Consider the following 109,203-nt stretch of genomic DNA (forward strand, 5'->3'; position numbering starts at 1 on the left):
ATACAGCACTCATGTTTTCTACCTTTGTTTCCCCCCACTTGGAGTGTGATTCCCTTCCACTTTCCTTGTAAGTTGCTTTCCTGTTTACCCATATAGTTAACAACTTTGTTTTCCAGTCCCATTTCCTGGAAGGACACATTCCCCCACCTTTCCTTAAAGAAACCATACTCATTCATACTTAAACTCACAAAATGTCAGAAATAAAAAGGGACTGAGTGATCCAAGTCAATTCAAGGCAGAGAAAGATGTGTGATTTGACTAAGGCCACATACCTAGTTAAATAAAATGGGGACTAAAACTCAAATATCCTGATTCCCATCTAGTGTAGCACTTTAGGACTATTATTATATTCGTCTTTCCTGAAAAAACCTGTCATATTTTAATAGCTACATGAAATGGGCAAGAGGACTGGCCTTAGTCTTTCCTAACCACAATAATATTACTCATACCCACCTGAAATGTCTTATTTATATATATACCTAAGGGAGGTTCCTCAGGTATAAAGTGGGGGATACTACCTATTTCTGAAGATTAAGATACTTAGTGCAGTCTGTCACTATTATTACCAATAAATGTTAGCTGTTATTATACGTTTAGTTCTCATATATACCCCCTTTCATGTTTACAGCACTTAACATCTCACTCTAGACTACTACTCAATTCATACCATAGTTGTATTCTATCAGCTTCCAGCATTTTGCCTTGCCAACTGAAATGACAAACTTCTTTAGAATAAATGCTGTTTCAACATCTTTGTCACACAGCAGACCTAAGCATATACTAGGAATTCAAAACATCCAAAGGAGGCTTGCAGCAGTGTGTTAAAGCAGACTGGTAAGAGTTAACAAGAATAGAATTGTTAAATATTAAGAAAATTTGTAAAATAGGTGGCATTGATAACTTTTAAGCCACAGAAATTGGGCAAATGCTAACAATCAGCTCCCTTCTTCCAGTTAGCCAGTTTATCAGTGTATCACTATTGATGCGGAATCCTACTCTCTGCCAATAGGACGTTAACATGCTCTATATTTTCTACAGCATCCCCTTTTCTGCCTTGGGAGATTCTATCTCTGCTCTTCATGAATCCAGTAACAGATTTCTTCTCCTGGATTCAAGAGGATACAATTCAGTGCCAGTTAAACGGAAACTTATCAGTCCTTCCCACTCAGTAGTTATACAGGCCTCTTCCATCCCGAAAAGTCTAACAAGGAGAGCAACAGCCTTCAATCTCATTTCCAAACTGCAAGGAAGAGGAATAAAACCACAGTATCTGGGTAATAGGATCACTCCTTCAACAAACCAAAGCCATGGTCACACTCCTGTTGCCTACCTTGGCATGCTGGAACAGCTCAGATGATGGATCAAGCCTTGAGGGCCAACCAGGAGATTCTCTATAGGTTCCATGGAACACCACCCATGAAATACCATTTTTCTGTAAGACTGAAATGACAAACTCTACCACCACCACCATCGCTCTTCTTCCTTTCCCCCTCTGCCTCCTCAAGGGGAATGGAGAGACAAGTTGGTTTTTCACCCTTGCTCAGAGATTACCCAAATATAAGTCAGCAGCCCCATGTATAGTATTCATAGACCACAAATTGAACCAAATATGCAAAACCTTCCTATAAAACGTACATGATTCTTTGCTTGTACATAGGACTGACTAAGGGTAACTAAAATTGTATTTATAAACTAAAAATGTAAAACAATCTGGTTTAGTTAGGTAATGCTAAGACTGCAGCCAATATAATGCAATATACTACAAAGTTTAAAATGTGCACATTCATGTAACAGTGCAAGTGGGGAAATATGTTAAACGATCAGTTTATACTTTTGCTATATTTTGTGATGGGCAAGGAAACCACTGATCAACTCCAGTGTCCCCAAGAGACTTAAACGAAGTTGAGCAAATCCCATCTGTGTCTAGCTCTTCAAAAAGAACCTAGCTTGGGACCTTGCTGGTGGTGCAAGGGGTTAAGTCTTAGCATTATGAAGCTATCCACAGCCACTGCATCATGAGTTTGATCCCTGGCCAGAGGGGAGGTGGCACAGACCCCTCCTGCCTTGCCCACTGTTCCCCTCAGCAGTGTATTTCAGTAGATCCACCTGTTCTGCTCCCCACTCTGTCTCTGGTGAATCCTCACCCCCCACACCTCTGGCCTGCACCCCAGCTCTTGTATGCATAAATATGTAAATCTTGGGAAAAAAAAAAAAAGAACCTAGCTTGAGGAGAGACTTGGATATAGGGAAGGGAAACGAACCAAGGAGGAACATATAAGCTTCAAACATAAGACTGTACTATTTTTCTGTGCCCCCCCACCACCCCTTAATGACTCAATGTGCTTACACAAAGTTTCCACTTGCCTACTTCAAAATAAATCCAGGTCCCACTCTGTAAGCATGAGCTTTCCTGTGAAAGCTGGGTAGTCGCACCAACTTGTCATGGTGTCTGTTCCTTGACACTAAAAGCTGGAGAATTGAACCGGTGATGGAGCAAGGCTGGAGACCCTTCCCCAGAAGACTAGGAAGGTGCTGCCAGTAGCCTCCTGTATCGTCTCCCCAACGTCACGGAGAGGCAGGGAACAGTTGAAGGAGAGAGCAACTCTGTCTCTGGAGTCAAGGCAGATAGTCTATGACTAAATAATACGTCTGCCGCTTACTTTCAGCAAAACCTAAGTTTTTTTTTTTTTTTTTTTTTGGTTTGTTTCTCTTTGCCTGGATTTCCCCACCTGTAAAGTGAGAATAATGTATTAAAGGAGGCCAACCATGGGGCATGTTCTGTGCCTGATGCAGAAGAGGTGCCCGAAGTACGTCATTTTCTACATGTTAGTTCATGGGACAACAGGGAGGAATGCCTTTGGTCTACTTACACCAAAGGACATAACTGGCAGGAAAGGGCTAGTCCTCAAAAGAGTAAATGAAGACTCTTCTCTTTTTGTATTGAAGTTTTCAAGCCGCTGTGTGGGAAAACTATCACATTCAGAAAAAGTAGAGCAGTAGCAAGACCAAAAATTGAGTTTTTTAGTTTAAGGTTCAAATTGATCTCCAAAAATACAACTGAGTTCACAGAATCACAAAATTTAAAACCAGATACACTGTCTAGGATAATCTCATTTTGTAGAACAGAGGCCAGAGAAAAATGCCTAGTCCTAGGTCACACCAATGAACCACAACCTGATTCCCTGAGAATGTGATTTCTGCATCTACCTATTTAATCAGCAGCCCACAGCTTATAAAAAAGTCCAATCTGAAGTCCTACCTGGTCACTTAAAGAGCAGTGAGACTCATGTGGCTTCTTCCCATGACCAATACTAACTATAATTAGCCCTGGACACAGATGGAAAATAATTCTATATGCACCATTCTCCCTATTTGATTGCTGGGGCAGGAGTGGAGAAGCTCCTGACTACTACATTTATAGGATTTTACCAAAGTCCCATAATAAACTTTAAATAACAAACAAGAAGAACACAAATAGAATGTGATTTATACCAAAAATTTCAAAGAATATCGAGCAGTCAATTTTACCCACATTCTGCCTTGCTAGAATCTATTTTTTTAAATCTGCAACACTTTAACAAGACCCCTGCCTCACTACTGCCTCAAGTTTCAAGACAACAGTACTGGACCTCCTTTCTGAGTGTCTTCAGGGCAAGGGTGTTGACAAGAAATTGTGCCTCTCCAATGTGCAATGTGACCAACGGCACAAGGAGTTGAGTACATGAAAGGAGCTGGCACAATGAGAAGCAGACCAGAGCTTTTAGAAAACCTACCTACCATTTATAATACTAGCCTCCATCACTAGCATATATTCATCTGGGATACTTGAGAGATGTTAAGATAGGTTTTCTTCGGAATTTTTGTTAGGAAAGTTGGGAAATAAAAAGGGAGGATTTTCAACAGAGAAACTACACTATCCATTTGCCACTGTGAGTGAGGAATGGGACTGGGGGTAGATTCAAGTCCTGCTGCAGAATTAATTTTACAATCTAAAACTGCCACTAAGGCAATTTCCAATATGGCTTTTTACTCAGGTAACTGACACAAGTTCTCCCCCAAAAAACACCAAACACAAGAGGAGAAAGTCAGGAGGAATGCAATAAAACAAACAGCTGAAAGGGATGACAGAACTAAAAGAGAAATAGCAAGTAATTTACTTTCTATATTCCAAATTTGGGCAGTCTAGAAGGGCAGGTTGTAACCACATGTGGCTATTGAGTACTTCAGATATGCTTAGTTCAAATCAAGATGTGCCACAAGACTAAAACATACAATGAATTTTGAAAAATATAACCTTAGTATATTTAAATGGTAATATTTTAGATCTACTGAGTTATTAATTTCACCTTTTTTACCTTCTTAATGTAACTAGTGGGACATGTGAAATAACATCAAGTAACATTATTTCTATTGGACAGTGCTGCCTAACACAGAGGTCTCCAGAGATCACGCAGAACAGGAAGCCTATTACTCTGTGAATCTAATGTTGTGCTGTTTGACATGGCAGCCACTAACCACAAGTAGCTAGTAATTATGTTATTAGTTCAGATGAGAACATTTCCATCAGAAAAAGTTCTATCAGTCTAGAAGAACAAAGACCTACACCCGTGGTTATTTCATATAGAAAAACTCTGTATCAAATCAACCCCAAGCTAGAAATAATTTCAGGTAATCAACTATGCATACAAGTGGCGGGGAAATTCACTTAGTTCTGGAGCATTTCCGAATACCTTACTAGAGCATATTTTATAAGAAGTGGTATCTGGTAGCTTAGTCAAGGACTTATTAAAAAAATGTAGTTTCTATGCCTTTGCTAGGTCAGGACATCCCTCGACCCAACCCTTACCTTCCTATCTATTGACCATTCAGCTCAGTCACGTCACTCAGGCTGCAGGAACCTCAAGCTAGGCTGCTATGGAACAATTTTAAAAGCTTTAAGGACAAGCACCCAAGCACTGTTTTATATACCACTGTACTCTCACAGACATTTCCCCTTACTAAATCAACATACCATGTCCCCAAGAACATTTTAGTGAGCGAGCACACCTTCCTTCGGCTTACATACAAGGTTTCCATTACACTTGCTTCTGTCTGACCATTTAGAAACTGGCCAGGAAACTGTATCTAGTTCCCGTGGCACATGAGCATACCTTGTGCAATCGAGCACGTACTTGTATGATTTGAGTTTAAAGTCTTGAAGAATAAGCATCTTATTTTGTTATTTTGTTTCCTTATCCACTAGTGTGTAAAATGCTGGGTGCACAGCAAACACTACTCAAAACCTTTGGTTAGCAGAGGATACAGCTATGGCTAAGCTGTATATTCATGTGAAATTATCTTAAACACTTGACAATAGAGGCCTCCAATTCCATTCTGTCAATGCAATCACATAGAAGCAAATATAACTAGTAGTATCTACTTCAGTAAGAGTTGTTAGTTTTCCTATTTTAGCCAGACTTACAGCAGACTCTCCTGGCCCAATAGCCCCAAAAGATGTATAAAGAAAATGACCCTGTCTGTACTGCAACCCAATGTGCGGGGGGTATGTAGTAAGGTGGTTTTAACTCACTTCCAAGTGGAAATGAAAACAAATGAGGAAAAGAGCAACAATACCAATTGATGATTTAAATCCCCTAAGTAGCTGAATTTCTTTACCCTTCTTGAGCCTGTCCCACTCTAGAAGGACTAATAGATGACTTATGGTATCACAAAGTGGTTGATATGTAGCACAGACACTTAAAGTGACAAATCTTATTGTCAAAATCAAGAGCTAAGAGTGAACTCTACCCCACTCCCCACCCCAATTCTGAGGCCAGGGCTACAGGGAGAGCCGTGAGGGTGTATTCAATCAAAGGAAAACTGAAACTCATAGCCCTGGTTAAAAACAGACTTACAACTTTGACTTTGTTCACATTTAATTATGTTCTCTTATTGGTGATGGCTCTATTAATAGTCATCTCCTCTCAACATGATATGGCAAACCATCAGTTGATTAGGAAAAATGACTTTGAAATTGTTTAACTAAAGTCAGAGTCCAGATGTTGAGAACAGCTTGGGATGCCCACTTCGATGTTCTGCAGTGCCATTTAACCACTTTACATGGTATTAACTTAGTCTCTTTAACCATCAACATTTTCACTGGGGAGAGGTCCCTGGGTCGCTATACAGAATTCAAGGAATTTTCTTAGGCTTCCCCCAGCACTATTTCCTGCCCCCAGAATTTTAGAGTGCTGTCCGTCTGTCTCTAGGGTAGAATACTTGCATCAATCAGGTGGCTTTTTGCCCCTTCTGGTTTCTTCAGTAGTAGAAAAGTAGTGCCACCTTAGTTGTTTGTTGCTAGTTATGTTGATCCAGCAAAGGAACCATATTTTGAATAGGATGCTTGTGAGATCCTCTGGTACAAAGTAGCTCAAGGCACAAAGAATAAACCCAGAAACATCACAGTAAAGAATTAACATTTATATGAGCAGACACTAAAAGATGAACTTGCTTATGTTGTAGAAGACGGGTTTTCCCAGAAAGTCACTAAATCATCAGAGAATTGTGCCACCACCATAGAACATGTTTTCTAGAACACTTTACAATAAGTCAAAGTGATCTATCAGATTTTATGCTAAAAAGACAAGCAATTTTTTTTAAATAAGGATAGTCTTAAGTTTGGATTCTATCATATGCCATAAAAGTTCTACTTTGGGGGTATAAGGAGAATGGTGGCAATGCACACAATTCATAAACTTTTCTTGCTGTAAAACACCGAAAAGCAGACAATAGCAAGTTATAGGACTGATTTTGCTTGAGCAACAAAAGATGATATTAGCACACAATCTACCCTTTAAGATGGCAAAGGCCATTCTGGACAACTGTAGGAATTCTGATGTCACTCTGTGATTTTTCAAATATTTAATCAAACCTTCATAATTTTAAAACAGCTAGGCTGCTTCCTGGAATTAAGTAAGTCTAGTCTAAACACCTCTAATAAAACAAATTAGGCATTCAAACTCAAATACAGGCTAAAAATCTTAAATGATAAAAATAAAAGTTACAAACATGTTTCGACAGCTTTGGTTAAAAGGAACAGCCCACCAATTTCTCTGCAACAGCAATATATCAACAGATTTTTTTTAAAGGACTCTGGAATTTTGGTAAACTTCATTTGCTATTTTTTTCCCAACAAATGTGGGACAAAACTAGAGCATCAGTGTTAGAAAGCTGTAACATTTTTGACTCTTCTCTTTCCCACTTCAAATACCCTCACTAATGCAAAAGCAAAACAAAGCCTTACAGGTCTGTGCAAGTAACAATATCCTCTGAAAATTTATTTTCCCATTTCCTAAAGTAATTACTTTTTAAAAATAGACAATTCACTGCCCCCTTTAAGACTCCTTCTTTGAAAAGGAGCATCTGGATTTTGGTTCTTTCTGAGCCCACATAACAAAGTGGCTTGCTAACAAAACACATAATGAAAGTCTGAAAGGGTAAATACCACAGATTTGATCTAGAATTAAATTTCCTCCCTGCTGTTTGGGGCATCCTCTTCTTTCCAAATTTCAGCATTAGCAGGTAAGGATAAACAATTGTTACCTCCAACATCATCACCAATTCCACCTTTCCAAAGGCACAAAATATTTTCAGGAGTTACCAAAAAACTCTGGTATTACAGCTTAGTAAAATATACTTGTGCAGTTAAAGCATTAAAAGCATCAGCCTGTTTTATTTAAGGACAAGTTTATTGAACAATATTCATGACTTAATTTTTATAAACAAAACCTCTGTTGAATGATGCCAAGGCAGGATTTGCTGGCAATGCTGTGGCCATATTGGCAACAAGTCATCTTATTGTGTTTGGTTTTTAAAATCTAGACTACTTGTAGCACTGCCAGTAAAACAATTTAAATGTGGCAATTTTACAAGAGTGGGAAATTCTTTTTTTCAAGTCATCACTGCCAGAAATTCTTCCCAGAAGATTTGACTAACACTAATTTTACATTTTTTACTAGTTTTTAAAGTGTTTTTGAAATTAATGAGTGAAATTTATTTTTGAACACTTGATCCACATCTGTACACAATGACAGAATCCAATAAAAGGAAATTTGAGTTTGATTAATGCTTTCGTGCATCCTTATTTTTAATGAATGTCTTTCCACTCAAACTGTGTTTGCTTCTATATTACAGGCGAGATTTCCATTCAGTGGGTTAAAACTGACCTAATTACATCAAATTATTACTCTCTGAAATTTTGAATAGAAAGTTTCCTAGTGAAATTTTCATTGTCAATGCTTTGAGAACTTGGGACCAGAAAGCTGGAACTACAGTTCACTTAACAGTGTTGCATTTAAAAAAAAAAAAAAAAAAAAAAGCCACTGAACATACCTCAAATTTTCGCTTGTGAACTAAGTATTTCACTAAATGTTAAGAACAAGTTTACAAATGTGCTTATATGTAAAATACATTTTGTAGATTTTGTTAATCCCTTAAAACAAAAAAACCTCAGCAGAGGGGGAGAAAAAAATAAATCTAATGCAAAGGATTCTCTTCCATTAATGTCACCAAAAACACAATAAAATTTACACATGAAATTGAAAATGATAGTGTTTACAAATGCACACAACTTTGAGCAAAAGCTTTACAAATCCTTCATACCATACAAAGTAGATGAGGAAATAATGCAAATTCATTTTCACCTCAAAGCTAGTTCTTATGAGAAAACTTGCAGGAAAAGAGGTATGAATATTTCACAGAACATATTTTCAAAAATTGTTTAAAAACCCAAACTCCAATGCCCAGAACAAGATGAACAATATGCTTAGCAGTTAGCACTGTTAATAAATCTCAGATACACAAAAATCAAGTTCCAGAGAGCAAAGCATTTAATTACATTTCACAACAAGAAAAGCACTGTTGTGATTCAACCAAATATGAAACAAAGTTCTCTCCAATTTCTATACAAACCACTATTTTCTTAATTTATTTAATTTGATGAACAATGAAATCACGTTTTCCTCTCAGCATTTATCTAAGATGCAGAAATAACAAAGTAGTTGCAATAAAAGTATGAGATATTTAATAAGAATTACGAACACATAACCAAAATAAAATGTAAAAAAAGACAAAACTTTCATCTTTAAACAACCCATTTTTCTAAAATGAAAATAGTCGGCTTTCCAATGGGGAAAATAATCTGCAGTCGAAATAAGACTCCCAAGCAGCGCTGAAGTTTTTTGCACTCTGTCTTTGGAATGAGAAATAATTACTTAACAGAAAACTTATATTGAACAGCATATACAACATCATATTGCTTTTTTAGTTGAGGAGGCAGTATCTAGCGATCTGTCAAAGCAAATATATATTCATGAATTATCAAAAGACCCACAACACAACCATGTCTTCTTTGAAACTCTAAACAACCCTTTCCTTAAACAATATCCTATACTGTCAATCCTCTAAAATTATAGGGATGAAAAGGCTTTCCAAATCTTATCACACCAATGAAACTGTTGCCACTCTTAACTCTAAATTACCACGACGCTGTATATCAGTGTTTCTCTGACTTGCACACCAAAAAGGCACTGTTATCTTTTTAAATAGTAAATATTTCTTTTAGAAGGTTGACCCCCTTTGTAAGTACACTGATTTAAAGGAAATGTTGGGAATGTTTCGAACCAAGACAGGTCAATGTAAAAGATAAATTTTGGTTTCATGATCTCTCACCAATCTCCCATTCTACATGTTTATAATATAATATGACACATCCTTAGAGCATTTTAACTGAGAAAGAAAGTAGCCATAAATAGAGACTTTTGTGGCAGTGAGCAGGATGTTATAAGGCAAATGTTTTCATGACAAGGACACTTACCAACCAGAACCCATGTGGTCCTCCTGCCTTACTGTCCTGAATGCCAAAGAAGGGAGTATAAAAGGGAAAGGAATCTCAATTCTCTTCCATCTGGTAGTTGCACTTATACTCTGTATATGAAGAATTTTTACAAACGGGCTCCTGATCAAACAGCTAGACCTAAGTCTCCAAGTAACAGGATTAAATGCATATAAATCTACAGACCAGCTTACGGCTCTTTCATTCTGTAACACTATTACTAACAAAGCTAACAATTTCAAGTACAGTTTAAACGCTCTGGATATAGTATAATGCTCCTTCTTATGAATGGACCCTTTTTGTTTACAGACCAAAATTTCACATAAATTTGGGATACAAGGAAATTGCAAGAATACTAGTCCTCCATGGATAGGACTTCAAATAAAGCACCTTAAACAATGATTATTATAAATGGTTTCTGGTTTTTGAGGCCATCCAAGCAACATGAATAATTTTTAAACTGACTGACTAAAGCTTGACGGTCAAACCAAAAAGGCTCTGGTGGGTAAAGGACTCCATATTTTATTTTTGTGGCATAAGTCTTATTCCACACAGTTTTAAGTGTGACATTAGAAATCAAAGTTCAAGGTTATAGCACAAACCAAGTGTGGAGTTTTATGTCAGAAGAACAACAAAAAAACAGTTCTGCTCATTTACAAATGAGTCAATTAGGCAAACAAAGCAGCAACTTCAGAAGCAGGACTGTCTATACAGCAATAACCCTCAAGAAGCAATAAAGGTACATACAGTGAATCTGTATACAGAGATTTTATTTAATTTTAAAAGAAAATGAAGACTTTAGACAAAGCTTTGATCCTATAACAAAGCAAATCTGTCCAGCTTTAAACCAAATTCCAATAGTAGCCAACTTCTATTTTTCAGCAGCTGGCAAGAACACCCTTAATGAGCTCTATTGACATTTCTATTTTCTTCATCCCATATGGTATAAAACAAAACCAATCTAGACTCCTTGATAAGCTTTATGTGGTCATTTGAATTTTACAAATAGGTTCTCTAATGGTATGCCAAAATCATTTTTGTGTTCTCTCCAGATAGCTTTACTGTAACAAACAGCAATGTTTATCCTGGTAGTGAGTCTTCTGTAAACAGTCAACCAATACTATATGTTATGAAAACCAATCTATATGCAATTGAAACAATCCACAGGTTCTAACCTGGAAATACTAGGAAAACAATCTGGATGCATTAATCACAGCACTATGAAGAGCTACCTTATAAAGAACTGATGTGAATAGCTACCCTAATACAAGTTTTACTTTCCTTGAGCCAATAGGCCTGTCATTTAAATCAATGACAGCAGCTGTGGCCTCATCCCGAGATTCGAAGGCTACCATGGCTTCGCCTGTGGGCATACCTTTTTCATTGTATTTTAAACACACTGAGCCTGGGATCACTTGATAGCCATAAAAGAAATCTAAAATTTCATCAATAGACACAGTGAAGGGCATATTCTGTACTTTAATCACTGTTGGTCCTGGTTTTCCAGAACTAGATCCAAAGCCAGGGGGACCACCAATGTGGATTGGGCCAGGACCAGGACCTGGGCCAGGTCCAAAGGCTGGTGGCCCACTCAAATGCCCAGGGGCACCTCCAAGACCAGGAGGGCCGCTTCCAAAACCAGGGGGGCCACCTAAGCTACCAGGGCCATTTCCAAAATTCTGGGGGCCCCCTCCAAATCCTGGCCCACTTAAATTATTTGGTCCACCTCCAAAACCTGGAACATCCAGTCCTAGACCAGGCAAACCACTATTTCCAACTGAAGGCATACCAGGTCTAGCGTCACCAAAGGCCCCTCCTAATCCTGGAGGAGGTAGTGGTGGGCCAAAGGCATTTGACCCACTGAAATTACCAGGAAAGTTAAATGGAGGCCCATTATTGGCCTCCTTAGATCCTACAGTCAGGAAGGCATGCTCTTCACCTCCTGCACTAGGCATTCCAGCATTGGGCATTCCTGCATTTGGCATTCCTGCACCGGGCATCCCAGTACTGGGCATCCCAGTACCGGGCATCCCAGCTCCGGGCATCCCCGCACCGGGCATCCCCGCACCAGGCATCCCAGCACCGGGCATCCCAGCACCGGGCATCCCAGCACCGGGCATTCCAGCATTAGGCATTCCAGCAGTGGGAATTCCAGCAGTGGGTATTCCTGCAGCAGGCATTCCTGCACTAGGCATTCCCACAGTGGGCATTCCTGGAACTGCAGGATTACCTGGCACAGGCATCTTTAACCCCTTTTTTCCTTGGGCAGGAGGATTTTTCTCAATTTCTCTCATATCTTCTAGAGTAACTACATGAACAAAAGCTTCTCTCCCATTAAGTTTTTTACGGTGTAAGCGTTCAGACTTACGTGCATCATCTTCATTTTTAAACTGAACCAATGCCTGTCCTAGACCTTGCCCATTGTTATCAACAAGAACATGTACAGCATTTTCATCCACTGGGATTCCTTCTAGGAACTGAAGAACATCCATCTTGGTAATGCTGAATGGAATATTTGTTATGTGGGCACAAACTTTGGCAGAGTTGACATCACCCTCTGGGTTTAACATCATTTCTCTCTGGTCATAGCTGAAGTTCTGTAGTCTTTTTCGAATCATATCTATTTTTTCTAACATACCTTTCTTAGTAATTGGATGAACTTGAATAAAACGATTGCCCATGTACTGTTTATGACGACACAGAGCAGCTTTATAGTCAGCCTCATTCCTGAACTCTACAAAGCCTTCACCAGTTGCTTTCCCATTGGGTCCATAAGCGATATAAATACTATCTTCCACAATATCCAACTTTTTAAAAAAATCAATGACATGTTTGTTTTCCGCTTCAAATGGTAGCCCTTTCAAGTAAACACAAAAACCAGCCTCATGCGGTGATCTTGACCTTGACCTTTTCTGCCCACTGGGCGATTTTGACCTGGGAATTGTCTGAGGAGAGGGATGGGTTTGTCCAGAAGGTCCCATACTTTGCTTAAAAGTGATATGGCCTCCAGCAGCTACCCACTGTCTCTCTGTGGCAGGACTAACTTCAACATAGCGTTGAATCATCAGCATTCTGTTTCGTTTCAAAGCTTCAAATGTATCTTGAGGGGAGAGAAACTTAACCAATCCATTCCCATTATTTCGACCTACATGATCTTTCAACAAATGTACTGCATCAACACGGAGCCCATGGAAAAAATCTCTGACATCACTTTCCATTGCAGAAAAGGGCATTCCGTGTACACTGACATACAGATCATCAGGGTTGATGGGAAGTGGCTTCCCACTACTTTGAGAGTTCATCTGGATAGGGTTAACAGGATTCAATGGACCCAGGAACACAGGATTCAGATTATTGTTCAGATTCATAGGTGCTCCAGAACCATTCATTCCAGCAGGTAGTGGTGCCACAGGTGGTGGGTTTAAGGGTGGCATGCCCGATATGGGTGGCAGTGGAGTCATGGGTGGCACAGAAGGTACTGGGGGAATTGGGGGTACAGGAGGCACAGGAGGTAATGTAGGTACTGGAGGAGGAACTGGTATTGGGGGAATAGATGGCATTGGTGGCAGAGATGGCATCGCTGGAATTGGAGGAATTGGTGGCGGTGGGACTGTGTTCATTGGAGAGGCTGTGCTTGGAATGGTTGAGCTAAATGTTGGGCTCCCAAAGGAACCCCCCATATTTGGAGGAGCTGTTCCTATGCTGGCTGTGGAAAATGTCTGTATATTTTTGTTGCTTTCATGAACAGAAGTAGCAGCAGTAACTACACTGGGTGAAGGATTATTAAAGTTGGGTACTGTTGTAGGCAAGTTTACCCTGCCACTCATTCCTGAGCTAGGCGGCGGTCCTGATCTACTAGCATTTGCTGGTGGCATATCTAAGTTGGCAGTTTCGAAACGCCTACGACTCAGTTCAATCATATTCTGCATTTCTGTTTTACTACTCAACAATAGTGTTACTTTTGACCCTTTAATTGTACCACCTGTGCGCATCATACCAAGCCTTGCATCTTCATCAGTGGCAAAAACGATGAAAGCCTCACCCAGTTCACCCCCTACAATATGCACGCCCCCATCAGGGATGGTCAATCCAGAGAAGAAGTGGCGAATGTCCATGGTCCCCGCCACAATTGGGAGACCTTGCAAACGGATGACCACAGCCATGCTGCGCTGAAACCACACACACCTGCAGATGAGAAAAGGCAACGGCCAGGTCAGACTCCTGTTTATTATACCAAGTTTTAAGCTATAAGAATGACCAGCCCTCAAATATTAGGCCCTCAAATATTCCCTCAAACTATTAAAAGCAATGTCATTTTAAAATATGGATATTCTAAAAATTGAACATTTTATGTGCCATTAACAATGTAAAACCCAAATTAGAAATTAGTCCCAAGACTCAAAAGTTTCAGGAAGAAACAACCACAGGAGAGTAAGATCACCAATTACATCATTCACATCACTAATTATTTCAGTAAACTCTAAAAGAAATGTGTAAGTAAAATTAAGGAAAAAAGTTTAACGATCTATAGGGGAAAAATAAGCAAAGGCTGTATCAAAGTTAGTATGTAACGCTGGCTTTACATCTTTGGAAACTCGACACCTTCACTGAATTATCAGTGTCACTTTATATGCCTCAATCTCAAAATCCTACAGGAACAGAAAACTGAAACACTAATGAATCATACATAATACTTAATGCTAAAGTAGATTTAGGTTTCAAATGAGAACTGATTCCATATTTCATCCTAAAACTCTTTAATCTACCTTATAGGTTTGTTTATTAAAGAGATATTGAAAGGAATGGTATATGGAATTATTAGAAAACTAATACATACTAAGGTTTCACAAGAAATACCGGATAAAATAAACAAAATCTTAGTCACATATATTTGTCACTCCAAAATGTAGACTATGGTTACAGTGCCATTTCACCAGAGGTGTTTTAATTAAAACTCAGGTCCAATGACTTATCCCCCAAATCCTCTGTTTAAAAAAAAAATTATTTTTCCCCCCAGAGGGGACAGTCGTTAATGATTAAGAGGCAATATTTGTTTTTGCTTTTGTTTTAGAATACTAGGGCATAACATTTATTCAATGATTCTTATAGTCTTTGACTCAACATAACACCTATTGGAATTTCCGGGTACTCACTGATCTACTTAGATAATGCCCATTTTGGTCTAATCAAAAGAAAAGTTCCCCCTCAGATACAAATCAAATTTCCATTCTAATAGCTTCTTAAGAATAAATGGAAAGGCAGCCCATTGCAAAATGGTACAAAACAAGTTCTTGGAACTGGAAAAACACTAATTTGAAATTTATGTCATCAATAATATAGTTTTTCAAGCCTCCTTAAAAATCAACTTTTAAATATAAATCTATTAAATTGGTCCTGTGACCGAAGAGAAATTACAAATTATTTGATCTTTGGTTTTATCACTTCTCCAATGAGAACATTAGAAGAACAAAGTTTCCTACTGCAACTCTTAGAGTTTTCTAAAGAAAGCACTTATTCAATGTCAAATACTTTTTATACATTTACTGAGTGTTTAGGAGTCAGCCTCAATGTCAAATATTGTATGACTACTAATTTGATGCAATAAAATCTATCTTAATAGTATGACTGCTTCACACAAGAGAAATTTTCTCAAACATACACAAAGATAAGTCATCTTCAAATTTAATCAAGAAAGATGAACTCAAACAAAAAGGTTTTTGTGAGACTATTATATCATAAAACACTAGAAATTTGGAAGGGAGGAAGCTTTTCATTTTTGGCCAAGAGTCAACAAGAAAAATTAATAGTAAAAAACATCACACCAGCACTCTTTTATCCTTATTTACTAATTAACAGTCTATAAGGAAGCTCATCAAGAAATTCCAAGTTATTAAATGAAATTCTCTTTCCTTACTGACTCCAAAATATTAGTCATATGCAAAACTGAGATAGCATTCCAGTTCAAAAAATGCTCAATTACTTAATCACTACATGGGAGAAATGTCACAGGGATCATAGGTACCCAAAACGACTTGAGAGAGAAGTTGTTAATTTGCATGGAGACAATAAAACGGGAACTTGGCATGGTCTCAAGAAAACAAAAATTAAACACAGGACTAAAATGACACACACACTAAGTCTTCAAACCATTTGCAAAAAGAAGGAATTTAGTGGAATTCGATACCAACTATACATGAAAACATGATACTGTAAATCTGCCCAGATTACCAGCTAGAATAGAGGTGAGCATTAAACCAAAGTGGAGCACAAGATTTATTCATAGAGCCATCTTAAGAGGAAATAGTTTTAGGTTCTGAAAACTATGAAAGAAGATCTGCAATTCTGATACTAAGTGTCTGTTCGACAGGCAAGTCTTTTCAATCTTGAGTCTACCTAAGTTATGTAAACAAGAAGGTAGATTCCAGTCACTATAGATTCCATGTGAAGTCAAAATTTGTACTCTAAAACAAATGACCCATTGGCTTAACCTATACCTCTAAGGAATATTTATAAACCGTATCAATAACAAGCACCTATATTTGCAATTAGCCTAGAATGCTCTGAGGAAAAGACAGCTACTTGACTGCCTAACAATCAGGAATACAGCAGGAGAAATACAGCCATATAAAGCTGACCCCCAAAGGAAACAACTGTTCAAGGCACCCAGTCCAATCCACCCCCATCCCTCAGATAAGCTTTTTTAAAAAAACAAAAACAATTTAGTTACTACATATTTTCATGTTATTTAATAAGCTATCTCATTTTATTTGTGTAGAAACATACCCTCTATTCAAAATCTCTTACCTGATAAAACAAGAGATGTATTTTCTTAACAAGAAGTAGAGGCCAAGTCAATCCTGTGGGCAACCAATTAAAACCAACTTTTAGACTGCAATAGAGAATAAACGGAGGCAAAAATCAATGCAGGAAACACAAACACGCACAGGCCACACTGAACTGTATATTACGAAGGCGAGTCTGAAGCCACCAGAGTACTTCATTGGAATGCATTATCAAAAAAAGGAAAAAAATTAAGAAAGATGTACCAAAATTCCACAATGCTTATTTATTATTTGGTGTTATTTTCAAATTTGAATATTTCTGAAAACACTATACATTTACACACTCAGAAATGTGTCAGAATTAGCACATGAATGAATCAATTAAAAAACTAAGTCATAAATGCTCAGCTTCACACAGGAACTGCTTTTATCACCTGATGATTAAACCAGTCCAGAAAATTTTATAACACAAGTCCAACTGCTACCTAGGTTTCCACTAAATTTTCGATGAAAACCCACAAGTTTGCACAACAACAGCTCCTGACAAAATAAATCATCAATTCACGGATACTTATGGAAATTACTGTGATTAATCTTTCATTATATTTTCTTTTGCACCAAAACAGAATCAAAACAAAAAACAAATGAAGCAAAAGTACTGGCTGTAAGGGCTAATTTCTAGGTAAAACCACTAGGTTCAAAATAGTAAGGAGTACTTTTTCTTCTAACAGTAAAAGTTACAAGAAACTTGTAAAAATAAAAAATCCCCTAATACATCAGTATATTAAGAGTATTTCTCAAAGTAAAACAGATCACTCATCTGTCACTGGAATTTCTCCCAAAACGGTGATGTTATGAACAATTCACAAGCAATGTACATGACCACATGATCAGACAACTATGTTCAAAGGGTCATTTTTTAATTCAGAGAAACAGAAAAAAAACTGTTAGGCATTAAGATTCCTTAATGATGCTTAATGATACGTAAAATGATGCTCAGTTCAACTACTAACAAGATACCAGCAGTGAGCTTAATATCATCAAAAAGTAAAACATTAAAAAAATTTAGTGTTACTCCAAACCTTTCTAAAGAACAAGGCTAAACATGTTCCAAACAACTATTCAAATTACTAAAAAACAGTGTTTTGCCACAAAACATTACTAAATATGTCACTGACAACACTTCAAAAGCCCAGAGCAATTTATCAATATTTTTGTATATTGCACAAATCAATCCTAATTAAAGTCTAAAGAGTTTGAAACTCTTCATTTAAAAGCTACATTAGGAGTTTACCTAGTGGGTCACAAAGGGGAATGAGACCAAAAAAAAGCTCTTTTATGTAAAGGATAAATCCAATGAGGAAAGTGTGAATTACTGCAATATTTATTTTTACATTCTGAAAGAACAGGTTTATTAGGAAAAGGAGAAAGGGCGGGCAGGGGAACACCTGAAAAGACACACGTGGGCAGAGAGCTTCTGCTGCTCTATTTGCTTCTAAATGTACAGGTTTGACTCTATGAGCTACAAGCGTGTAATTTCCTAGGTAAGCATGTAAGACAAACTGTTGATGCCCAAATGAAGATACCAATTCAAAAGGTCTGGTGTGGGATCAGGACATGTGCCCTGAAGGTAAAGGAAACCGGTTTCTTGGCCTTTTTTTTTTTCTTCTAGACCCAAGAAAGCACTGTATGTCCACAAGAAGAGGAACAATTTCCGGGTCAGTCAGTTAAGTCCAAAGGAAACACACCAGGTCAACTCTAATAAATTTCTACATGGTTGCCAGAGATTACTGTAACAATTAGGAATTGTAGCAGCCTCCTTGTGAGCAGGGGTTAAAGACAGCACTATCAAGCTACTGCCAGCCACTACAGCACCAGTTCCATCCCGGAAGGGCCAGGGAGCTTAACCCACATGGCACTGCAGACCTCTCCTGTCTTGCCCACTGCTCCCCTCAGCAGTGAATTTCAGTAGATCTTCCTATTCTGCTCCACTCTCTCCTTGGTGTATCCTCTCAACGCCCCCCCACACCTCTGACTTACACCCCAGTTCTTGTATGCAGAAATAAATAAATCTTTAAACACACACACACACACACACACACACACACACACACAATGAGGAATTGTCTCATTCCACAGGAAAAGCTGAAAGGCCCAGTTCAAATTTACATGTTCAATTTAAAGTACAAAATCAATCTAGACATAAATTTGGGAGTCTTCTATTTCAGAAAAAGAGATGCCCCAACTCTCTCCATACCAAAGAAAAGTATGTTGAAAGTTCAGGCAAGAAGCCTGACAACTCATGGTGTCCCATCTCTTCAAATAGGCAAAGTATAAAGAAACTAAGTGAAATGCTTTCCTTTTCAACACCTCATTTTTGTAAAAACCACAATAATTTAACAGATGTATCACTGGTTTTCAGGAACCTTCACATTCCTGTGTTCTAAATATAAGTTAGAAACCAAATGAATGCAGGATACCAACCAAAATGAAAATCACCTTAAGTTTTAGTGAATTTTAGAAGATAATACTGAAATAATTGTATGCAACAAAACATAGAAAATACACGTTTACCTACACATAAAGGATAAGGGTAGAGGAGGAAAATATGGGACTGATTTGCCATTAAATACACTGACACATCTGAGAAGCTCTAAAATGAGAAACTTGCATTAATCTATTTTTCTACTTTGTGTTCTGAATTAGTCCTAACCTAAGTTGTGTTGCTTCAGCTTTACAAATATAGGTACATGCACAAATTACAAATTTAGCATATTATTAAGACAAGACAGATCTCCTTATATATTAGTCTCTGCAATCTCTTGGAATTTCAGAACGTCTGACAATAATACTCTTTGTCAGGAAGCTAAGGCACAAACTAAAACTTGACCATTTCCACTCTTCAGTTGGTAACGAACATCCAAAAATGGGCCTCCCTAGTGGCTCAAGGGGTTAAGCACTGCACTATGAAGCAATCAGCAGCGTCTGCGGCACGAGTTCGATCCCTGGCCGGCCAGGGAGATTCCCACATGGCGAGGCAGACCTCTCCTGTCTCACCTGCTGCTCCCCTTGGCAGTAAACTTCGGTCAGTCGCCAGTTCTGTTCCCCACTCTATCTCTGGTGAATCCTCTCACCACCCTGCACCTCTGGCCTGTACCCCAGCTTGTATGCATAAATAAATAAATCTTTAAAAAAATCCAAAAGTAAAATTTAACTTTGTCTAGTTATCAATATTTAATCAAGAACGAAGATACTGCACAGCTAAAATCCTCAAATTCAAAAGGAAGCACTTGTCTCATATTTACCTCAGAGATGAGTAAGACAGAACAAATCATAATAGGCACAATGCTACAAGCAATAATCACATTATGGTAGGCATTATAAAAAATAATAACACAGCTTTGTCCATTTGATTTTGCCCCCATCCCAAATGGATCACATTTTAGATTCTGGGATGATTCTTACTGATACAATTCTTCCCATGCTGACTGAAATGTATCCCTTTTGTAGCACATTACTCAACTTTTCCATCAAACTACAGTCAGTACTCAAAACACATTTCTAATTAAAATATTTATTTCCTCCTTGAAAAAGACATTATTTTTCAAACCCACCCCAGCAAACGCCAACAAAAATGTTCACTATCATCTTCATTTAAATTTTAAAGCCTTAAAGCAACATATTATTTCTAACCTAGTTCACCATATTCACCTTCTCTATTGGTGTTAAGGATTAAAAGCTGGCTTTAAACTTAATGCACTGATAAATTTAATGAACTACACAAACCAAAGGGTACTGGGTGGTGGTATTAAAATCTGATAAAAAACTAGCTGGAGCTGCTTTTCTGCTTAGTTGACCTAAAACATTTAACAATATCAATTTAGTCTATTAACATTGATTAAGCACTCGTGGGAAAGGCAAGAGATTAAAAAAAAAAAAAAAACAGTCCTGCAAAGAAAGGATATCCAAAGGCATCTTTTGTGCAACCAAATCACTGACACTTAGAAGTTCTTACTACAGCATCTACAGAAGAAAATAATCATCTAAACTGAATGAAATGGCTTTCTACAAAAGGAAATAAAAACAGTTGAATACTGCCACTGGATTTCAGTACCTAGAACACACTGGCTGACAAAATCAAGTTTCGAATCTAAAAATTGTACCAACCCCCAAACTCTAAATATGCAATAATCAAAACATTTGGCATGTCAAAGAAAGTGAAAGAAGCCTGAAGCATACCGATATTAACACATAACAATATGTCCAAATACTACCACAATGGTTTCTAGAGCTCCACATTTTTCACCTGACAGATACGAACATTAAAAAAATTGAAATTATGCATTACAAACCATAAATAACCAATATTTAATGAAGCATACAAAGGTGACATAAAAATGCATTCCGTTTTGTAAAACATTTCTTCAGTAATACCAAGCACATCCTCAACTTTTATATAAACACGCCAAACATTTCATTTTCTTGAAAAATTACCACCTGTAACAGTATTTGACCACCTGTAACAGTTCTTTCCGACTTCTTTTTAGTATTCTTGGAAACTTCCTAAACACAACTACTTTCTACTAAGTCCAGAAATCCTCCATTCTATTGAAGCTACCAAATTTCAAAAACAAGTACAACCAGTCTTGTATCATATTTCTATTAAAAAAAAAAAGGCAGAATCAGGCTGTATGTCCAGACTTGCGAATTTTTCAACTGTAAATGCTCTGAAATGCATCAACAATAAAAACAAATGCAAGGTCCAAGGCAATTCATGTTCCTAACACAGCATTTCACAAAAATTACTCCATTTTAAACCATTCAAGTAAGAAACTCTATTAAGAGAAATACTCCATTCACAAGTCTCTCCTTCAACCAATCTTTTGTTACAATCACTTTTTTCCCAGCAGGTTATACTGACTGGCATCACCCTAATCTTGAATACAAAATGGTTCCTGCCAATACCCCACTTCTCATTGGGTCATCTCTGGGAATCCAGGAGCAAGGAGGCTTTTAGGATCCAAAAATCTATGGAGGCTGCAACTCTCAGAAAACAAATTACAGACAATTAACGAATAACCCCATCGTAACGCTCACAGAAACCCCTCAAACTTCTCACTATAAAATACACATTGGAGGCTCACTTAAGTCCATTCACTAACAATCTAACAGCTAAGCCTCCAGCACTAGGGTACAGTTACTAACCTGCAGACCCTCCCACCCATTCATTTCACGTGGTTGCAAACTAGCAATCCAGTCTTCACTGGAGAAATTCAATTCCCTCTCCATCAATAACACCGACCCTCCACGTCCCTTGGACACTCTTTCAGTGCTCGAGGCTCTCCCAGGGGAGATGTAAAGGTGCTGCTCATAGCAGTCCCTTCCCTACTTGGGGACAAAGACTTAGAGTTAGCATCTTATTACAATTTTCAGGGACCTGGGAAGCAGAATATGCCCCGTTTACTCGCTGCAAAGGCCGGCTACTCAAAACTACCTACAACCACTAGGATAAAGCCCTTCCTAGCATTTCACTGAATTCTCTACTTTCAGGCCACGAAGGTGGCCGGTATGCGACTTCCTTCCTAGACGCACAGGAGCGTACCGACTACAGCTTCCTCCCCACAGGTGTGGCCAGATTGTAGTCTCCGTTTTCTGGTAGGCCACAGGGGCCTCCTTTCTACTTGGGGGGGGGGGGGGGGCGGGGGTGGGAGTGTCCTCGCTAAGAACATCTCATACAGAGGGCAAAGCTGTAGTTACAATATCTATTCCATTTGGAGGCATAGAAAATCCTGCTCATTGGGAGGTGTGTTTCCACTATAGTTAGTTCGCCGGCTGCCGGGCCACCCAGCTCTGGCTTCCTCCCTCTCACACCATGGGGGCGTCCTCGCTATGGCCTCGACCCCACTTCGGTAAGCAGGCTCATTCTCTTGCGCCCTTCTTGTAGCCCCTCAGGCTTCAGAGGCGCAAGTGGCGCCCCAGGCCCCCCGCAGCCATGCCCGACCTTTTGTGTGGGGCGCTCGCTGCGGCGGGCTCGGAGGCCTCCGAAGGCCCCGCCCCGGGCCACCAAGGGGCGGCTCGAGCCCCGCACAGCCCCGCCCGTTCCGGGGCTGCGGGAGTCTTACCGGGGAGAGCTGCGCGGTACCCGCACCCAGACCCGAATTACCCCCCACGCGAGTGCCTCCGCCCCGCGGCCGACAGCCCCAGCCCGAACGGCTTCCCGGAGCCCACAGCAGCAACCACCTCCTTCGCCGCTTCACAAAATGGCCGCCGACCCGCTCAGCAGCTCTGCGTTCCAGAAGGGGCGGCTGGAATGGTGACGTCATGGGGAGGGGCCGCGCAAGCGCGCTGATGTTTTAAGGCATTCTCCGCAAGTTGGGGCTGTTTGTGGCAGAGGCGGGGCGTGCTTTGAATCCCTGCTGGCGGCTCCTGCGCATTAATCTGGCTTTAGGAGACTGACCCTAGGCGATGGGGCAGGTATGAGTATCTGCTTCTGCCCCTTTGCGGGAATGTGCAAATTACTTTCTCGTTAACCCCTCCACAGTTACACATTAGTATCATTCATTATGGAAAAATTCATCGTTTGGCCTCCTTGGTGGCCTAGAGACTGAATCAGCGCCATCACGCTATCACAGCTTAGAGGGTAGTTCGATCCCCAGCCAGGGAGCTAACGAGAGGTCTCTGCAGATAGCGCCTGTCTCGCCCAGTGCTCCCCTCAGCAATGTATTTCAGTAGATCTGGCTGTTCTCCCCACTGTCTCTGGTGAATCTTTACACACACACACACACACACACACACACACACACACACGTCTGGCCTCCACTCCAGTTCTTCTATGCATAAATTAAATTTAAAAAGTTAATTTCATTGTCGGGCCTCCCCAGTGGCGCAGCGGTTGAGCGCTGGGTTGCGAAGCTGCCCGCAGCCTCTGCAGCGCCGGTTCGATCCCCGGCTGCTCCCCGGCCACCAGGGGAGGGTCCCACATGGCGCGCAGACCTCTCCTGCCGCCCGCTGCTCCCCTCAGCAGTGTACTTCGGTCCTTCTGCCTGCTCTGCTCCCCGCTCTGGCTCTGGTGAATTCTCTCACCCTCCTGCGCTTCTGACTGTACCCAGTGCATGTACAAACAAACAAACAAATAAATAAATAAATATACATGCCTCTTTAAAAAAAAAAAAAAAAGTTAATTTCATTGTCATTTTGCTTAGGTCTTACCTCCCAGACTCAACTCCTCCAGCCTATATGCTCTATCTTGATGAATGTCAGTCACCATAATTGAGCTCTTCCAAGTTAAAAACAAGTGAGGAGTTAACTAACAAATCAGGGACTAAATTTCCACACTGCAACAAGATTTGGTGAGATCTGTATAGCAATCTTGTGTGGTGCAAGCACACCACACCGAATAAGGTAACAGTAAAATTTGGAAATCAGGGCACAGTTTTTTTTTTTTAAAGATTTATTTTGTTTTTTTTTTTATTTATTTATACATGCACTGGGTACAGTCAGAAGCGCGGGAGGGTGAGAGAATTCACCAGAGCCAGAGCGGGGAGCAGAGCAGATAGAAGGACCGAAGTACACTGCTGAGGGGAGCAGCGGGCGGCAGGAGAGGTCTGCGCGCCATGTGGGACCCTCCTCCTGTGGCCGGGGAGCAGCCGGGGATCGAACCGGTGCTGCAGAGGCTGCGGGCAGCTTCGCAACCCAGCGCTCAACCGCTGCGCCACCAGGGAGGCCCAAGGGCACAGTTTTAAACAAAACCTATGTAGTAAATCCTCACTTAATTTAACATCGTGGATAGAGTCTTAGTGATTTTGTGGGAAGGTTGATGGAAACGATGATTTTAAGCAAAAGGAAGGTACAAGTAAATCAAGTCCTCAAATAACATTACTAGGGACATCTGCCATGATTTTTTGACTCATCATAACAAAATGGTATTCAAACTCCTAGTATACTTTATTAGATAATATTCTCTGCAACTACAACTTGGTGCATTCAAAACAAAACCTACTAAATGCAATATGGTATTTAAAATTGAATCCTGAGGGCCTCCCCGGTGGCGCAGCGGTTGAGCGCTGGGTTGCGAAGCTGCCCGCGGCCTCTGCAGCGCCGGTTCGATCCCCGGCTGCTCCCCGGCCACCAGAGGAGGGTCCCACATGGCGCGCAGACCTCTCCTGCCGCCCGCTGCTCCCCTTAGCAGTGTACCTCGGTCCTTCTGCCTGCTCTGCTCCCCGCTCTGGCTCTGGTGAATTCTCTCACCCTCCCGCGCTTCTGACTGTGCCCAGTGCATGTGTAAACAGAACAAACAAACAAATAAATAAACATGCCTCTATAAAAAAAAAAAAAAAAAAAGTTTAAAAAAAAAAATTGAATCCTGAAACAGAAAAAAGATTAGTAAGAAAGTTAATGAAATCTGGAAAAAATTGTTTAATCATTATTTAATGATGTACAGATGTTCGCCTTTTTGACAAATTTTGAGTTAAAATTAAATTCAACAATGGATATGTGACTACTAACTATATTCAAAATTAAAAAATTTATTAGGGCCTCCCCGGTGGCGCAGCGGTTGAGCGCTGGGTTGCGAAGCTGCCCGCAGCCTCTGCAGCACCGGTTCGATTCCCGGCTGCTCCCCGGCCACCATAGGAGGGTCCCACATGGCGCGCAGACCTCTCCTGCCGCCCGCTGCTCCCCTCAGCAGTGTGCTTTGGTCCTTCTGCCTGCTCTGCTCCCCGCTCTGGCTCTGGTGAATTCTCTCACCCTCCCGCGCTTCTGACTGTGCCCAGTGCATGTATAAACAAAACAAACGAACAAATAAATAAATAAATAAATAAAATATGCCTCTATAAAAAAAAAATAAATAAAATAAAAAATTTATTAAAAATACAGGGCCTTGGGCCTCCCCGGTGGCGCAGCGGTTGAGCGCTGGGTTGTGAAGCTGCCCGCGGCCTCTGCAGCGCCGGTTCGATCCCCGGCTGCTCCCCGGCCACTGGAGGAGGGTCCCACATGGCGCGCAGACCTCTCCTGCTGCCCGCTGCTCCCCTCAGCAGTGTACTTCGGTCCTTCTGCCTGCTCTGCTCCCCGCTCTGGCTCTGGTGAATTCTCTCACCCTCCCGTGCTTCTGACTGTACCCAGTGCTTGTATAAATAAATAAAAATAAATCTTTAAAAAAAAAAAAAAAAAGAAAATGTACACATTTAAACAAAACAAAAAAAAAATACAGGGCCTTCCTGATGGCGCAAGGGGTTAAGTCTCAGCACTATAAAGCTATTGGAAGCCACTGCAGGAGGAGTTTGGTGCCTGGCCAGGGAGCTAGCCCACATGGTGTGGCTGACCCCTCCTGTCTCACCTTCTGCTCCCCTCAGCAGTATATTTCAATCTGCCTGTTCTGTTGCCCACTCTGTCTCTGGTGAATCCTCTCACTCTCCATACCTCTGGCCTGTACCCCGGTTCTTATATGCATAAATTTATTTCTATTTATTTGTGCATACAAGAACTGGGTGTGGACTGAGGTGCAGGGGTGGGGGAGTTAAAGGATTCATCATGGGCGGGACAAAACAGGCATATTGACTGAAATACACTGCTGAGGGGAGTAGCAGGCAAGACAGGAGGTCTGCTGCACCGTGTGGGTTAGTTCCCTGTCTGGGGATCAAACTAGTGCCACAGTAGTTAAGGATAGCTTCATAGTGCTGACACTTAACCCATTGCACCACTAGGGAGACCCCTGTCAAGCTTTTTTGATCATCACCTACATATTACTAACCTGGTACACACATCCAAATATATTATCAAAGTAAAATGCCTAAAATATGTGTGCTGGGCTTTATTTTTTCTCACCCCACCCCGTTTTTGTGTGTGTCCTGGCAATTACCAAGCTATGGCTTCAGATCCACAAATGGAAAAACTCTACTCTGCACTGGCCTTCTATTGGTTTTTCCAACACACAGTGTTCTTTCATATGTCAGGTCCATTGCTCTTTGCTGTTTCTTCTCATCCTTTATGCATCTCTGTCTCTTTCCATGCCTGGAAATCGTATTTTTGCTTAAGTAATACCTCTCAAAAACACTTTCTAGTATGCCTAGTAGGAGCTCCTCTTTCTTGCATTTCCTCTCATGACTCTCTTTTTCAGCACTCATCACAATATTGAATAGCCTTATTTACTATTTATTTTTTTTCTTTTTCAAGATTTATTTATGCATGTAATAACTGGGGTATAAGCCAGAGGTACGGGGGGTGAGAGGATTCACCAGAGACAATGGGGAGCAGGACAGGCATATCTACTGAAATACACTGCTGAGGGGAGAAGCGGGCGAGAGAGGAGAGGTCTGACTCGCCATGTGTGTTGCCCCCTGGCCGGCCAGAGATCAAACTCGTGCTGCAGTGGCTGGCAATAGCTTGATAGTGCTGTCTTTAACCCCTGCACCACCAGGGAGGCCCCTACTTTTTATTTTCTATTTCTCCACTAAATGAAAGCTCAGTGAGGTCAGAGCCCTTTTGATACTGTTAACCAGTATACCACCCTGCCCCCCAAAACCCAGAATAATGTCAGGCTCTTGACACGCACTTAAATAAATGGTAAATGAATGGTTATGCAAACAGACTGAGACATCTATGTATATCAAGTGTAGTGATAGGTAGTTTGCTTCAGAATTCCCAATTGCAGCTGGGAATTTTCCCTGAGCCTCTCATAAAGTCAGTGTAAACAAAGAAAGGTGATTTTATTTCTCTAATCTAAAAATTAATTTTTAAAGGAAATATAATTTATTAGAACAATGAATATAGTCATATAGATATTTCTAGATGTTAGGTGAAAAGAAAGGACATAAAAAACATAAAGGAGACAAGCCTTCTGAGAAACTTCATATTGGTGCCCCAATATGAAGTGGTGTCCTTGGGAACCACAAAAAGATTAAATTATAGTTGATTAAGCTTGTTCCTGAAGGAGTCAGTTTCACTGAGCAGCAGTAAGAGACAACTCAAATGTCCATGTAGAGCACTGGGGTCTTTTTCCCTATTCCTTTGGTTCTCCTCACCAAGCATACAGCAATATTGTAACAAATGTCCAAATGTCTCAGGATGAGAATATCTACCCGCTGTAAGACCAGACAAGGACTCCTGGAGCGAAATGGTGAGCGTTGTTCCCCACTGAGTCAGAGGTAAGATAGTTCTGTATTTCTGTGTTGGAGATGGGCTGATGCTGAAGTCAACAGGGGTATAGCAATTTTGGTCTGAACATGGGGTAGCCACTAATATAAAAAGGATCCCAGATGTGCATGGGTCAGTGAGGCAGGAGGGGCCAGGCCAGCACAAAGTCAAGAGTTCCATTCTTCTAGTGTTGGGTCCACTTGATGCTCTTGAGGTCAATACCATCTTGCACCATCTCCCAGAGAGGGCTGCCAAAGACAAGAAGCATTGGATGAGTGAGGGCTTAGACAGGAAGCAGTCAACATTGGCTCCTAGGCCCTGATTTCTGACTTACCTTCATCTGTTCATGTCACTCCTCCATCTACTTTTCCTGACAAAACCAAGTATCAATGGTTACCAAATTTTTCCTAGCTGTTTGTAAATCCATCTCAGCTCTGGCCTCTCTCTGTCTGCCAACTAATAGTAAGATCTAGGTCCCCATGCTCAGCTTCAATGGGGACAACTCAATGAGCATCAGGTATGAAAAATTCATGAAATTCTCATCTTACTTATGAGAGGGTATGAACATAATATCCCTGTGGGAACCAAGACCCTCAAGGCCTATGTAAACAGCAAGTTTCAACCTCTCTACTAGCCCCATTACTTTTCAGCATTTGTTTCTGGGTTTGATCCTAGTTTTCAACTAGGGTTAGAGTTTAGCCTGAAATCATCTGGGTATATACTATCCTTACCCCATTTCTGCCAGTTTCATCTTCCTAGAATTGGGTTGTGATTCCAACATCCCTGGCTCCAATTCAAAAGGAGCTCTGGGATCTCAGTCCTGGGCATCCCAACTGCTGCTGAGAAGTCTCTGCAAAGGTCTGATCCCCTTCAGTTTAGATGCCGTAGATAATAATTTTCCCAGACCAGATATTACTTGAGTGTTATGACAGTGGCATTCTGTAGTCTGGATTACCACAGTTAATTTTCTTCTACCCAACTTAATCTATTCTCAGCTTATCCCTCCTCTTTACACCATCCATTCCCAACATACCTTTATAGTTATGACATTTTCCATACTTCCTTAGTCATCTCTTTCCTGTTCCTTCTCTTTAGGAAAAGACACTTTCAAAAGATAAGATTCAAATGGGACCAAGCTGAACTCAGTTTGTAAAGTGTCAGAAAAAATAGGGTGAAGATGCTGAAGCAACACAAGAAGAATAAGGCTTACTGATACTAACATTGGCTCTAAACTAAAATGTTCTTTGAGGGCCTCCCTGGTGGCCCAGCGGTTAAGCGCTGGGTTGCGAAGCTGCCTGAAGCCTCCGCGGTGCCAGTTCGATCCCGGGCTGCTCCCCGGCCACCAGAGGAGGGTCCCACATGGCGCCCAGACCTCTCCTGCAGCCCGCTGCTCCCCTCAGCAGTGTACTTCGGTCCTTCTGCCTGCTCTGCTCCCCGCTCTGGCTCTGGTGAATTCTCTCACCCTCCCGCGCTTCTGACTATACCCAGTGCTTGTATAAATAAATAAATAAATAAATCTTTAAAAAAAAATGTTCTTTGAGTGTTACAGAGTATAGAAAACCAAGTCAATGGAGGAATCCTTTGAATAAAAGACTATACAACTGTAGATATTTAAACAATACATGACGGGCCTCCCCGTTGGCGCAGCGGTTGAGCGCTGGGTTGCGAAGCTGCCCGCAGCCTCTGCAACGCCGGTTCGATCCCCGGCTGCTCCCCGGCCACTGGAGGAGGGTCCCACATGGCGCGCAGGCCTCTCCTGCCGCCCGCTGCTCCCCTCAGCAGTGTACTTCGGTCCTTCTGCCTGCTCTGCTCCCTGCTCTGGCTCTGGTGAATTCTCTCACCCTCCCGCGCTTCTGACTGTACCCAGTGCTTGTATAAATAAATAAATAAACGAATAAATAAATAAATAAATAAATCTTTAAAAAAAAAAAAAAATACATGACACTGGGAAGGAAAACCCAGAACCCAGAAAGGCCTTGGAGAGCTCACGAAGGGAAGCAGGGAACTTGCTCACTCTCACCAACTAGACCAAGAGAGTCTTAGAACCAGCACAGAGCTAAACTCTGAACAAAATCCACACCCCTCCATGTATCCTTGGAATAAGCTGAGATCTGTAGCTACTAGGAGAACCCTAGTGGCAGGTAGGTTGACCTTTTATCTATAAGGTACCCTTATGAAAAAAAACTTGGGGTTTTTAATCTTTTGAGAGTCTGATGAAAATTATGGATGTCTTTCAAGGAAAATGCACAATGGTACAACATTTAGCATATAATTTCAGGACTATCATCTGCCTCCTGCAATTCACCCACAAAATCAAAATTAAGAATCCCTGTCTTAAAGAGTGTTTCTAAACTTAGTTCATAAATTACTAACTTAGTATTGACATCGCTGTAATGACCACTATCAAAACTACCAATAATGGGCCTCCCCAGTGGCACAGCGGGTTGAGCGCAGCGCTGTCTACAGCCTCTGCAGTGCAGGTTCGATTCCCAGCTGGCCAGGGAGATTCCCACATGGCGCAGCAGACCTCTCCTGTCGCGCCCGCTGCTCCTCTCGGCAGTGTATTTCGTTTGTCTGCCTGTTCTGCTCCCCTCTCTGTCTCTGGTGAATCCTCTCACCCTCCTGTGCTTCTGGCCTGTACCCCAGCTCTTGTATAAAAATAAATAAATCTTGGGCCTCCCCTCGTGGCACTGGCTGTTGAGCGCTGCGCTGTGAAGCTGTCCACAGCCTCTGCAGCGCAGGTTCGATCTCGGCCGGATGGCGAGGGTCCCACATGGCGCAGCAGACTTTTCCTGTCATGCCCGCTGATCCCCTCAGCAGTGTACTTCATTAAGATTTTTTTTTCTTTTTTTTTTTTTATAGAGGCATGTTTTATTTATTTATTTGTTTGTTTGTTTATTCAAGCACTGGGTACAGTCAGAAGCGCGGGAGGGTGAGAGAATTCACCAGAGCCAGAGCGGGGAGCAGAACAGGCAGAAGGACCGAAGTACACTGCTGAGGGGAGCAGCGGGCAGCAGGAGAGGTCTGCACGCCATGTGGGACCCTCCTCCAGTGGCTGGGGAGCAGCTGGGTATCGAACCGGCGCCGCAGAGGCCGCGGGCAGCTTCGCAACCCAGCGCTCAACCACTGCACCACCGGGGAGGCCCAAGATTTATTTTTTTATTTATACAAGAGATGGCGTACAGGCCAGAGGCGTGGGAGGGTGAGAGGATTCACCAGAGACAGAGCAGGGAGCAGAACAGGCAGACGGATTGAAAGCACTGCTGAGGGGAGCAGCAGGCGAGACAGGAGAGGTCTGCCGCGCCATATGGGAATCTCCCTGGCCGGTCAGGAATCGAACCCACTGTGCGGTCTGCGGGCAGCTTCACAGTGCTGTGCTCAACTCGCTGCACCACTGGGGAGGTCCAGTTCTTTAGTTTTTAAAAACACTTATTTTACATTTTCTGACCACATGTAGCCTAGGAGATCCACTTTGTTGCTTTGTAGAAACTCTAAGTCCTAAAATTCAAGTATCCTCAAACTGGTTCTGAAAGTATGAAAGCATAACCTAAGGACAAGACACTGGGAACACTGCAATTTCTTCCAAAGGGTCTCTGGTACAAAAGTGCATACCTCATTTCTCGAAGACGCTTTACATGCTGAATACACTTTTCTGCTGTGTAGTCCACTTCTTCCTCTGTAGTGAAACGGCCGATGCCAAACCTGAAAAAAGGTAAGGAAGAACAGTTCTCCATCAGAGCTTTGGAACTACAATAAATTCATTTGACAAATACTTAGTGAGGATCTGCTGTATAAGGAACATGAATAGAATAGGGCCCATCCTTACTAGATCAGTTTCTCAGAACATGGTCTCTGGATCATTCAAATAAGAATTAACTGAGAAGTTTCCTACTCCTCTGCCAGAGACCAGGTGAATTAGAATCTTTAAGTATGGGATGCAGAAATTTACATATTTCACCAACTCCTCAGTTAAGAGTTAATGAAGTCTGAAAACCGCTGCTCTAGAAATTTTCATGAAGAACCAAGAAGGAACAAGGAAAGCTAGGAGATGAAAAATGTAAGAGGATGCCTCTCATAAAAGTTGCTTCCCAACTGACTGACCTGATAGAAGAGTGAGCTAAATCCTCATCTGTGCCAATTGCTCGAAGGACATAAGAAGGCTCAAGGGACGCAGAAGTACAGGCACTGTAAAGAAAGACATAAAGCTTTGTTCAGTTCATCATCAACATCTGTGCTTAGCCACAAATTCCCATCCTCTTGACCATGGTTTCATACCATGGAGAAAAGGGAGACCTTCTAATCTGTCAGAAGCCAAAGGCTCAATGTAGCCTGAACTTTCTAGGATGTGAATCACTGGAAGATAACCTCCTTGAGCAAGGATACTGACAAAACATGATAGAGAATGATACCACATGACTTAGTTCCCTCAAAAAGGCAGCAGAGGACCATGTGCTCACTCCTGTACAACCTAGTACACCATCTGCACAATTTAGATGGCAACTAACCCACGGTGGTCTTTGGCACATCCTTCAATTCCAGAAGTCTGTTACAGAAACGCTAATATAACACTAGAATAGACACATGCATCTCCTGGGTCCATAAAAGGCACAAAATGTGACCCAAGGAAACCTTCCTAGGGTGGCAAACCTCAGTCTGTGCACAGTCAACTAAAAAACTGTGGCTTACAGGGAGCCTCCCTGGTGGTGCAAGGGGTTTAAGTCACAGTACTATGAAGCTATCTGCAGGTACTACAGCATGGCACGAGTTCCATCCCCGGCTGGCCAGGGAGGTGACCCACATGGTGCAGCAGACCTCTCCTGTCTCGCTTGCTGCTCCCCTCAGCAGTGTATTTCAGTGGCTCAGCCTGTTTTGCTCCCCACTCTGCCTTTGGTGAATCCTCTCACCCCTCCCCCTCTGGCCTACACCCAGCTCTTGTATGCATAAATGAATAATCTTTTAAAAAAAGGCAGGGGAAGCTTACAAAACGATTTTTACTTTTAACCAAGAACTCCTATGCCTGTCATCTCCTTACCAGGAAGTTTAATAACCTGTTATGTTACTTAGAAATATACCTGATCCAACTCACCTTCCTGAAGATAAGGCGACATCCTTGAGAGCCATCAGCAGACTCTCCCCTTCCACATATGCAAAGGAGAGATTGATACAGCCTGAAAGGAAACAGTGCTACAAACTTTTAGATTATGACAACAGAATGGCGTTTATCAAAGGGGAAGGAGTGGGGCAGGAATGGGTAGGAGAAGCTGATTGGTTGCTGGTGGCTGTAGTGAGAAAATGTCATCTTGGAACCTACACAACATTTTAAACTAATGTTACCTCAATAAAAAAAAAAAAAAAAGAAAAAGAAAGGGCTTGCAGCAAAACTTGGAGTGGGCTGGTGACTAAGTCACACATGTCAATAGTTTGTTCATGTGTCCATATCAAGTGGACAGTTGGGAAGGTGATTGGGACAGCAATGTAAAAACTGCTAAAGTAGAGTGTTACCAAGCTTGTTCTGGATCCCTACTTATAAGTATTTTAATAAGCAGGAAACCTACTTTGCCCATGATGCTCTTCAGCAGTGCAGTTGGGGATATTATGCTTCTCATGGCTTTACCTGTTCCATGCACAAAGCATGTGAAACATGAACTGGCTGAGATTATTTCAAAGTTGGACAAGTCATAGATCCACTGACTGGAAAATCCTGTGCAGACACTACCTACCTGGAGAATATGATCAGTTTGAAAACCACCCAACTGGCCAAAAATCTGAAAGAACTTTGCTATCTCTTCAAAACTGTGAAGGTGGATTAGAAGAAGGTACCAAAGGTGAAGATTTGTAAGTTTGCTTTATGGAAAAATAAGTTCTATATATGACACACACAAAAAGTATCAGCACTGTGAGAGAAGTCTCAAGAGTCTTAGGCTCTCCCAGCATGGGGATAGAAAGGATATACCCATACCTGGGTAATGGTGCTCAGGGTCTCCATTCATCACTACATCTGGAAGACTCTTCATTATCTTCTGTATCAGCCGTTCTGCTAACTTTGAGATCCGCTTGTGGTCATACTGAAAAGCAGGCAAGGGAGGACTAAGTATGCTATCAATTAACAGTAAGAAATACACAGAAGACTTTCTCCTGTACCCAGAAGTGACTGCACATTAGACCCACCTAGTGTCTTGAGTTACTCTTGCGGACCACCAAATCCCCAGTACTAAGCACAATGTTTGGTATGCATAGGTGCTCATGTGTTGGACATGAGTCCAGCAGTCCAGAAACAAATAAGCTAGTAGTTACATAAATGGCTTGGATTTTGGAGCCATGACACTTCCCTCAGAACAAGATGTCAGCAGCTATGGGACAACAATGCTTTTCTTAAACCTTCCCTGCTGGCAGACATCTGATTCAGTCATGCCAAGAAGCCTCTAAATAACAGGGGAAAGAAATTGTAGGAGGGAAATGCTATCCTCATACCTCCATCTCTTGCTGTGCCACCTCACATGCAGCCCCTAGGCCCACCACCAAGGGTGTGGGTACTGTCCCAGACCGCATACCCCTCTCCTGCCCCCCTCCACTCTGCAGGGCTTCCACACGCACACGGGGCCGGCGGCGAATGTAGATGGCACCAACCCCTAGGAAACAAAGTTCATTATGAAAAAGACAAAAAGAAAAGTGCACATAAATCAAAATACCACTTTCCAAAGGGGTCAAAATATTCTTTTCAACTTTTCTGTAAGCTTGAAACTTAAAAAAGAAAAAAGTTGGAGGGAAAGAAGAAATATCAGCAGAAACACACTATCAAAATTATTTATCAGGAAGGTAAATACCAGAAGGAATAATGACCAAATGGCTTACTGGAAGCCATCTGAGATGAAATTAAGCCATATGAAATGAAATTAAGCAATGCAGCATTATTCAAAATAGCAAAAATATTGGAAACAACTTAGATGTTCAACATCAAGAGAATGGGCAAATAAGTTACTGTACATCTATACAATGAAATACAAAGCAGGTGCATAAAAGAATGAAGAAGTTCCTTCTCTTTATCGCCACTGTACAAGTCAAACATTGCTAGAAAACTGGTGAAATCTGAATAGTCTATAGTTTTTAAAAAAACATTCAAAAAACCTATGTGGAGGAGGGGAAATGTATACACACAACTGTATAAAATAATTCTATTATAAAACAATACTCAAGAAACTGCCTTCCCAGAGGGGAACTATAGGGCCGGGAGTCAGGGGGTGAAAGACTTTTCATCATGTACTTTTTTGTAGCTTCTAAATTTTGAAGCATGTGAATATATCATCTTTTCCAAACAGAATTTTAAAAAACGAGTAAGCTCTCAGGAAAAAAGGGAAAAGATCAGAATGAAAGTAAAACATTTGCATAAAATCCTAAGGTCTATGAAAATTTATTTAAACTATGTGTAACCTGTGACTCAGCAGGCCCACTCACAGGAACTTCACATCAAAATATGAGCAGGGCCTCCCTGGTGGCCTAGGAGTTAAGTCTCCTGCTATCAACACTATGGTCAGAGTTCAGTTCCCACCCATATATGGTATAGCAGACCTCACCTGTCTTGCCTGTAGCTCCCCTGAGCCATGTATCTCAGTAAATATGTCTGCTCTGCTCCCCATTCTGTCTTTGGTGAATCATCTCACTACCTGCACCTCTGGCCTATACCTGAGTTCTACGCAAAAATAAATAAAATCTTTATTAAAAAAATAAAACAAAACAAAATATGAGCAAAAATGGCCTAAGTAGCCAAGAATTTTTAAAAAGAGTGGGCACTTGAATAATGCAATTCATCTTCTGCCACACAGAATGAGTGCTGAGGCAGAGACTATAGTTACTATAAAAACTAAGGCAGGGGGGCCTCCCCGGTGGCGCAGCGGTTGAGCGCTGGGTTGCGAAGCTGCCCGCGGCCTCTGCGGCGCCGGTTCGATCCCCGGCTGCTCCCCGGCCACCGGAGGAGGGTCCCACATGGTGCGCAGACCTCTCCTGCTGCCCGCTGCTCCCCTCAGCAGTGTGCTTCGGTCCTTCTGCCTGCTCTGCTCCCCGCTCTGGCTCTGGTGATTCTCTCACCCTCCCGCGCTTCTGACTGTACCCAGTGCATGTATAAACCAAACAAACAAATAATAAATAAATAAATAAGACATGCCTCTAGAAAATTAAAAAAAAAAAAAAAAAAAAAAAACTAAGGCAGGGTCTCCCTGGTGGCGGAAGGGTTAAGACACAGCCTATTAAGCTATCTGCAGCCACTGCAGCATGAGTTCGATTCCCAGCCAGCCAGGGAGCAATCCACATGGTGCAGCAGACCTCTTGTGACTTACCCCACTGCTCCCCTCAGCAGTATACTTTGGTCAATCTGCGTGTTCTGTTCCCCCCACTCTGTCTCTGGTGAATCCTCTCACCCCCACCCCCCACCCCCGACACCTCTGGCCTGTACCCCAGCTCTTGTGTGCATGGATAGATAAATCTTTAAGGAAAAAAAACAAAAACGGGCCTCCCCGGTGGCGCAGCGGTTGAGATCTTGGTTGCGAAGCTGCCCCCGGCCTCTGCGGTGCTGGTTCGATCCCGGGACGCTCCCCGGCCACCGGAGGAGGGTCCCACATGGCGCGCAGACCTCTCCTGCCGCCCGCTGCTCCCCTCAGCAGTGTACTTCGGTCTTTCTGCCTGCTCTGCTCCCCGCTCTGGCTCTGGTGAATTCTCTCACCCTCCCGCGCTTCTGACTGTACGCTTCTGACTGTACCCAGTGCTTGTATAAACAAACAAACAAACAAATAAATGAATAAAATACATGCCTCTTAAAAAAAAAAAAAAGAATTTAAAAAAAAAACAAAAAAAAAAAACCCAAAAAACTAAGGCAGTGGCTCCCAAATTTATGATGAAGGACGCTAGTTTTAAAACTATTTATGAATCAAACTGCATTTATTAAGAAAAACTTCATTTCCCCATTAAAAATAAAATCAAATTCATGTATCCCATATTATCTCAATCTCTCCTGTTCTCAATTTCAGAGAGCAAGTGCATAGATAGCATGACTAGATAGTAAAGGATATGGTCTTTTTTTTTTTTTTAAAGATTTATTTATATGCACAAGAACTGGGGGTGTAGGCCAGAAGTGCAGGGGGTGAGAGGATTCACCAGAGACAGAGTGGGGAGCAGAACAGGCAGATCTATTGAAATACTCTGCTGAGGGGAGCAACAGGCAAGACAGGAGAGGTCTGTTGCACCATGTGGATTAGCTCTATGGCCGGAGATCAATCTTGTGCTGCAGTGGCTGCTGGCAGCTTCACAGTACTGAGACTTTAACCTCTGCAAAACCAGGGAGGCACAGTAAAGGATATGGTCTTACTAAACCTACTTAGAGCCTGAGTTAGGAAAACAGGAGTTCAGAGAATGACGAACAACTATACACTTTTTTTTTTTTAAAGGTTTATTTTTATTTATTTATACAAGCACTGGGTATAGTCAGAAGCACGGGAGGGTGAGAGAATTCACCAGAGCCAGAGCGGGGAGCAGAGCAGGCAAAAGGACCGAAGTACACTGCTGAGGGGAGCAGCGGGCGGCAGGAGAGGTCTGCACGCCATGTAGGGCCCTCCTCCGGTGGCCAGGGAGCAGCGAGGGATCGAACTGGCACTGCAGAGGCTGCAGGCAGCTTCGCAACCCAGCACTCAACCGCTGCGCCACCGGGGAGGCCCACAACTATATACTTTTAAGTGCTAATCAAAGTTTAACTCTGCACAATATGAGTTAATAGGTTTTATCAAAACAGATATACTTACAATAAAAGTCAAATAAGAACAACATTTTAGTTAAGCACCTATTGGGCTTTTTAAAATAATAGCTCACAAAAACACCCTTTACAAACTCTGGGAAGCTCTAGAAGAAGCTATCTTACTTCCAGGAGCTATCATACCCTTTCCTACAGAGTGTATACCCAGGTGGGAAGCTCTGGAGACATAGAAAGTGTACCACCATTACCAGACACCACAGGCCCTCAATCCAGAGACAGTGAAGTTGTTTTATGACTAACTCCATAAACAGAGAACAACAGTCTCTTGCCCAAGGATGGGACAAAGAGAATTCTAGCTGAACTCTACATAACTGGTCCATAGAAAATAGACAAGTGTGCTTGAGAGGCTAACTGACAGACTACTTAGTTTGGGAACAAACATTAAGAGATGGGAAAGCCCATAAAATTGTCCCCTAAGCTAAAGCAAGACACAGGGAATGAAAGATTCAAAAGAAATGTTGTTTGGCATATCATAGTGGGGTAAACAAGTCAGCTGAATTTATCTAGCTAAACTTGATGTGATAAACCCCCTTGTTCCTCAACCAAATTAACATTTATATGCTTTTGAAGTTTTGTTTTTTTTTTTTTTGAAGTATTTTCTAAAGAGATCAGGGAAGGGCCTCCCCTGGTGGCACAGCAGTTGAGTGCTGGGCTGCGAAGCTGCCCAGCAGCCTCTGCAGTGCCAGTCCGATCCCAGGCCTCTGGCGAGGGTCCCACATGGCGAGACAGATTTCTCCTGTCTCTCTCATCCTGTCTCACTCACTGCTCCCCTCAGCAGTGTGTTTCGTCGGTCTGCCTGCTGTTCTGTTCCCCCTCTGGCTCTGGTGAATTCTCTCACCCTCCCATGCTTCTGACTGTACCCAGTGCTTGTATAAATAAATACATCTTAAAAAAAAAAAAAAAAAGAAGGGAAGAATAGTCTGCTATACAGTCACTGCTAGGTCTATAACTAGGCAAGTGTTCTAAGCTATTACTTGCATTCTGCAAGACACTCTCAATGTACAACTTCCTCTCAAAGCAATGGTAGTCCCAAGTGAGTTCCAGGAATGTTGTCAGAGGGTTTGCTGGAAGGTATGGAGAAGGAGCTCAAGGAGGAGCTGATACCTTTGGGACCATAGAGTTTGTGACCACTGATACTCATGAGATCAATTTTCATGTCGTTGACATCAAGTGGGATTTTTCCAACAGCCTGGGCTGCATCAGTATGGAAATATACCTTTCTGGAACTGCAAATCCGTCCTGAGGAAACAAAAGAGGAGAAGAAACAGCACAATGTTGGAAAGCACCTTGAAATGGTCCACATTGTACCATGAATTCTAAGGCAAAACTACATCTGACATCAATCAGTGTCTAACCATATAGTAAATCACTTCTTTTCCTTTCTCTCCCTCATTCCCCAACTCACATCCCTGCCCCTTCCGCTTTAGGTTACTGGTCTAGAATAAGAACAAGTCAAAGCACCAGATCAAAACACCTCTAGTATTCTTTTCTCTTCTTTTCTCCTGAAAAAGGCATTATTACCTCTCTATTTTAAAGATAAGGAAATTGAGGCATAGAAAGGTAAGGTTGCCTGTTTAATTTAGGGTGGATAGTGCCAGGCCAATGAAACTATATTCATTCTACCCCAGTGTCATGATTTCCTACCAGAAGTGCCCCAGATAATCTGATGCATAAGACTTTCTACTTCATTAATACTGGCCTCTCAATAATATATCAGATAAAGACATAGATCTTTTTTGATTTAAAGAAAGCAAAGATTAACAGATCTATTGGCTAATATGCCTAAGAGGCCACAGGGTGAGTTTCTGGCTCTAAGTGAACATAATAAACAGATGTGCTAAAGTGAAAAGGTGAAAGAAGGGGGAAAATGTGGAGGTTTCTTTGTTTTGCTTTCAGCAACAACTGCAGTAAAATTAAACAAACATCAACAATACAGGGTGAATTCAAATATTGGCTATGTATAAAATACTTACAATGTATCATAGAACAATGAACTGAAGCTCTCTTTCCCTTTATTTCTTTACTGCACTCTACAAAGTATTACAGTTTCCAGTATACTCCTGCTCCTCAGATGGATCCTAGTGGTAACCAAGCACCAGGGTCCACCTGTGACACTCACCTATTTCCGCAATGGGCTGCTTCACACCAATTTCATTGTTCACAGTCATGACTGAGACCAGGCTGGTATCTGGCTGGATGGCAGCCTCAAGTTCCTAAGAATATCATGAGTAAAGAGATTATACAGTACCAATAAAATTCAGGACATAGGCTGGTTTAGTTTTGAAAAGGGGCCTTTCTCCACACACTTAGAATGATTTAATGTGACAACACAAAATGCTGGAAAGGATGAAAAAAAATTGCATTATTCATACACACAGAATGTAAAATGGCACAGCCATATTGGAAAAGAGTTTGATAGTTTTTGTTTCTTATAAAACTAAAGATGAAATCACCATGTGACCAGTAATTGCCTCTTGGATATTTATCTCAGGAAAATGAAAACTTACATTCACACACAAAAAATTTTATGTGCAAATATTCATCTAGATGTAGTTTTATTCATAACAGTTAAAACCTAGAAACAAGCCAGATGTGAAAGGTTAATCTGTGGTGTTTTCTTAACATGGAATACTATTCAGCGATAACTACTGAGACATGCAAAATTTAAATAATTCACCAAAGACTTATGCTGAACGAGACATGAAGATCAAATTTATGATTAAAAAAAAAAAACACACATGAAGCACACTAAGGTGATAAAAATGTATTCTGAATGTGATGGTGCGTGCACAAAATTATTAATCAACCTACTTGTTACATTACAATCAACTTACCTGTTTTCCCTGACACTGATCAAACGTTAATTTTCAATGTCATATTTCCCTCAGCTTCCTATTTGCCTTTTTCATATCATGTATCTCATTTCACAATTATGAACTTATATATATTTACAACCTGTGCCCTTTGCTAAAAAATAAGGTCCATGAAAGCAAGAACTAAGCATGTCTTACTCATCTCTTTATTACCAGTACCTGGCACTATGGCAAAATAAGAATTGCACAATGAAATGAAGACATAAGAAATAAAAATACAGAAAATATGCGCTCCTAACATTCAAGAAACTTAGTTTAGTGGAGAATAGAAATAAAAATCATTAACTGAGAAAAAAGAGATTAAAGTGTCAGGGCAGGGCCTCCCCGGTGGCGCAGCAGTTGAGCGCTGGGTTGCGAAGCTGCCCGCGGTCTCTGCAGTGCTGGTTCGATCCTGGCTGCTCTCCGGCCACCAGAGGAGGGTCCCACATGGCACTCAGCCCTCTCCTGCCGTCCGCTGCTCCCCTCAGCAGTGTACTTCAGTCCTTCTGCCTGCTCTGCTCCCCGTTCTGGCTCTGGTGAATTCTCTCACGCTCCTGCGCTTCTGACTGTAACCAGTGCTTGTATAAATAAATACATCTTCAAAAATAAAAAACTTAAAAAAAAATTAAAAAAATAAAGTGTCAGGGCACTGTCTAAAAATTGCATCTTGGGAAATGTCATAGAATGGTAGTGCCCAACATTTGTTGGACAAGATATCTGGACTCAGGGGCCTCCCTGATGGCGCAGCGGGTTGAGTGCAGCACTGTGAAACTGTCTGCAGCCTCTGCAGCATGAGTTTGATCCTGGCCAGCCAGTGAGATACCCACATGGCGTAGCAGACCTCTCCTGTCTTGCCTGCTGCTTCCCTCAGCAGTGTTTTCAGTCCATCTGCCTGTTCTGCTCCCACTCTGTCTCTGGTGAATTCTCTTACCCTCCAGTACCTCTGGCCTGTCCCCCAGCTCTTATATAAATAAATAAATCTTTAAAAAAACAAAAAAGATGTCTGGACTCAGTGCCCAGGATGGACAAATAAAGAATATAGACCAAAAAGGAAAATACTCTGAAAAAAACTACCCTTCCTCCTTAGGGGGATGAGAGACATCAATAACAGGGCAGGGCAGAAAGAGGACAGAGTTTTGGCATGGTTGAGTGTGAGTTCCTAGCATCTTTCGCACATGCTCAGTGGCTGCCATACAAGACAGGAAGAACTGGCAAGCTGAGAAACATCTGTCAGAGAAAAAGACAATGGTACAACTCAAGGGGAACACATAGTTGGTTTCTCGACCTATTTCTCTAAATAAGCCCTGCCCTTACCATCAGATCTAATCCTTCAAGCTCAAACTTAGGCTGAAGAGATAAGTTTACATGCTGAAGCCAAATTCCTACTATTTTGATTCCTGTCAAGCATCACTCCTACCTCCAGGTTGATGATTCCACTCTTCTTCACTGGGAGGTAGGTGACCCGAAAGCCCTCAGCTTCCAGCGAACGGCAGGAGTCCAAGACACATTTGTGTTCAGTCTGTGTAGTGACCAAGTGTTTTTTCCGTGACCTATAGAACCTGGCCACCCCCTAGAAATTGGTGGTGGTAGGAAGGAGAATATACTCAGAGAGACAGCAATGACATTAATCTCATCTGTAAAGGCAAAGTGGGCAAGAACAGTATGCTTCACATTCAATTCTCTGATACCAAGTGGGTGTCCCACAATTCAATTAAATTCTGACATTAACTACCCAGAGTTAGTGCAAATCCCACAGATTAAAGGGCTTAATTCTATAAGACTTCCCTCACTCCATATACCAACAGCAAGGCCTATGTGTCATAAACCACTCACTAGTACTTCTGCACATTCAGGGCTTCCCACAGACGTGACAGAAGAGATACACAGGGTGGTCTGGGGCAGAAAGGGGCAAAGAACTTCCATGCCCTCTCCTCATGGAATGCAGGCAGTCAACTTTCCAGCACATTCACAAGTTTACAAACTTAAAAGCCTCTCCAGGTTCTGCTCTCAAGAGTTTTTATGTTTCATTATTTAGGTACATGTATGGACTCAATCTCTAGCACCCTTCCTGTCCCCAGAATGAATTGATCATGAATCACCTTGTTACCATATGTTCAGTCTGTGTAGTGATCAAATGTCACATAATCTGAATGTGGCTTGTTAATGAAAAGCAAAAGGTTTTTGAAGCTCTGAGCCAGGAACAGAGGACAAAATTTTAGTTTTATTATACCGTAAGTGGAAAATAGGGAAGATGGCTTTTCTTGCATCCCAGGAAAAAGTCTATCTCATATTTTTTTACTTAAATAGCAAAACATGCAAATATGGTACTGATACCGAAGCCTGACAGTGTAGAAGAAGTTCATTCACTCATTTCTTGCTGATGGCAGTGGTTATGCTATACTTTCTTCAGAGAATCATTTAGAAAGAAGTCTTAAAAGCGGTGATAACGCTCTTTAACTATAATTCCTCTTTTGGGAATTTACCTCCACAATATGTGTCAAAAGATAGATGAAACTATAAAGACAAGATATGCTTTAATCATTATTTACAATCTTTTAAAAAATAGAAAGATTGAACACATCCAACAATAGAGAAACAAATAGTAAATTGTGATAATACGGCTCCCTAAAAATGAATGTAGTTATATTAAAAATTATGGAGTTTGGGCCTCCCTGGTGGCGCAGGCAGTTGAGCACAGAGTTGTGAAGCTGTCCGCAGCCTCTGCAGTGTGGGTTCGATTCCTGGCTGACCAGGGTGATTCCCACATGGCGCGGCAGACTTCTCCTCTCTCGCCTGCTGCTCCCCTCAGTGGTGTATTCCCATCAGTCTGCCTGTTCTGTTCCCCACTATGTCTTTAATGAATCCTCTTACCTTCTCGTGCATCTGGCCTGTATCCTGGTTCTTGTATACATGGATAAATAGTTAAAAAAAAATTATGGAGTTTGAAATGGAAGACCAAAAGACATATACACAGAGTTCGTTTAGAATTAGCAGAATTAACTGCAGAGCGGACTAAAGATCAGAATAGAGGGGGAGGGGCGGAGCAGCATGGCGACGAGGAGACGCTGCGAGTAAGATCTCCCATTAAAAAAAGTTAATAGGGAGGAAAAGCGGCAGGTCCCAGGGAGAACTGGGACACGGAAGATAAACGGACGACTCCAGCAAACTGCCCAAAGAAGAAAGTTGCCATAAAAGAGGACCAGAAGGGAGGGAAGCGCAGAACCCTGCTCCCCTCCCCCGCCCACAAAGTCGGCACTCTCCGACCGGCAGAGAGGAGGGAAACAACAAACCAAAACGGCCAACAAGAAAAACGGACGCAGCAAGTGGGACTGTGAGTGGAAAGGAACTATTTCAGCCACCACACCCCGTGAATGGGAGCTGTGGAGAACCCTGCAGGATCCGCCTCAGAGGTGAGCTCCAGGCGCCATTAAAGAGAGCCCCGCCCCCCAGGAGGAGACCAGCACCAGCACACAGCCCCGGCCGACCCGTAAGCTTGCGCAGAAAGCGGCGCGCTGATCCAGATCGGATCGCAGCTGCCCAGGTCCCCGCGCCTGCGACCTAGGCTTGCGGGGAGACCGCGGAGGCCCTCCCTGAGTGAGCAGGAACAAGGCGCCCAGGCAGGGGAGCGGGATTCAAAAGGCGCCATTCCCACGCCACTGATCTGGGCTACAGCCCGCGTCCTGGAACTGAGGGCTTTGGAACTGAGACCCGGGGCACGAAATTAGGGGCGTGGGTTCCCCACGACAGTGGGGCACAAGGCAGACACAGCACCCCAAAGCCATTGAGGTGTACCCTACCATCCCCGCTCTGCTCCCTGTCCCATGGGGTGGAAAATCAGCTCCCCAAGGGCTCTAGGAGAGATCTCTGGCGCCACCTAGCAACTTGAAGCCAGCAGAGGCTCCTGAAGGAGCTAGTGGCCAGCTGGGGAGTTAGCCCACACCGGGCCCCTTCCGAACAAGTAGTCTGAGCCCACAGGGAGAGCGAGCACCCACAGCCGGGGCAGACCAGGCGCGCAGAAGAGTGTGCCTGAGACCAGACGCGCACATCACCATTTTAGAACAGGGACATTTCTTCAGTAAAGACTACCTGCAGAAGGCTTCCTCAGGAACCAGAGGTGAGCGGGGGAAGTTCGCCCACGCCAGACGCCCTCTGGCCTGCAGTTCAAGCCCAGAGGGGGAGCAGGAACCCACCGCCGGGGCAGACCAGGCGCACAGGGGAGTGTGTCCCCACATCGGCATTTTAGAACAGGGACCTTTCTCCAGTAAAGACTGCTTGAAACTGACAGATGACTCCTGGAGGAACCAGAGGGGAGCAGAGAAGCCCACCCAAGATGCCGGCCAGTCCCAACAACACAGTGTCCCAACGCATACGGCAAATTAGAAAACAGACAGTAGGGAGGAGAAGAACCACACGCAACCTAGCAACTCTCCAGAGAAAAAGCACACCACAAAAAGAAAACCAGCCCCCAGATTGCAACGACAATAACTTGGAAGAATTTCTGAGCCTTCCAGAAAGAGAATTTAAAATTGCCATGATCAAAAAACTGACAGAAGTCATAAAGGAAAACAATGATAAGGGAAAAATAATCAACGATCAGAAGAATGCAATTGAGTCCCTAGAGAGGGAAAACAATGGTCAGAAGAAAGAAATTGAGTCCCTAAAGAGGGAAGTAAAAGAAATGCAGGAGATCAAAGAATTAATGGAAGAACTAAAGAATTCTGGGAAAAGCAATGAAAACAGAATAGATGAAACGGAAGAACGAATAAGTAATCTTGAAGACACAGAAATAAAAAGAACCAAAACAGAAAAGGAAAGAGAAGTACGAAGGAAAAAGAACGAGGAAAGACTTCGGGAACTATCGGACTCCATGAGGAAAGGAAATATAAGAGTTATAGGAATACCAGAAGGAGAGGAGAGAGATGTAGGAACAGAGAAAATATTCAAAGAGATAATTGAAGAGAACTTCCCAAATGTGAAGAAGGAGCTGAAAATTGCTATACAAGAAGCAAGAAGAACACCAAACTTCCACGACGAAAGGAAAAATACAGCAAGACACATAATAGTAAAGCTCCCAAGAATCCAGGACAAGGAAAAAATAATGAAGCTGGCAAGAGGGAAGAAACAGATAACATTCAAAGGAAAACCAATCAGGCTGACATCAGACTTCTCCGAAGAAACACTACGGGCAAGGAGAGAGTGGAGGGACATAGTCAACAGACTCCAAGAAAACAGATGCCAACCAAGAATACTCTATCCCGCAAAGCTCTCCTTCCTCTTTGAAGAAAGAATATGGACCTTCCCAGACAAACAGAAACTCCAGAATTTCATTGCAACTAAACCCCCACTCAAAAAAAATACTACAAGGAGTCCTAAAGCCAGAACCTCAGAGGGACGAATAACAATGAAAGAAGGCCAAAAAAAAAAAAAGTTATTAAAAGAATAAATAAATAAAATCAAAGGAAAGACAAACACAATGGCAAATACAGATGTTAACATATCAATATTAACTCTAAATGTAAATGGACTAAACTCTTCAATAAAAAGACATAGAGTTGCAGCCTGGATTAAGAAATAAAACCCAACCTTTTGCTGTCTCCAGGAAACACATTTAGCTACAAAAGATAAAAATTGGCTCAAAGTTAAAGGATGGAAAACAATCCTACAAGCAAATGGACCAAAAAAGAAAGCAGGAACAGCTATACTTATATCAGATAAAACAGATTTCAAACTCAAAAAGATAAAAAGAGACCCCAATGGTCACTACATTATGATCAAGGGGACAATACTTCAAGAAGAAATAACACTCATTAACATATACTCACCAAACGAAGGAGCACCAAAATATATCAGACAACTGTTGTCCTCTCTGAAAACAGACATCAGAGAAAACACATACGTAGTGGGAGACTTCAACACACCACTATCAACAATGGATAGATCAACAAGACAAAAAATAAGTAAAGAAACCAAAGCTCTAAATAAGGACCTGGAGCAATCGGGCTTAACAGACATCTATAGAACACTAAACCCCAAAAAAACGGAGTACACATTTTTCTCAAGCGCACACGGATCATTCTCCAGGATCGATCACATACTGGGGCACAAGACAAACATCAACAGATACACCAAGATTGAAATCATATCAACCATCTTTTCTGACCATGAAGGCATCAAACTAGGAATAAACCATAAAAAGAAGGCAAGGAACTTTCCTACCTCATGGAGATTAAAAACCACACTACTGGAAGACCATTGGACTAATGAGGAGATCAAAGAAGAAATTAAAAAATTTTTTGAATTGAACGACAAGGAGGACACCAATATCCTAAATGTATGGGATGCAGCAAAAGCAGTAATAAGAGGAAAATATATAGCAATAGAAGCTCACATCAAGAAACAAGAAAGAACGCAAAGAAACAACCTAATCTCGAAGCTCAAAGATCTAGAAAAAGAACAACAAAAAAACCCCAAAACCAGTAGAAGAAAAGAAATAATAAAAACCAAAGCAGAAATAAATGAAATTGAAACTAAAAAAACAATCCAAAAGATCAATGAAACCAAGAGCTGGTTCTTTGAAAAAATCAATAAAATAGACAAACCCCTAGCCAGGCTCACAAAGGAAAAAAGGGAGAAAGCACAAATAAACAGGATCATCAATGAAAGAGGAGAAATCACAACGGACACAGCAGAAATCAAAAGAAAATCAGTAACTACTATGAACAGTTATATGGAAACAAGTTTAACAATCTAGAGGAGATGGACAAATTCCTACAACTCTACAATCACCCAAAGCTAGATAAAGAAGAAATAGAACATCTAAACAGACCAATTACAATTAGCGAAATTGAAATGGTAATCAAAAACCTCCCCAAAAACAAAAGCCCAGGACCTGATGGATTTACAAATGAATTCTACCAAACATTCAGAGACGAATTAGTGCCTATCCTTCACAAACTCTTCCAAAAAATTGAGAAGGAAGGGACAATACCAAACACGTTTTATGAAGCCAACATTACACTAATACCAAAACCGAACAAGGACAACACAAAAAAGGAAAACTACAGGCCAATCTCCTTAATGAACACTGATGCAAAAATCCTCAATAAAATTTTAGCTATCAGAATCCAACAATGTATCCATAAGATAATTCACCACGACCAAGTAGGATTCATTCCAGGGACACAAGGATGGTTTAACATCCGAAAATCAATCAACGTTATCCAACACATCAACAAAAAGAAATATAAAAACCATATGATAATATCAATAGATGCTGAGAAAGCTTTCGACAAAGTGCAACACCCATTCATGATAAAAGCCCTTGAAATTCTTGGGATACAAGGAACATACCTCAACATCATAAAGGCCATCTATGACAAGCCAACAGCCAGTATCATTCTCAATGGTGAAAAGCTGAAAGCAATTCCATTAAGATCTGGAACAAGACAAGGATGTCCACTCTCACCACTGCTTTTCAATATAATACTGGAAGTCCTAGCCAGGGCAATAAGACAAGAGAAAGACATCCAAGGAATCCAAATAGGAAAAGAAGAAGTCAAACTATCACTATTTGCAGACGATATGATATTATACATAGAGAATCCCAAAAACTCCACAGAAAAGCTAATTCAACTCATCAATCAGTTCAGTAAAGTGGCAGGATACAAAATCAACACGCAAAAGTCAGTAGCCTTCCTATACACAAACAATAAATCTGAAGAAGAAGAAATCAAAAAAACCATCCCTTTTGTTATTGAAACAAAAAAAATCAAATATTTGGGAATAAATCTAACAAAAGAGGTAAAGGACCTATACAAAGAAAACTATAAAACACTGTTAAAAGAAATAGAAGACACAAAGAAATGGAGAGACATCCCCTGCTCATGGATTGGAAGAATAAACATTATTAAAATGGCCATCCTTCCAAAAGCAATATACAGATTCAATGCTATTCCAATCAAAATTTCAATGTCATTCTTCAAAGAAATAGAACAATTATTGATGAAATTCATATGGAATCACAAAAAACCCCGAATAGCCAAAGCTCTCCTGAAAAAAAAAGAAGGGAATGGAGGCATCACACTCCCAGACTTCAAACTATACTACAAAGCCATAATCATCAAAACTGCATGGTATTGGAACAAGAACAGACATACAGACCAATGGAATCGAATAGAAAATCCAGAAATAAACCCACAGATTTGTGGTCAACTAATCTTTGACAAAGGAGCAAAGAATATGCATTGGAGCAAAGAAAGTTTGTTCAATAAATGGTGCTGGGAAAACTGGGTCGCTACATGCAAAAGAATGAAGCTTGACCACTACCTCACACCATACACAAAAATCAACTCAAAATGGATTAAAGAACTAGACATAAGACCTGAAACCATAAAATATATAGAAGGAAATATAGGCGAAACACTACGTGATTTGCACATCAAAGACATCTTTACAGACACATCACCCAAAGCAGTGATAGTGAAGGCAAAGATAAACAGCTGGGACTACATCAAATTAAAGAGCTTTTGCACAGCAAAAGAGACAATAACAAAAACTAAAAGAAACCCCACCAACTGGGAGAACATTTTTGCACCCAACACTAATGATAAAGGACTGATCACAAAAATCTGCAAAGAGCTGATGAGACTCAACAACAACAAAGAAAATAATCCAGTCAAAAAATGGGCAGAAGAGCTAAAAAGAAACTTCTCTGAAGAGGAAATGCAAATGGCCAACAGGCATATGAAAAAATGTTCAACATCACTTGCCATCAGGGAAATGCAAATCAAAACTACCATGAGATACCATCTTACACCAGTGAGAATGGCACATATTAAAAAAACTAGCAACAACAAATGTTGGCGAGGGTGTGGAGAAAAAGGAACTCTTCTGCACTGTTGGTGGGAGTGCAAACTGGTCCAACCACTGTGGAAAGCTGTGTGGAGATTTCTGGACCTACTAAACATAGAGCTTCCATATGATCCAGCAATTCCACTCCTAGGTATTTACCCAAAGGACACAGAAACATCAATTCCAAAGAGCACCTGCACCCCTATGTTTATAGCAGCACTGTTTACAATAGCTAAGCTTTGGAAACAACCCAAATGCCCAAAAATAGATGACTGGATCAAGAAGATATATACCATGGAATATTACTCAGCATTCAAAAAAGATAAACACATGCAATTTGCAGCAACATGGATGGCGCTGGAAGGGATCATGCTCAGCGAAATAAGCCAAAAAGAAAAAGAAAAATACCGGATGGTCTCACTCATAGCAGGAATCTAGAAAACTTAAATAAGGGACCAGGAAAATGAATAACTATAAGAAAGTGAAAATCAAAATCAACAAAAAACTAGGAACCAGAGACACTTTTAGGGGGGCAGGGGCGGGAGGGGAGGGATTGGGGTCAGAATGGGGGGGCTGCAATTGTATGGGGAATATAACAATAAAATTTATTAAAAAAAAAAAAAAAGAAATTCGGTTAATAGGACAAAATTCTTGGTTCTTGTAAATATCTAGATGAAACATTATTTTAAACCAAATAATTAAATATTTCACTGATCACTAACAAAACCACCTAGGTATTAACAAATAGTTCAATAATTGGCTTATTTATTCTCACCAGATATTTTATATATATAGGAGACAAATGTATATATACGTGTGTATATAGATATATTTCTCAAACTACTGTATGATCATAGAGACTGCTATAATATAGTTAATAAAAAAATTAAGAATAAGAATGTTAGGTTTAGCATCTGGTGTTTTAACTTTAGTAAAAAAAAAAAAGATCAGAATAGAGGAAGAAAAAGGAGAAAACTTAAAATTTATTTATATGGGGTTAGAAGTATCTCAACATATGTCCAAAAATTAAAAATTTTAAAGGCAAAAGTTCACTGAGAATCTTGGCCTTGCATCTGGGCTCTTAATCAGCTGCAGGAGCTCGTGATGGTTGGATGGCCAAGGAGGTTGCCTTCTTTGAGTTACTTAGAAAGATACTTGCCCACCAGTGTGGAAGTTTATGTTCTTCATAAAGACTGAGTAAGCAAGTGGTGTGACAGAACATTTTAATCTCTTGGTGTATGGTGGTTTTTACATATTTTGAGAACAAAACTTCATAAAAAAAATTATATGAAGAAGAAAGTGTGCAATCCTATCCCCTCCCACCCTCAGAACTTTTAACAGACTACTACTTAAAAGCAGACTATACAACTCATTAGGTAAAAGAACATAGAAATAAAAACATTTAAAAACTGACTTATACTCTTTAGCCTAAAAGGATTTATATCAACAATACGTAACAAAAACAGTTGGGAGTGGTGAGAAGAGTTAAAAATTTAGCTACTGCTGTTCACAAATAATGCAATTTATTTATTTATTTATTTTAAACATTTATTTATTTATTTATACAAGCACTGGGTACAGTCAGAAGCGCGGGAGGGCGAGAGAATTCACCAGAGCCAGAGCGGGGAGCAGAGCAGGCAGAAGGACCGAAGTACACTGCTGAGGGGAGCAGCGGGCGGCAGGAGAGGTCTGCGCGCCATGTGGGACCCTCCGCCAGTGGCCGGGGAGCAGCCGGGATCGAACCGGCGCTGCAGAGGCTGCGGGGCAGCTTCGCAACCCAGTGCTCAACCGCTGCGCCACCGGGGAGGCCCAAATAATGCAATTTAAATGATATATTCCTTCCCTTGTCCCCTCTCCTATCTTAGTTAGCCACAGTTGTAGAATCCTCTAAAAGCAGACAAACCATGCAGGAGACTAGGGAACACAGCCACAACCATTCTGGACCTCTAGGTTTGAAATCTGTAGAGACTTTTAAAACAAACGTTTTCAAAGTTTTGAAAATGCTCTATGTCCCATAAATGACCCCTATTTTTGAGTAATTTCCATCATAGCTTTGTTTTCTCTGCAATGCTAAGAAGAAATGTTTTCCTGCTAACAGGATTGGGCAGAGTGTGGATGACTCTGGAGCCCATCTCAGACCTCCAACACTTAGGTAGGGATCAGAGAAACCAACATTGTTGGCATAGTTGAGAGACAACAGTGAGAGGGGGTGGAGCCAGAGTTGCAATTATAGCAGCCCACAATATATCAGAGCCTTGTCATTTACACAAGTGATTCTGGCAATCAAGCCCAATTAAAGGTGGACATGTCCTATGAAACACCAATATGAATACTGAGAATAAAATTTTACTTTCTCTCGCACCAAACATCTGTATGTCCTGAGAACAGAGTGACTGATAGGTGATCACCCAGATAGGTGATTAAGTCAGCAGAAGCCTGCACAGGGCACCATAGAAAACTTAATTTCAGAGCCTCCTTGGTGGCGCAGGGGTTAAGTCTCAGAGCTATCAAGTTATCACCAGCCACTGTGGCACAACAGGAGTTCGATCTCCTGCCTGGGAGCTGCCCACATGGCCCAGCAGACTTCTCCTGTCTTGTCTACTGCTCCCCTCAGCAGTGTATTTCAGTAGATCTGCCTGTTCTGCTCCCCATTCTGTCTCTGGTGAATCCTCTCACCTACCACACCTCTGGCCTATATCCCAGTTCTTATATGCATAAATAAATAAAATAATCTTAAAAAAAAAAAAAAGAAAATAGTACTTCCAAAGGGAAGACATTTAAAGAAACAGGAGGAACTTGTTACAAAGAGATCAGAAAGAAAAAAGAAGGCTGAGAGGGCAGCTTTGAAATCACATACAAGTCCTGTAGAACATTTTCTTCAATGTTATAGCATTATAACATTGATAATGTGAAAAAAAAAGAAAGAAAGAAAAGAACTCGGCCTGCCCATGCATGAGAAAAAAATAACATTATTCAAGGACCTGGTTTGATTAAATATTATTTCATTTGAAAGCTGCAGTCTCCAAGAACCTACCAAAGTTAAGTGAGTGAAGCTGTTAACAAGCAAAGATTTATACCCAATTACAAGTACATTCAGAATTTCACTGTAACTAGATCAAAAAGTTAGGGAAAAGGAATGAGTGACCATTACTCTCTGAAGTATCTGCTGTCTAAAAAACCAAGTGATTAATAACCCAAAGGTCACCTCCTTTCCTATCCAACTACCTTACTAAATTCAGTTCAGTAGGATCAAAGGCTTAAGATAGAGTAGATGGCAAAGGGTTCAAAAAAGCAACAAATCAAAGTGTGTGTGTCTTCTCTTCACAATGAGATGGGAAAAGGGGAAATATACGAGCCTAAATGACAGAGGGACACCAACTCCCAAGTCAGGGAAGCCCAGATATGCCCTCTGGTCCCCTCTCTTACCTTTATTGCTATGTTGTTGGATTCAGTAGCACCACTAGTGAAAATAATTTCACGAGGGTCAGCTCCTATCAGAGATGCTACTTGCTGCAAGTCAAGAAAAAGAGGTAGTAACATTAGCTTTCCAGGCAGCAATGTGGTAGTAGGCACGGCTGGGAGAGCTCTAGAGCAAGAAGAGTTCCATTGTATTCTATCAACTGCCAAAAAGAAGCTATGTGGGCCTCCCCGGTGGCGCAGCGGTAGAGTGCTGGGTTGCGAAGCTGCCCGCGGCCTCTGCGACGCCGGTTCGATCCCCGGCTGCTCCCCGGCCACCAGAGGAGGGTCCCACATGGCGCGCAGACCTCTCCTGCCGCCCGCTGCTCCCCTCAGCAGTGTCTTTGGTCTGTCTACCTGCTCTGCTCCCTGCTCTGGCTCTGGTGAATTCTCTCACCCTCCCGTGCTCTGACTGTACCCAATGCATGTATAAACAAAAACAAACAAATAAATAAAAACATGCCTCTGAAAAAAAAAAAAAGTTTAAAAAAAAAAATAAGCTATGTACCTACTAGGGTCAGACAAGGAATAGATTCAGTTACATCACAAACTGCAGGCTCTTTTATAGCCCAATACAAAATAATGATTACTCATGATTTTTAAAAAGTTCTCCTGAGCTCTTACTATGTACCAATTTTGTGAATAAGCACATCACCGGTATTAAGAAACTGAGTTTTAGAGAAATTAGATAATTATCAATGGTCACTGAGCAAAAGAAATGTGAGAATCAAATGCCTTCAGGCAGACTCTAAAGCCTGCAATCTGAATCTTTCTGAGGTAGCCCCAAAACAATGCCACCTCTATCCACACCTACCAAGGAAATACCTCCCCCAGGCCAATGGACCTCTCACTTCAGAACCTCCCTGACCTCTCTTTACTAACCTGTCGAGCATGTTCCATGGCTGCCTCACTCTCCCAGCCATAAGCATGTGTCCGGGAGTGTGGGTTCCCATAGCAGTTGACTAGGTAAGGGAGCATGGCATCAAGCACCCGAGGGTCCTGAGCACAAAAGAATAGATCTGTCAGCCTAGTTACCTCAGACCCCACTCCCTCCCCTCATATCAGCCCAATTTGCCTCAACAAACTCCCAGCCCTTCAATTACTGCCTAGTTTAGGTTCACTCTTCCATACTCTCAGGTATTAACCAAGTATCAGCCTGATATACTTGTACTCCCAACCCATCTTAAATCCCATTGCTCTAGCATCTCCTTCAGTAATCTACTATTTCTATTCCTCCTAGGCAATGTGATCTATGGTGGGTAGAGGACAAGACAGTTTACACACTGATAAAAACTTGCATTAATATTTAAGTGCTTATTATGCACCAGGCTCTAAGGACTGCCTTTTTTAACCCACACCATACTTCAGCAAATCCATATAGTTACTAAATATAGTTTAGCTAATTTCAGAGCCCATCTGTCTGTAATGCTGTAATGAAGTGATCTGACCAAGGTCAATGGCAAGGTAAGTGGCAGAGTAACTTCTAGTGGACTGTAACATATTCCTACTGACTCCTGGCTCACTTCCTTCCCCTAGCTCACTGCCACTGAGCATGCAGGGCTCAGTGGGTGTCACTAACACTAGGATCCAGCCACTCCTGTGCAGTGTCACTTCTACAATATAACTGCTATAAAAATCACTGGGGAAGGCTGTCTCTCCATCCTTACCAGAGGAGTTGTAGCTTGCACATCCATATACAGAGGTCGCAGCCCTGGCTCCTCCGGAGCAGTGGCTGTATCTGAGGGAACAGCAGACTGGGGAGCATGGTCTACAACTGACAAAAAATGGAAGGGGGTGGCCAAGTGAGAGAGGATGCAACTGTGGACATAGGTAGCAAAGGGTAAAAGCTGGACAATGATAAAATTAATTTAGGGGACACTGGGGTGAAATCTCTATGGAAAAGAAATCAAAGCCTCAGAGAACATGAGCAAACTTCGGTAAAAGGAGGCAAGGGTAGAGTTCCTGAAGGGGGATGTTGGACCAATATTCAAGTTGAGACGCTAGGAGTGCAGAGGGCTCTGAAAGGACAAGGCCAATCGAAGGAATGTGGGGTCAGACTAAATAGGTCTCCTTCAAAGGTAAAGGTTACTGGCTGGGCGACGGGCATTCTTTAACTGTTGGCAAGGAGCGATCTGAAGGCCAAGCCTCACAGGCTCTGAGGGTTAGCGGGGCAGGATTTGAGGAAGGGGGCGCGGCGAAGTCAAAAGGGAAAGTTCGAGGGGTGGAGCCGAGAGGAAAGGTCGGAGGGTCTGAGGAGGAAGCGGAAGAGGGGAGGGAGGCTCCGGGATATTCAGGGGCGCCGACCCGCCGAGGCGGGGAAGGGCGGCGCCTCCAGGGAAGGCGGCAGCGAGCGGGCCCGGGAGCGTACCACGCAGGCGCAGCCCCCGAGTGGGCGCCGCAGATCTCGGCCCGGGAGCGGCGGGAAGGGCCGCTGCCGCCCGCCTCCAAGCAGCTCGCAACAGCATGCTCCCGGCGGCAGCGTTCCCCGCCAGAAGCGGCTACAGTTCTTGACCCCAGGCTGCCGGAAGTGCTACTGCGCGCCCCGGAAGTGGTTCTGCGGGACGCGAGCGCGCTCCGCCTTGCGTACCGTGTGAGACGTAGAGCTCAACGACCGAGGCCGCGAGCGAGGTGAGGAAGGGGCACCACGGCGCGGGGACCCGAACGCGAACTGGGTGATGGAATCGTGCTACGCGTTTATTTTCCTCCCGGCCTTTCCCGAACCCTTGGGCTCGCTCCCCACCCCGCCTACTCCAGCCTCCGCCCGACTCTCGGGCTGGCGGCGAGGCCCCCCTCTTCCCTAACCCTCGCACCCTACAGATGCCTGTGGCCGTGGGTCCCTACGGACAGTCCCAGCCAAGCTGCTTCGACCGCGTGAAGATGGGCTTTGTGATGGGTTGCGCCGTGGGCATGGCGGCCGGGGCGCTATTCGGCACCTTTTCCTGTTTAAGGTGAGGGGCGCGGGCGGTAACCTTTGGGCGGGACGACCGGACCTTCCCGCCCCCTTCCTCTGGGCCTGCAGTCTGAATACAGCCTTCTTCCTTCCAATTCCCTCGCCGTCCACTAATGATCCACACTGGTTTCCTAACCACATACTGCCTGGAAGGACAGGTTGAGAGCTCCACTACTTGAAAATCTGAGCTCTGACTCAAGCTGCTCTCTGGCCTTTCCTCGGCCTGTTAACCTTAGGCAAGTTGGATCGTGGGTTTTCTCAAGTGTAGAATGAGGTAATACCAACCTTACAGAGTTGTAAGGATCAAATCAGAGCACACTTGGCACAGAATCCCTCACATATTAAGTGCTTAATAAATGGCTGTTACTACTGTCGCTGCTGTTTTTTCCAGTTGCGTAGAGTGCAACAGGTTTGTTGAGCAATTTACTGTACTGGGAAAGATGAGATAAACTCTACACCCTAATCGTCATTTTGACATGTAGTAGAGTACATCTTTCTAGGTTTCAGCTTCCATTTACTGAGCACTTACTGTCAAGCACTGTGCTGAATGCCATTCATACTTGTGATCACATCAATCACATGAATGTTCTGAACCCCATTTTCACTTGGCAGAGACTATAAATTGCATTGTTTTAACATTAGGAAATCATCTAGGAGGACTAAGGTATTTATATATGCCCTGTAGATAAAACAAGCACCAAAACTGGTTATTTTGTACACATACTTTACATTTGCTGTCTTCCAAAATCTGAAGTCAGATGATAGGACATTCAAAAGAATCTCCCTAGAGACCTAGGGCCTTTATCTTATCATTGCCACAGGTGGCAACAGCTGATGTCCTGCTAGATTTCAGGAGTGCTTGATTCATCATTGAAAACACAAATAGGAAAGGGGTAGTTAATGCTCCTCCCTGTATGTTTCCAATTGGCCCCATCTTGGTTTCCTCCTCTCAGGATCGGAATGCGGGGTCGGGAGCTGATGGGCGGCATCGGGAAAACCATGATGCAGAGTGGCGGCACCTTTGGCACATTCATGGCCATCGGGATGGGCATCCGATGTTAATCAGGGCAGTTGTTGCCTACTACATCTACCCCTTCCCATAGTTCCAGTCCATATTCAGTAATAAAACAAATCTTTGAGTAGTCTGAGTGTTAGAGGCATTATTTTTCTCACGTTCTCGACCCTTTTATCCAGCTTGGTTAGAGATTTTGCAGGTGGGCTAATGAGTAGGTTTAGTGTTTCATAAGGTCTCTGTTAATCCAAAGTAAACAAGAAGGCCTGGAACTTTTCATACGTTCTGGTATTCAACTGTTGATGCTACTATCACCATTGAGAGGGAAAATGAGGCCAAGTCTAGATTCTTTGAATGTCTGTGCTACTAAGGTAGGTTTTAGCCCAGAAATCATATTTCCAGTGCTATTATTGATGCAAAAATAGTCCTGCATAAAAAAATAAACAGTAAAAATGAAAACCAAGGCTTCCATATCTCCTCAGTTTCCTAAGCCAGATGATCAATGAGCATGTAAACTGAATAAACTGCCCCCATAAAATTCTACAGACTTGTGGTATATTCTTAGGAACAAGTTTCCTCAACTACTCACGCAATACAGCCCTTTATGGATTTTGCTGTGAACTGCATTGCTCCTTAATCAGAGACAAATGAAATGGCAGTGTTATGACAAAAATGTAATATACTGGAATATTTGGGGGACACTCAAAAGGCAACCACTGAAATAGCTACAGCAACTAGAAGGGAATGTCTCAGGAGTTAATGGTTTCACTCAAAAATAGCCACTTGAACTATTTTCTACACATCACAACCACATTTGCCTTCAGCATAATTTACATCCAAATTTCATGGTGGTCAAAATTTTGCCAACTCCTCAAAATAGATACCTTGTTATGCTCCCTTCAGCAGCACATATAATAAAATAGATACCTTGTTGGCAATTCCCTGAAAGGGAAAGACCAGACTTGACATGGGAGACCACAACAGATAATTTGTAAGATTTAGGAAGGCAGAACCTATCCCAGAGAACACTGTTGCCAGGTGTTTGAAAAATGAACTTTGAATTTTCTTTAGATTAAAAAATTAGATAAAATGGGTCTCCCAGTGGCACAGAATGTTGAGGGCAGCGCTGTGAAGCTGCCCGCAGCCTCTGTAGTGTGGGGTTTGATCCCTGGCCAGCCAGCAAGAATCTCACATGGCCCTGTCAACCTCTTTTAGCCCACTAATGCCCTCAGCAGTCTATTTGTCTTCTGCCTGTTCTGCTCCCTGCTCTCTGGTGAATCCTCTCACCCTCCCCTGCCTCTGGACTGTACCTCAGCTCTTGGATAAAAATAAATCTTAAAAATTAGGTAAAATATAGATTTAACATCCATTTAAATGGCAGAAGGGAAACTGCCTCCAAATTAAAGCTGATTGTCTTGCTATCTGATTAAGCCTAAAATTTCTGCCTCAGAGCAAACAAATCAATACAATGAAAACAAACTGGTGAGGGAATAATCAGTACTGGAAGATAATCATTACATTAGGGGAAACATGACCTGCTCAAAGGTTCAACACAGTACAAAAACGTGAAGCAAAGTTCAGAGTATAAAGGTGGAAGCTTGCTACCAAAGTTAAAACTCAAAATTCCTTAAAAAAGTCATTAAATGAAAAATTGGAAACCAGTTTGAAGTTAAGGTATTTTGCTCATTATTTACTATTATGTAAAAAAATTTTACTAAGATGCCCAGACCACACAAGATAATATCCTAAGAATGCCTAGGTTTAGAAACTGGGTTTGTGTGGTGGTTTGTAAATTTGACTTTAACACATTTCAAAAATGAAGATTTCTTGTGGCCTTTTAAAGAGAATTTTATTTGAGTGGTTCTTACAAAGATTGTTGCAATATGAAAGTCATTTGTTTGATAGAAATATCAAGCTGTCTTGTCAAACACACTGAAGTAACCCAAAAATATATTTCAGAGCTCACAGAGCTTAAAAAGAGCAAAGATTATATGCAACCAGACAAAACCTATTTCCGCATTTCCTAGTTCTTGTTCAGACTGCTTTGCTTACCAGACTGTCGCTAAACATCTTGAGGAAATGCAGGGATCATTTTGTTTGGAATCTTAGACACACCAGAACACATAATATTTACAAAGAAACTTTTACAGAATACATTAATTGAAAAGATACCATCAAGAAATATATTTTTAAATCTTTTCTTGCCAACTGATCAGAATGTAAAATGAGATGTTAATCGAACAGCCCTTTAGCTGTCTTGAATTCCCATACACTAAATGTGTATTCCAGAATCCTCTGCTAAACCATTAGCCAAATATCAACATTAGTGAAATGTGAAATGTAACTGCTGTGTAAAAAGTTAGGCTTCTGAAACATTAAAAACATTAAATCCCTGTCTGCCTTTTTACATTAAGCACATTTGATCCCCCAGAGCTATTCCTATAGATCCTTAATGTAATTTTCTACATGTACATTTAAAAGGCAGAACAAGAGACAGCTTTGTATACAGTGGGATTTGCTAGTTAGGGAGAAAGAGCACACTGCATTCCTGTCAACATTTTTATTTTTCAAGGTAACAGGAATTGTATACAAATGACAGTAGACCCTTGCCTCTTTATTTTTATCTAAATAAAAGATAACTCAAGATGAATTCTCGAAAGAAAAAAAGCTATGTACATAAGGGACTATATCTTCCTTCATCGTCTACTTGGAACCAGTAGTTGTGTTGCTGTCATAGAGTCAGGGAAGAGGTTGTGATAAGTTGGAAGAGGTACATATGCTGCTGTTATCATTTTACCTGTTGAAAGAAAGAGATAAGATGGTTTAGTATTTTAAGACTAGCTTTTAATTTTTTTAGTATTTTATATAATTCTTACATCATTTTTCATTTTTGCACAATGTATGCATTTTCATTTTGGTTATATTCCCCATACAATTGCACCCCCCCCCCTTATTTTGACCCTAAGTCCTTCCTCTCCCCACCCCTCCCACCCATAGTATCTTTGGTTTATAGTTGCTTGTTGATTTTGATTTTTACTTTGTATTAATTAGACTAGCTTTTTAAAACCATCCTAATAATCACATGAAGAAAAGAAACTTACCAGCAAACCACCTGCCATGCAATGCATTGACAGCAGCAATGGCTGCAGCAATTGATGGGCACTTGACATACACATTGCCCTAAAACACAACAAAAAAATATAAAGGCATTGCTATATATAACATTGATTAAAATAAGCTTATTTAAATTGTCAGAAAGAAATTCAATTCTCTAAAACCACATAATTGTCCTCAAAATAGTTCCGATTGTTACAATAAAACAAAGTCATTAAAGAATCCACTTTGGAGTTTTACTGAAAATGGTTTATTCCTCCAAGTCTTCCCTTGTACTATCTTTTCTCTGAATTGAAGGCTAAAGAAATGAAATTATTTACATACCAGAATTTCACAGTTAGTTGAACACTAACCAGTAACTTCTTAACAATGACCCATTCTGACTCCTAACTACTTGCAAAGTGTTTTTTCTTAGGTCAATATGGTAAAGCTGCTTTCCAGAGTTCAGTGGGTGAAGGAAACACTTTTTTAAAATGTTAAAATAATTTAACCTGTTTTATTTTTATTTTTCCCCTCAAGTGTAGTCCCCATAGTTCTCACACCACATCACCTGTGAACCATCACCACGGTCAAGAAAACTTTGCAGTAAAGACAGTTATAACCTTACTTGTTAATACTGTTAATGTTTTAAAGCACTTGCTAATATTAACAACCAATCTTTGTTCATGGAAAAAAAAAAAAAAAAAGACCAAAATACCTGAGCTGAATTTTTGTCAACATAAATATGAATGACTCCTCCATGTTTATTACATTCTTCAATCACATCATCCTTAATCTCTGTGTCCCATCCAACTTCTTCTTCTCTATAAAAAAAGCATTAAAAACTCTTTTAGAGGGCCTCCCCTGGTGGCGCAGCAGTTGAGCACTGGGCTGCGAAGTTGCCCACAGTCTCTGCAGCACCAATTCAATTCCCGGCCGCCAGCGAGGGTCCCACATAGCCCGCAGACCTCTACTGCCATGCCCGCTGCTCCCCTCAGCAGTGTATTTCGTCAGTCTGCCTGTTCTGCAACCCGCTCTGACTCTGGTGAATTCTCTCACCCTCCAGTGCTGCTGACTGTACCCAGTGCTTGTATAAATAAATAAATAAATAAACAAATCTTTAAAACAAAAAACCTCTTTTAGAAACTTTTGAAGCATCAGCTATATATGATCATCTGTATTTTTAATATGCACATTCAATGTAAAACCACTGATGTCAGTGGAGGAGGGCATTAAAGAAAATCTAAATAAACATTTGATTAACACTTAACAGGGTTTGTTCACATCTTTGAATGACATACCAATTGTTCAACTCAATTCCCACAGATAAACTAATTTGGTGTTAAAAATACAACAATCCAGGGGCCTCCCTGGTGGCTCAGGGGTTAAAGATAGCGCTATCAAGCTATCACATGTCACCAGCCAGGGAAATGACCCACATAGGGCAGCAGACCTCTCCTGTTTCACCACTGCTCCCCTCAGCGGTATATTTCAGTAGATCTGCCTATTCTGCTCCCCACTCTGTCTCTGGTGAATCCTCCCACCCCCCTGCACCTCTGGCCTACACCCCAGCTCTTGTATATAGAAATAAATCTTAAAAAACAAAAAACAATCCAAACCTCTTTGCATTAAGTCATGATATAAGCAAAGCAAAGAAAGGGTCATGTTACAAATTACATACCCTTTTGAACTTGAGAAAAATACATTTACTTACGTTTGAGGGTTAAACATGTTAGAGAGTTGGAAACACTGTGTTGCAAGTGGTTGAACAGAGGCAGCTGCAGCTAAAGCCGAAGCTAAAAAAAAAAAAAAGAGAGAAATTAGTTTCATGGAAAAAGAACCAGAAAAACCCTGAATAAAACAAAACCAAACCCCCACCCCCACAGCTAAATGCAATGTGAAACAAGAGTAGTTGTCATCAACTCACAAGTTTAATAATGCTAACAAGTATTTAATACATTTTAGTTGCCAGGAAACTAAGGCAACCTAATATTGGATATAGCTATCTAAATTAAACTGGAGCTGTATTTTTTAGAAGGAAAATTAAAACTTGCATGCAATCAAAATCCATCCATTAGAAAAATCAACACATAACAAAGGATAAAAAGACTGAGGGACTACTGGAGTTTACACCCCGAGAAAAGCAAGGTGTATTAAAATATAATCTTTAAAATGCCAAATCTGTGCCATTGTATTATTTTGGTTTCTGTTCATGAATATTTATTTTAAATATATATACGTAAAAGTATTAAATTTTAAAACCAAGATGCACAAAACCATCTAAGCATTTTTACATACTAGGACCATAAATCCTATTAAGCAGGGTATTTTTTTTAAAATTATTAAGCCTGTCTTAATCACTAAAAAAGAATGAATGTCTAATATTCACTTCTTTAAAAATAACTACTTGACACAAGTACTTAGGAGCAACATTTAAATCCCATATTGGTTTTGTAAGTTTGAAGTTAGAGCATTTTCCAAAACAGCCACTCCACTGCTTTAATGTGGTTGACAGAACTCACCGTAATCACAATATTTGACCAAATTTCATTCCAATACATAACAACAACAAAGCTAAGGATAAAAGAGTACATTAGAAATTATGATAATTAAAATGATCGATCACCTGAGGAAGTACCAGAAATAATCCAAGTGATTAAAAATTAGGGCTGTGCATGAAATACATCATAAAATGCTGCTAATGGAATTAAAAAAAAATGCTTTTTGCTTTTTAAACATCCTTTCATAAAGCTTTTTATTAAAAAAGAAAGGCTAAAACATTTACCAGATTGTCAAACTCTAGTGGGGAAAAGTTAAGATACAACTATGGTTGTTTTACAATTAAGTACCTTATAAATGTGCTTTGGAAAGATACTAGATCATTCCAAAACAACTGAGGATAAATTTTTCTGTTTTCTCGAAAGTATAATACAGGGGCCTCCCTGGTGGCCCAGGGATAAAGCTATCAAATATCAGCAGCCACTGTAGCACGAGTTCAATCCCCAGCCACTCCCACATGGTGCATCAACCTCTCCTGTCTTACCAGTTGATCCCTTCAGCAGTGTATTTCAGTACATCTGCCTGTCTGCTCCCCACTCTCTCTGGTGAATCCTCTCCCCACCCCACACCTCTGGCTTACAGCCCAGTACTTGTATACATAAATAATTTTTTTCAAAAATTTATAATGTACTATGAATCCTGAAAAAGCATTAAGGAAAGGTGTGATAGAAACATTCCAACATAAACTATGTGAACACAGACACAACAAATTCAGCATAAGAACACAGCAAATAGGAAAATCATCTAATTCTAAAAATCTGCTATGAAAAAAAGGATTGAGTATAATGGTGTCATTTACTGAAATAAATTAAAATAAGCATTTGTCAATGAACATTATGGGTATTTTTAATACATAAAATAATTTCTAAACCAAATACTCATACCCTATAAAAAGATGGATAACCAATTTGCTCAAGAGCAAAATGCTCTTATAAAATGGCTGATTTACTTGGTAATTAATAACAAGAAAAGTAGGGCCTCCCTGGTGGCACAAGGGGTTAAGCACAGCAATTTAAAGCTATCTGCAGCTTCTGCAGCGCGGTTTCAATCCCAAGCCACGGAGCAACCCACATGGCGAGGCAGACCTCTCCTCCGCCTCTCCCCGCAGCAGTGTATTTCAGTCAGTCTGCCTGTTTACCCCTCTATCTCTGGTGAATCCTCTCACCCCCCATATCTTAGGCCTGTACCCCAGTTCTTGTATGCATAAAAAAACCCACAAGAACCCTACATTCTAAAAATGTTTCAATCTCTGAAATTTGCATGCAATTTAATTGTACTTAGAACTGTCTTCTAACTACTTGGTAGTACTTTTATAAATCACGGGAATAATGTTTTCCTAACCTTACATTAAGTTTAGACTTCATGTTCTGAAAGGCTCGTTCACTAAACGACAGATTTCATTTTCTGACTTTTACATACAACTTACTAACAATGAACATGTTATATTGATACATGGCTAATATGATACATGACTAAAAACAATTCTAGAAAAGCCAAAGAAGCAAGTTTTAATTTTTAAATCCATGGAATTTTAGTGTTTTGAATTAGTCTTCAAATATATACACAGTAATGGATTACTGTATATATACCCTGAATGTGTCATTCTGCCAAAATCTGGCTCAACACAAATTATAATACACTACTGTATCTTGCTATGTATCTGTATCTTTGTATCTATTTTAAAGAAAAATAAAAAGCTCAACTCACCTTCAGTCTGTTGAGAAAGTCTTGTTTGCAAATCTATAACAAAAGAGAATTCTACAGCTCAGTGCAGGAACAATGAAGAGCCTCAACTAACAGGGTAAATGTCAGGAAAGCATTAATAAAAAGAGGACTACAATAGCAGGGTTTGTTAAAATGAACTTATTGTAAAACCTGGCAGCCAAACCTCCTTCCCCATTCCTCATTGACAAGGCGTTGGGGCCTTTTTCTTTCCTCCTACCCTAGGAAGCTTAGTTATGCCCTCTCTAGTGCTATTCCTCCTACTCTATTTCACACCTCAAATGCATTCAACTTAATACTACTCTTCACACGGGAATAATGGGAAATGGGGAAAGGGAAGCACACCGGTCAGAAAATGCATGAAAACCCTGATCTTGAGAATTCAATTCCAAGTACTTGGGATAATCCACTATTTATTCTATCAGTGGCAGTAACACTTAGGAATACTTTCATTTTTAGAAAACGGTAATCACTGCAAGAGTACATATCAAAATGCTATAGATACTTTTAACAATCAAATAGGAATATCACCAGTGGGAAAGATGCCATTCTCCCTGGTGGCGCAAGGGGTTAAGCACTGCACTAGAAGCAATCCACAGCCTCTGTAGCATGAGTTGGATACCCAGCCAGCAAGGGAGCAACCCACATGGCAAGGCAGACCTCTCCTGTCTCGTCTGCTGCTTCCCTCAGCAGTGTATTTTAGTCAGTCTGCCTGTTCTGTTCCCCGCTCTGTCCCTGGTGAATCCTCTCACCTCCCGCATCTCTGGCTTGTACACCAGCTCTTGTATGCATAAATAATCTTAAAAAAAAAAAATTACATCAAATCCAGCCCAGAAGGTGATAATTTTATTAGGGCCTGGTTGGTTCCCTTAGCTAATTCTGCAAATTTAATGAGGCAGCAATGAAATTTAAAGGAGTTTACTAAAATCTATGAAGTCTAAGAAAAAGTTAAACGTACAGTCAATATCAAAAATACAGGGATTTTTACTATTGTGTTTCTTCATATAATCATAAACATCTCTATATTGGAACCCAAGAGAGAAAGCTGCCAAGCTAATGAACAGCAAGTTTTAACAGTAAATGTAAATTGCCAGCTTAATAAAAGCTACTTCAAACTGAAAGTTACAGAAATAGACAACACAGAAATTGTTCAGATTCAAGTAACCTAATTTTCCTTCTACATGTAATTCAACTTTAACACTATCTGTTTTTTTTGCTAAGTATAAAAAATGATCATTAGACATAGGCAAAAATGAAAAGGGATCAGCAACCTAAGTTATACTAATATAATAATACCAGAATCTTAAGTGTTCAAAACGCATCTTGGAGATTTAAAAAATATAAACTGGTATATACTCAAAGAACTTGAGGCTATGACTATAGGAACACTGTCAAACAACACTCAATTTTAACACAATGTTTTCTAAAATGAAGGGGGAAAGAAACATGGACACCAGCAATCTATGCTATTTTAAATGTGTATCAGTCCCTATCAAAAACAAAAAATGTCTTTTTCCAGTAAGTTGGGACAAGACAGAAAATAAAGCCTGGTTTTTATAAAGGTAAAAAAACTAACTTGTCTTAGAAAGGTCTGTTAAACTTCCAGATCCACCCTTGTTTGGTGATGGTGACCCTTGTTTCCACAGAGATTCAAAGGTCTGTGGGGATAATGGCCTCAAACGCAATAAACCTCAGCAATTTATTTAACTTCAACAAAGTGATGTTAAAGGTTTTTATGATGAGTATCTGGACAAAAATACTCAATTATAAAAGTATTTACCTAAAAATTTAGTGTCATTAACTCACTAGAGCAATAGCAATTCAGAGGAAGTATAAGAAAACAGAGTAAACATTTTTAAAGGGGGGAATATAACATATAATAATCTATTTTGAACAATACATACGGATGTTTAGAATTTAAATTGATGACAGTCATCCTTAAGAGAAACCATGCAGAGTACCTACGGATGAATACTCATATAGTATACATCAAAGAAGTAACGACTGAAGGCAGTAGTGTCTAACAGAGAAAAGCCTTCAAAATAGGTGGTCATGTTTATGTAAAGACCAAATCAACATATTTGATACAACACCCATAAAATGTTTCATGTTACTGCATCAGATCCCTGACCTTGTTCACCAGCTTGTAGTGGAATACTTAAGACTACGGATAGCAATTAAGCATTTTCTGAATTATTCCAAGAATGACTTAAGCAACAGGGATATTTGAGGAGAGTTTTCAGTTTAAATAGTAACTTTCACTCCACAGACTGGGAAATAATGCTGGAAATGATGTGTTTCCTTGTAATAGCTACAATTAAATGGATTCTTATTAACTGTAGTCACTGTAAAAAAACATTAAATGTCCAATACCTATAAAGTAAATCAAGGAAACAGGAATACCAGGGGAAATCATTACAAGACTCAAATAATGGTTGTGTCTTTTCTTCTCTTAAGCACACAATGGGACATGGTGTGTCAGAAATTTTGGAAACTGGGGTTTTCAAGATAAGTCATAATTTGACAGGAAGCACAAGGAAGGAAGGTTTTCTAAAGCTTCTAAAAGAGTTAGCTATCCACTGAAAAAGGAGAAAACAATGAAACTCCCTCTCTAAATGAAAACAGAAATGATCTCCGCCTTTAGATAGTAAGGTTTCAATTTAAATGGAAATCATAAAGCACCCAAAGGCCCTCTGTATATTCAGATGCAGAAGCCATGATTAATATAATCTTCCATATTGCCAGTCTCATTTTTTAGGTAATAGAGAAGACCAAAGGGTCAATTCATAATAAAATTGTCATAGGATAAGTATATCCTGTCATCCTAGGTTCAAAATGCAAATTCCTGAATGTTCCAGAAGTGTTTCAAAATTACATGCTATCCTATCTTGGCTTAATATCAACTATTTTATAAAAGAAAAGTTTAGGCACCTAAATTGAGCCAAAACAAAGCAGCAAATGCTTCATGAACTGCATTTCTTGCTTTGTAATTGTAGCAAATGGTCAATTCACTCACATTTTTCTGCCCTAAGACCCTCAACTCAAAATCTATAGTTAAGGACTGTTTAGGTAGGCAGTTTTCTCTGCACTCTTGATACTGCAATTATTTGAAATGAAACTTAAAGACCTGTACTATACTTTTTGGTCTCAAACATTCAAAAAAATTTTTCTGTAAAAATATAAACTTTAGATCTTTAATAAAAATTATATTAAAAAGGACTAACAGCAATTACAACTACAAATTAGTACAAAGGGTTCAAAATTATCAACAGCTTTTAGGATAAATAAGCCAATTCGTCATGTGAACTCTTGAAATTTATAGGCCATAAGTACTTGATGAATTGAATTCTCATTAAGTCCTTTTAAATGCAAAAATTTGGTAAATTTTCGAATTAGATGAAAAAACAATGATTTCAAATTAGAAAAGATTCAATTCCTACCTGCCACAGCACCAAATGCCAAAGAGCCACTCATTTGTAGAGCTTGTTGTGCTGCCGGTGGGATCTGCAAACCTGTACCTGTAGAACAATAGGTCTTGATATTCTTAATATGTTAAGAGCGTAAAAACCTAGTTTTGAGTGTTTACCAAATCACAAAAAAGAAATTACAAGGAAGATGTAGTACAAGAGATGCAACTAAGTACCTAATGGCACAAGGGGTTAAGACACAACCTATAAAGCTATCCGCAGCCACTGGCCCCAGGGAACTACCCACATGGCACAGCAGACCTCTCCTGACTCACTCACTACTCCCTTCAACAGTCTATTTCAGGGCCTCCCCGGTGGCGCAGCGGTTGAGCGCTGGGTTGCAAAACTGCGCACGGCCTCTGCGGCGCCGGTTCGATCCCCGGCTGCTCCCCGGCCACCGGAGGAGGGTCCCACATGGCGTGCAGACCTCTCCTGCCGCCCGCTGCTCCCCTCAGCAGTGTACTTCGGTCCTTCTGCCTGCTCTGCTCTCCGCTCTGGCTCTGGTGAATTCTCTCACCCTCCCGCGCTTCTGACTGTACCCAGTGCATGTATAAACAAAAACAAACAAACCAGCAAACAAATAAATAAAGCATGCCTCTATTAAAAAAAAAAAAAAAAAAACAGTCTATTTCAGTCAATCTGCCTATTCTGTTCCCCACTGTCTCTGGTGAATCCTCTCACCCTCCACAACTCTGGCCTGTAACCCCACTTATTGTATGCATAAATAAATAAATCTTTAAAAAAAAATTGCAACTAACCATACTTTAACATATTATAAATGTCACAAATTCTGTAACTTAAGTTGTGGTAACTCAAAAGGTACCATATCAATTGTATGGTAGATTTAAAGTTTAAAAGAATCTCATCCATAAAAATTTTATGTGTGTTTTCCAAGGATAATGTCAATTTCAAAATATAATTTTCCACTTATTAGTCAGCATGGTTACCTTCCATTACCATACCCACAATAAATCACAACACTAGGAAAAACTTACCCTCTGCAAGTCTTGCCATTAATTGGAGACGACCAGTTGTTCCCAAGTCAATTCCAGTCCTTTCCAGTTCATCACTGTCCAAAAATGAGCTAGCACTGGAAGCATCAGTACGTTCAGTAACATGACCAACTTTCATTGGTCTTCCTGCTAGCTCAAATCCATTAAGTTGTTCCAAAGCCTTCTTGGCACATTCTGAATCAGAAAACTAAATTGAAAAGGGAGGGAAAAGTCCAGTATGTCAGCCAACATATATACTCAAGATAAGGAAACACCAAGTCTAGTATATTCAGTAGCTTCAGTTGGGTATATAGAGTGAAAACTTCAAGCTACTAGTAATATTAACCTACACGATCAGACCACAACTCATACAAATTAGATTCGTTGTTTGTTTACAAATGGCAGGATATTACCAAAGAATGAAACCTTATCTTTGGGAATATGGAATCTTAGTAAGAAAATGTTCAGACTAATTTTTCAGAGTATTTTTTCAAACAATAAACTTTTTAATATATTATAAATCTAAAAGTGCTTGTACTTTTAATACAAAATCTGGGACCATATTTTATTTGAATATAATTAAATTTCTTAATCTCAGGATGTAGACACAACTCATTCACAATCTATACTTTTAATGGACAAAAAGAATTTAATCTTTCCTCAGAAAGTTATTTTTATAGAGCCTCCCTGGTGGTGCAATAAGTTAACTTTCAGCACTATGAAGCTATTGCAGCAGGTTCTATGTCTCACCAGCGAGCTAACCCACATGGTGCAGCAGACCTCTTTGTCTCACCCTCTGCTGCCCCCAGCAGTGTATTACAGTCATCGCCTATTCTGCTCCCCACTCTTGTCTCTGGTGAATACTCTCACCTCCCACCTCTCTGGCCTGTGCCCCAGCTCTTGTATGCATAAATATTTAAAAAATAAACAAATTTTGGGCCTCCCTGGTGGCGTAGCGGTTGAGCGCTGGGTTGCGAAGCTGCCCGCGGCCTCTGAGGCGCCAGTTCGATCCCCGGCTGCTCCCCGGCCACCGGAGGAGGGTCCCACATGGCCGCAGACCTCTCCTGCCGCCCGCTGCTCCCCTCAGCAGTGTACTTTGCTCCTTCTGCCTGCTCTGCTCCCCGCTCTGGTGAATTCTCTCACCCTCCCGCGCTTCTGACTGTACCCAGTGCATGTATAAACAAAACAAACAAACAAATAAATAAAACATGCCTCTATTAAAAAAAATAAACAAATTTTACTGAGATTTAAAGTAAAATTTAAATTTTACTTAATTATAAAACAATTATTACAATTTCTTAATTACAATCAGGGCTTCCTATATCTTACACAAAAACATCTTATTCCTTGACATGGCAGTTATAAGACTGTACTCTGAAAATCTGCAATGATGTAACTGGATTAAATCATGAAATAATATACAAGTGCGTTTACTTTTAGAAAGCATAACTCTATTCACAATTATTCCAACTTCTACCTCATACCCTTAAATCAGGGACCGAGCTATAATGTAAGTCAACAGCACTTTTAATAAAGCAATCCTTATTGAAGTGCAAACATATATAAAAAGGATTTAATTAAAGAGACCTACATTCAAATATATAAAAAGGATTTAATTAAAGAGACCTACATTCAATAGCTAAGAATGTGTTCCAAGTCAAAGACTGAAGAGGTTGTAAATCATAGATGTCTCAGACATCAATTACACAATATGTTGATTAAACAAATCAATCATAAATATGAGTAAAATGCTTAACTATGTATTCACATTTGGTGGACACCTCTAAGAAATGGCTATTAAAGGCAAATTTATGCCACTTTAAAGAAAATGACTCCCTCTTTTCCCACTATCAATAATGAAGTTTTAAGTCTGCTTTTTAAATATAACGTTCATCATGTTAATTGCTTACTGTAATGAATCCATATCCCTTGGATCGTCCTGTTTCACTATCCATCATGAGCTGGATACTTTCAATCTAAAAGTGAAAATAACAATTTTTATATAAAAGAGGAGGGAAACAGGAACACTTCTTTCCCCTTGAAACATGATTGATAAATCTTCTGTAACCTTAAAAATTAATTGAAAGCATAACATAATCCCTTCCTATACACTTCCATATAAATTTTCACTAGGTGTTAGGGAAGACAATCTAAAAATCTTACATTTTAGCCTTTGGCCTCAATAATTAAACTACTAAAAGAAGCCCTTGGTAAACCACAATGAGGACTCAGAAATAAACATATTTCCTTCCCATTATGCTAAACACAGTATTAATTCTTAATCATGAGACACAATAAATTACCCAGTATGTTGAAATAAAAACAACCACATGTTGATGGGTGGCACACCCAAATATACTGAAAGGCAACAAAGCAGTTACTTCAGATGTGTGAACTGTATGCTTTGTGAATTTTATCACAATATCCCAATAAAGTTGTCTATACACAGAATGAAATTAAAACAGCACTCATCATGCTGTAATTTCTTTATGCTCTGGTGGTCTCAGGAATGTATTAATTTTGTAAAGACGGAGTAATTCACACAAGGATGATTTGTTCACCATTAGTATGCATAAATTTCCAATAAATACAGCACCAACAATCTTAATACCCTAATTTATGTTATCAACATTTTAAATAGTTTAGCAAAGGGATTAAGTGGTAGTAAAGGGAAACTAAAAAAAGATTAAAAAAAAAGATCCAAAGGTGGGACCTCCATGGTGGGCAAGGAGTTAATAAGCACAGCAGCACTGTGAAGCTGTGCACAGATGTGTTTGATCACCGGTCAGCCAGGAAGCTACCCGCATTGCACAGACCTCTCCTGCCTCACCCGCTGTTCCCCTCAGCAGTGTATTTCAGTCCACCAACCTGTTCTGCTCCCTACTCTCTCTGGTGAATCTTCTCACTCCCCAAACCTCTGGCCTGAACCCCAGTTCTTGTATGCATAAATAAATCTTCAGGAAAAAGAAAAGCAGTCTACTTGTATCACTCATGTTTATCTAAAAACAAATGAATGTAATACTTATGAAATTATATACATTATAAATAATAAATGGTCTTCAAATGATCTCCTTTCAAAGAAGTTAACTTATGTTGCACAGGAATGTTACATAATGCTTTCCCATCTTAATCTCAAAGAAACATGACACAGAAAATTATGAGAGTTATACTTGGATCAAGAATCCATTAAGGGGGGGCCTCCCCAGTGGCGCAGCGGTTGAGCGCTGGGTTGCGAGGCTGCCCGCGGCCTCTGTGGCGCCGGTTCGATCCCCGGCTGCTCCCCAGCCACCAGAGGAGGGTCCCACATGGTGCGCAGACCTCTCCTGCCGCCCGCTGCTCCCCTCAGCAGTGTACTTCGGTCCTTCTGCCTGCTCTGCTCCCCGCTCTGGCTCTGGTGAATTCTCTCACCCTCCCGCGCTTCTGACTGTACCCAGTGCATGTATAAACCAAAACAAACAAACAAATAATAAAAAAAAATAAATAAGACATGCCTCTAGAAAATTAAAAAAAAAAAAAAGTGCTTTAAAAAAAAAAAAAAAAAAAAAAAGAATCCATTAAGGGGCCTCCTGTGGTGGCGCAGGCGGTTGAGCGCAGCACTGTGAAGCTGTCCCCACAGCCTCTGCAGCAATGGTTTGATACCGGCAAGCGAGGGTCCCACATGGCACGGCAGATCTCTCCTGCCCCACCTGCTGCTCCCCTCAGCAATGTATTTCGCCAGTCTGCCTGTTCTGTTCCTCACTCTGTCTCTGGTGAATCCCCTCACCCTCCCGTGCATCTGGCCTGTACCCCAGGGTTCTTGTATAAATAAAGTAAATCTTTTTTTTAAGAATCCATTAAGTTTCTATTTAAGAAATTGGAACGTACCCTTCCAAAAGGCTCAAAGATCCCCCGAAGCATATCTTCTGTTATGTTAAAGTGTAAGGAGCCCACATAAAGTCTCATAGGTCCAGCACTTCCCTTTTGTAGATTGTTTGCCATTGCTGCAGCTCTGTTTTTTTCTGCCTACAAGTAAGGTAAGAAAAATGCCTATCACACAGCAATAATCTAAATCATACCAATCAGATCTTAGGTTCGCAAAATGACAACTACTGTTAATGGTTAGTGGTGAAATTACACTTAAATGTGAATAATCATACACAAAATGACAAATATCCATTACACTTATAAACCACTGAGTAACAGCACTAAATTACACACACAAAATAAGATGTTGAATTTTAAATTTTTTTATCTTAATATTTTAGAGTTTTGAGAGCATATGTATGCTAGTTATAGCACGCTGCATTTCATACTTAAAATGACAACCATTATGAAACTGCATTATGACATCTAAAACACGCATGCTTAGACTTAACGAATGTATGTTTCCTGAAATTGCTAACTACATTATTTACCAAAATCAATGTAACACAAGACCATTTTTTAACTTAATGTACAGCACGTCTACTAGGCATGCTGAAATCAAACCAAGCTAACCAATCAAACCAAGCTAACCCAGTCAATTCACACTGGTAATTTTATCTAAGCCAAGGCCTCCCACTAAAGGAAATGTACATTTCTGGGTCTCCCCTGTATCACAGCGGGTTGAGCACAGCGCTATAAAGTTGTCCTCAGCCTCTGCAGCGCTGGTTTGATCCCCAGCCGGACAGGGAGATTCCCACATGGTGGGGCAGACCTCCTCTCCTGTCTCGCCTACTGCTCCCCCCAGCAGTGCATTTAGTGCCTGTTCTGTTCCCCACTGTCTCTGGTGAATCCTCTCATCCTCCCATGCATCTGGCCTGTACCCCGGTCCATGTATAAATAAATCTTTAAAAAAAAAGTACATTTCTAACACAAACCAAGCCATCTTGATTAGTAATGCTGATCAGGTTAAAATGAAGTAAATTCAAAACCTTATCTGATTTAAGGCTTCTCAGCCTTTTGTCAGGCCAATGTACAAACTATTAGGTTTCTCCTCTTAGATCAGAGGAAATGAACTGAGCAAAGTTTTTTCTTCTTCCTATTATATTCCTATTGTTTACATACAACTAAGTGATAAATACCCAGTTATCACGTACTCTTGAAATTTCAAATTTTAAAACCTGGACCTAGCAATACCTTGCATAAAGGATGTTAGTAATAAAACCAGATTTTCAAGTCAGATTATGTAAAGCAACAGGTTTCTAGCACTACCAGTGACCAAATTCTTAACATAATATAATTACCTGTGATGCCTGTACTATGATTGGCACTCCTAAAACACGTTGGCCAGTTAATCCAATTGCGAGAGGCACTGAGCTAACATCAACAAACTCCACGTAAGCAATTCCTTTGGAACGTCTTGAATTTCTATCAGAAATCATTCTTACATCTCGAACCTAAATAGAAAACACTTAACTTTAACCCAAGTGTGTAATCAGGATAAAATTTCAAAAACATGAGGCACATAAAAAAAAATCCAACAAGAAACTATCACAGTAACTTTTAAAGTAACTAACTTTGTACACCCATAGGCCTATCTGTATCTTGAAGAATTCCAGGTAACTTTTACCAACTATCACCTTCCAAATGAGGCCAAATAGAAATGTGACAAAAATAAATCACTAGATATTACTAAAAGACTTTATATTTAGATGTTTTCTCATTTTATCTACACAATGATGCTATTAAAATGTTTACAATTTCCAATTATGTGATCTGCTTAAATAGGTCAAGATTACCTTTCCTACTGTAGAGAAAAACTCTTCCAAATCCCTTGGACGAATTCTTGCTGCCAGTTGCATGCAGAAAACTGTCCTTGCATCTCTTTCCTCAGGAGTTAGATTATCAATTGGTTCCCTAATAGAAGTAAATAAGTTATTCTTTTAAAATGCTAAATACACTAATACACTTTCAATAAACAGAATGAAATACCAAAATTAGTTGGTCATTATTCCCACACACGTTTACTAAGATTTAAACAAAATGTTTACGAAATAGGGGCCTTCCTGGTGGCACAAGGGGTTAAAGCAATCTTAAACTACTGTAGCATGAGCTCATGCCCCAGCCAGGGAGGTGAACCACATGGCTCAGCAAACCACTCGCCCGCTGTTCCCCTCAACGGTGTATTTCAGTTAATCTGCCTGTTTTTCCTACTCTGTCTCTGGTGAATATTCTCACCAATCTGCACTTCTGCCCTACACTGCAGTTCTTCTATGCATAAATAAATCTTTAAAACATAATTTAATGTAATTAAATTCCTTCAACAGGATAGTTAAGATGTTTCTTCTAAAACACCTTGCCATGTTATCAGGAAAAGTTCACTGGTTGTAAACCAATGTTACCTCAGTAAAAAAATAGTACTTGGGGGGCCTCCCTGGTGGCACAAGGGGTTAAGCACCGCACTATGAAGCAACGTGCAGCCGCTGCACGAGTTCGTTTGATCCCCACCCAGCCTGCCAGAGAGCACCCCACATGGCGCAGCAGACCTCTCCTGACTTGCCTGCTGCTCCCCTCAGCAGTGCACGTCGATCAATCTGCCTGTTCTGTTCCCCACTCTGTCTCTGGTGAATCCTCTCACCCCCCCCATCTCTCGCCTGTACCCCAGCTCTTGTGTGCATAAAAAAATAAATCTTTAAAAAAAAAAATAGTACTTGGGTCCCCCTGGGGGCCTAGGGGTTAAGAAGCTCTGTCATAGCTAAGGCCTATCGTTTGATCCCCAGTTAAGGAGCTAACCCACAGGAGCTAATCTCCTGTCATACCTGCTGCTCCCCTTAGTGTATTTCAGTAAATCAACTGTTTTGTTCCCCACTGTCTCACCCCCCTACACCTCTGGCCTGTACTCCAGTTCTTGTATGCATAAATAAATTTTAAAAAACAAAATTTTTTTTAAAAAGTACTCATTCAGCAACAGGATACACTAATCATTAACAACTAATCATTAACAACTATGAGGGGTAAAAGGCCACTGTCCTCTTTAATCTTGCAAGTATCAATTTCTTCAATACAAGAACTGGACAATCAGAAAGAATTCTACCATAATCACAAGTAAATAAACTCTATTAATTACAAATATTGGTCTAGTCCAAAATCAACAGAAATAATGATCTCCCAAAACAAAACCATTAGAAAACCTAAAATGAAATAAAATACAAAAATATTCTTTAAAGTAAAACCCCAAATGACAAAAATTTGTTTCCAAAAATTATATTAACATTAAAAATTTATGAAGCCATAAGCTAATGGTTTCTTAGAATTACATCAGTCTTACTAAGATTCCACTAAATTAGTATCTAAGATTTAGTTATATCGGTTATGGAATATACAAAGTAACCATAACCACATCAAAAAGGAAATTTATAGAAAAAATTAAAATTGCTCAAAGAAGTGAAAAGAGATTAACAGATAAAATTTCACAAATTTCTGTCCTCCCTGGTGGCACAGGGTTTGTTAAAGCCTCATAACTATCAACTGCCACTGTGCCATACATTCAAACCCTAGTCAGGGAGATAATACATGTGGCACAGCAGTGTGGTTCAGTAGATTCACCTGTTCTGCTCCCCACTCTGTTCCTGGTGTATCTTCTCACCCTCTGCCCCCTTTGGTCTAGACCCCAGTTCTTGTGTACAGAAATAAATCTTTAAAAAACAAATTTCACAAATTTCAAGGAAAAATGAAGTGTCCATTTAACATCTGTTACAAAATACCACTAAAGTTAAGTAGGGTTATAATTTAACCCTTAGAAATGTAAATATCCTCTGTCCATATTTTCACATTTTAGTAAATTGTCTGATAACTTTCTACCTGTAAAACTGTACATCCCCATGAAAGTTCAGCAGGTGATTTTAAATATATTACAAAACAGGTGCTAGGCTAGGTCAAAAGAATGAGAAAAGGGGATTTTCTTATGAGAAAGATTTTATCTCATGTCTTAAAAAGAGCTTTTAAAATCAAGGTTTTCACCAAACCCTAGAATAATTAAATCACACAAAATAACACAATAGTTATCAATAAGAAGGTGCCCTTTCAGGGAAACCAGGAAAATAAAAAACAATGCTATGTATCAAAAATGCTCCTTGAGAATCATTAAGCTGGACATTTGAGAGGAAAATAACTCAAAATAACATGTTAAAAATAAGTCAGTCTGTTTGACATTGGCAATTAAATACTTTTTCTCAGGAAGAACAACCTATCTTTTGATTGTTACATTTTTTCCACATAAAGCTAGTTCAAATAATAATGTAAATTTGTTAACTTCAAAGGTCTTAAGTGTGTAATTTATTTGAAGTTTACTATACATTTAATATGAGAAATAAGATCACAGACATCTACACAAAGTAAGTATGCTCTTTTCTTATATGGAATATATGAAATCAAAATCAATCGAAAATTTAGAAATCCACATTCATTTAACAGTGCTACTAATACTATGAAAGAATGCAAGATTTAACACTATTACCAAATGTCATAAAGTCACTGAATGTCCACATTACTAAATATAAAATTATCAGTAGTAGAAATTATAAGCTCTATTTATAAAAGCTCTAAATGAAAAAAGTAAGGACAACAGCTACCTCACAGGGCTCTTGTCTTTTCTGAATGGACTTTTGCTTCGGGAGCGTCGTCTGCTGCAAAGTTAAAAAGTTTCAGAAGTTACCCAACAAGTACACCACATTAGTTCCTTGAAAAACAATTTAAACAATTCAGAAGTATGTTTAAAAACCTTAATTTGATGCTATGAGGCAACCCAATCTTTCCTCGGATGGCACTGTTAAATTTTGGTCCGGAGCTAAAAAGGAAAAACAAAATTACACTAGTTACAGGTTTAGGGTCTTGCTAAGATCGCGGTTCATGCGCTCTCCAGCAAGTTCAACAATGTTCAGGCTGCTTTTTTTCCACCTCAATTATGAAGAGGAAACAAAGAGACTTTTTCTCTTAACTGTATCCCAGGTAAACTGCTCTTACAGTTATCCATCCTGGACCACTGAGAGGTGCCAAGACCAAAGGTTAGAGCCTCAAAAATTAAGATTCTGAAAATGCTTGCTTTCATTTTCAGTCTGTAGTTTTCTTTTTAATTATAATTCATGAATACATTCCTGTGGTTTTAAAAAAAGAAAACAAAACATATGCCATAAAATTAAATCATTCTGAACTTTTCTCGCATCAGGAGTATCATCTTTGGTTAACAATTTGGTCGGCATATTTGCAGATCCTCTCTCAGGAAAGGTATATGTGATTACACATACAATATTCATATATATACGCTCATTTATTTTTTTAAAAAAAAACAAGGGAACTAATTGTTCACATGATCATGAAACTCCCAACTTTCCCTTTTATAAGTCTTAGAGACTGCATAAAAGCACTTCTGAGGAATCATACTTCCATTTTTTATAGCATAATATTCCATCATAAATATATAATGGAAGTTCATCTCTAAAAAAAAAAATTCTATTGAGGATATGACATATTAAGGGCCTTAAAAAGTTATTAGAACAGTAACTGCCTTTGAAACAAACACTAGTAGTTTCAGAGCCTGTAATTTTTAAAGACTTTAACTTGAAAGGGACAAATTAGATGTCCCTTAGTGCTCATCCTGCTATATCCCTTTTCAGGGTAGTGATACGTGATCCACTATTGGATTCCTTTTCATGGACTCTACATGTACCTAGAACATCCAAGCAGTTCCAATTATTTTAAATGAAATCGGTTCATTGCAATTACAAATAGTGATAACATACACTTATTTGATCTTTGATTGAGTTCAAGAAAACACCTATTATTTTCTTCCCCCTCTTTGACTTTTTAGTCTGTTATTCCTTCCATAGTTACCTGTAACCAAATTTACAAGAATGAAGTAATTTTTAAGTCAGACCAAGATCACAAGAGGCTGACTTCAGTCATCACTCAACAGAGGCAATAGTATCAAAAAATTAATGTATTCCCTTCCCCCATTTGTGCACATTTTGATAAAATTAATGCAACGAAATTGCGATAAACTGGACAAAAAGCTAATTTCTAATAGAGCATTCAGAATTAAAACATCATTACTGTGTCTTTTAAGCTCTTAAAAAGTATACAGAATAAGCAGCTAGAAGAAAACTTAACAGTTCAATTCTTTTTATTTTAAAGATTAAAGAGCCAGACTATGAACTCCAAAGTGTTACTAATGTTAATAGCTTCAACTAGGGCCAAAACAGTTCATAAATATCATTAAGTATTTTGAGTAATTTATTTACATACTCATTCAATACCCGTTAAGCCCTTATCTCTCAGTTGTTACTGTCTTGCAAGATGAGAAAATTAAAGCTTAGACAAATAACTTGTCTAAGACAAGGCTCTGATAAAATTGTATTTAAATTCCATCTCCAACCATTTAAAGCCAATTTTAAAGTCAAATTTTCATTTTAATATAAAATTAATACATCCAAGTTTATCACAGTGTATTGAAAGATTAAAAAACACCCAAGAATTGCTACATTCAAACCTTAATTTAAAATTATAGGTAGACTCTTTCCAAAGTTTAGGTTTTTTGAAACCTGATTAAGCCACCAAGTGACTTTCACTTCTCAGTGATTTAACCTTCAAAATCACCTTTAGAGCTATTTCACTACTGAAAAAGTCTTTAAATACAAATGTGTGATGAGCCCCCAAAATTACCTTTGTCAAGGAGCAAACATCAAATTAAAAACAAAGGGTCTGTCATTTTAGCCAAAAACAGGCACAGACAAGATTAAAGATAATAGCTAACTAATTACATATTTGACTAATTATACACATATCCATCTGAACTTTAAAATTTTAATTTATGTTCAGTAAAGAATATTGTAATTGCTCACACACCTTTTTGTTTTCAAGCACGTCACACTATAATAATATCCATTTTTTTTAAGCACTCTAGTGCTTTAGTCCAATAGGGACTGGCATACAGTTAAAACGTATTTTTAGAGGGAGTATCAGAAATTAAATTGTATGCCCAATAAAAAAGATTTGCATCTGCCCACACCCTGTATTATCCTTCTACTAGATTTTCAACACCAGTATCTTTAAATCTTTTAAATAATACTGGAAAATAAAAATTCCCAATTCAAATCACCAAGGTTGCTGGATACCCAAAGTCTGTCAAGTCAAAATCACTGTAATTATAGTTACATACTAAGGACTTCTGTAGCGGCCTCTGAATCTGCGATCTCGGCTTCTGGAGCGGCTCCGTCTCCTTTCTTTGCTTCTGCTTCGTTTCCTTTCACGGCTTTTACTCTTTTTCCTTTCTCTATCTCTACTTCTCTTCCGTTCCTTACTTTTGCTTCTTTTTCGTTCATGACTACGACTTCTGCTCTTGCTTTTTTTCCTCCTGAGGATAAAAAAGTTACCATTATCTTGCTGATTTAACAACCTGACACTATATACTTCCTTTAATGGTCAGAATGTCTTTCTTTTTGTAAATTTATTTTGTTATTTTTCCTATCATACAATACATACTTGTGAAAAAATAGCCCCCAGGTAAGGTAAACAACGATTGCTTTCTACTCCAGACAATCAGCTGTCAGTTGACAAAGAATCATTTGAGAGAGCCAAGACTACAATGACCTCCTGAAAAATCAGCTACAGTTTTAACAGAAGAAGGACTTGTTGGTAGGTACAGATGAAAACCTGAAGCTTTAAATAAAATTTGGCCACCATATACCTAGCCAACAAGTATTACTGCAATCTCCAAAGTACAGTAATAAAACCAAAGTTACAATGGTAGTACTAGTGCTAGATCATATATAAAAATTTCTATTGAAAGCACTAATTTCCTTTAAGTCAATTTTGACCCAATTTACAAACATGAATATTTTATACTTTCAAAGGGCCATACAAACACCAATGTTTTGGTTTTCATAAGCAAAATTACTAGTGACAACAGACAACAAAATTAATGCAATAAAATGCATTCTGACACGCCCAGATTTTAACATGTTCTTCCTATTTAAAGTTATGAGTAAACAGAAAATGGAGTATGTTATTTTCATGCCAGTTTTTACATGCCTGTGGAGTACAATCAAAATAAGAATCAACACCTGGGGATTTATAAAATCCCAAACTCTGAAAGGTAAAAAAGCCAGTCAGTTACATCTTTCCGTTCATTTCTGTGTTCTTCACAGTATACTACCCACTGTTTTATAATTAATCTTTCTGTACATCTGGGTCATCACCCAAATTTTAGAGGTGCCTTCAGATATTTCAATATAAAATGAAAGACATTTCAAAATAAACTTATTCCACTAAAATATGTCAATTTGTAGTGGCTATAAGGTTATCAAACATTTGACAACTCTGTCATTTGGAAATTTAACTTATTAGTCCTTATCAAAACAAAACTAGCACAATTGCAATTTAAGTCTGCCTCAAAGAACCTGTAAGCCGGTGATCTTAGAGTGCATTGAAAATAGAAAATGAAGACACCCACCTTCTGGAATCTTGAAACCCACACTCCAATCACAAGGAGATGTAGAGCTTTCCAAGGAGGCAGAAACTTTGTCTAAAATTTCAAGATAATCCACCTGACTGTCAGAAATGTATATGCTAAGTAGCACATGACAGAAAATTAGGCTACACTCATCATTCAATATAGAAGTCATCAAAGCAATGCCCAAAAGGGCAACAGTAACACTACAACTTTGCTGCCTGAAAATCCTGGCGCTATCTCTCTTAAAGAAATCTGCAACAGCAATAATTCAAAGTCCTAAATGTAACCAATGCGGGAACAAACTAAAGAGTAACTCCATCCCCACAAAATGACAAAGTTTTGCTCTGCTCAGAGATGGCAGAGGTAGTCAACTTCCCTATTTACCTCTTTTTTAGATCCAAAACTTATTCTGCCAAAGGAAAGGACTCAAAAATTTAAAAGCTAATCTCAATTTATAGTCTTCCCAGGACTTGTTACAGGCGAGTCCCCACCCACATCTGAAGGCAACCCCAGACAGGTAAAAAGACAGCAACACACTAAGACATTCAGAAAATAGAATCCTCTATTTAAAAGCCCAGACAAAAGTTTAAGGGTGCAAGAAAATAATATACTTCTCTATAACAAACTTGTAGCTTCAAAGAACATTTAAGTTAACTAAAGAAAGGTTATTACAATCCATACTAATAGTCAAATCCTGTTACAACTTAAAAGGGACTTTCCAAAGTCTTTAGTGGCAGTGGAATTTTGTACTGAACATCATTGAAGTAAATGGTCCACTGGGCTGGGCCTTTGGACTTTTTGGTTATATGGCCTCTGCTGTAAAGGTGTTTGCTATAACTGGATTTGACCTCTTCCATGTAAGAAGATCTAAATTTTAAATGCAAAGTACTCTGGAAAATAAGAAAAAAAATAGAAAAGTCATTTATTCCAAAATTTATAGATAATCCACACCACAGTAGCCAATATATTTCAACTGTGTCATTTTGTATCTTTTACTAAGAATTTCTAAAAAGCTTAACTGAATGGATGCTGGTTTAGCCCTCACAAAACTAGTTATACTAACAATATTCCCATGAAGGCAAGCTCAGGTATGCAAAATATATTATTCTGAGATCTTGCCAAACTTAGGGTATGGCTCTTCAGAAAGGATAATGGATAACCAATTTGTTTTAAACTTAGTTCCTTTTACTACTATTTCAATCAAAATTCAGCTGAATGCATGTACTGAGAATCAGAACTACTTTTTCAAAATGTTTACTAGTCATTCAACTCAGTTTCTCAGAATGAGAATTTTCTTACTACCTTAAAAAATACACCCCCCAAATCAGTGGTTTTTAAGAAAATGAAAGTTTAGGATGAAAAAAAAAATGCAACATGGCACTTTCCACTGGTTAAGTGAGTAATCTATACTGAAGACAACACACAGATCATTTTACTTACATTTATATATTACATATCACCACTGAAAAATTTCTTCTATTAACTTTCAAATTAACTTGCAAGATTAACTTCCTTCAGAATTAGTGGGGTAAAAATTCCTGATTGAAAGGGTCATTTAATCAGCTATAATTAGTATAAGATGTATAACAATAATTTCTGGTAGTTGCGAGTACTTAAAAAGGTTCTTTCTATACAAAGAATCCTATGGTCAATTATAGAGACCTATCCACTCTTTTGTTTAGTCCCATAAAACTTTACACTATTTATAAAAGTCACTAAGCATCAGTCTAGAGAGCTTGATGCTAAATTTCCTTGTAAAAGCTTGATGTAGCTTAATGAGCTTGGATGTAGGACAAAAATATAAACTGGAAATGGCATTAGAAGCAAGGAGTAACATTTGAGAATAGTACAAGAAGATTATCTGGGCCCAAAGTATACATCCTCCATCCTTCTGGAACTTAAGATAATTTTATTCATTCACCAGGGTTGGTATCTACATCGGATAATTTCAGGACATTTATACGGATACTCACCTTCCTAAGCTTTCTTTTGATTATATAAATGCAAATTAGAACTGCTAATTAGCAAACATATTTTGGTAAAATACCTATAACTAGAGAACATTAAGCTATGAACTGATTCAATGATTGCTTCACACCATTAACAATTCAAGAGTAAACCCAACACCACACCCATCTACTGTGATTAGTACAGAACTGGAACAGACTTCTACCCAACCTTGTACTAGAAAAAAAGGACATTTCCTACAAATTGTATCATTTTCAATCCACTACTGCTATATCATTATAGGGGCATTAAAAAAAAAAAAGTGGCATAGCATATTGTGAATAATCCAATCTAACATTTTCTCATCTATTTTCAGATTACATCAAGCTACCTAACAGTAATGAAATAATGTATTATGATTACATCAAGCTACCTAACCATAATGAAGTAGTGTATTATGAAGTACTCTGAGCTTTTAGGAAGAGACACAAAGAACCAAAGTGGATATTTACCACCAATTTTCATTATTTATTCTGGGTCACAAACATGACAAAATATTTTATAACATCACAAATACTAATAACAAACAATTTAATGTTTGCAACGTAACTATGTAAAGAATCATTAATTTTAAGAGTTGAAACTACAGTACGATCCAACCTTATAAAGTGGACGTGATTTAAACTTTTGCATATACTAAATTCTGTGTTAGTCTGGAAACACTAGGTTCTTATTTTGGGTTACTCATTTAACCCAAACAATTTGCACGAATATTCAGTTTTTATAAAACTGAACTCTTGCTACAATTCTCCTCCATTCTCACTACTAGGTCTACTAGTTTACAAAGACGAAGATGATGAAACCATGAGAGAGAACATAAGTACTTATGTATTCTAATTAATATAAAAGGGATCTTTAAGCAAGGATCATAAACCACAGCTGACAGCTCTCAGTGATTTTCCATGGCATGGCTATTTATCATCTTTCCTTGTTTTTTTAAATTTTTTTTTCTTTCCTTATTCTTAACTCATCTTCAGTGGTTAAATCTTGGTAACATAGCTAAATGTTAAACCAAAGTTAAGAAATTTAACACACAAAGCAAACATTAATACAGGAACTTTTATCCAGATGGTCATGAATGAACTTGTAAGGGGAAGGTCCAAAAGGGCCCTGAAATCTATGGCATGTGTCCACAGTTACAGAGCCTGAAATACTTTCTTGTCCCAAAAGTTAAATTTAGATTAAAAAGACAAAGGATTAAATCACAGGAATAGAACTAAAGATCTCAGTCACATGAAGATCCCTCCACCCCAAGTCCCTTCTTAAAACTTACTTTTTGCTACGTTCTTCATGGCCGTTAGCACTGCTCAACTTGTTCTCATCCTAAGCAGGGTTGATAGAAGAACATCATGAGGACGAAGTGGTAACATTTCAAGTTGTCAAAGGGTAAAGGGAATAGGAATAAGAAAATACAAAACAATTTTAAAACTAATTACTTATTTATAGTTCAACATGGAAGGCTACAAAAAAATTTAGATGGGTATGTGTTTAACCACTTTGTTGCTTACAATTAAGTCATCAAGATACAAAAATAAAAATGCATATTAACATGTTAAATTTTACGTTCTTATATAGTTAGGTATTAAGTTATCCAGATTTACAGTGTTGAAGTGGTTAAATAGGATTTCTATAAAACATGAATGAAGTCCTGGTTTGAGTTTTATTCCACGTTCTATGGTCCCTTTGGTCAGTACCATGGCTCTATTTCTGCCTAAGCCCCAAGTGGCCATGCTAGCAGCCAGCCACTATCGATTTCCTGTGACCGATGCCATTCCTGAGATCTTCGCCCATTTCCGTTGGAGGGTTGGGACTGTAAGAGCTTGATGCCACCTCTGTCACACATCTCGCCCTGAAGCAAACAGGGATTCACACTGCTTTAGTAATGTTGACTCCCAAGAACCCAAGAAAGTCAATTAATAATCCACCAGTCCAGCCTAAACATTTCCTATTTCCATACCTGTTTACATGGAATTACATCCATGTTAAACTAAGACACAGAATCTTAACATTAAAATAGAAGTAGCTCTTCAAGAGTCTAAGCATCACAATGCTACATACACTATTTAAAGCTATAAAGATTTCATCCAAATTGGTACCACATGGCCGTGCTATACACTCCAAAACAAACGTATTATTTTAAAAAGGTTTAGCGCAATGTTTATTTTAAAGTTTGAACACATCAGTTATGAGAGTTTAAGTGCTAACTTACAAAGCTTACAGTTTGCGACACCAGTGATAATGCATGCATACTGATATTTTCACCACCAACTGGTGAAAGAACGAAAAGACACTTTACTTTTACTGTGATACTGAAATGGGCCGAGACTATATTAGCCACAAAATGCCTTTGTAGTTTTTAGTGTGAAATATTATGGCAGGGACTAATTAAAAGTAAAACAATATGGAGAACAGTAAAACAGTCATCAAGTGACTCTAAGCTGTGATACTGCCTCTTTTGCTTTAATTTTTTTTTTCTTCTATTCAGGGATCCAAGAATTTTAGTAATTCTTAACTGAGTAGCAGATTCATGACCTGCCTGTTGTAATATTTACTGTCACCAGTCTTTTATAGAAAGAATTTTAAATCTCACCCATATCTTCTTATAAGACTTAAAGATTTGCTTGCCACAGACTGGTTTGGCTTCGTTATTCTTGGACCCCTGCTATTTTCCCAAACCACTACATTCACCTTTTTGCTATACCAAACTGGTGCTGGTAATTCTTAGTTGAGTCATTTTACCTAGGGGACCACGGTACAGCGATAAGTCACTCAATTACTACCTTATGATTGACAGTTCACACTGGAATCAAAGGTGAATTCATGGGAGTAGAGGTGAGATATCGTTAGGCAAGTCTACAAAGAGAGATAGATGGGCATTTATTCATCACGCTGAAGTGAAACTACTGCACAATATTATTACATCAATAGCATATATTTACTTTTGTAAGTTACACGTAATGCATCTCTGATAAGATAAATCAAGAGGGCTCCGGGGAGGTTAGTTTACATTTCAGCAGTAGTTTCGTGAATAATGCTAAATTAAGAAATATGTAAACCTCACCGACATGTTTTCTCTCACCTTCTTGTAAGGAGCCTCAAGCATTGCTTCAATATCAATATCGTCTGCCATTTTCTCTAAACGCCTAGAAAAGGAACAAGGTAATTCTGTGAATAAACGGTTCGATTCCGCTCCTTTTTGTTACAGGACCTACTCCCAATACTTCAGAAAAACCTTCGAAAACCCTAAAATCACTAAAATGGCACGATGACTTTACCAAACGTAGCTATTAAATTTGAAATACCTCTAAAACCAAACACGCTAATATTAATCCTAAGTCCGATTTTAAAAAGCCGGCAAGTATTTCCAAAAACAGAATCCAGGCGCCTCCAGCGAGAGCGCCTCTTTCCGCGCAAAACCCGCGCTGCCATTTTAGGGGCAAAAGGAAACTCCCTCGGTTGGGAGGGGTTGTGTGCCATCGCACTGTTCGGCTGGCGCCATGTTGGGAGGTCGCGGCCGGCCCAGTCCTCGAAGGGACAGGTCGCCATTTGCCCGAAGTCTCTGAGGCCCATGCCTCCCCAAGAACCCTAAAAACCTACCCGACCTGAAAAGGGCGCGGTCACCGAAATAAAGCCAATTTCCCCAAACCTGCCCCCTCCCCCCGCTAAAGACAACCTAAAAAATGCTCCTCGACGCAGACCTTGGAAAAGCTAATAAGCGGGTCCGAGACGCCTCCTTACCTGTGCGGGCTTTCGGATCCCTGTGGTGTTTGCTGTATTCGGAAAGGGGGGACTGTTGCTGCCGCCGCTGTTGCTACTGTTAAGCCGCTAGGCCCAGGCCGCGGTACCGCCCAGCCCGAATTTCGGGCTCCGACGGCGGATGGGCCCGAGCGAATCTAAAAGAGACAATGGGATTAAAGGAGGCCGCGCGGGAGTGCAGGACGGCGGCTTCGGCAGCTCAGGATCCACCCCTGCGACAACGTCGGCAAGCTCTCTGAAATGGCGGCCGCTGCTTCCCCGTACTCAACATTCACCAACACACATACACACACACAAACACACGGGGCCTCACAGAGCCCGCAGCACGGGCTCTCGCGAGAAATTGCCTGTAGTTCTAAGCCTCAGCCGCCGAAACATCGCGAGATCTAAATATGGCCCCAGTGACTGTGGTCCAATCCCGCGCAATGATTGCGCCACACTTAGTCCCATCCCCCCGCTCGGAGGGGCGCCTTTGACTACCCCCTCCTGCTAGGCGTCCGTATCTCGCGAGACTGCGCGAGTTAACAGCGCAAAGACCGTTGGTACATTTCCTGTCAATCTCGCAGAAAACTCAACGCTGAGTGGAGCTCAGCGGGCGCTATATCCTCGTGGCGCCTCCTCGCAGCTATCTGAAGGTTTCCTCCTCAGAACTGACCGCCCCTTCTCCCAAACCTCCCACCCAGATGTCTGTCAAGGTCGCCATAAGGCAACTTAGTTCTTATGGCGCCAGAATAAAACGTAAACTGTTTATAGGCTTATCCGCAAAAGGCGAAGACAAAATGAAAGGCATGTAGGAGAGAAGGAGAGGAGAGACCGCACGGGGGTAGAGAACTAGAGGTGGAGAATAAAAATTAGATTTCCTGGGCATTTTGGAGCCGGTGGATTAGGTTTTGCCTAATCTAGTTTCAAAACAACCTTAGAAGTAGTGAAGGAAGGCGAAGAGAAGGTGGAAAAAAACAAACTGCTTCCCTTGGCAGTGGATCAGCTTTGTGCCCTCCCCTATACTCCCCGCCCCGAATGTATAGTCTGGGGTTGCTATTGTTTCTTCAGAAACGTCCCCCATTCCCCTCCCCCCATCCCCCGACTTAGTTCCTTATTTCTGAAGACTCCCAAGATCCCTGGCCGTCAGTGTAGAAATTCACCATTTGTTTTTTGGTCAAAACCGAAAGAAAACAGGGAGCAAAGAGGTTATTGACTTTTCCTCCATGTAAGACTTTTTCCCTCCAATATAAAAATGTTTGATTAAAAAAAAATACCCTTGAGGGGCAAGACTCTACTACTTTCAAAATGCCAATAATAATGTAAGCCAATGTTACCGCAATAAAAATAAGTAAAAAGATTAAAAGCAAATATCTTACAGAAGTGTATTATTAGGGCCTCCCTGATGGCTCAAGGGCTTGAGGACAGCACTATGAAGAGTTCACCAGCCTCTGCAGCATGAGCTCGATCCAGACCTCTCCTGTCTCCCCTTGGCAGTGTGTTTCAGTCAGACTGTTCTGTACCCCACTCTTGTCTCTGGTGAATCCTCTCAACACCCTCCTTCCCCCCCCACACACACACCTCTGGCCTGTGCCCCAGGTCTTGTATGCATAAATAAATAATTTTTTAAAAGTGTATTTTTAGTTTCATGATTGAGGGCAAAAGTTTCAAATGAGACACCTCAGTCGTGTAGCTGCTCCAACACTGATCTTGGACAAGTAAGTTAACCTCTCAGAGTCTATCCCCCACTTCCTTCTATGAATATCTGTGAAACATAGTTACTAGGGTAAGTTACATGAGACTGACCAAGGACAATTGTCACTACTGAAATCTCAACACTTAGTGCTGAGCCAAGTGGACATTCACTAAATGAATGACTGAAAACCTAGTAAAATATACCGAGGATTAAATCAGACATGCTAAGCTTTGCCTTCTTTTTTCTTCCTTAATTCCAGTATTATGGCAGTAATTGTACTCCTTAGTTGATTCGTGAATCATTAGTTGTATAAATATCAAAGCATGCAGGCGGTCCTTTTTAAATTTGTGTTTGGGAAGATAATAGTGAAGAAATAGAACTTAACCTCTAGGCTTCTTATTTGGAAAGTGGAAGGGTTTAAGGTACAAATCACTTAAGTGATTATCCCTAAAATTATTTTCTGTTCAAGGATCGTCAGAGTGAACCTGGCAATTTAGCTTACAGTCAAAAAATACTAGCTGGAAAAATCCATATCAAAAACAAGAATATATTTTATATGTAAAAGAAAATATTTTGAAACGTAATGCCCTTTTCATTCACTTTGTAAAAGCTTTCATAATTTTGTCCCCCATATTTCCAGGATTCAGTGAGTGAGCCTCTGGATTAAACATCTGGAAGCACTTGGGAGCGTGAAACACCTGGAAAAGTCAGAGATGGTCCATATCTTCTCCCCTTCCTTCCCCTATGCATCTCTTCTATCTGGCTATTTCTGAGTAAGCATTCTTCTATAAGATGCAGAACATTATTCTCTCTTAAAATTCACAGAGAATAGACCACAAATAAGCAAGGGCTTGGGACAGATGAGGTAATAGCTATCATACTTAGAGAATTTAGCCAAAAATTTAAAAAAAATTTTGCGCATGTGAGCTTTTTTGTATTCATGTATGACTTTTATGGATAGAAAACACTGTTTTAGATAGTTACATTTTAAAAATAGATATCCCAGGGCCTCCCCTGGTGGCGCAGTGGTTGAGCGCTGGGCTATGAAGCTGCCTGCAGCCTCTTCAGTGTCAGTTTGATCCCCGGGCGCCCACGAGGGTCCCACATGGTGCGCAGACCTCTCCTGCTGCACCTGCTGCTCCCCTCAGCAGTGTATTTCGTTGGTCTGCCTGTTTCTGTTCCCTACTCCGTCTCCGGTGAATTCTCTCACCCTCCTGAACTTCTGACTGTACCCAGTACTCGCATAAATAAATAAATAAATCTTTAAAAAAATAAAAATAGATATTCCAACTATAAAATAAGTACATTTTAGTACAGTTTTCCTTAGACTTAAAAGAATTATTTACACATTTTTTGGTTTTATTGATTAATCTAACATTTTCAAATCACCTTCACTTTATTAATTAATATTGAATTAGATTTAAGTTGAACCAAAAAAATCAATCCCCTTTACATTAGATGCATTTCCTCAAATTTAGTTTGTCTTTTCAATTAAACATGTAATTGATTTGGGGTACTTTAAAACGTTCCCAATTATGAAACAAATTTTCAAAATCGAAAAAATTAAATATCACAAATATAAGTCTTAAAAGTTCTTAAAATAGGGCCTCTCCTGGTGGTGCAGGCCGGTTGAGCGTTGTGCTGTGAAGCTGTCCGCAGCCTCTGCAACGCTGTTGCAAACCCAGCCAGCCAGCAGTGTCCCACATGGCGCAGCAGACCTCTCCTGCCTCACCCGCTGCTCCCCTCAGCAGTGTATTTCGTCAGTCTGCCTGTTCTGTTCCCTGCTCTGTCTCTGGTGAATCCTCTCACCCTAATAATAATAACATTATTTATTTATTTATAATAACATCTATTTATTTATTTAACATTTATTTATTTATTTATACACTGGGTACAGTCAGAAGAGCGGGAGGGTGAGAGAATTCACCAGAGCCAGAACCGGGAGCAGAACAGGCAGAAGGACTGAAGTACACTGCTGAGGGGAGCAGCGGGCACAGTAGGAGAGGTCTGCGTGCCATGTGGGACCCTTGCCAGGGCCGGGGATTGAACCAGCACTGCAGAGACTGTGGGCAGCTTCGCAGCCCAGCTCTCAACCGCTGCGCCACCAGGGGAGGCCCTAAAATAAATAAATAAATCTTAAAAGAAAAAAAGTTCTTAAAATAACCTAATGTAGGGCCTCCCTGGTGGTGCAGGGCTTAAAGTCTCAGCTCAAGCTATTGCCAGCTACTTCTGCATGAGTTCGATCCCTGGCTAGGTAGCTAACCCACATATGGTGCAGCAGACCTCTCCTGTCTTGCCCACTGCTCCCCTTAGCACTATATTTCAGTAGATCTGCTTGTTCTGTTCCCTACTCTGTCTCTGGTGAACTCTCACATCCCGGCCCCTATACCTCTGGCCTATACCCCAGTTCTTATATGCATAAATAAATAAATGAATCTTAAAAAAAAACACTTTAACTTAAAATATTATTTTTTATACCTTTAGAGTTATCAGTGAAAAGTGCCATTTTTGGGTCCATTCAATAAATATTTAGTACTTTCAGAATTTTTAACACTCTTCAGGACAATTTATGTGAAATAAATCAAAAGCATACTATCTTTCACCCAAGAGTTTCCAGTTTTGTTAGAGAATACCTGAAAGTACACAAACCATGTTTAGATATTACTTTTTATTGTATTAAGATTTTGCATGACTTCATTGCCTTGAACATCATAGTATTAATAATCATATATTTATATAACATTTGAGGGGTCCTCCTGGTGGCCTAGGGGTTAAATCTCATCATTATCACCACTACAGCCTATGTTTGATCCCTGACCAGGGAGCTAACCCACATGGTGCCCTAGGCCTCTCCTGTCTTGCCTGGTGCTCCCCTCAGCATGTATTTCAGTTAATCTGCCTGTTCTGCTCCCCACTCTGTCTCTGGTGGATCCTCTCACTCCCCACTCTTCTGCACCTCTGACCACCCCAGTTCTTCTATGTAAAAATGTAAAACACTTGATAGTTTATAAGCAGTTTTCTACACGTTAACCCATTTTTTTCTCTAACTATATGTTTATTTGCTTGAATGGAGTAAATTGATGTAATGAGAATATAATAGAAGTAATCACAGAATGTTCTTCTGAAAGAAGATGATATAGGTCATCAGCGCAAGTAAGAAGCATTTTTTCAACGTTTTATTTATGAAAATGATCAAAAAGAGAGGTTGAGAGAAGAGTACATTCAAATCAAAATGAAGACTCATAGTTGGAATATGTGCAGCATGAACATGACTTGTATGCAGTGGTTTTAAAGAAAGAAGAGAGGTCAACAAGAATGTGGAGAAAATGGGGCCTCCCTGGTGGCACAAGGGTTTAAGATGCAACCTATGACCCTATCCACAGCCACTGCCACTGCAGCTGGCCACGGAGCTACCCACATGGCACAGCAGCCCTCTCCTGCCTCACCCGCTGCCCCCCTTAGCAGTATATTTCAGTCAGTCTGCCTGTTCTGTTCACCACTCTGTCTCTGGTGAATCCTCTCATCCCCACCCCTGCATCTCTGGCCTGTACCCCAGCTTTTGTATGCATAAATAAATAAATCTTTTTTAAAAAAAGAATGGAGAAAGTAGAAATCATAGACATAATACTGTGCAATATTTGCTTTACCACATATCTACCCATATATCTATACCATTGCCTATCCATTCATATAGTTTAAATTTTAAATGTTTTTCAAAGCCAGTCACCAATATCAGTATACTTAATCCCTAAACACTTTAGCATTAAATATTCTTTTTTTTCAGATTTTGCTCTTTTGTTTTTTAAAGATTCATTTATTTATGCATACAAGAACTGGGGTGTAAGCGGGGGGGGGGGTAAAAGGATTCACCAGAGAGCATGGGGAGAACAGGCAGATTGACTGAAAAGACTGCAGAGGGGAGCAGCAGGTGAGACAGAGAGGTCTGCTGTGCCATGTGGGTAGCTCCCTGACCAACTGAGGATGGAACTCATGCTGCAGAGGCTGTGGATAGCTTCACAATTCTGTGCTTAACTCCTTGTACCACCAGGAAAGCCCTACATATTCTTTTTTTTAAAGATTTATTCATTTATGCATACAAGAACTGGGGTATAGGCCAGAGGCATGGGGGGGTGGGAGGATCCACCAGAGACAGAGTGGGGAACAGAACAGGCAGATTGACTGAAATACACTGCTGAGGGGAGCAGCGGGTGAGTCAGGAGAGATCTGCTGCGCCATGTGGGTTGCTCCCTGGCTGGGGATCAAACTCATGCTGCAGTGGCTGCAGATTGCTTCATAGGTTGTGTGTTAACCCCTTGTGCCACCAGGGAGGCTCCTACATATTCTTAACTAGCATTTAACCATTCACAATTTATTTTTAAAGATTTATTTTTATTTATACAAGCACTGGGTACAGTCAGAAGCGCAGGAGGGTGAGAGAATTCACCAGAGCCAGAGCAGGGAACAGAACAGGCAGACTGACGAAATACACTGCTCAGGGGAGCAGCAGGCGCAGCAGGAGAGGTCTGCGTGCCATATGGGACCCTTGCCGACGGCTGGGGATCAAACCGGCACTGCAGAGGCTGCGGGCAGCTTCGTAGCCCAGTGCTCAACTGCTGTGCCACCAGGGGAGGCCCCCATTCACAATTTATTTTTTAAAGATTTTTTTTTTATTCATGTGTACAAGAACTGGGGTACAGGCCAGATGCGCAAGAGGGTGAGAGGATTCACCAGAGACAGAATGGGGAGCAGAACAGGCAGACTGACTGAAACACACTGTTGAGGGGAGCAGCGGGCGAGACAGGAGAGGTCTGCTACCCCCATGTGGGTATCTCCCTGGTCAGCCGGCATTGAACCCGTGCTGCAGAGGCTGTGGACAGCTTCACAACGCTGCGCTCAACTGCCTGCGCCACCAGGGAGGCCCAACCATTCATAATTTATTTAATGAGATAAAGTTTACATGAAGTGAAATGCACAAATGTTAATTGTACTGGTAGATGTTTTAACAAATTGATACAAGTCAGGTAATATTAATTTTATTTAATGTGAAGGGATGACAGAATCAGGCCTAAACAGCCTGAATAAACAGTACATTTTATCACAAAATGTTCTAATTTGGCAACCAGAGAAATGGAGAAAATGTTGCCAATTAGGAGGTATTGTTTAAAAACATCTGCTAACAGAAACAAAAAGGAACGCAATCAAGCATAACGTTGCAAGAGATTTGGGGTTTAAGCAAATCGAGCAATAGGGAGGAAGATTCTGCTGACAAGCATCACAAGATGGAGATATACCTTGAAATGATGGCTGGATAACAAAAGAAGCATCAACCCACAGTAATTTTGAATGAAAAGCATATTATTCCATAATATGAATAAATGACCCTATACAATTAATAGCCCAGGAAGACAGAATCTCTGAAAGAATGTGTCAATAGACTCATTCTCTTTTGAAGCTGGGAGGAAAAAATTTCTTAATAATCATTTTCTGAAAGAGACCTAAGAAACTATGACTTGCGCGAACATCTCTAAATAACCAGGTATCAGAATGAAGACTAAGGGCCTCCCTGGTGGCACAAGGGGTTAAGACCAGCCTATGAAGCTATCTGCAGCCACTGCAGCATGAGTTCGATCCCCGGCCAGGGAGGTGACCCACATGGTGTGGCAGACCTCTCCAGTCTCTCCCGCTACTCCCCTCAGCAGTGTTTTCAGTCCATCTTCCTTTTCTGATCCCTGCTCTGTCTTTGGTGGATTCACTTGCCCTCCTGCACCTCTGGCCTGTACCCCAGTTCTTGTATAAATAAATAAAATCTTTAAAAAAAATTATATATTGTAAAATTCCATTTATATGAAATATTCAAAATAGATAATCCAGAGACAGAAAGTAGATTAGTGATTGCAGGGGAATGGAAGGAGAGAGGAAAGGGGAGTGGCTCATGGGTATGAGATTTCCTTTTAGGGTGATGAAAACTTTCTGGAATTAGACAGTAACTACATTGTGAAAGTAGGAAATGCCCAAAATAGTACATTTTAGCATGGTTAAATGGTTAATCTTATGTTATATGAATTTTACTTAGATAAAAAAATAAACAAGGGATTTTCTAAAGACATACAGAATCAAGAGCAAGATGCTAAAGGGAGATTAAATAAATGACATTTTGCTTTCTAGTACACCTCTCTCATATCATGATTTAAGATACTGAAATAACTGTAAACAAAAGAAATATTAGGTTTCTACCAAGTGACAGTCACTGAACTAGGCATTGGGAAACAAATAATGGAGCATTAAAAAACAGTCACGATTCCTGCCCTCTTGGAATTTACAGTGTAGTTGGAGGAGCCAGGAATCCCTCAGAAGACCTTACCAATAAATGAACATGTACAACTGTGACAAGTGCTACAAAGGAGATTATGGTGTTACAAAAGCATATGAAAAGGAGATTTGATGTGAGAAAAAACATTTAACAGGTGAAGAACTTTCCAGTCAAAGAATGGAAAGTGCAAAAGGCGTTGTAGCAAGAGGAAGCATTGTATCCTTTTAGTTCTTGCAAGAAGTCATGTGGCTGTCGTAAAGAAGCTTAAAAAGAGCCAGGCCATGTAAAACCTTCTGAAGCTTGCGTTCTAAAGGTAAGTGAGTCAATTATTTGATATTGACTTCATGCCAATTGCACCTGTCTGCTTTATGATTATTGGCTCTAGAGTATTTATAGTAATTTATTTATTTATTTATTTTTAAAGCTTTATTTATTTATTTATTTACACAAGCACTGGGTACAGTCAGAAGCGTGGGAGGGTGAAAGAATTCACCAAAGCCAGAGCAGGGAGCAGAACAGGCAGAAGGACCGAAGTACACTGCTGAGGGGAGCAGCGGGCGGCAGGAGAGGTCTGCACACCATGTGGCGGCTGGCGGCCGGGCATCGAACCAGTGCTGCAGAGGCTGCGGGCAGCTTCACAACCCAGTGCTCAACCGCTGCACCACCGGGGAGGCCTGTATTTATAGTAATTTAAATACTATATGCTTTTTACTTATTTGTTCATTGTCTATCTCCCACCACTCAGCTATAAAAGATAGTGGGGATTTTTGTTCATTATTATATTCCCATGGTCTGGAACAATACCTGACTACAAATGGCTTGCTGGTAAACTTGCTCCTTTCCACCTCCCACAAGTACCCTCCCAACAAAAAAAGAAAAAAGCCTGATATGTAGTGTTTGCCGATATCCATAGTGTAAAATCTCCTGCTATGTTCCTTTTATGTTACCAACTGAATATTTAATCAGCTTTTGTAAACCAGTACAAGCTGTCCCTAGCACTCCAGTGGGTTATTTAACTTGTCTTAAGTCTCACTTTCCTCATATGTGAAATATCTGTGGAATAATAATAGGAACTGCTTTGTAGAACTGTAACAAAAGTCAAATAAATTAATATAAGTAAAATACATAAATTAATGGCTGACACACAGTGTTAATTTTATTATATTTATTTGTGTTATATATTAAAACTATATATTTAGTATATATTTTATTACATGTACATATATAATACATTTGTGGGAGTGTGTATGTTTTTCCAACATTGCTTTGTCATTTCCAATCATTTTTATTACATTTTCCAATGCTTGCACTGATTTAAACAGGTCTATCAAGTTCTGTAGCATTCTTTGACCTATCATCAGAATACCTAGTATGATGCTCATGATTTGTTGATAACCAACAGGAATAAAACAACAGGCAAATAACCAACAGGCAAACATTTCTCAAAATGTTGACATTGTTATGCTTCTTCCTGTGATTGTGATCTTTTCATTAACTTTAACCCCTTGTTCTTTGGACATTCTGCTATAATGGAATACAATAAAGTTTCCTATAGAAGATTTGGGGAACACAGAAATCCAGGAAATCTTATCATCTGTCTTACTCCACTTTCTTTCTTTTTTTTTTTTTTAAAGATTTATTTATTTATTTATACAAGCACTGGGTACAGTCAGAGGCACTGGAGAGTGAGAGAATTCACCAGAGCCAGAGCAGAGAGCAGAACCAGAGCAGAGAGCAGAACAGAATGTTAGGCAGAGTGACGAAGTACACTGCTGAGGGAGGCAGCGGGTGGCAGGAGAGGTCTGTGCGCCATGTGGGACCCTCATCTGGCAGCTGGGGATCGAACTGGTGCTGCAGAGGCTGCGGGCAGCTTCACAACCCAGCGCTCAACCACTGTGCCACCGGGGAGGCCCATTTTCTTATCCTGTTCCAGAGTTCTTAAATTGCTTCCCTACCTAAAAGATGCCCTTAAAGAAAATTATAAAGATAATTTTACTTCTTATAGAGAGTTGCTCTTTTTTTTTAAAAAAAAAAAATTGTTTATTTTTATTTAAAACAAGCACTGGGTACAGTCAGAAGCGTGGGAGGGTGAGAGAATTCACCAGAGCCAGAGTGGGGAACAGAACAGGCAGACTGACGAAATACACTGCTGAGGGGAGCAGCAGGTGTGGCAGGAGAGGTCTGTCACGCCCTTGATGGGGATTGAACTGGCACTGCAGAGGCTGCGGGCAGCTTCACAGCCCAGTGCTCAACTGCTGTGCCACCAGGGGAAGCCCCTAGAAAGTTGCTCTTGAGCCTGCCTATGCTTGTTAGACTCAATAAATCCCTAATTTTTGCTATAATTATATTTTGTTTCTTACACATTTGCCCTCACTACAAGAGTGTGTAGACATCAACTGATTGCCCTTTGTCTCTACCAACTCACCACCACACATACACAGCTCCTAACATCCTGCCTGGAAGGTGCTGATTGTTTAACAACTGTTTATTGAATTGATTGGTTTTGCTCTGGAGATGCATTAGTATAGATTGAGAAAGGATGAAAGTACTTCTCAGGGACAGGGTATGAAAATATACATTTGTCAGGCCTCCCCGGTGGCTCAAGGGGTTATGCACAGCACTATGAAGCTATCACCACCCTCTGTAGCACGAGTTCTGGCCAGGGAGCTACCCACATGGTGCAGCAGACCTCTCCTGTCTTGCCCACTGCTCCCCTCAGCAGTGTATTTCAGTAGATCTGCCTGTTCTGTTCCCCACTCTGTCTCTGGTGAATCTTCTCACACACACCGCCCCCGCCCCCCGCACCTCTGGCCTATGTCCCAGCTATTATATACATAAATATATCTTAAAAAAAAATGGGGGCTCCCTGGTGGCGCAAGGGATTAAGCACCGCATTGTGAAGCAATCTGCAGCCTCTGCAGCATGAGTTTGATCCCTAGCCTGCCAGGGAGCAACCCACATGGCATAGCAGACCTCTCCTGTCTCGCCTGCTGCTCCCCTCAGCAGTGTATTTCACTCAGTCTGCCTGTTCTGTTCTTCACTCTGTCTCTGGTGAATCCTCTCACTTGCCCGCATCTCTGGCCTGTGCCCAGCTCTTGTATGCATAAATAAATAAATATTTAAAAAATAATAAAATAAAATTTAAAAACCTAGGAAGAAGTGTGTTTAAGGAATAGTAGGGAAGTCAGTGTAGCTGGAGTGAGCAAAGCAAAGAGAATAATATTTGAGGTCAGAGAGCGTGGGAACACAAGAGGCAGATCAAGAAGGGGCTCATAGAAAGATCTTGTATTTACTTTAAGCAAGAGAGGGGACAACTTAAAGGGTTTTGTGCAGAGGAGTAGGTGCTCTGATGTGTCTTAAAGAAATCATTTTGCTGGGCCTCCCCGGTGGCGCAGCGGTTGAGCGCTGGGTTGCGAAGCTGCCCGCGGCCTCTGCGGCGCCAGCTCGATCCCCGGCTGCTCCCCGGCCACAGGAGGAGGGTCCCACATGGCGCGCAGACCTCTCCTGCCGCCCGCTGCTCCCCTCAGCAGTGTACTTCGGTCCTTCTGCCTGCTCTGCTCCCCGCTCTGGCTCTGGTGAATTCTCTCACCCTCCTGTGCTTCTGACTGTACCCAGTGCATGTATAAACAAAAACAAACAAACAAACAAACAAATAAATAAAAGCATGCCTCTATATAAAACAAAAAAAATTCTTTAAAAAAAAAAGAAATCATTTTGCTATTATTACTGTATATTAGAATGGTAACTTGGATAAGCCAGATTAGAGAGAGTTTGAGGATGGAAGAACCAGGGAAGGCTCTACAGAGAATTGGGTTAATTTAGGATTAATATGCATGAGATCTATTATTAAACTGTCTGTGATTAAATAATTTTCAGCAATATGACTTGAGATGACCAACTATTCTGGGCCTCCATTACTTCAACTGCAAAATGATGAAAATAAATAGGTGCAGGGCCTCCCTGGTGGTGCAAGGGGTTAAGACACAACCTATGAAGCTATCAGCAGTCACTGCAGCATGAGTTCGATCCCCAGCCTGGGAACTACCCATGTGGCACAGCAGACCTCTCCTGACTCGCTGGTTACTCCCTTTAGCAGTGTATTTCAGTCAATCTGCCTGTTCTATTCCCCACTCTGTCTCTGGTGAGTCCTGTCACCTCCTCCCCCTCCCCCGCATCTTTGCATTTATTTATGTATGCATAAATAAATAAATCTTAAAAAAAAAAAGAACAGGCAAATCTACTGAAACACACTGCTAAGGGGAGTAGAGGGTAAGACAGGGGAGGTCTGTTGCCCCATATGGGTTAGCTCTCTGGCCAGCAATTAAACTTAGGCCATAGGGGTGATAGCCCTGAGACTTAACCCCTAGGTAACTAGGGAGGCCCTAAATATAACTCTTATTTATCCATCTGGCTCCTGAAAAGTCAGAATTCTTACACTAAGGTATGTGGTGGGAGGATGGAGTGCCTCTAGGGCAGGGAGAGTTCAAAGTAGGCAGGATCCAGTTTTTCTGTATATTCATAGGTTTCATCATTTGGGTTTTTATGGCACCTTTAATTTCTACTTTGGCTAGTACACTGAGGTTATTGCTTCTATTTTACCTCCTGCAATAAAAGGAGATGAGTGGGAGGAGGAGGATGATAATTTGGCAACTCGGATAAATAAAGTGTAAGAAAAAAAGACAGTGATAGCAAGGAGAACAAGAAATATGGAATGAGGTATGAGAATACCTGTGACTACCTGTTTTTCATAATTGTCATCCAATGATTTTCTTTGATGGTGCTATTTAGAGCCTGGAATCTGGCATCTAGATTGGACTTCAGATACTGTTTTAGGCCCAAGGGAACTGTGGGCTGTGTTGGTAGGGTGAAGTTGAGGAGGTGAGATTCCAAACCCACAAGTTTGGGGAAACAGAGAAGGGGGAGGGAGTCTATGGTTCTCAGTGAGTCAATAAGTGAGCAAGAAGAAATCAGAGGAGTTAGAGCTGCAGATCATTAATTATCAGTGTTCTTGCCTATTACCACCTCACATTTTTTTCTAGCCTCAAATGCACATAATTACACTGATACACTCAATCTTACATTTGTTTCTTGGCACACAATTTCCATTAAGCCAGACATGGCCCTACTTTTTGTTTCCTTTTTGGAATGTGGAAGGCTGTTTTTTTAAAGCTTTATTTATAACAATTGGAAATGTGAATGACCATCAGTAAGGGAATTTTTTATTGCAACATTGTTTATAAATATGGCTCCTCTTTCTTTGAGTTTACTCTTATCCTCCTTTCCCTGTTTCATTTCTCTGCATTTCTGTGACAATCCATATATCTCAGTACACAAATGCAGATAGGATATAACTTTTATGTTGCTGAATTTGTAATATTTCTCCAATGACTTGTCCTTTCCATGTTTTAAAGATATTTACTCATATATCAAAATCGTCAGGAGAGTTTCTAATATATTTCCATTGTCATTGACAATGGCAATGACATGTGTGAGGTAGGTACATGGTTGTGGCACTGGGTTATATAAATACTTCTAGCTGGATAACTGGGACATCACTCATTTACTATCAGGAATTTAAATAAGTGAGAAAAACTTGATGGGAATAATCTTGAAACCACTTCCATTCCTTAAACCATAAATTGTTGATTTTGTTACAAGTAATAGATTACTTGTGATGCAGTTTACAATGGAGTTATACCTTTGGGAAATCTATAGGACATCTTGCAGTCTCATAAAAATTATAAATGCATGAACCTCTGTAATTCAGCTATCCCTCTTCTGAGGATTTATACTACAGTTCTGTCTACACACATGTGCTGTAAATGAGGCATTGTTTTTAAATTTCAAAAGAATGGGAATAACCCAAATATCCTTCAATAGGGGACTGATTAAGCAAATTATGGTATACCCACAGAAGGAATACTACAGAGTAGTAATATAAAACAATGTGTAAGTAATTTTTATACCATTGTACAAAATGTATGGTAGGGTTCTAAGATGTGTTATTTAGTGAAATGTGTTATTTAGTGAAAAAAGGCAGAAAACAACATGTATAAATGCTTCCTTTTGTGTAAAAGGTCAAAATAAGAAACTATATTTGAATTTGCTAATATATGTGCATAAAGAAGGACACATAAGAAAGTAAGAGTAGTGGTTACCAATAGAAATTAGGCCAACAGGCCCTCCCCGGTGGCACAGCGGTTGAGCGCTGGGTTGCGAAGCTGCCCGCGGCCTCTGCGGCGCCGGTTCGATCCCCGGCTGCTCCTCAGCCACCGGAGGAGGGTCCCACATGGCGCGCAGACCTCTCCTGCCGCCCGCTGCTCCCCTCAGCAGTGTACTTCGGTCCTTCTGCCTGCTCTGCTCCCCGCTCTGGCTCTGGTGAATTCTCTCACCCTCCCGCGCTTCTGACTGTACCCAGTGCATGTATAAACAAAACAAACAAACAAACCAGCGAAACAAATAAAATAAAAAAAGCATGCCTCTATAAAAAAAAAAAAAAAGAAATTAGGCCAACAAAGGACAAGAGTTTGAGAAAGACTTTGGAGTATATACCTTTTAAATATTTTCTGGGATTTGAACTATGAGACAGTGTTAAATATTTAAAATTAAATTACCAGAAGTTTTGGGAGTGGAGTTCAGGCAGATTTGGAAACTGTTTAATGGATCTCTTTATCATCTCCATTCCCTTAGTCCCTAGGGCTCCTTTCTCTTTATCTCTGGGCTGACAAGAATTTCCACCCACAAGAAGCATGCATTAGGTATGCTTAAATTATAGGGAACAGTGCTAGGTACCAGGGCTCCTAAGGGAAAAAGGAAAACAAGACCTAGTCCCTGCCAGTGAAGTGGTTCAGGTGGATTTTCTCTCTCTTTCAGTGGCTAGGACTAGAGTCAAAATTGTTCTCTCCCTTCCTCTTGTTAATCTTGCAAAATGCTGGAAATATATTGGAATTCTTACTTTATTCTCCTCCTCCTCACTTGGAAAACATTTAAGGGTTGGGGATCTCAGTAACTTTCCACCAAGCCCAGGCTGGAGAGAAGTCAAACCAGGGCCAAGACTCAGCCTGCTTCCCCTTGGGCTTCTGGAGTCTTCTGGAGCTTTGACCTATCTGAAGCTACTGTAACTGTGGTTTCCGACTTCCTGAGTTCTCACACTGAGCTTGGTGCTGCAGATATCAGACCCCAGTTCCTGCCTTGGAGACTGACAGGCTCAAGTTTGGTGATATATTCTGAGTACATGGGGTCTACGGGTATGAGCCTCAGCTAAGGGGCTTGCTTTTTTAATTTTCCCTTGACAGACTCATTACATAAATGCTTTTTAAAAAAGATTTATTTATTTATGTGTACAAGAACTATGGTGTAGGCCAGAAGTGTGGGGGGTGAGAGGATTCAACTGAGAGAGAGTGGGAGCAGAACAGGCAGATTTTACTGAAAAACACTGTGGAGGGGAGCAGTGGACAAGACAGGAGAGGTCTGCTGCACCATATGTGGGTTTTCTCCTTGACTGGGGATCAAACTCTTGTTGAAGTGGCTGCTGATAGCTTGATAGCACTGTCTTTAACCCCTGTGCCACCAGGGAGGCCCCATACCATTTTTTTAAAAGATTTATTTATTTTTATACACGAGCTGGGGTACAGGCCAGAGGTGTGGGAGGCCAGAGATGGGGGGATGGTGAGAGGACTCACCAGAGACAGAGCAGGGAGCAGAACAGGCAGATGACTGAAATACACTGCTGAGGGGAGCAGCGGGTGCGACTGGAGAGGTCTGCCATGCCATGTGGGAATCTCCCTGGCCAGCCGGAAATCGAACCAGCGCTGCAGAGGACGGCTTCACAGTGCTGTGCTAAACCTGCTGCACCACCGGGAAGGCCCTCCCATACCATTTTTGAGCTGAAGAAATATGATGATTGGAAAGAGAAAGAATTCTTCCATACAAGTATTGAATTCTTGCACTACAGTATTTCGTGTGTGTGTGTGTGTGTGTGTGTGTGTGTGTGTGTGTGTGTGTGTAAGGTTTCATTGAGGTCCTGTCATCTTCTGGATCACCATAGTTCTGAAATAGTTGAAAGTTTGGGAGACAGATTCTCCTCTCTACAGTTAAGGCTGCTATACATTCATTTACTCACTCACTCACTCAAGACTATTAGTTGAATGTACACCTATCTTGTGCAAACAAAGTTTTATCTAAGAGAGAACTGGGCAATTGAGACAAACAACTAGTGAGAAGCTGGGGAGGATCTTCAGGCAGAAAGGTGAATACTACTTTAGAGGTAATTGTGAGACCTAAGCTTTAGATCAGAACTTTGTAAAGGAGTTTTGTGGCTTGTAGCCAAGCCAGTGAATGTTCACTTTAAAAGAAACTGGCAAGCCAAGTTTTTTAATCAGATGTTAATTCCCGTAGTATGTTATTCATATCTGTTTCAAGTCATTTTTGCCTGGCCAGCGTCAATCCTCCCCTTTCTTCCCATTTGGTGTGAGTTTGTAGGGGCGGGGAGGGGAGGAGGGAGATGCCCTTAAGGGCATATTGTTTTTTTCATTCCTGGGCCAACTGAACTAATCCATGTGACCTGATATTGACCAACCAACAGCCGCTCCTGACCAGGATTTTTCCTCTTGTGTGAGTAACTCAAAGACAAAGGGATATTAGGATTGAATTCCAGCTGTGTTGTGTGGTGCTTGACAGCAGCAGCTGCTGCTTCTTGCTACTTGTGGCACTGCCCTTGTGCACAAGCAGTTTTCTAAGCCTGTCCTGTCTTCTGAGGATGTCCTGGCCCCCAGTCTCCTTGTAATATTTTTCTCTTTTGCTTGTTCTTGCAACAGTGTCAGTGCCTTTGCTTACACATGCATGAAGAATCTTAACTAACAAATTGTGATACTTTCTTTGCCAGATGTGAGTTCTTTTGAGATCAGGGCCTAAATCTTATTTTGTTCTGTGTCTTTGGTGCCCAACTCAATTCTGGGTCTCAATATGTTATAGAGCAACCCCGATATTAAACGGGTTCCTGGCTGTGGGTCCTCACCCGCGCGCTTTAAAGGGACTTATGAATACTCTACTACAGACACACGCCAAAGGTTTAATAAAAGGTTTATTTACAAGAGAAAAGGAAATAAGGAAAATGTACAACTCAGGGAGAAAATAGGGAAATAAAGTCTTTAATGCGTCCTACCTGATCCGACGACCTGGAAATCCAAAGTCACTCTCAGAGCTGGCTGGACGCTACTGCTGGCCAAGAGCCCAAAAATGGAGAGCCCCCAAAGCCCACGTGTCTGCCTTTTGTATCCACCTGGCTGCTTAACCCCACCCTCAGGTCCCAGCCACCTTCCCTTTGGTGGTGATGGGATTTGGAGTTCCCGGTGTCTTTGGCTTTGACCTGGGGTGGGGGTGGAGTCCACAAAGCCTATATGGAATTTGCTTTGGGACATCCTTTTTCCCCTAACAAATACATGTAGGTTGATAAAGAGAAAATGTGTTAAATTTCTATGAGGCTATGTGAGCCCTGGTATGACTGTGGTTGTGGGATAAAAAAAAATCTGTCTTTCTCTTTTTTAAAGATTTATTTTATTTATTTATGCACACAAGAACTGGGGTCCAGGGCAGATGTGTGTGTGTGTGGGGGGGTGTGTGAGGATCCACCAGAGACAGAGTGGGGAGAGAATAGGCGGATCCACTGAAGTACACTGCTGAGGGGAGCAGTGGGGAGACAGAAGAGATCTTCTGTGCCATGTGGGTTAGCTCCCTGGCCGGGGATATAACTCAGGCTACAGTGGCTGGTGATAGTTTGATAGTGCTGTGACTTTACCCTTGTGCCATCAGGGAGGTCCCTTCCTCCAAAATTCTCTATTTTATTGTAGACACTATCATTTGAGCAATTTCATGTTAATGAATCCAGAGGATGCTGGAAGTTCCTTTCTTCTTGTTTTTGAGCACTTAGCTGTGTTCATGCAGTTGGTTCTACGTCTAAAATTCCTGATTTTTTTTTTTTTAAGATTTATTTATTTATACAAGCACTGGGTACAGTCAGAAGCACGGGAGGGTGAGAGAATTCACCAGAGCCAGAGCGGGGAGCAGAGCAGGCAGAAGGACCGAAGTACATTGCTGAGGGGAGCAGCGGGCAGCAGGAGAGGTCTGTGGGACCCACCTGCAGTGGCCGGGGAGCAGCCTGGGATGGAACCAGCGCTGCAGAGGCTGCGGGCAGCTTCGCAATCCAGTGCTCAACTGCTGCACCACTGGGGAGGCCCTGAAGTTTTGTTTTTCAATATGGACTGCTTCATTAATTAGCATGTCATGGGCTTCCCTGGTGGCACAAGGGGATAAGCACAGCACTGTGAAGCTATCTGCAGCCTCTGTAGCATGAGTTCGATCCCCAGCTAGGGAGCTACCCACATGGAGCAGCAGACCTTTCCTGTCTCGCCCACTGCTCCCCTCAGCAGTGTATTTCAGTTTGCCTGTTCTGTTCCCCACTCTGTCTCTGATGAGTCCTCTTACCTTCTGCATCTCTGGCCAATACTCCAGTTCTTGTATGCATAAATAAATAAATCTGTAAAAAAAAATTAGCTTGTCATCCTATCTAATTATCTTCTCTCCATATTGTTATAATTTTGTATATATGCTATCAAAGAGAATAAAGCTAAAGCTCTGTCTATGGTTTTCTAGAATGCCTCCTTAAGCACTGCCCTCTGTCTTGGCTCAGGAAATGCTTTCTTCAGTCTTCAGCTCTGATTTTTTTAACTGTTTATTTTTATTTATTTGTGCATACGAGAACTGGGGTTTAGGCCAGAGGTGTGGGGGATGAGAGCATTCACCAGAGACAGAGTGGGAAGCAGAACAGGTGGATCAACTGAAATACACTGCCAAGAGGAGCAGCGGGAAGACAGCAGAGGTTTGCTGTGTGATGTGGATCAGCTCCCTGGCTGGGCATGGAACTCAGGTCACAGTGGCTGGTGAGAGCTTGATAGTGTGGAGACTTAACCCCTGTGCCACCAGGGAGGGCCCTCCAGCTCTGATTTGTAAAGCACCTCTTCTCTGAACTCAAGTCATTAAGGAAATATCTACTAAGTTTTTCTTTTCTTTTTTTTTTTTTAAAGATTTATTTATTTATTTATACAAGCACTGGGTACAGTCAGAAGCTCGGGAGGGTGAGAGAATTCACCAGAGCCAGAGCGGGGAACAGAACAGGCAGACTGACAAAGTAACTGCTGAGGGGAGCAGCGGGCATGGCAGGAGAGCTCTGTCGCACCATGTGGGATGCTCGCCCGTGGTCCAGGGATTGAGCCGGCGCTGCAGAGGCTGCGGGCAGTCTCTCAGCCCAGCACTCAACCGCTGCGGCCCCAAGGGGAGGCCCAGTTTTTCAACTATCGATGTATTTCCTTTTGTTCCTTCAACAGATACACATTGAGCATCTACTATTTGACAGATCTTTAGAATTCAGTAGATAGCTCTAAAGTTTAGTTCAGGAAAGAGATACATACAACTAAGAGAACAGATGAAATAATTACAAACTAACTGTGTTGAGTGTTCTGTGGAATATAAATGGTGATAGAGTAACTGCTGAGAGGCAAGTGATTGGGGGAAGTACTTCCAGGTAATGAGAATGACAAACTGAGAAGCTGACAAACTGAAAATTGTGTGATAAAGTCAGCTTTGCAAAAAGCAACAGACTATTCAATGGCTCAGTGCTTGGAAAGAGCTTGGGAAAAGCCATAAAAATGACAGAAATTCAGTGTGGTCAGAGAATAAGCAAGGGTGGAGAATGCCAAAGGAGAGATTGACTATTTTAAACAGGGTATTGACATGATTAGATTTACTTTTTTTTTTTTTTTGTCTTTCCAGTGTGAAGTCAAGTGGTTATTGCCCTCATAAATGCTAGCGTTTAGCATTTCTCCTAGGGGCTTCTTACGTTCTACTGGGAAGGCATCTAGCATGCTTCTGGGTGGCTGCATCACTGACCTTGGTCCCTGAAGGCAAAATACAGCCCCTTTCCACACCAGCAACTGGTTTTCATAGAATTAATAAGGCTTAGTGGAGGAGGGATGAGTGCAAAGGCCCGGAGGCAGTGAGGAATCTGGCAAGTTTGAAAGTCTGAAAGACTCAGAATCTGGGGGAGGTTGTATGAGAATGCAAAAGTCAGATTAGATCCAGATTTTTTTTTTTAAGATTTTTTTTAAGATTTATTTTTGTTAATGCATACAAGAACTGGGGTACAGGCCAGAGGTGCGTGTGTGTGAGAGGACTCACCAGAGACAGAGTGGGGAACAGAACACGCAGATTGAAATACACTGCTGAGGGGAGCAGCGGGCGGGTCAGGAGAGGTCTGGTGCGCCATGTGGATAGCTCCCTGGTTGGGGATCGAACTCATCTCATAGTGGCCGTGGACAGCCTCATAGGTTGAGTGTCAACCCCTTGTGCCACCAGGGAGGCCCTAGATCCAGATTTTGAAAAGCCTGGTAGATTGGATACAGTGAAGGTTTAGATCTTAATCCCAAAAACAGTGGCAAACGAGTTTTGAGCAGGGTATAGCTGAGAATATACGTGTGTATTGAAAAGCTTCCACTGCGTGAAGAAAGGATTGGAAGGGTGAAGAGTAATATGGGGTGGGGGGGACCGCCATGATCTAGGGGAGAGTTAATGGTGGCCTAGACTGAGTGTTGGCAGTGGGACGGTTAGAAGTGGGAGACTTCGAGATTTACTTAGGAGGCAAAAAAAGCTTCGTGAGATCACGGTGGCTACAGGTCAATTCAGACCTCGTGCTCAGAATCAGGGCGCCCGCCCGATTCCCGCGCGTCAGGGCAGTGGGCGTGGTCCGCCCGAGCCGTTGCTACGGTGCTCGGGAGGGGCGGGGCCAAGGGCGGGGCAGTTGGGGCGCTGCGTCACTCGGTGGTGGCGATGGTGCGTGTGTGTGGGGGGCGGGGGATACGCTGGGCGCGTCCTCGGGATCACGTGGTGCGCAGCACGCAGAGTCCTTCTGTCGGTTGGTCTTGGAGCGGCGCAGCCGGAGCGGGGCTGTGAGGTGAGCTTGCGGCGCGGCGCGGCGCAGCGCGGCGAAGCCGGCTGGTCGGGGTCGGGTTGGGCCGGGCCCGCCTCGCGCGCGCGCGCGCGCCTTGCGGACGGGAACCGTGACGGACGCCCCAGCTGCCTCCATCTCCAGTCCCGCTCCCTGCCTGGCCCCGCTCGCCCAGCCCGAAGGGAGGCCCGGGGACCGCTGCTGAGAGCGTGGCGGGCGTGCAAATAGCGCCCAATCCCTAAGGCTGTCCTTGGAGTGACGGCGGCCACGGCCAATCAGCGCCGGCCGAGGGGGCTGGGCCGCGGGGTGCGGGCTTGGGGCGCGGAGCGGGCAGTGTTGGGGGTGGGGGGTAAGCGCTTTGGGCCTGAGCCTGAGCTGCGTGGTTCTCCAGAGCCCCACCGCCAGCAACTGCTGTTGCCCCGTGTTTTGGGAACACGTTTTCTTATTATTGACTCTTATCCTATTCTGGGGAGCACACCCCTTTCTCAAGCCCCCGACTATGGGAAGGTCCCCTTAATCTGTAGTTTTGGAAAATGTAGTTGGTGCACCCCCTTTCTTAATCTCCAGTTTCGGTGTTATATCTCAATTTCCAGGCCCCCAAACTGAGGGTGTGCCTTTTCCCTTAACCCCCCAAACTGGGAGGACACTCCCTTTTTTGAACCTCCAATCTGAGTAAGCACTCCCTTTCAGGTTTTGGGGTGTACCCCGTTAACAAGTCTCAAATTTTGGGTCCAGTAACCAAGGCTTTCGTATATTTGTATTCCCCACAAATCCAAAGAAGAACACCATTTTCCAGGCCCCAAATGACACAAGCTTTCCAGAATTTCATGTATTTGAGGGTCACTTCCTTTCCCCACCCCTTCAAATCTGGGGGTCAATCTCATTTCCCGTGTCTAAGGAAAATGAGAGCCATATTCTGAAGTTTGGGGGTACATATTTGCAGCTATATAAATAAGGTACTTTTCCAGTTACTCTGTTCTTGGGGTTGCACCAGTTTTCATGAGTTCCCAAATTGAACTACCTTGTTTTCTGGAAAAGACTCATGTTCGTTTCTGAGATAGTACTTGTTTCCTGTGCCTCCCCAAAATGCATCGCTGTTCGTTACACAGTTATCAGGATGAAGCCACCGTCCTGATGCTTTTTAAATCTCGGAGGGTACACCTTTTTTCTGAGTCCTCGTTTCAGGCAGTGATTCCATGTTCTTACGCTTTTTGGCTTTTCTGTCACTTGACACGTTTTCTTTCCTCAGTTTCTTCCCCTCTGGGAACCACATTTCCCTTTAGGTGGTCTCTCTGTGTGGTCAGTGGGCCCATTTCCCCTTCCTTCCTCTGATTATGCCTGTTTTCTTTTTTTTTTTTTCTTCAGCACAGCACTTTCTCTGCTTCTGTGTCATTTTTCTCAGCATACTTCCTATAGTCACACCTCCAGATTTCCCCACCCCCAAAGGGTGCCTGCATGCTGTATTTCTTCTGTTTACATTATCTTTTATCTTTCTGCTTTCAGCTAACATGAACTCTTTT

The 109,203-nt window shown here is 40.9% G+C and overlaps 4 protein-coding genes and 1 pseudogene across 8 annotated transcripts; 2 read left to right on the plus strand and 3 right to left on the minus strand.

The window, feature by feature from the left end:
- Nucleotides 1–11,127: 11,127 nt before the first annotated feature.
- Nucleotides 11,128–14,034, minus strand: RBM12 (RNA binding motif protein 12; the record flags this gene model as incomplete). 2 transcript variants are annotated; one of them, XM_084248355.1, is made up of 2 exons in its annotated part: nt 11,128–11,843; nt 11,985–14,034. In XM_084248355.1, the coding sequence occupies 2 exons, from the start codon at nt 14,032–14,034 to the stop codon at nt 11,128–11,130; spliced, it is 2,766 nt and encodes a 921-aa protein (XP_084104481.1). The 2 variants fall into 2 exon arrangements, with proteins under 2 accessions (XP_084104481.1, XP_084104480.1); XM_084248354.1 differs by having other exon boundaries at nt 11,128–11,858; nt 11,970–14,034.
- A 13,933-nt stretch (nt 14,035–27,967) lies between these two features.
- Nucleotides 27,968–55,202, minus strand: NFS1 (NFS1 cysteine desulfurase; the record flags this gene model as incomplete). Of its 2 annotated transcripts, XM_084247254.1 has the most annotated exons (13): nt 27,968–28,031; nt 31,396–31,485; nt 31,885–31,968; nt 32,870–32,951; nt 33,743–33,848; nt 34,255–34,412; nt 38,684–38,818; nt 39,699–39,792; nt 41,849–42,001; nt 52,708–52,791; nt 53,620–53,736; nt 54,405–54,511; nt 55,106–55,202. In XM_084247254.1, the coding sequence occupies 13 exons, from the start codon at nt 55,200–55,202 to the stop codon at nt 27,968–27,970; spliced, it is 1,371 nt and encodes a 456-aa protein (XP_084103380.1). The 2 variants fall into 2 exon arrangements, with proteins under 2 accessions (XP_084103380.1, XP_084103381.1); XM_084247255.1 differs by lacking the exon at nt 41,849–42,001.
- LOC311179347 (small ribosomal subunit protein uS17m-like) lies at nt 33,194–33,593 on the plus strand (annotated as a pseudogene). The gene has a single exon. The product of its transcript is annotated as a small ribosomal subunit protein uS17m-like (transcript).
- A 152-nt stretch (nt 55,203–55,354) lies between the features above and the next one.
- Nucleotides 55,355–56,749, plus strand: ROMO1 (reactive oxygen species modulator 1; the record flags this gene model as incomplete). Its single annotated transcript, XM_084247325.1, has 3 exons — nt 55,355–55,365; nt 55,555–55,685; nt 56,641–56,749. The coding sequence occupies exons 2-3, from the start codon at nt 55,555–55,557 to the stop codon at nt 56,747–56,749; spliced, it is 240 nt and encodes a 79-aa protein (XP_084103451.1). The 5' UTR covers nt 55,355–55,365.
- A 2,619-nt stretch (nt 56,750–59,368) lies between these two features.
- RBM39 (RNA binding motif protein 39) lies at nt 59,369–86,720 on the minus strand (the record flags this gene model as incomplete). 2 transcript variants are annotated; one of them, XM_084248357.1, is made up of 17 exons in its annotated part: nt 59,369–59,496; nt 59,801–59,879; nt 60,511–60,616; nt 61,507–61,588; nt 64,059–64,091; nt 67,514–67,591; nt 68,536–68,740; nt 70,443–70,508; nt 72,397–72,534; nt 73,737–73,889; nt 74,232–74,349; nt 77,064–77,117; nt 77,213–77,278; nt 79,646–79,840; nt 84,219–84,268; nt 86,025–86,088; nt 86,684–86,720. In XM_084248357.1, the coding sequence occupies 16 exons, from the start codon at nt 86,073–86,075 to the stop codon at nt 59,396–59,398; spliced, it is 1,575 nt and encodes a 524-aa protein (XP_084104483.1). In that variant the 3' UTR covers nt 59,369–59,395. The 2 variants fall into 2 exon arrangements, with proteins under 2 accessions (XP_084104483.1, XP_084104482.1); XM_084248356.1 differs by lacking the exon at nt 86,684–86,720 and having other exon boundaries at nt 64,059–64,109; nt 86,007–86,075.
- Nucleotides 86,721–109,203: the final 22,483 nt, after the last annotated feature.

The sequence above is a fragment of the Talpa europaea genome, assembly GCF_964194135.1.
Source record: "Talpa europaea genome assembly, chromosome: 11".
NCBI classification, from domain to species: domain Eukaryota; kingdom Metazoa; phylum Chordata; class Mammalia; order Eulipotyphla; family Talpidae; genus Talpa; species Talpa europaea.